This window comes from Mus caroli, unplaced genomic scaffold, assembly GCF_978045245.1.
Source record: "Mus caroli unplaced genomic scaffold, Mus_caroli_1 scaffold_19, whole genome shotgun sequence".
NCBI classification, from domain to species: Eukaryota; Metazoa; Chordata; class Mammalia; order Rodentia; family Muridae; genus Mus; species Mus caroli.
The window spans coordinates 71,552,656-71,696,834 of record NW_028227274.1 but is presented as its reverse complement, the minus strand read 5'-3'; positions in this window follow the sequence as shown (position 1 = coordinate 71,696,834).

Genomic DNA, 144,179 nt, shown 5'->3' with positions numbered 1-144,179 from the left:
GACAAATACTTCATTGAACTTTAACAGGGTAAAAAGAAATGCTTGAGTGATGTCTAAGAAAACACGAATACATACCGGGATAAAATAACGAAGTTACTTGGCATTTTAAAATCGAATTCAATTGAAAGAGACACTAGAGAGAACACAAGCTTAAATGAAGATGGAAGGTGAAAAGTCCATTATCTCAGTTAGAAAACTTGGAAGAAAACCTGACAAGTGAAGTGAATCAAGCAGAAGATATAATATCAGAATTATAAAAGTACAAGAAAGGAGCATATGGAAAATGTAGGACACCATCAAAAGACCAAGTCTTCAAATTATAGGCATTGAAGGAGGAGAAGAATCTTAGGTCCATGGCACAGACCAGATCTTCAACAAGATCATTAAAGAAAACTCCAACTAAGGAAAGACATACACATATAGACTCAAGAAGTATACAGAACCCTAAGACAAGACAGAAAAAGAAACATCCCATGTCATATCATAGGCCAACCACTACATATTCAGAACAAAATAACATTGAAGGTTGCAGGAGGAAATAAATATAAGCCGCATATAAAGGAAAATCCATCAGAATAGCACTCAGTTTCCTGCTGGAAGAGCTGACAGCTAAAAGAGCCCGCTGTCATATAGCTCACGCTCTAAGAGACCACAACAACCACCCCGTGCAGCTTGACCCAGTAAAATTAAGGAGAAAGAAAAACTTTCCATGACCCAAGCAACCAAAAAGGATCCTCTTCCTCCCCCGCCTCCAACAACAACAACAACAACAACAACAAGAAGACAGCAAGCAGGGTACTGAAAGCAGAACTTGGAACTGAAGAGAGGAGTAAGCTCAGTCACAAGAGGCTAGAAAGAAAACAGACAAAGCCATACTCTAATGAAAAACCAACCAAAGCTAAAAATAACCACAAAGCAGCCAAAATCATCAATGTGATTCCAATCTACACTAACTTCTTCATCATTCTGACCTCAACTCTTCAGTCAAAAGATACCACGTGTGCCTATCTGTTGTCTAAAGAAATGTATCTTAGCTTTAAGCATAGGCACCACTGTAAAATGTAAAATGAAGGGATGGAAAAAAGTATTCAAGCAAATCTCCCCTCTGCCTCACCCCTTGCCACCTATCATGACCCCAGGACCATGTGAGCCGGTGAGTTGGCCCTGCCCCTTACAGACTGCAGCACTTGGGACAGGAGGCCTTGCACCTCACCTGGGTAGCACAGTATAGTTGTCCCTAGTGGAGGGGGCACAGGTGAGCTGGCCCATGGGTGTGAGTGTGGGAGTACTGATCTGCTGTGAGGTGGAGTGGGCTCAGTCCACTTGTGCTGGCAAAACTCACCACAAAAACCATAGACTCACAAGTCCCCAGAGCCAGGCATGAGAAACATCCTTTTGAGTGGTTGGTCCAGGTAATCCCAGTGACTTCTAAAACAATAGGGATTATCGGTGTAGCCCTCAGTTGTATCTCAGGAGTTGTGGGTGGTCCTCTGTTGCTGAAGACAACTAGGTCACAAGACTTGATCATTCAGTCTGGATCTGACCTGAAATCCTTTCCCCAATGGTCTAGCTTCTACAGTACCAGAAAATACTATGCAAGATGCTAAGGAAGGGAAGCAATTAATAGCCCCGTTCAGTCAGGATGCCGTGAAACACAACACTGACTCACATGGCAAGATATCCACAAAGGTGTTACAAGTGGAACTCAAATGTTGCTGGTAAACAACAGCTGTCTAATTAGACTTGAGGCCCACTCAACAGGAGAGAGACCATGCCTGGTACTGGAAATGTAACCGGCTTCCCTGGGCTGGGGGGGGGGCATAGATCTCAGAGAAGAGTCTGCTACCATCACTTTGATAGACCAGACTAACAGTGTTTGTCTTATACCCACAGATAAATGTGGCCATCAGTCCTTGTCAAAGAAGTTTCTCTTTATAGCCAGCGGAGATCATCACAGAAAACCACAACTGGACACAATGCAGAAACCAACAAATGGTGGGGAGTCCAGCCTGAATGGATCCATTTACATCACAGCTCTTGCATCTATGGCTCAGGGAACACTGGAAAAGAATACATGGAAATAGTGTAGGAGCCGGAATACCGGGAAATCTGCTGTGAGCAGTCGCTCATGGAAATGGCTCTATAAACAAGACAGGAACAATGACAATATCAATGGACACAGTAACATGGAAGGGTGATAATTTCATGCCATCCCACCCCTATCCAGAGAACTACATGGAGCTAATGACAGCTGGGAAGAGGAGAGTTAGCCTCTCCAGGGATGGGTCTCTTTATTGGTTTTCCAATGCAGAATTGTCAGCCTCAAAACCGTATACATGCAAACAGAAAAACGGATGCTACAAATTGTGTGTGTGTGTATGTATATGTATACATACATATATATGTAAGAATAATAAAGAAAATATGTCTATCAGCTTGAGAGTTGGGGAGACATGGGAGGGAAAAGGAGAGAAGAGAGGGGGAGTGAGGGCGAAGTGATATAATTTCATTTCAACTAAATCTATTTACAGTTCTCTGCTCATTTTTTAGTTTTTATTTTTAATTGGGGGCAAAAATTTTAAGTGGCACACTCTTAGTTGGTAGCATGAGGACTGCCCACAATGTTCTGAAACAGATTCCCAGGTGTAGTGGCTATTCCTGGTTGTCAACTTGACTATATTTGGAATGAAGTACAATCCAGAATTGGAAGGCTCACCAGTGACCCTTATCTGGAGGCTTGGAGATAGAAGTTTCTGATCTGGATCTTGGTATGGAGATCTTGAGCCTTAGTGGCTATGGATTCCAGAAGATTAAATCTCCGAGTTTAAGGAACACACCTTTAATCTGGGCTACACCTTTCATCTGGAGAGAATATAAGGACATTGGAAGAAGGGAGTCTAGCTCTTGCTCCTTCGCCTGCTTGCCGTGTGAGACTGAGTAGCTGCTAGATCCTTGGACTTCCATTCACAGCTGCGACTGAACCATTGTTGGGAATTGGGCTGCCGACTGTAAGTCATCAGTAAATTATTTTACTATATAGAGACTATCCATAAGTTCTGTGACTCTAGAGAACCCTGACTAATACACCAGGGGATTTTCATCTTTCAGACCTGAAGCTCTGTACCCATGAAGCAGCTCTCTGCCCCCCTCCCCTTCCTCCTCCTCCCTGGCTCACCTTCCTCCGGCACTTCCCACTCTTCTCTCTGTCTCTATGTGGACTCGGTACCTTTCTGAAGTCAAGACATGTAAGATTCGACCTTGTGGACTGGCTTGTTTCATTTAGTTTGCATTTCCAACGCCTCTCCATGTCGTCGGGTTTGTCAGGATCTCCTTGTTAAGGCTGAGGAACCTGCATGTGTGCCCATTATTGATTTATTTACTCCCAAGCAGACATAGGTTTTACCCCCATGCCTTAGCTGCTATGGTCATGGACACCCAAATGTCTCTTAAAGACCTCGATTTCAGTTTTCTTGCATATATAACCCAAAGCTAGAATTGCTGGATCATATGATAATTCTATTTTTAAATTTTTGAGCAATGTGTGTGTATCTTGTGCTTGCTTCCTGTTTTTACTTCATCCACTCTATCTGTGACCAGTGACTAATGCAAGGCCTTGCAGACCTACACAAATTTTTTTCTTTTTTCTTTTTCTTTCTTGTGTCAGACCCATGATGCACTTTGGTTTGGGCTGACCTATTCTGAGCATAGCTTAGTCCCTTAAGGCACGTGTATACTCGTTTTTTTTTTTTTTTTTTCTTTTCTGGTTCTCAGTCCATTGAATCATACGTTATGGTAGATAAATGAATGCAAGATTGCCAGAAATCGCTTGATGTTGAGTGAAATACAAGCTGTTTGTCTAAAACTGAAAGTAGAGACTGGGTGATGAGAACGAACCTGAACCATCGACTGCAGAAGTACCCAGAATGCCATGCGGTCGCTCAGTTCCCAAAAGCCCATTGTTAACTTACTTAATTAGTTCTTTTCCTTAAATGCCAGCATTCAAGACAATGACAAAATAAGTAAGGCATTTTCTATTCAAGTCTCTTGTCTTTCTGTGCCATTTCATTACCAGTCTTGAAACACACTCTTTTCTTACTATTCTTCATGCCAAATATGTCGAATTTCAGTTACCTTCTAGTTCTTTCCAACTTTGAAATTCAATACTTTAATACTTTGGAACAAATTGGCTTTTTGAGGCCCAACTCAAGAACTTAATCATAGTGGTAAGTTGTGTTTTCCTCTATGGGGAAATTTTCCTCGAGGCTTAAAAATGTAAGCAACAGACACACAATTGTTTAGTACCATTATTTTGCAAGTTCGTTCATGCAGATTATAATTTAATTTTGGTACTGTATTATTTTACACATGCTCGTCTTTGCCATAGGGTCCATTACAGTGCCTTCTACGTGGAGAGGTCCCATGGATACCAGCTGGAGGGCAGGAAGAGGAAGGCTCTGCATCCTTCCTCAGTGACTCAGTTTGGCACTCCTGGTTCATCTACCATCCCGCAGCTGAGATTTCTTCCTGTTTGTGTTGCTATTTCTCAAGCTAGAAGCAGGCTATACCCACCCTCATTTTAAGTGTAATAACTTTTAAAAGGAAAATGTAACAATGCCAACCACACAGAAAGTACAGAGAGTGATGTGCCACAGATCTTTCACGGAGACTTGACAGGTAATATTTTATAACACCTGCTTCAGTCATCTTTCCCACCAGTCCAGAAGTGAAGAAGAGGTATCCGTGCAGGCACACACCAAGTCTCTGGTTTATATGGTTTGGTAGTTGGTTAGACATTGAGGCATGCCACCCACTTCAGAGCAGGATGGATGTGGAATTAGACTGGAAATGATTGTTGCTAAGTGATTTTTTTTTAAGAGATCTGAAAAAAAGGTATTCTAGCCAGTGAATGTCTGGGTGTGATGTTGCAGCAGATTTGGGTAGCATTACAGGTTTGTGATTCAAGCTATGATGATCTAAGCACCGACCACAGAGTGAAGAGAAACCATACATGGGAGTTCCGACTGGAAAGTCTGAGGAGAGACTGTTCTGACTTTCAGGCAAGGTTCAGCACATTCTGGAGAAACACTTTAACATGGTGAGTTTGCTAGAAAATACTTCAGTCATGACCGGTTTAGGGGAGAGCATCTATTGGTAGGTAGGTCTTGTAGTGCCTCATAAGCCATTGTAAGATGGAGGGTCTTTTCTGCTCTATAGCTCTACAAGTGACTGAATTCTTTCACAGCGATGTTTGAGATATCTAACATAATGATTCTGTGAGACTAGCTCAGCATACTATAGTTTTCTCTGTAGTTTTGTTTTGTAGCTATTGAGGAATACGTTTTTATACAGAAACACTTAGAAGGCCTTCTGGCATCAACACAGATTTAGCACCACCTGGCAGGGAGTCAGAAGATCATCACGATGGGGCCACTTATTGAAGTCTCACCTTTAACAAACACACATTGCCTTTATGGTGTGTTAGTCAGCTTTGCATTACAGCAACCGATACCTGAGATAAAGGTTCCATCCACTCCCAAAAGCCATGCTGGAGGTCAAGCCCTCAACACACGTGCCTTGGGGAGACACTAATCCAAACCATAGCATATTGCATAGATGTTATTGCCTCTATTGGAGAAATGAATCGTAGGTTTGGACAGGTTAAGTAATTTAGGTAATGCCACTTAGGAACCAAGTGACAGGCTGGGGTTGATTGCCTGACTCACAAACACTTCCCATCTGTTACTACATCACTTTGGTGTTGAAAACAGAGTCCCCTGAAACGTAGAAGAGTCTGCATTCTAGAACAAAGGTCCCAGACCACCTTCTAGAATCCACTTTGGGATGCAGAGAAGTAGACTCAGATATCTGGAAACTTCATAGAACATAAAAGGCAGTCTTTATCTGGGAAATTAAGTTAACTGGAACAGTCCATTCCCGGGTGCTCTTGAAAATCTCTGTACTGCTCTATGGGGCGAGGGGTGGGGGATGAGAGGTAGGGGGCTGGGAGTAGGTGGGTGGGTGAGAGGGTTTCTCTGGGAAAGAAGGGGAGAAGCAATGCAAAGTCTGAGGCTCCCACAGGTTTTACCAATAAAGCATTTGACAACGATTATGACTCTCATTGTATTTAAGTTGTTATTGACTTTGAATTCAAGTCAAAGTCTTCAAGGGAGTTCTCTTTGGAAATGGTGTTAGGAATGATCCCATGGTTTGGAAGATTGTCTTGGCCATCTTGGGCTGAGCAGATCCCTCGGTTCCCTGAGGTGCTACCACTGTAGAAGTTGATGGTTTATTTGTTGTGTTTTATATTTAGACTGAAGAAATTTTAGGTTATTTATGACCTCATTGGCTGAAGAGCCATCTTCATAGAAAGAAAGGAGCCTGTGGCAAAAGATGGGCCACAAAATATTCATTTGAAAAGCAGTGACAAAGGGCAGGCATGAGCAGCAAGGACTGATACAGGTATAAGGACACAGGGACGGATGGGTAAGAATACAGGGATACAGGGAAGGATGCTGTTCAGTTGTCTTATTACAGGTGGCGGGAGAAATATAGCTCAGAAGCATCCATTAGAAAACTCCAAACATTTCTGAGTCAATTTTTCAACCGCACGTGTTTTAGAGTACTTTGGTTATTTTTAAATAGGGGCCCGTATGGGGGAAAATAGTGTGACTAAAGACCCAGGGACACAGACAGTGGAGAGTCGCAGACCTTGTGTGTCACCAAATCTGAAGATGCTCCAAGATACAAACTGTCTGGGAGAGGGGGAGGGTAACTGGTGTTCTGCCAGATCATACGTGCAGCCTTGAGGAGGAGAGAGCCTGCTTATTACAACCACCCTTGGCACTGAAGGCCATCATTATCTGACAGCTTGCATTGTGCCAGGCTACAAACTACACGCATCTAAGTCTTTCTTATTCCTTTTTGGCCTGGATGGGGGTTTCTGATGGGCTCTGAAAATATTGTGGGCCCCCACTTGACTTTAGCTTATATTGTAGCAACTGGCTCTGCTAAACCCGCTGTGTAGATGTAACCCGAGGATCCTCTCCTTGGCTCGAGTTGCCTCTTATACTTAAATACTCAGAAGCATGAGGCTCATGGGGCTACTTTTGGCCACTGGAAAGAGTCAATGAATAAATTCTCTTTCTCTCTTCTAGTGGATGCTTCAGAGCTATATTTTACCCGCTACCTGTAATATGGACACTGAACAATATCCTTTCCTGCATCCCTGTATCCTTTCCCTGTATCAGTCCTTGCCATTCCTTTTCTTATGGATGCTTTGTGGTCCTGCTTTTTCCACAGGCTCACTTCTGGGGCTATGGGACAGTGGTAGGAATGAAGACTAGGCAAGTGTTCTAGAGGTGGGGACACAAGAACCTAAACCCACATGCCTTCGTTTGTTGTTGCTACTGTAGTTCTCACTGGAGACTTCTCATTGCTGGCTTCTCAATGAGGAGATTCACAGTGGGTTTTGTGCAGAGGAGAGAAGGCAGCATTGGCCATGTGGTAGGGGACAAGAAGGCATGGGAGGGTATAAATCTGTATCTTCAAGGAAAAGATAGCCTGTGGTATAGCTGTGGGCCTAAACAAGAACCCAGGCCAACACAGGAATGCCTCCAGTGTGTGTAAGACCAGCTTCATCGGCAGTGAGAGAGAAGCTCAAGGTCCGATGCTGAGCTTGAAGTATTTATGTGCTAATATGAAAGTTCTTAATGATGATTGGTGAGAGTGGAATTTATTAACAGCCTATTTTTTTCTCCAGTACCTTGGTGGGTTCTATAGGTGGGATCTATAGGTGGGATCTCAGAAATGTAGAAAGCCATGCTGTTTCACTAGGGGTGAGAGGCCAAAGAGGTTTAAGAAGAAAAGGCCAATTCCTCATGGCCAGAGCGGGGGAAGCATCACATTAATTCCTGCCAATGCCTGTCAAGTTCTAAAGAGCCAAATGTCTTTTGTGGGAGTAGTGATGGGGCAGAGAAAGATGGCTAAGCCAGAACTGAAATTCAGGTAGAAATCATAGGTCTGGTGGCTAGGGAAAAGTATCACGGTCTTAGTTGGGGTTTTAGTGCAGTGAAGAGACACCATGCCCAAGGCAACTCTTATAAAGGACAACGTTTAATTGGGGTTGGCATACAGGTTCAGAGGTTCAGTCCATTATCAGCATGGCATGAAGAATGCCAGCAGGCAGGCAGACATGGTGTTGGAGGAGCCAAGAGTTCTAAGAAGCCAAGAGTAGACTGTCTCACGAGTCTACGAGCTAGGAGAAGGGTTCTCAAAGCCCACGCTGACAGTGACACACTTCCCCCAACAAGGCCACACCTCTGAATAGTGCCACCCCCTGGGCCAAGCGTATTCAAACCACCACAGTCACCAACTCGGCACACCTAGAGGGGGGTAAGGATTGAGTGCAGTTCTGCATGTTTTAAAGACTTGCGTGAGCTTTGTTGCTTTTAAATGTTCCTTTTACAACCAGCTAATTTAAATTCTGTTCTCCAAACTTCTTTTAATGTGATCATTGTTCATCTCTTACATAATTGGGATACCAGGGAGTCACCGTTGAACTGAGGATGGAATGATCCTATTTCATTCTTTTTCTTACCCTGGCAGCCAAGACATGCTAGGGCAGCATTGCTCCAAAGAGCCATGTCCTCAGTCCTAAATAATGTGACTCATCGGAAGCACCAACCAGTAGTGTGCTGGGCAGGATCCAGATCCTAAGTCTGGGTTGATTTTTCTTTCTCAAAAGAAAGTGAGCTGTGAGCTCTCACGATAGCAAGTGAGCTGTGAGCTCTAATCTGTTAGAAAGCTTCATGTATTTTTCTGGGTAATTTGGGGCAACACCTACTATTTAGAGGAAAGTGTTGTTTGAGTATGAATTGCCAGGTCTGGTATTTTACATGTTAACAGCGGCTTGTCTAACAACTCTTTTGTGACCTTCTAAGCACCCCTTGCAATTACAGATTTAGTCCAGCTGAGCAAGAGATTTTTCTAAGCTGCAAGAGTTCCTGTAGAGCCTCTGCGGAATTCCTGTAGAATTCCAGTGTGACTCTCCACAGATGAATTTGCCTTCATTTAGCCTCTGTGAGTATCACTCTGGCAGATCCCACCCTGGGACTCATTCTGTGTTACATGGGGGATGAGATCTCAGATATGAACATGTGTGCTTGTAGATGTGTGCACACATGGGAACACTTTATTTGCATTGTTCAGACTGACAATCTGTTTCTATATATTCAAAGAAAAATAAATTCAAATAAATAAGTTCTTTTAAAAAGCTTATGTTCTTATGTGTGCACTTTGTGTTTATTCGCTTATGGCTGTCTCTGGCTGTCATAATTTATGGCAACGCATGTGGATTAACAAGGCTTTACTTAGAATAAGGATGGAAGGCACTTTTGATTAGGGCTTCTTCCAATTTAAGTGTGAAAATTTATAGACTTCCTTATCCAACATTGAACTAAGGTTTATAGGTTATGTGGGTTTCAAGTAAGAGCTAAACCAAAATAGCAAATTGGAAATTGTTCTAAATTTTCAAGTTCTTATCTTCAAGTTTTAAAATTATGCAAGAAGTCTACTTTTCTCCTCAGTTTAGTAGAGGCCTAAATTAATAAAGGAAGGGATCTTTCGATTTCTTCTTGGCTTAATTCTACACTAATAGTCAATAATTTCTTAAGTTTATTTTAATTTTATTGTACGTATGAGTGTTTAGCCCACTTGTGTATCTGTAAGCCATTCACGTGGCTGCTATCCCTGGGGGCTAGAAAGGGGCATCAGATGGCCTGAAACTGGACTTACCTACAACTGTGAGCCACCACGTGGGTTCTGAGACTTGAACTTAGGTTCTCCGCCGAAAGAGCCAGAAATGCTCTTAGCCTCTGAGCCATCTCTGAAGCCTTTGGAGTCATGTTTTTGATATTTTCCTACGATGTGATTATAGCTCAGATTCTGTTTTAATATCTTGTTTTCGACATCTGCCAAAATATTGTTAACACGTTTTCTTATTGATCAGTGTAAGGCTTATGACAGAATCATTATATTCTTTTTAGTCTCAAATCCATGTGGTAATTTGTGCACATGGCCCCCAGCTTACACTGATCTGACTTAGAATTTTCCTTTACAATGATATAAAAGGCAGCATTCACTGCAAAAATTGAGACCTAAATTTTGGTCTCTTCCAGGGCTTTCGAGCAGCAGTATGAGCCTCTCCTGCAAAGGCCAGGAGAGGCAGGGAACTGCAGATCCCATGGGGTCAGGAGGTAAATGGCTGCCACTTCGCAGGGCACAGTGTTGTTCAGGCATCCTATTTGTAGGTGAGATCCAAATGCATTTCTGACATAACATTTTGTGTTACCCTGGAACATCGCAGTCTAACCTGTTGAAAAGAAATCTCAGCAGCTCAGTAGATAACATCACTTTCCTTTCTTTCTCTGGAAAGCTTTGTCCTGGTCCCCTGTAATCTATGATGTTGTGAATTGCTGTTCTCTGAGCCTAACAGCTATTACCACCTTCCCTAGAGCAGCTGTGACTACATTAAGATATTGAGGGTCAGGACCTGTTGACCTTTCCTTGTAAAAGAGCAGGCCATTAGACTCTCAGCTGAGGTTTTAGCCAGTCATCTCCCGTGCCTTCCTCCCAACTGTGTGTACTTACATTCCTGATGCATATAGTCCCAGGAGGTGAGAGATTAACTATGGTGTTGAAGGTTAACTGCAGTGGGCATTCCATTTATACCGTTATGGCAAAGTCAGCATCCATGCTGGGTACAGCAGTTCTATGGCTGGCTTGGGGTCAACCATTCTCCTCACCCACGCTCTGTTAGTGAGTCTCATTGGTTCACCAAGATGGATTTCGATGGAATTGTTATTTTGGTCTGTCACTGGCTCCCTATCTGTGGTGAGTATGTGTTCAGGTCTCCTCAGGAGAAGCTAATGTAACTAAGATATGAAGAGGCATGTGTCCTTGCTGCGTCAGAGTAGGCTGAAGAAGAGGATGGGCAGGAAAACACTTGAAGCTGGAAAGAAAGATTTTTGAGAAGGGAAAGAGGGCAGAGAGAAACCCTGAACTAGATCTTGCATGGGATTACTAACGTTTGTCAGACACATACAGGAAATATTTTTCCTCTTTGTACTTATCTGTTAGGTTTTTATCTGATTTAGCTACGTATCTTAGGCAAGCTCCGGACTTGTAATTCTCTTGCTGCAGGTCTCATGTACCAGGATCAGAGACAGACACCACCGTGCCTGGCCTGCCTCGCTCTCTAATGGTATCACCCTTACCTTCTTTCCTCCTTCTCTCTTTTTCTGAGACTTGACCGGCATCCATAGTGGATCTCTGGGTCAAGTATAAATAGGTCCTTTTCAATTATTGTCTCTGTGTTATTCAAATTGGGAAATTTCCATTATTCCTATTTCCAAGTTCATCATTTTTTTCTTTATCACTTCTTCATTCTACAGATGAGTTAGTCCACTGACATTACTGTAAAGCCTCCAATTATTAGATATGTTTGATCTAACTTTCCTATTTGGTTCCTTATTTCTATTTATTTTCTTGAATGTGCTAGGATTTCTGTTATCTATTTATTTTCAGTGTGTTTCAAGTATATTCTAAATTTTCCTGGAAGCATCTTTAACTGTGTGAACAACCCTACTAGATTCTAGAGTTCCTTCCTTTAGTCCGTATCTTCACTAGCTTCATGGTGATGATCTCCCACGGTTACAGATTTTGAGAGATTTACCTTTTAAGACAGCATCATGCGTTTTCTCGATAGTCTGGTGACCAGAGTCTGATATGAAGTTGTTAGCAGGGGCCATGTTTCCTCTTGCAGCTCCATGAGAGAATCTTCTGCTGTCTTCTCAGTTCTTCATGACACTGTTCTTAGTCACATTTTCATCACTGTGACAAAGTACTTGGAGAAGCAACAACAACAGTGGGAGGAAAGTGTTCTGGGATGCAGAGTAACCCCATGGGAGCAGGAAAGGGGTAGAGAGCTCAGGCCAGGGCCAGTAGATATTGCCGTGGCCTACTTCTGTTAGGTAGACGATGTCGCAAAGGTTTTACAACCTTCCACACTAGTACCACCAGCTAAGGACATGAGCCTTTGAGAAACATTTTATGTTACCCATGAGACCAGTCATCTTTTGACTTCTGGATCCCTGCATCCAGTCTCTGCTCTGTCTTCAGATCACCTTCCCTCTGGGCATGGGCTCTCTCTTGCCTCACAGGATTGATAGCTACTGGCTCTCGGGTGTACTTGAGTGAAATGGTCTTGTCTCAAGATCTTAATTCTACCCCCCAAAAGTCCATTTTCTAAATAAGCTGACCTCGATGTTAGGACGTGGACAGTTCATTTTCGGAAGTACTTGTTCACCCTACAAGAGCATATGGCTATTCTCTTTCTTTATCCAAGTGGGGACCATCATAACTCTTGGTTTGAGGAGTTAAACACAAACTTACCTGTTTTAGATACGGTGTGGCTGTGTTCTTTCTTGAGGGGTGCTGTGGGGTTTCTTGAGGGGGATTGGCTCTTACTGTGGAGACATGTGAAGTGGTAAACTAGAGTACTGCTGCAAGATATAGCAAGTATATCTCTTCCTCCTGCCTTGACTTCCAGTTTCACCATGTAATCTTTCTGTCTCACACAAACTCTGTCATGATGCTTTTTGCTAAAACTTGAGGTATCTGTAAAGGCCCTTCCAGGAGCGGAAACCTATTTATACTTTCAGTTCAAAGCTATGAGTTAAATACATGTCTTTTCTTCATAATGTACCTATCCTTAAGCACTCTGTCCTAGTAACGGGAAATGGACTAATACATATGTTAAAATAATTTGAATATCATCCAAATAGTTTGAGACTAATGGTTTTCTATAGCGGAAGAAAGAACAGTGCTTTATTATTGCCCTGTTTTAAGAAATGTATTCAGAAGATGAAACTCATTATCCTGGCACTGATGAACCTCCAGCTAAGATCTGGAGTCTAGTTATGTTTACAACAGATCCTGGATATTGCCAAGTGGGGGAGGAGATATTCGGGATCCTCACTAGAACTATGCTCTTCTGCTCCAATTAGGACTCCATGACTTCCAACGACACTGAGGTACAACTCATTTCAACTGGGCAAGGAGAAACTGGATTCCATTGGGCTGGGGTAGAAGTCCAGGCCCTCTGCTGTGTCAGTACTGACAAAAGCAAGGCTTCTGCCATTCCTGTGGCAAGTGACCTAAGTGGCTATTACCCAGTGAGGCTGTCCATTTCCCGAGCCCATGGTGGGAGAGCACTTTTTTTGATAATGCTTTCTGTCAGTGCTTGATGGAGATTTTGGAGTTCTGACTTCTCCACCAACCACTCCAGGATTTATGAGACAAATGGAAAACCCAAGGTCCTTAGCCAGTCCACTTCCCCTCCATCTTTCAGGTCTTTCAATGCATATATATATATATATATATATATTTGTCCTGTTTAAAACATGATATCCAGTGTTCATAGCTATACTCAATGGGAAGAAGAAGGAAATTGGGGTCTTTACACAAAATATTTACTGCTTGGAAGTCCAATATTATTACTATTTAAGATTTTGTATCGTGCTTTGTCTCACAAAATTACATAAGTATTCATGCATTTTAAAATGTGTGTCTTTTTAAAATTTATTTTTATTCATTGTGTGTATGTTTGTGTCTTTCTGTGTGTCTGTCCATGCTTGCAGTTCTGTGTGTGCCACAGTGTAAGTGTGGAGATCAGAGAATTTTTGAGAGTTGGTTCTCTTTTACTCTTTGTCTCTGTGCGTTAAGCCCTGGTGACCAGGCTTGAGTAGCAAGAGCTTTTAACAGCTGTGCTGTCTGTGTGCTCTTTAGTAGTTTCATCTTATACTAAGACTTCAACATCCATTTGTCATGCATGGCCTCTAGATTCTAGTTTCTGGGCTCACCTGTTTGCTACAGAATTGGACTTTCTGCAAGTATCTCACCATATAAATTCTATTTATAAATTAAATAAATGCCAAAATTTGAGATCTGCTACTTATCCATTCTATTTTTTTAATGTAAATTACCAGACAGGTATTTCACATTTTTTTTTCTTACATAGTGACATGGTTGTATTAGAGGCACTTATTAAAATATTCCCTTTTCTTCAATAATGTAAAATGCCACCATGATAAAATATTAAATTTATATATAAATATAAATATTTGGGTCTCTTTCCAGATGTTCCATTCTGCCTCATTGATCTGTCTGACCATTCTGGCGCCAGTAACATACTCTTTCTAATTGCTGTAACTCTAGTCTATGTAGGCTGCTGGGAGCTGCCTTGCACGAGTCTCTAAAAGCCTCCTAAGAAGTCATTTTACAGGAGTCAGATGACTCATGCATGAAGATGCTTTGTAAATTGCAGAGCTCTTTGGCCTCCCAACCCACCCCTGACACCAGCACTTCCTAGAGCGCTGATCTCATCCTGCCCCTTCTGACTCTAGAGCCTTTCTCATCAGAGGACTTGCATTATCCTGGGCTGCATGGCATGGCTGCCATATCTTGCTTTCTACCTTCCTGTTCAAAATGACATCCCTTGTTTTCAATACACTCTATAAATAAAAAAGTATGTTTTTCTTGTTTTTATCAGTTCTTGGGGGGACTACCTACAATACAGTTTGACTATATTTATCTTCTCCTCCCATTCTCTACTCCTCCCAGATGTATCTGTCCTTTTCTTATGCCCCTCTCCTCCATCCTGGTACAGTTTGTGCTGTCTGTATGCTCCTGGATGTATAGCCTTCCCTGGAGGATGGACAACCCATCAGGGTCTATATTCTTAAAGACAAATGACTCTCCTGCCACTATCAGCTGCCCACAGGCTCTTAGGTAGGATGGGACATTGTGGCCACCTCTCTTTCCATGCAGGAATTTTGTCTGGCCTGAGCCTGTGCAGGTCCTGTGTATACTGTCTTAATTGTTATGAATTCATATACGTGGCAGCTCAACATTGTCCAGGAAACACTGCCTCAATGTAGCCATCCCTAATCTGCTATCTCTTATAACCTGTCTATTTCCTTTTCAGTAATGATCCCCGAGTCGTAGGAGAAGATGTCTTATGTGGAGTGAGCACTCTACAGTGTTTTTATTTTATTCTCAGTTATGGTTTTCTGTGCTAACCACTGGCTCTTTCAAACAGATGACTGGCTTGACTGATGTGCTAATCTACGGTAAGAGGAGAAGTTGTTATGATTTGCTGTTAACGCTATATACATTTAGCAGAATAACGGTAGTTGGTTCTTCCCTAGGGCCTGTGACCTGTCTAGTCACAGGTTCTTTGTCCTAATAACAGCGACAGGGAACAGACTTCAAATCCAACCAGGAAGTGGTTAGTTAATCCCATGACATTTGCACCACCATTATACCAATTGGTAGGTCTTGCTCGTCAGGTCATTAATACAGTTCACCAATAAAATCTTTTAATCGGATTTGCCTACTACCAATTTCATAAGCTTACCTGTTTAGTTTTACTTTTTTTTTTTTGGAAATTCATTTCATAAATTCTGCCTGTCATTAAAGGTTAAACTCCCAAGAAGCTTTGATCAAAACTTGCCAGCTTTCCTGACCTCTCCTTTCACATACAGCACTACTCTGAGGGTACCTACTATACTCTTTGTCTAGCAAAACATGAGGCACACAGTAGACATGCATTCAATACCCATGTAGCAGCCATATAAAGAAAGAGTGTGCTAGTTAGTTCTTATCGTCAACTTGGGATAACCGACAATCACTTGGGAAGAGTGTCTTAATGAGTAATTAACTAGATCAGGTTTGCCCGTGGGTATGCCTGTATGATATTACCTTGATTGCTAATTGATGTAGGAAGACACAGCACATTGAACACAGCACCATTCCCTAAGCAGAGCGAGCCTTATACTATATAAAATAACGGAAAGCTAGCTGAAAGCAAGCAAGCAAGCAAGCAAGCAAGCATGCATGCATTTATTTTCTTTGTGCTTGATTGTGGATGTGAGATGACTCATTTCTTGAGTTCCTTGTTTGACTTCCCCCAAAACAATAGATGGTAACTTGGATTTGTAAGCCATATAAATCATTTACTCCCTGTGTGATTTGAATAGGTATGTGTTTGACTCATGGGTTTGAATGCTTGGCCCATAGAGAATGACACTATTTGGAGATGTGACCTTGTTGGAGGAAGTATGTAACTATGTAGGCAGAGCTTTGAGGTCTTACATATGCTCAAGCTATACCTGGTGTGGACACAGTCTTCTTCGGCCGCCTGTGGATCAAGATGCAGAACTCTGAGCTTCTTCTCCAGCACCATGTCTGCCTGGATGCTGCCATGCTTCCCACCATGATGATAATGGACTGAACCTCTGAAATTGTAAGCCAGCCCCAATTGAATGTTTTCCTTCATAAGAGTTGCCTTAGTCATGGTGTCTCCTCACAGAACAAAACCCCAACACACTCCATATGTGTGGCCTTTTGTTAGAGTATTTGTCACACCAACAGCCATGAAACTAGAAGCAAAAGGTAAAAGTTTCCTGTTGCCCAGACCCAAGCAGAAGTTGTTTACTTTATTCCTTCTAGTTTCTAGGTTTAATTCATGGAAATTTCAGGCAAACCCTGTGTTCTGAGTAAATTATTTTATATTAGTCAGCCGTAGGCATTAATGTCATAGGTTATGGTGGTGGTGTACTGAGATGCAGGGCCCTAGAAACTTCTGTAGAGATATCTTCCAGTGGCACAAGAGAGTTTCTATCAGATAGAATCAGGGGTGCCCTAGAGAGGTGGGGCTTGTCTGCTCTGCTCATATTCTCTTCTGAGGAGTTTACCCACTGACAGCCCTTGCTGCTTCAACAGTCGTATTTTTTGTTTTGTTTGTTTATTTATTTATTTATTTATTTATTTATTTATGTATTTATTTATGTATTTATTTATTTATTGTCAGTTCCTCATGGCATACCTGATTGGATAATTGAAGGGTGTCCAGGGACAAGGCAGGCGAATCAGATTCTTTTGGTGTGCTAGAATTAAGAACATGGAGATAGAACATGGATTCCTGGGACTGAATGGCAGAGGTTCTAGGATTGTTGAATGCCCAAGCCCTGGAGAAAGGAGCAGGGATAGCCTGAGGGGAAGCAAGGATGATGCAGGGGGATGAGAATATCCACCCCAGGGTCTACAGTGATTCTGCAAATACACTGTTCAAACTTTTAAGCTAATCTCTCCCCTCCAATATGGGTCTCTTTTGTTCCTGCCCTTGACTCTTCATGAGATCATTTGAGCTTAAGCATAAATCTGTCGTCTCTTGGCCAAGCTTGAGGAAACCTGGCGTCTCTTCTTTCAACCAAATTAGCCTGGATAAAATAGGTAGTAGTGCAGGAATGCCCATCAGCTTTTTTCTGTCTGGAGAATGTATATTTAATTAGAGTATGAGTCACGAAAGTTAGAATAGCTGACTAACTTAAAACACACACACACACACACACACACACACACACACACACACACACCAACTCTCAATGTGATTTAAAGCTTGAATTCCTTTCTCCTGAAGGGTTGCAGAAAACTAGAGATCAGTAGAATGAGCATCTCTCAATCTTCTCTCCGAATATAACAATTATTAACTGTTCATATTTTCTTCACTATTTCTAACCACGTGGTGGCGCACGCCTTTAATCCCAGCACTCGGGAGGCAGAGGCAGGCGGATTTCTGAGTTCGAGGCCAGCCTGGTCTACAGAGTGAGTTCCAGGACAGCCAAGGCTACACAGAGAAACCCTGCCTCGAAAAACCAAAAAAAAAAAAAAAAAAAAAAAAAAAATTGTTCTACTTTCTCTTAATACATCACCTTGCATCTTCAGATGTATGGCAACATTTCTCTTAATACCATCAAAAACCTGTCCTTACTGAACTTCTTTTTTCCTAAAAATGTATTTGTGTGTGTGTGTGTGTCATGTTTCTTTCTTTTTTTAAAGCTAGGATAGAAGTGAAGATTATGCTGTATTGAATGGTTAACGCTATGTTCTTTAGAACTCTGTTAAGTTAAGCCAATTTCTTCTTTAAATTCATAGAGTCAGGTATCTTATAGAATGCCTCACAAGTTTCAGGTCTGTCTGATGTTTCTTTGTCTTTCGCAATAAGGCACATTATATTTAAAGGGTGGTTCGATTCATATTGGACCTTTTTGAAGCAGTGCCTTGCAGGCAATAGGTGGTGATGCTGAATACAACATCGTGTCTCAGAGCAAGAAGCACATCATGTCTTGTCAGTGTGATGCTACATTGATCACTTTGTTCATGGTGATGATGACTAGTCTCCCTTGCAAAGGAAGACAGCCCGCTTTGTGGATGATGCTACCTAGTGTCCATGAGCCTTTCAACCTAATGCTTTAAATTATCTACTACTGAGCTTTTTGAGGATGTGTGAATGTTTTCACCAGCTAACATTTTCTGACAACAAAACAGGCATCTAAGCAGAGGATATGATAAGTTTCTTCATTGGGTATTACTTTGCATGTTACTGTTGTTAAGAATGCACTGATTTTTGAACAGTTGTTTTGTTTCTTTGTGAGCTGAGGATCTGGGATAGGCATAGCTCCATGCTTCTAACTGGAGATCAATCACAGGAAACTGAAAAGGCAGGGTAGTAGAATAGCAGGATGCTGGCAAAGCCCTTTCTCTGTCTCTATAGCCTCTTTACATGGGCATGTTTGACAGCCCATGGCAGGACTTCTTATGTGAGAGCTACCAGAGTCTGAAAGTTTGAATCCCACTCCAATTTATAATCTGAAGTCCTAACCCTCCCAAAGTGAGGAATCAGAAGGTGGGGTGTTTGAGTAATCACATCACTAAAGTGGGGTCCTTATGAATGGAATCGGTGCCCCTATAATAAGAGACCCCAGAGAGGTGGTCACAGAGGAGCTCCATTGTGTGGGACACAATTAAAATGACAAGGTCTTCACTGGACACTGGATGGACTGATTCCTTAATCTTCACATTATCAGTCTTTGGAATAGTGAGAAGTAAATACCCATTGTTCATAAACCATCTTGTTACAATGAAGCTATTTTCTCTTAAATAAAATGTTCCCTCCTTGTTAAAGGAGAGAGGATTATAAGACTTAGGAAGCTCATGAAATACATAAGACTCTAGAAGCCCAGGAAATGAAAATGTTTTCAAAGCCCCTTCCTAAGTTTATATAAACACCAAATACTTGCTCAGAGGAAACAAGACCCTTTAGTGGAGCTGCCTGCAGGTTGGTCAGGGAGATCCATGGATGCAGCATTAATTGTGGGAATTTTACTGATAGAGTTACCTCGGAGTTGTCCATGCTTCTACAACAGCTTCTCACCCACGTTCCAGTAAGTAATCCCAATAAATTCACTCAGTTCACTTGGCCGGAATTGCTTATTTGATCTGTCCCTGGTGTCTTATTTATTCGTTTCCCAAAGAAAGCCACACAACACCTATTCATAGAACTTTGTTACAGTGGCTTCCAGAGTCTACACTTTGGCTCAGGATTCTGGCAAATTTCTAGTGAGGCAGCTGGAGAGAGCATTGTCCTTTGGTACCTAGCCTCAGAAGTCATGAAGCATCATTAACGTGGTACTGTTTTAGTGAGCAATCATTGGAAAATGTCCCAGATCCAAGGGACTGGAGGACAGACATCTCACTTCTTGCTAATGGAAATGCCAAAAATTTTAGACATGGTTTAAAACCATCATATTATTATTATTTTTAACAGAAGCCCACGTACAGTTCAAGCTAGTAATATTTGCCCTTTAAGAAAAAGAATTTGAATAATTAGTTAATGATAAAAGAAATGGATCAACTAAATATAGGAGTAGAGTGTACGGCACACTCCTTTGATCTCAAAACTTGGGAAGCAGAGGCAGGAGGATCTCTGTGAATTCAAGGCCATCCTGGTCTACATAGCAAGATTAAAAAGTCAAGGGCTGGAAAGTAGGTGAAGCACTTCTTGTAGAAGCATAAAGACACGTTCTGATCCCGAGCCTGCTTAAAGTCCAGATGTTGTGGCTCTGCTTGTGATACTAGCCCTGAGGAGGAAGAGACAGTGCATTCCTGGGAGGAATGTATCCACACTAGTTGAACTGGAGAGCTCTCTGTTCAGTGTGAAACCCTTCCACTATAATCAAAGTGGAGATTGATTGAACATAGACAACACCAGATATCACCTTCAGGCCTCCACACACACAGGTCATGTGAACATACCACACCCATCATGCCCACCCACATCTATACCGACACTCCACACAGAAGACAAAGCAAAATAAACCAAAAAAACAAAACAAAAAAACAAAACAAACAAAAAAAACAACAACAAAAGGATGGAAGACACAGATGATCCAGACATCTGACTTGATTCCTTCAATGCTCTTTCTGTCTACGAGAGTTTAAGCCTACAGGCCTTTGCTGTTTAGAGTCTTTGTTATTGGATAAAAAGTAGTTTGTCAGTTTACCTAGAGTCACTTTCTCCACTTGGTGTGGACTTTTCAACTATTTTGTATGTGCTCTTTCATCAGGGCCATTGAGAAAAATAGATCAGTCACTGTCTGGCTCTGGTTGTTCAAAAGACTGAGGGTTGCTCTTGAGTTGGGCACTTGTGATGTTCGTCTGTGAAGACGGAGATAGAAATACCAACACAAGTTTTAACTCATTTCCGGAAGGGAACTAAAATATGATGGGGGTGGGTATGCTGCCTTCTGCAGACCTAACACTTTGTCTACTGCAGTCTGGCACATGGAACCTACAGAAGTGAATATTCAACCTTTAAAATCACAAGATGAGGTTACAAATCTTAACAACAACAACAACAACAACAACAACAACAACAACAACCACCACCACTTCTGAAAGTAAGAAAGACCTGGGAGTTATTTAAGTTCTGAAAGTGATTCCAATCTACAGACAGAGTCCTGAGCCACTGTTAGATCAGGATGGAAAGCTGCTGCTGAGAGGGTTGTTACAGTAAATGTTTCTGGTTCTGTGGCCACACAACTTCTGTCAATGGTTCAGTGTTGCCTTTGCTGTTGGGCAGCAACCCTTAATATGCACTGAAGAGAAGATGTGACTGTATTCCAACCACACTTTAACCTATTGGCAGTCATTGGATTTGGCTTCTGGGCCCTAGTTTGTAAAGTGACTGCTGATTTAGAGAACTGGTTAATTGATGCTTGCTTCAACAACTTCATCTTTATTATCAGAACTCCAGTTGCGTAGATGTGAAAGAAGCTTTTATGTCTAGTGTGATAGATATTTGGAATGGAAACTTTAATTGGTCCTCACTGTTTTCTTCTTCTTCTTCTTCTTCTTCTTCTTCTTCTTCTTCTTCTTCTTCTTCTTCTTCTTCTTCTTCTTCTTCTTCTTCTTCTTCTTCTTCTTCTTCTTCTTCTTCTCTCTTCCTCCTCCTCCTCTGATAGTATTGGAGTAATTATTATACACTGCAGTATTGGAGGCTAGACTAGACCTAATAGTTCACTCATGTTTGGCATCCACTCTATCACTATAATCTGAGCCTTTTAAATTTATTATTTTTATTTTGAGAAAAAGTCTTGCTAAATTACCCAGTGTGATCCTGAATTCATTCCACAATCCAGGAAGACTTGAACTTACAATGACCCCCTCCAACCCCCATCCAACTCTGTTGCTTTTTTATTTATTTATTTATTTATTTATTTATTTATTTATTTATTTATTTGAGACAGAGTCTCATTTTGTAGCCAAGTTTACTCTGAAACTCTCTAAGTAGCCCAGGATGGCCTTTCATTTACAATCTTTCTGCCGCTCATGGGCTAGGGATATAAGTACAAGTCAACATTTGGCATTACTGTCTGTTTAAAAAACAATATGTATTTCTCAAGCTTTGGTTTCATAGGTACCCCTCTCTTCCAGTGTCCATACTTAGATTTATGGTGTTAGAAGGACCTTAGAGATCACGCTTCTCTGCAATAGGAGTGCCTGCCCTACATTGCTAGGGCAGGGACTAGAGGTTGGAGCCAGAGCCCACTGCTCTGGAGGTAAGCTACCTCTTCCCCTCTGCCATCCTGACTGCACTCCTGGCAGGTTCCCAATTTCCAGCTTCGCTGGACATCAGTGTGCCCACTGGCCTACTTCTCTGTGTCATTAGAACTCTATCAAAAGATGGCCTAGTCGGCCATCACTGGAAAGAGAGGCCCATTGGACATGCAAACTTTATATGCCTCAGTACAGGGGAATGCCAGGGCCAAAAAGTGGGAATGGGTGGGTAGGGGAGTGGTGGGAGGGTATGGGGAACTTTTGGGATAGCATTGGAAATGTAATTGAGGAAAATACGTAATAAAAAAAAATAAAAATAAAAAAAAATAAACTCAATTCTACCAAAAAACAAAACAAAACAAAACAAAACAAAAAACCCTTGCAACTTTGGATCCTGGATCTTGCCTGTGCTTTGATGACTGAGGACGGAACAACAAATCATCCTACAAGCCCACCACGCAAAGACTTCACATCTCAGAGTTCACCATCAGCAATACTCTTCAGGCCCATATTCAAAGGCTTCCTCTACCTTTAAAAACTCTTTTTTTTTCATTTGTTTTTAATTATGTGTATGCATGTGTAAGGGAAGAAAGGGCATGTGAATTCATGCGCTCATGGAGGCCAGAAGAGGGCATTGGATCCCCTACAGCTAGAATGGTTGTGAGTCTCCTGATATGGGTGCTGGGAAGTAGACTCAGGTCCTCTGGAAGAGCAGTCAGTGACTTTAACCTGTGAGCCATCTCTCCAGCCCCCCTTTACTAAAGCCCACTAATTTCTCTGCTTCCTAAGAATGGGGAGTCTGCCCTACCTATACCACGTTCACTAGAGCGAAGGGAGCCTATGCTTGCCTGGCCCTGTGTCAGACTCCTCTGTAGGCTTAGCATCTTCTAAATGTCAGGCCACATTGTGGTACTGCCATGCTGGCTTAGTCCTGGGCACATTTCCATCCATGTAATCCTTTGTGTCATCTCATCTGCTCTTGCAATTTTGGATTCCAAAAAAACACACATCTTCCTTCTCTGATGGTATCATTGCAGTTTCTCACAGGCTAAAATAATCTATTTAAAATTATTGTCCTATGTTAGAGAATTTAACAGGAGTGACTTGTTCAGATCTTGACTATAATTGTGAAATGGTGATACGCTGGATTATTGAGTTGTCTTTGTCTTCATGACCTTTACTTTAAATTATTCCATATGAATTAATTTCTGGTTATATGTGATATGAAATTATAAATGAAAAAGTAGGAATTTTTAGGGATATTGGTTTCTTTTGGTCTTATTTACTGACTCTTCAGAGTCTATGTGATTTTATTTTGAAACTATTCCTATGGGGAAAACTCTGCACAAATAGATGATAGGGAAAATGACTAACTAAAAATAATTAAATACAAAACTGGGAAGATGTCCCAGCAATTAAAAAAACTTGTTATTCTGCCAGAGGACCAAAGTTCTCTTCCTACCACCCACATGGGACCTCAAAAACATCTGTAACTATAGCTCTAGGAGATCTGACATCATCCCCTTCTTACCTCTGTGGGCGCTAAAGAATGAAAATGATGTATAGACATATATTCAGGAAAAGACTCATACACATAAAATAAAATAAAAAAATTAAATATAAGTTCTCACCTATTAAACCAGCTTAATTATTAAATTAATTATTTTGTGTCCTGGTAATATTCTGTTCTTGTAGACTGGGTAGCAGAGTAAACAGAAATGTTTTGGCAGCTTTCAAAATGGGACATTTTTACAATAAAAACACAAGGTATGGCATAATATACTTGAACATACTTAAAATGCTCTGGGAAAGAACATATAGCTGTTTAGATGCAAGGAAAAGAAGGAGAATGAAGGACGTGGGTTGGTTTGGAAATTATATTTCAGTGTTTTTTTGTATGGAACTGAGGTTTCAAGGACACCAGGAAAAGATTCAGGGCCTTTAAATATAACTCAGATTTTTTCAAACTGCAGAGGCTCATTTCAGAACCTGTGCTTCCTATAAACCAAGCACATGTGCTGCCACACAACTCTGATTGATATATCCCAGCTCCTAACTCTGAAGCCTTTATTTAATAAACCAATCCAAGCAGAGGAGATGACCCTCCAGATCTTGATGGGGCATCATGGGGGCAACTTGTTTCTTGGAGAGCTCTAATCATGGGCAGACTGTGTTTTGTTTCTAAGAATCCAAACAGTCAGATGCTACTAATGCCTAAATTATTAATATTAATGCTCTTGGAGGAGCTGAAGCGATAGATACAGTGGGATTTAAAACATGGCAGCTCACTGTAAGAGGCCTAGCTCTAGCTTCACATAAAGGAATAGTGAAGTCTCTAGAAGCTGTAAAACAGTGGGGTTTTTACTAATGCACAAGGAAACAGGTCCCTGCTAATAGTTAACTTGTGTAAATTCATTGTTCTTCTGTTTTGTGTCCTGTGGCAAAGAAAGGACTAGAGATATCTTAGCACTCCTTGCCCCATTCTTCCCCCTTTATATTTTCTTATATTCCAGAAGAAAATCTAATGACTGGCTTCCTGCCTTTGGCACAATTGGCATTTGGAGCTGGGTGGTTCAGCGCTGTGGATGGCTGTGCTATATCCTCCATGTGTTTAGAGCATACCTCAATCCATACACAATGGTGGTATCCAAGTGTGTCTCAGGCATTGTGAAATGTTCCCTCGAACCCACTGCCAACATCTAAGACATTGACAACAATCAGGTTGCATTTCCAGGACTATCTACAAAATAAGGCCCAAGAGTGAAAAAATTCCAACCCCAAGCTAAGGGAACAGGCCTCCAAAAGGACTTTTCCCTACCTTTATTTATACATAGTGGGGTGTGTGTGTGCGTTTTGCTTTAAGTTATTAAGTGTATAATCTTAAATTTTTACTTGGTTACATACTGCAGAGACATCACTTTCATAAATGCAATTATTAATAGTCCAGTGTTTTGAGGGGTAGGGTGTGGAGCTGAAGGTGTATGGCTTGGGGAACTTTGCTTGCAAACCTGGAGTCTTCATAGTTGGCCACTACGAAGTTATTTAGAGAGGAAAGTGAGTTACTTCTCTTCTTTCACTGTTCCGTGGACTCAGCTGGAAAGGGAATGTTTAACAACAGTGCATTCACAAAGCATGAAGTTCAGCAGAGACCTGGCTAAATGTCTAGTTGATTTGAAACAAGTAGGCCTGATCCTACCCAGTTCAAAAACACTACCCGGTTCAACTATTATTCAAACTGACTTTTTTACCTTAATCAAACTCTCTAGAGTATTTGGTTCCCCTAATATTATGTCAAACCAGCGGAAGGGGCTGATAAATTATTCTCTTCTAGTTGTTTACGACCCCAAGTGTGTGTATTACAGAGCTGAACTTGATCTGACAGCTTCCATCTTTCTTTCCCATGTGAACGATAATGTTGACGGACCTACAGAAGCAGTGCCAACGATGAATTAAGTAATTTCAAGGTTTCTTGCTTAGGGAATCTTGGCAGCCCTGAAGAGCAGAGCCTTACACAAATGCCCGCTATACATCTCACCTGTTCAATAGTGCCTACAAGCCAGCCAGCTCATAATTTGTTTCTCTTTCAATTTCACAGGTGGAATGTAAACACTAACTCTTCACACTTTCCTCATATGTGAAATGTGGCGCTAAGTGAGGGTTTCTAACCTCGTACGAATACCGACCGTGTCCTCATGTGCCTACCTTGTGTATTTTGAAAAGACATCTGATAGTTTCCCCTCTGGGGAAATAATTTGAATAATTTCCCCTCTGGGGAAATAATTTGAATAATTCAAATAATTTGAATAATTACTTGGTGGAGATGCCACATAACTTTCAAGCCTGTGCGATTCCATATTTCCTTCACTTCCTAATAAAATAGGCCTGAAATCTTTGAGTATGATCTTATCTGTCATCCGACATATGCTTGACTGTGATAATGAAACGTTTCTTACTTCCTTCTTAAATTTTGGAGACCTGTGTTGAATAAATCTGGCAGTCTGATTTCCCTTAGCCTTTTCATTATGTATTTTAAGTATTTTATCCAACAGTGTGACATATAGACTTGACATGACTAAGTTGAATTTGGTGGCATGATTATACTTAATTATTTATCAGACTGATAATGTCCCTTCCTTCCCTTTCCTACTGTGAGATTTGAAGCCGAGCATCTGTCCCAATCTTCCTAGCTCTGTCTTATATCTGGATTTGAGTTACTTTTAATTATAGCTTTATTATATCCCCCAAGGAGCCAACTTTCTCTGTAGAGTTGTTCTGCAGAATTCTCTAGTTCAATCAGGATCAGGCCCATTAATTTTTCCATGGATTTTTTTTTTCAGAAAAAGTATATGATTTCACTGATTCACTTGGCCCCACTGTTTCTGGGCCCATGATGAAGCAGAATGTTGTAGCAGAGGGGATGCGGTGCATGTCTGCTCACTTCATGGCAGCTTGGAAGCAGGGGGGCAGAGGGGCAAGACACAAAGTAGATATTTACCCTTCCTCCAATCCCTAGTTCCACCCATCCCCAGAGTCAGCTATAAGTTTATCAATAGGTTGATTAATGAGGTTAAAGCCTTCAGGGTTCAGTGACCTCTGAACAGTGTTATATTGGTGACTAAACGTCATTTCTACAAATGAGCATTTGGGGCACATCACAGATCCAGTTTCACAGCTATGTCAGAGAAGGGATGTGCTGTGTGTAGAGATAGAGGGACTTTCTTCTTGAGGATCTCTTTCAGCTCCAGTGCTGTAGAATCTCTTAACATTCCTCTGGTTGATTAAGATTCACAAATCCAGTTGAATGTCTTCTGCTATGGTGTTGAATGGAATGGAGAAATCTGACATTTAAGTTGGAATTATTCTATGACAGCTCTTTCTATTGTTGACTTCATGTCTATGTTAGTTTTCTTAAATTAAAAAAACAAAACAAAACAAACCTCTGTGTGTGTGCACACACATGACTGGATACACACATGTGTGCCACAACACAAATGTACAGAGGCCAGAGGACAACTTTGGAGGTGTGTGTTTCAATTTCTTTCCTGCCACTTTTATATGGGTTTTGGGAAAACAGCTCAGGTCATCAGCCTTCATGGAAAGTGATTTTACCTACTGAGCAATCTTTCCAGACCAACCCTGTTTTTATATTTATAATTAAGGGGACAAGATTCTCAGATTCTCATGAGATTTTTACATTTTAGAGATCCCCTGGCACTTAAATGGTCCTACCTTCTTGTTCTTGTACAAAAAGGTGTATTAAGACAACAAGATCCTTAAGACATAGGATGTTGTAAAGTGAGGTAAAACATTACATCATTCAGGAAACCTTGATAATCTCAGGAAGTAAACAGCTCAAAGGTTTCAGGAAGTCCCTGAAACTGACCAGATTTATTAGCCTGCTTCAACCACAATCATGTATAAACAGTGAAGGTTGCTAAGAGACAGATACCATCAGACATGCTAAGTGTCCTAGAAGACTCTCAGACAAGCAGAGCTGGCTGGAAGAGATAACAACTAGCAAAACTACTTGTAGGATGAGGAAAGCTGAGCATTGTGGTGTTGAGGTATTTTAACTTAGCAACATGACCACTCTGGATGGTATACAGATATGCCTTTGATCCTAGGAGACAGAGGCGAGAAGATCTCTTGAGTTCAAAATGAGCCTGATACAGAGCAAGTTCCAGGTACAGAAAAGCCTAGGTCCAGAACAAACTTTTATCCCCTAGTACTCAAGGTTTGTTGAGAGGCAGTTTTACTGGGAGAGTTTTAGAGAGACAGGTTGAAGAGAGAACAGATTAGACACAGGTGAAGACAGAATGAGCCAGAGAATGAGAGGGAACCGGAAGGTTTGAATATATTGCCAAAGTTAGTATGAGGCCAAGCAGAACAATTCAGTCAGAAGCCGAGAGAAGCCAGTTTGAATCAGCTCAGAGAGGAGTTTGAGCAGAACAGCTTAGTTAAACTAGCCAACAGAGTTCAGAAAGAATTAGAAAGGGTGGTCTTATCCATCAGAAAATCTTAGAGGCAGAAGACATTCAAAGTCTAGATTAGGTTGTACATGGGATAGAATCTTCCAAGACTAGGCCTAGCTTAGCAGACAGAGGCAGTACACCACCCAGACAACAATTACATACACGGAATACAAGTTACTTTTACAGTATGCATAGGTGAGTCCATGGAGTCAGCTGCACATGTAGCAGAGGATTGCCTTATCTGTCATCAATGTGAGGAGAGGGGCTTGGTTCTGTGGAGGCTTGTTGTCCTAGTGAAGAGGGATGCTAGAGGGTGAGTGGGTGAGCCCCCTCTCTTAGAGGCAAAGGGGAGGAGAGATGGGATGGGGAGTTGCAGAGGGGAGACTATGAAGGGAGACAATATTTGAAATGTAAATGAATAAAATAATCAATAAAAAAAGAGTTATTTTTACACCATGGAAGACACTGAAACAAATTGAGGTGCCTGGAAGGGGTTCATACAGCCTGAGCTGCTTTAAAAAGACACTGTGCAACCTGTTGAACTGCCTGTAGGTTGTGTAATAAGCTCCAAGTTTCCAGCTTTTGTGAGCCATCATCCAGATTCAAGAAATCTTTGTTGGTGCAGCTGTTTTTGAGTAATTTCTGCTCCTGTATTAACCCTTCATCTATATTCCTGTAAATAACCCCAATAAAACTCATTGGTTCACCAAGCTGCCCTTTGGTGATATCTGTATTTTGGTATACCTCAGTTCATTCTCTGGGGTGTGTAGACATTTATTCACTTGTCCCCAGAAATAATGCCATGCAATAGACATAAGGTAGGGTGAGACCTAAGGAAAGTGAGTGGGGCCTTGTGGGACATCTCAACCTGCTAAAGAACAAACAATGTCTTTTCAAAAGAAGTGCTATGCGAATCTATTTTTATTCACCTCAGGTACTTCTTGTCTTGGAGACTTACTACCTCAGTTTGCTAACCGAGGCCTAGTCCTGGAAGCTTCCAGCCTCACTACAATCTTATCTAGCCCTAGAATGTTTTCAGCTTCTGAGACTTAACTGCTGAATAAGCTCACCCCTTCCTAGTTCTTTCTGATCTCAGGCTGGCTGATTCAACTCAGTTGTTTTAGCTCAAATGCCTTTCCAAGATGATTGATTCAATTTGTCTTCTCTTTCAACCTCTGACTTTTTTTTTCTCTGATTGGCCTCAAATTAACTCTGGCAATCTGTTCTAATCTGCTGGCTCTTTTTCATTCCCTGAATCATTCTGCCTTCATCTGTCTAGTTTGTTCTCTCTCTTCACCCTGTCTTTGTACAACTGTTCCAGTAAAACTGATTCTCCTCCCCCCACACAGACACACAGACACACAGACACACAGACACACAGACACACAGACACACACACACACACACACACACACACACACACACACTGTCCTCTCTTAAGTAGCTCTCCTTTCGTCTCTATTCTTGTGAGAGTTGGCCAAATCCTATTCTGTAAAATCTTTCTGTGATTCATCACTTTGTCTGCCACTCAATTAAACAGCATTTTCAAGCTTAGGTGCTTTCTTCTCCAAACCAAAATTACCTTCATTGTTTGGGATTAAAGGGTAGGCTAAGGGCTGAGACATACCACAACTAGAAATAGATTTTTTTTTCAGTAAATAACACCATCTTGGAGTTCACAGTGTGAAGAAATGTCCTACTACAGTGCTAGTGTTCTTGAGACCATTTTGTGGAGCCTAAATATTCTTGGATATGTGACCTTCCACTGGACCATGGTTGACTTATCAGGGACTAGACTTAGAGAATGATGACTCTTCTTTTTCTAGAAGCTAAGAATTGACAATAGTTCCTTGTGTAGAAGGTAGAACTTTGTGCCTAAATCCCTTTTCCTTGCTGGAATTTAGTCTGATTTGGGCATGTGAGGTCTTGTACATGCTGTCACAAACGATGCAAGTTCATAGGTGCTGCCTTCCTGCTATGAACAGAAGACATTCTCTTTATAGTCCTCAACTATCTCTGGATGTTACATTTTTCTCACCACCTTTTCCACAGTGATATCTGAGCCTTTGGAGGAGGCAGTGTCATGTATATGTTCCCTGAATATTCTTCAGTATTTTATTCTCTGCTCCTTGGCCAACTGTGGGTCTCTATGTTGACAATCATTTACTATACACAGAAGCTTCTCTGATAATAGCTGAACGATGCCTTTATCTTTGGGTATAATGATAAATAATTTGAAGTATATTTAACATTATACCCATTTAGCAGAATAATAGTAGTAGATTGTATTCTAGGACATATGACCTTTCTAGTCATTGGTTCTTGACAATGCTAGGTACAGCTTTTATTTTTTTGGAGTGGCCTTTAAATAAATCAAAGAGTGGTTGGTTACTCCCCTAATGTTTGTGCCACAGTTGTAGCAGTGGGCATGTCTTACCAGGCCAGACATTCTCATAGCTTACAGGGTTCCTAGCTGTGTATGACTGATGCTTACTTCTTTTCCCTAGGTAGAATTTTAAAGAGATGGCTCATGATTTCCACATTTCTTGCCTTTGTCAAGACAACCCTGGCCCTTCAAATACTGGCGAATTACTTTGCTTATTTAGTAGCAAGAGAATGTGTGGCAGAATTATCAGGTGAGTCACAGAGGGCAGGCATTCAATATTAGAATGAAATTGTTTTTGAAGGGTTATTATAAATGTAGTATAACATAGATTAATCTGACTGACAGAGTGTAGCACTTCCCAAACCAGTTTGTTGCAGGAAGACTGAGTATAGGCAGCCACTAAGAAAATTTAGTGACGTGAGTACATTTCCAATGTCTAGTTGAAGATGGGCCCTACCAGGTGGGGCCTTACCTATCAGTAAGCAACTTGTTACCCTCATAACATGCATGTTACTGTTGTACCCTGGGGGTATATCTTGCCATGCCAGTCACTATTGTAGTTCAAAGCATTCACTGTTGGGTAAGACTGTAGGTGACCCTTCTGCACCCCAGCAGCCTTCTTAGTACTTACCATGACCGTGAAATCTATGAAATTGGGGAAGAAGCTTCCTGCTAGTACCAGCATAATTTCTTCACGTTCTGTTACAAGTATATAAAGATGGAAAGTCCTATGTTGCACTCACAGCAGCAATAGAACTAAAAATAAATGAAAGGCAATGCAGACGATCTGTAGTGGAGAACAGAAAGAATGACCTGAAGAAATGGAGGAAAACATAAGCTCCCACGTGCATATATTTAATAGTTCATATTATTAAAATGTTCATATTATTAAAAATGTTTCCACCATTCATCAGTTAATCAATAAATTCTAGTTAAAGAAATTCTAGTTAAAGGTCCTTAAAAACTTAATTAACTACATAATCATGAAAGTAAATGTCATCGAAAGGTGAAAATATGTGGAAAAGGTAGGAACGCTTTTTAAAATGAATAGTGCAGGCTCCTGCATAGCTATGAACATGAACTTGAATAGTGCAGGTTCCTGTATAGCTATGAACGTGAACTCAGTGAAAAGAGTATGATCAAGTTCCAGGTCTGCATGAGGACGCAACCAGAGTTTCAGGGCAGGAGGGGAGGAAGGCACTGCACAATAAATGCAATAGGCACAATAGTGTATCCACTCACATAAAAAATGGAGTTATCTCTGCTTCTACCCCACACCTAGTGGACTATATATGCATTATAGAGCCTCACGTTTCATAAAAACAGTAGAAGAAAATCTAGGTACATATTTTAGTTGGAGTTACTATTTGTGCTGGCTGATTTTGTGTGCCAACTTGACACAAGCTGGAGTTATGGAGAAAGAAGTCTCCCTTGAGGAAATGCCTCCATGAGAACCACCTGTGGGCCATTTTTCTCAATTAGTGATCAAGGATAGGAGGGCTCAATGTGGTTGGTGCCATCACTTGGCTTTGTAGTCCTGGGTTCCAGAAGAAAGCAAGCTGAGCAAGCCAGGGGAAGCAAGCCAGTGAGCAGCACCCCTCTATGGCCTCCAAATCAGCTCCTGCCTCCAAGTTCCTGCCCTGTGTGAGTTCCTGTCCTGACTTCCTTTGGTGATGAACAGCAGTGATATATAAGTGTAAGCTGAATAAACCCTTTCCTCCCCATTTTGCTTCTTGGTCATATTTTGTGCAGGAATACACACCCTGACTAAAACACTAATTTTTTGATGAAACACCATGTCCAAAGCAACTTGGGGGAAGAAAGTATTTTATCATATCATTCCAGGTCCTTATCCTTGAGGAAAGTTAGGCAGACACTAAAAGAGCCCCAGGCAAGGACTCGAAGGCAGGAACGGATGGAGAGATCATGGAGGAACATAGTTTCTTGGTTTTCCCTGCTTCCACTTAGCCAGCTTTCTTATACAATCCAGGCACCACCTATAGTGGGTTATATCAGTCAGGAATCAAGATATGCAGAACCCAATCTGATCAAGACAGTTTCTCAGTTGAGACCCTCCTTGTAACTCTAGGCTGTGCTAAGTTGGCTGCTGAAGCTAACTAGGAGACCATGTTAAATTTAGATGCATAAATTCTGCACTTATCTATGTGCTTTAAGAAAAAGAAAACAGGGACTCTAATGGGTCCCTGTACACCAGCATTCACAGTAGCACCACTCACAATAGCCCGCAGGTTGAAGCAGTCTTGGTGTCCATCAGTAGGTAAATGGGAATTTGACACATAGCATAACTTTTGATACATTGTATAACGTTTGACACATAGTTATTTGATACATTGTATAACATGGATGCACCATGAAGACACCTTGCTACATGAAATAAGCCAGTCACAAAATTACAACTATTGTAAGACTCCACTTAACCTAACAGACCTAGAATTCAGAGCTGCAGAAAGAGGGGTGGTGGATACAGAGGCGAGAGGGAGGGAAGAATGTTTTTTGTTTGTTTGTTTGTTTGTTTGTTTTTTGTTTTGTTTTGTTTTGTTTTGTTTTGTTTTTTTGAGACAGGGTTTCTCTGTAAAGCTCTGGCTGTCCTGGAACTCACTTTGTAGACCAGCCTGGCCTCGAACTCAGAAATCCGCCAGTGCTGGGACTCTAAAGGCATGCACCACCATGCCCGGCAAGAATGGGGATTTTTTTTTAAAAGATTTATTTATTTATTATATGTAAGTACACTGTAGACACACCAGAAGAGGGAGTCAGATCTCATTACAGATGGTTGTGAGCCACCATGTGGTTGCTGGGATTTGAACTCAGGACCTTTGGAAGAGCAGTCAGGTGCTCTTACCTGCTGAGCCATCTCACCAGCCTGAATGGGGATTTTATAATGACCACAGAGTTCCAGTGTGGGGCTATGAAACTGTTCTGGACACGGATGGTCACCTAAGCTGGGGTGTTCTTATGCCACCAAATAACAGTTAAAATGGCAAACATCATGTTACATAATCAGACAGCAGAAGCACTACCACAAAGCAGAGAAGCTTGGATGGTCAAGTGCTACAACAAGCACGTGGAGTTCATACCCAGGATTCAGATAACATCCAGGTGTGGTATCCTGAATTTGTAATCCCAGTGTTGGGGAAACAAAGACAGTCAGGAGTCTCAGAGCTTTCTGAATAGCCAATCTAGACTAATTTGGTGAGCTGTAGGTCAATGAGAAAACCTGTCTCAAACAAAAATACAATCACCAAAATCAAAACCAAAAGCCAAGGTGAATTGGTACCAAGGCCTTCTTCTGCCCTCCATAAGCACCTGTGCTCCGATGAATACACACACACACACACACACACACACACACACACAGATACACACAGACACACAGTACCTAGGGGAAGAAAAATAATTGTGAAGTTTTGAGGGCTGTGAGACAGTAAGGAGCACTGTCACAGTAAAGGGAGCACTGAGAGGCCAAGTTCTTGATTCATTGAGACTGAATAAAGATACAAAGTGGGTAGAATTTAAAATAGATAATATAAAAATATGTCTCAGAAAAATAAAAGGACGCACACACGGGGGGGGGGGTGAGAGATAGAGAGACAGAGAGACAGGCAGAGAGAGACAGAGAGAAAGAGACACAGAGACAGATTTCTAAGAAGCAGCTTGGTTAAGTTAAAAACAAAAACAAAAACAAAAAACAACAACCAGAAAGCAGTAGAAGGAACAGCTTTTCACTGAACACAACATCAGAGCGGCAAATAGGGCAGGAAAATTTCATTTTAAAGAAGGATTTAACTATTGGTTGAAACAAAAAGACAGAAAATTGTTTTAAGCAAATTTACAATAGATCAGAAGAAACTTTTGCAATCTTGCGACACTGTACTCTTCTCTGAATGAAGATTCAATTACAATCACGAAATGTCAGTTGCTCACAAAAACCTCACATGCAATTACTGGAATCGAACAAAAGGCTGAAGAAATAGCACAGCACGGCACCACACACATGTCGACAGAAAGCTCTGGTGTGATGTTTTAAAGGGCAAAGCGTAATAAAGATTCCGCAGTACAATTTTTATTGAGAAAAATTTTTTTTCCTAAATCCACTAGAAATAACTTTCTACTGGCCACACATGTAAGGTGCATAAATTAAACAACAAATCATCACTATCTAGGATGGAGACTTCAATGTACAATTATTAATTTAACAGGTAATTAGGTGGGGGAGAATGCTGTGCATGAAAGTTTAAACAGTTTATATTACTCAGTTCAATTAGCTTGTGGCAGGGACAGAGCGCTAAACACCTAACGTTTACTGTGTGTCTCACTGAGGCAGAAGACAGGATCAGGAGGTGGAGAGGAGTATTTCATTGGTTTTATAACTGTTGCAAAGATTGGTTTTATAACTGTTACACAAATACCTTGGCAATTTTCTCTATTGCTTTGAGGGTCTGAGGGTCTGAGGGTCTTCCTGGGGCCAAAAACTTGTAGATATACTCTTTCTGTCATGGGATTTGCATTTGATAATCTGTAGCGTCTGGGTTATCTCATTCCACAATATCTGTTCAAAGTCTTTTTTTTTTTTTAATTGTTTTTGACTAGCTTACTAAGTATGATATTTCCTTATGATTTTTTCATGTATTAGTTTTGACCCTCCTTTGATGTAGCCTTCCCCAGTGTCTTAGTCAGGGTTTCTACTCCTGCACACAACAACATGACCAAGAAGCAAGTTGGGGAGGAAAGGGTTTATTCAGCGTACACTTTCATATTACTGTTTCTTACCAAAGGAAGTCAGGACATGAACTCACACAGGGCAGGAACTTGGAGGTGGGAGTAGATACAGAAAACATGGAGGATTGCTGCTTGCTGGCTTGCTTCCCCTGGCTTGCTCAGCTTGCTTTCTTATAGAACCCAGTACCACCAGCCCAGGGATGGCAGCACCTACAATGGGCTCTCCCCACTTGATCGCTAATTGAGGAAATGCCTTGCAGCTGGATCTCATGGAGGCATTTCCTGAAGGGAGGCTCCTTTCTCTATGATAACTCCAGCTTGTGTCAAGTTGATACACAAAACCAGCCAGTACATCTAGGTTTTTATTTGTGGCTGAACAAAATTCTATTGTTTCTATGTACCACTCTTTCATTATGGTGTTCTACCTAGGGAACAGTGCTATTGCCAGGTTTGGTCAGGGAAGGCTCTTTAAGTGAAATGGTCAGAATTGACTACAGAGACTTAATCAAAGTACTGAGGCTGAAAGAGTGTTGAATGCCCAGACATAAACAGGACATCTATATCACTCTCTGCAAGGCTCATGGGACATTACAGAAGAAGAGATAGAAAGAATGTCAGAGACAGAGGAGAGGGTGTGGGAGAGGTATGGGATGTTGACTTCAGGACATGACCTAACTGTCACACTCCTTAACTCAAGAAGCTGTGATTACCTGCACAAAAGCTCTACAAGATTGGGCGTGGCTGCACCATGTCATGAAAACAGGAGGGGCTTATGAGGCTCCACCCCTGCTTAGACAGTGATTTATGTACAGATACTGGGTGATGGGGAGGAGGAGACATTTTCTTTCTTGACTTTGTATTATCAGAGTAATGTGCCTAACCTTCTGAAATGTGCACCCACATTCCTGCCTATAACCAACCTTAATGAAATTCAGACAGACAGACAGACACACACACCCCATACACACATGTGCACACATACATGCACAATACACATAGAACACCACACACACACTTAAGTGAAGTAAAAAACAATTTTCTTTAGACTTTAGGTATTAATTAAAACAACAGAGGAGGTCCAATTAGGACAGTCACTGAACCACACTGACATCATTAAATATAAAAGAGGGCAAGCTAGACTTAGGGCTAAAATATTGCACAGGATTCTTTGTGCCAGGTACTATGCATATAGATACAACCTTATTACTAGGAGAGACAGCCTCAACTATGCCAATTGTAATCATATTTGTGGAGAATAATTCAGTGATTATATCTGACATGAACAGTGTATATTGGCATATTTTGGGGAAATTAATATTAAATTTGACCTTACAACTGCTCTCAGATAACATGGTTTGGAAATATTGCAACTGAAGTTAGATTTAATTTAGATGGGGTATATTAGGAGATTTCAGATGGGGTATATTAGGAGATTTCGTGCTTCAGCTGATCCTCACATCAAGCCCATATGGACTTTGGCATAAAGAGAAATGAATGTCAAACCTATAGTTTGAGTATTACTTACAATAATGTTTGAAGAGGTTATAAAAAATACCCACCAAGGAACCTAGTCACTTTAAAAGTGTTAAATATTTCCAAGTCTCAATATAGTTTTCTGAATCTAATTATCCTGAGAAATAATTGACGTACCAGTTATTGCAAGGGCTAAGGAAGATCCATGTTAACTCCCATAGAGATCATTTCTTGGGCATCAAGGACAAGACATTCAGAGATGAAGACAGATGTGAAAGACTAAGGAGCATGTTTCTAAGGTATAATAGTATTTTAATTTTCTTTAAAGTGTCATGTAGTATAATATAAATATATCTACTGATTTAAGAGACAATAGTTCCCCAGGAAATCTGGTGCCCCATTTCTTGCTGTCGAAGGGGATCGTAAGAGAATATTCCATTCCAGTTGTACCACTTTGGCCTAAGAATTATTTTGAGCTGAATAAAATAAGAAGCAAGAAATTCCTAAAGAGCTGTTGGCCTTTTATCCTCAAAGCAATGTACAGGCTTCCTGTGGTGAAGGTATATATGCCAGTGATGCTTTTAAGAGTCTAAAGTGATATAAGACACAATATCTTAGTTTGAGTCTCTTCAGCCTCTTAATGAAGGCACATTGATTTGGAGTCCCACCATTATGGGCTTGTTTAACTTTAAATATCGGCAAAAGATCCCACCTCTTAACACTACAGTCTGATTACATCTCTACCCTCATATTGCCCCATGGTGGGAATTATGTCTTAGCATGAGTTCTGTTGAAGATACCCAAACCACATCATTTCTCTATGCTGTAACATGAACCAGTACTTCATCTTTCTTAAGACCAAATGCAATTTGTATAATGCATATATTATATATTGCCTTCTGTTATCTATCATTTACAATGGATCAGATTCCTTTTGGGCCCTTTTGGTTGCCCATGACATATTTTCTTGTCTAGCAATTCTTCATATTAAAATTTCAGTTCAAATAAGCCGGATGTCTTTTGTCTCCTGATTGCATTGTGGCTAATATGGCTACATAGTGTGGCCAGAAATTTGCAAAGAATGCTTTTCCTATTGGATTGTGTGAGCTGTGGCTAGGAAGGAGTGCAGAAGAACTGTTTTCTGAGCAGAGGAACTCTTTTCCTCTGCCTTGCTTCACTAGCTGTGAGATGCTACAATGAGCTGCAGAGTCAAAGATCCAGTTCATGCAGGTACTTTTTTTTGGGGGGGGGGTAGAAGACTGAGGTTGGATGTGGTAACTCATTTCTATAATTTCAACATTTAGGAGGCTGAGGAGGGAGGATAGCAATGAGTGTCATGCTAACCTGGGCTACCGAGTGAGTTCCAAGCAAGACTAGATTATATAGTGAGACATTAGTTTTGGATCAGAACTGGAAGGCTGTGGTTCGCTGCACTCCATATGGCCACCCAGGGATACTCACAAATGTTCTCTCGCTGTCCTCCACTCTGGCACCAGGATGTCCCATACAGGATAACCATTGCTCAGCCTTGTCCTAAAAAGTCTTATGATCAGCTGTTCCTATGGGACTTCTTGTTCTAGGCTGGTGTAGGGCATGCTCTGTTTTTTCACAGTGGCCTTTTTTAAACCCGTGTTTTCAGATGTACTCATCTCTGCTGATCTCCCTTTATACCTTCTGCTTTTCTGAGTTTCCCACTCCCTCTGTGCCACACCCTTTGACTTTCTAGGACTGGGTATAGTCATTTAAATGGTTTCTATAATGTTAAGGGATTTCTGCACTATAGGAGTGATTTTCTTAGTTTTTATTTTAATGCAATCTTCTATATTCTTCTTTTTAATATTTTTTTTCCTCCCTGGAGTCTCTACAGATGCGTTTTATTTACTTAAATTGGAAAGGGGGGAAAAGCCAAACTCATCCAAAGACTGTGTTATTTTCAAGCTACACAATTATTTCCTCAGGGACATAGACTTCTGATACTTCAGAAGGGCATTTATGAAATCTCCAAGGGTGACACACTGCAGCCCAATTTCATATACCATGTTTCATTTATTTCATAATTACATGGCTAAATAATGTATGAAAGAGAAGTGGCAATTATGATCATGAGATCAGTGGAAATTGTATTAAAGTTATTTGAATGGATTTAAAGCGGACAAGAACTTAGTCTCCTTACCTCGGTATCTTTAAATTGTGCTTAGTATCTTAGAGGAATTTCAGGAAACTGAAGTGATAAATCCCCCTGAAATGGAGGGTGACTGACACATTTGCAAGTGTACATATCTATTGTGTGTGTTCAAGAGTCTCCAAGTGCATCTATCTATTGTGTGTGTTCATGGTTCCCCAAGTACAAGGGCCTCTAAGCAAACTACAGCAATTGACCTGTACGGTGCTCACTATGAGTCTGTTGCAGTTCAGCCTTTGTGGTGGAGCTGGGGGCATGACTAAACAGACATAGCCTCAGTTTCACATGAGATTTATACTCTATATTCAGATGTATAGGCAGACCATTTCCTTTTAGTATGCTCTATAATAGGAGAAGGGGAATCCAGTGGCTGAGAAAGGCAGGTTTAGATTGCATTCAGTCTAACATCTCAGGGAATGTCAGACTGTAGTAGAGGACGGCTGGTAGTCAGCTATTGGATGGAACACAGGGCCCCCAATGGAGGAGCTAGAGAAAGTACCCAAGGAGCTAAAGGGGTCTGCAACCCTATAGGTGGAACAGCAATATGAACTAACCTGTACTTCCAGAGCTCGTGTCTCTAGCTGCATATGTAGCAGAAGATGGCCTAGTTGGCCATCATTGCAAACTTTATATGCCTCAGTACAGGGGAACACCAGGGCCAAGAAGTGGGAGTGGGTGGGTAGGGAAGTGGGGGTGGGGAGGGTATGGGGGACTTTTGGGATAGCATTTGAAATGTAAATGAAGACAACACCTAATTAAAAAAAAGAAACACATGGGAGAATAATATGAAGTATCTACACGAATGTTCTCTTTCCTCCTGGCTCCTGCATACACGGTGACCTTAGCATGCATCTCTGCAGTAGGCATACTTAGTGATGCCTGAGTAGACATGTTTTGAGACACCTGCTCATCTTTGCTCTGGGACCTGCCTGTTATCAGTCCTGTTACGGCTACTTCCTTCTTTCCTTCTGTGGGAAGCCACATGTGCCCTTACAGGGTGGCGCTGGCTACTGCTGGCCACCACACATACATAGGCAGTAAAGTTTTTTTTTTTGCCAAGATGAGGTTTTTGAAAATTAACCAAAATTAACCAATCGGATGAGAGAGAAGTTAACCAATCAGATGAGAGACAAGTTAACCAATCAGATGAGAGACAAGTTAACCAATCAGATGTAGGCATGCAAATGAGGTGGTAAACATAACCCAAGCACAACCAATCCGGGTGTGAGACACACCTCTCCTAGGCCTATATAAGCAGCACCAGTTCTGGGCTTGGGGGTCTCTTCGCCTCTGCAATCAAGCTCTCCCAATAAACATGTGCAGAAGGATCCTGTTGCAGTGTAGTTCTTGCTGGTGAGTCGGGCAAGCACAAGATCCTTCCTTTCTCCATTCTTCTCTTTCACTTTCACCCCCCCCCATACTTAATAAAAGCAATGTGGACACTTGTTACATACAGTTGATTGGCTCTTCATTAGCCAAACATAACGTGTCTCTCTCTTCATCTCTCTAGAGTACTGGTTCTCAATGTGTGGGTCGTGACTCCCATAGGGGTCCCATATTAGATATCCTGTATATCAAATATTTACATTACAACCCATATCAGTAGCAAAATTAGTTATAGAATAGCAATGAAATCATTTTGTGTTTGGGGAGCACCACACCACGAAGAGCTGTATTAAAGGTCATAGCACTAGGAAGAACCCCTGCTTTAGAGAATTTGAAGCACTGTCTGTGAAGCAAATTAAAATGCATTTTTGGGATAGTCAGGGCAAACAACGCTGTCATATCCACTGTATTGTTCTAAAATTTATCCCTATCTAACGTATCAGATTATGTCTTGATATGATGCTTAACACAGGCAGTCATAATGTTTAGCATCACAGACAACGGTGATTCACTAATTCACTCCGTCAAGTCATATGCTATCAGCGTAGACACTGACAAATTTAAATATACACATATTTGGTATTTTATCATGATTTTGTGTGTAATCTAAAATTAAAATAACTTTATTTTAACTTGGGGTTATAACACATACTACTAAATTTGGGAGTGTAATAAATTCTTTAGAAATAGAGATAATATGTACTTTATAAACTTGGAGGGAGGGAGACATGACTCTCTTAATTCTCTTTCTCATACATATAGTGGAATTGTCTTATAGATAGTTTTGTCATTTTGAAAATGATGTCCCGCTAAGCAGGGACATAGCGGAAAGTATCAGTTACCAAAAGACAAAATCTACTGCCTAAATAAATCTTTCCAAAATTCAGTAACTTTGGATAATCATTATTCTTATGGACCTGAGGTCGTCATCCGGTGGTTTGAAATGGGTTGAGTTGAAATAGGTGGCCCTCCTCTGGTGTGTGTCTGGGGACCATTGTTCTTGCCCAGGCACTTTGCACTTACGCTGGTGACAGAGGACTAGTGAAAGCTCGAAGCCGAGATTTAGATGTGACAAGCTGTTACATTTGCCTCATTCTTTTGGGTCCCTGCAAATGTTAAGGGTATTTTCCAAATCAAGGAAAGTATGTTGTGCAGAGCAAGGGGCTTGCAAGGCGTTAGAGGACAGCCTGCGTGTACAGGGCAAGATGAACAAGGACGGATCGTGTGGAATCCATACGCAGACTGGTTGGTCATCTGCCAATCCTTTCTCCCCCTCCTCCTGGAAGCCCATACCTACAGCAGACGTCCTAGCCTCTGGGAGTGTTGTAATGTCTGGCTGTTGGACAAAGTTCTTTCAAGGTAATGTGAGCAGAAATGACTTAGCCTGTAAACATTTCTGATGGGAACACACTGTCATTTCCTCTTTCTTTAGCTTTATGCAGTGTACTTAAAACACTCTCTTAAATGTCTTCATTGTACAAAGGGATGGGGTGAGCTCCACAGTGACATTTTCAGTCAAATATATCCTGTTCATCGACCATACTCACCCCTCTTACCTTCCCCCATATCCCTCTTGCTCCTGCTGGCTCCCTTGCTCTTCCCAAAGAGTTCTCCCCCTTCCGTGTCCTATGCATCTCTGTGTGTACGTGTATATGTTTGTATGTATGCGTATGGATATGTATGTGTGCATATGTGTATGTACACATGTGTATATGTATCTGTATATTTCTCTTTCTCTATACATACACACACACGTATATATGTATGTTTTTGTATGTTTATGTATGTACTGGCTGATTTTCCGTCAACTTGACACAGGCTAGAGTCATCAGAGGGAAAGGAGCCTCAGTTGAGGAAATGCCTCCATGAAATCCAGCTGTAGGGCATTTTCTCAACTAGTGATCGATTGTGGTTGGGGCCATCCCTAGGCTGGGGATTCTCTATTCTGTAAGAAAGCAACCTGAGCAAGCCAGGGGAAGCAAGCCAGTGTGTAGCACCTCTCCATGTCCTCTGCACCAGCTCCTGTCTCCAGGTTCCTGTCCTGTTTGAATTCCTGTCCTGATTTCCTTCAATGATGAATATGGAAGTATGGAATGGAAGTTAAGCCAAATAACTCTTTCCTCCCCAACTTGCTTTTTGGTCATGGTATTTTATTGCAGCAATAGAAACTCTTACTAAGACAGTGTGATCTGTGCATGTATGTGTGTTTGTGTATATGTGTTTATGTGTATTTGTGTGTATGTGTACATGTTTGTGTTTGTGCATTTTTATGTGTGTGTATGTGTGTGTGTGTGTGTGTGTATGTGTGTGTATTTCACGTGTCAGTTGCTTAGTTATTTCCTCTTCTTCTGGCAGCCACAGCTAGATAAGATTTCCTTCCCTCTCATGTTGGAATATCTGGCTGTCTCAGTTACATACAAAACTCACCCCACTTGGTATGATGGTCTCCATGTCTTCAATATTTTCCTGCAAATGACCTAGTCTTGTTTTTTGTCTATGGCCAAATAAGACTGCATTGTGTATGTATGCCACATTTTAAAAATCCATTTTCTTTTAGAGAATGAGCTGATCCTATAATCTAGCTGTTTTGAGTACAGTACTTCATTAAACAGAGATGTATAGATTATGCAACAGAGACTCCTTTGGGGGTGCAGGTAAGCTTGCTAAGCTTCAAGGACACATATAGACAAAACTCATTGCTTGACCACATTTTATAGACAGGCTTCTGAACCTGCCTCTGGACTCCTCTAAGGTCTTCCTTGTAGGATTTATAGCAAAGAACACTACTAAGGTCTGTCTCACAAAAGTAAACACAAGAGCTAACCAAGCAAGCAAGCGAACATAAACCCCGCCCTGTGTACCTAGCTGGCTTTTTATTGCTCATGCGATGCATAACACCACCGCCTGCTTTTGGTAGGTAGGTAGGTAGGTAGGTCAGGTTGCTTTGGTTAGAATCCTCCTAAAACTGCAGATATCTCCTCTTAGTACAGCTCCATCCACAGCATCAACCCCAGTCTCACAGCCGCCACTCACTCAGGGATTTCCACCAGTCTATGACGAGTTTGGTGTGAAGGAAATGGCTCTTTCTCACACTGAAAGACTATCCTACGGTGGTCTCTGTACCTAGCACAGTAACCCCACATAAAGCCCTCTTTAGTGTATTTCACAAGGCCCACTGAAGTATTTTTTATTTAACTGCATTACACATTGACAGAATCAAGAAACGGAAGAAGCCCCAAATAATTACCCACATGACTGTGAGAAATAATTTATTGTGTCACCCATTGCTCATTCTGGACTTTGTCACAGCAGTTCAACTTAGCTTCAGTAACCTTGGATTCATAGTGCAGAGGGGAGGCTCTGATAAACCTCCAGGATATCTTTTTGGCATCTGTTAGGACATTTGTCACCTCATTCCCTCCTTGGTTTCTGTCCTTTAGCAGGTCCAGAGGAAAAAAGACAGCAGGAATGTGTGGTTGGTTGCCAACTGGTCCCTGAGATTGTCACACTGCATGCCATGTCTACGGCCACACTGGTCCATGGACTTGCCACATCACACAGTGTGTCCACAGCCACACTGGTCCATGGGCTTGCTATACCATACATTGTATCCCCAGCCACACTGGTCCATGGGCTTGCTATACCACACATTGTGTCCACAGCCACACTGGGTCATGGGCTTGCCATGTTACACACTGCATCTTCAGCCACACTGGTCCAAGGACTTCCACGTTGCACACTGTGTCCACAGCTACCCTCACACCAAGTCCCCCCTTGCTACAGCAAACAGCAGATTAAACTCTCATTTAGAAGCACAATGTGTGTTTGATCTTAAGAGTTTAGTTTCAGGCATGCTATACATTATGAGTTTGAAAGCATCATCCACTGGGGTATATTCTTTCCAATAGCCATAAAACATTTTTATTTTACTTTATATTTCGGTATGGAACAACTTTCTCTCATAAAGAAGCATCCTGAATTTATAAGAGATGATAACACTCCACTCCATTCACCAAGTAGCATCTCTCAGCTTCTGATGCTAAAAATGCTACTCTGTCTGTCTCTCTGTCTTTATCTCTCTGTCTCTCTCTCTCTTTCTCTGTCTCTCGATCTCTCTCTCCTGTTTAGTATCAAGAGAAATGCTTCGAGGGAGTAAACATCTGGAACTCGCCTCTTTTGACATGTTATAGAAGAGCTAACCACTTAGCTTACTAGCATTCACAGGTGTAGCCTCGGGCCTAGGGCCATGTAGAAGGGAAGGGGATACACGAGGGATGCAAAAGGCTTTGTGTGGGGGCAGAGTAGCAATTAGAAGCCTTGCATCAGCATTATACAGGTTATTCCAGTTTTTCTTTCTCCTGTGTAGGAGTTCTAGTCCTACGGTATTTTTTTCTTACAGCTAATACTGTCGAAACATATGGAGCACTTCCTAGGTTGCTTGGTCTTAGATGTTCCACATAGTTTATGGATTTGGAGATAGATCCTTGCTATGTAGTTCAGGCTTGCCTCATGACCCTCCTATCCTAGTTTACTAGTGTTGGGGTTGCATGCATGCTCCATTGTACGTGGCTAGTGCTTGGCTTTTACTTCTCAGCAAATACCCATGACAGGGCTGTTGGGGGTCTACATTTCACACTCAAGGAAACTAAGGTATAGTTTTTAAGAGTCTGGGCTGTGGACTAAACCCATCTCACTCCAGAGACTGAACCCTTCTCTGCTTCGCTATGTGCAAAGGACTGGCTACACAGAGACCATTGCTGCAGCCAAGACTTTCTAGTAACTTCGTGTTGGCTGATTAGATAGTGCTAGCTGTAAAGGATAGCATATCTACAGGCCTCTTCCCTTCTCCATATGCCATGCTGTTGCTGGGTAGCCACAGTGGGTACCAACCCTTCCAAATTCCTATGTGATTCAGGGCCCAGTAAAGCTAGAGTTTTATTATCCACCTGTCTCAGAGGCCATGATGTTAATGCAAGTGCCTTCCTTTACATTACATGAGAACTTACCAAATGCTCTCTGCTCCCCTTTTCTCTGTTGTTACAACTATGACATACAATAAGTAAGTAGCCATTGTCCCTCCCATTATCCCAGACTTTCCTTTGAGGCATCCATAGCTTTCCACAATGCAGCAGGACACAAAGAGTTAACGTCTGTTAGTACATGAAGTCCTTGTCCATCCTTCCTGCTGTGCAACCAGTGACCATTCTTCACTTCATCCGTGCTTCATCTTCCTAGACGTTTTAGGATGTCAACGCTACCTGAGAGCATCCTGAGTTCCATGGTCACGTGGAGAACACTGGGCACAGAGTCTGAAGTACTGGCTTCTAGAATCTGTTCAATTCAGAACCAGTGCTGTCTCTGCCTTTCCTACAGGACTGGGGAAAGAACCAGCTTTACGCACTGGGAAATGTCAACTCCTGGGTTCATGAGCTTGCTGTGCTCCTGCCTGTTCGCTTCCACAGGACAAAGAATGACCTCTGAATCCCGCTCGAATTCAGCAAAAGAATAGTGCGAGGGGGAGTCACAATTCCCTTCACACGTCGAATTGACGTTTAGGTGTTTTGGTAAAGTTACTAATGGGTTGTCTTTTTAAATTCCTATAATTACATGAAAAAAATTAAGTTTAAATTTCTTTCTTTCCTTCCCCACCCCTCCAACTTCCCTTTTCAAGCAGTCTCATGTCAGAAAGTGTGCCAACAAACTAATACCAGGAGAGTATGGGAGTTCTTCGTGGATGTTGCTGGAGAAATGATGTAAAGATCAAAGAGCAGATTTAAAATTTAATTCAAAGTTCAGCCTCTACTTTTCAACTTTGGGTTCAGATTTTGCTCCCTTCCTTCTTCCCTATTTTGGAGACCTTTGATTACTTTGGAAATGCATTTTAGGTTTTAAAATTATCCTCTTTGTTAGCATCATTAACAACTAGTCCTGCAGGTTCATTATGTGAAGACAAAGAGACTATGACGGGTGGACTGTCCTTTGTCTGAAAATGATTGCGAATAGGATTATTCCAGATTTTGAAATATCTGCACGCACATAATGGAATATTTTCAGGGTGGATCCCACATCTAAGCACGACATTTATTTGTTCTGTATGTACTTATATAAGTAGCTGAAATGTAGTTCAGATAATGTTGTGCCTGTGGCTGTTTCATGGTGAGCAACCGTCCTCTTTTGCCATGATACAGCATCATGCTGGTGTCCAGAAGTTTCAGGTGTCAGGTTTTTAGATTAAGGAGACTCACCCTTGCACATTAACACTGCACCTTAGCAGTGTTTTTCTTTGATTTTATTTTAGAAAATACTTTAGGGACAGAATTCACACATTATTCAATGTACCCACTTAAAAGCACACAGTTCAGTAACTCTGGCATATTAGTAAAGTTGTGCAATATCAACAGATCTAGTTTTATAAAACTTTTATGATCCTAAACAAAATCCTTTAGCAATGACTCCAGGGATGTCATTTCTGCCCAACTCTGTCCCCCTGCCCTGCAGAGTCCCAGACAGCTACCGTCTCTGTGTGTGGATTTGCTTACTATGGACACTGTGTGTGTGGAATCTTATACACAACCTCCTTTGGGACTGGCTTCTTTCATTACTGAGGACAGCTCCAGTGTTTCAGTGATGCCTTTCTGATCAGGACCCTGACTGGCAGAGAACACTCCTTCTGTGTTCCTGTCCAGCAATTCACGCAGAAGACCATTGCCAACAGGAGCTGTTTGACCTACACTATGTCCCTCTCAGTAAGTGCTCCTTCTAGTCCTCAGTTATGGGGAGCACTTGTGGAGAGTGGTGTGGGGCTTTCCAAGGGTATAATAAGCAAATGCTCACAGTCTGCTACTTGCAGTGTAAGCACAGGGAGAATTATGGGGTTTCTGGGTACCAGTCTTAGCATTTTCTGTGGGTTTTGTTGTTTCTGAGGCAACCAAGTGTACATAGACTACACTAAATCAATGGTCTTTTCTTTCTTGTTTGTTGGTTCAATTATTTTTTAACTTCTACACTTGATTTTAGCCAAAAGGCCGAGAAGCGATGCATTTTTAACTTACGAAATATTTTTTCTAATTCCAGATCCATTGTCTTCATAACAATTACCTGTGATATTTACAATATTATCAAAACTTAGGATTTTAAAAATGTAAGTGCTCATTTTCCATAGTAAATCTAGGGTGCAAAATTGAACTCTTAACACCAACATCTAAATACAACATGTAGGGTTGTATTTTCAACAGGTTTGTAGAACTTAAAAATTCATACTATTACAAAGCCTCTTCGACCACATTACTTAGGTTTTCCACTTCATCAGGAATGTCCTATCTATTTTGGGTACATTTCTCAATTCTCATTTTTTTCTGACTTTCCAGTTACTTGTTTTTATTGCAAAGTTTATTTGGTAGGTGCTTCTGTCTTAGTTTCACCTGGCTGCATTCTCAAACGGACCTGACTCCACATGTTTCATCCTTGATTCAAAATGTGTATGCTGTGATTATGTCAGCTTTACTGAGTGGATCTAAGCCACAGTGCTTAGGGGCCAGTTAGGAAAATTGCAGGGCTGAGATGCACCTTGGTAAAAGTGCTTATCTGGGAAGCACAAGGCTTTCGTTTGTTCTCCAGCACCACTAAAAGGGGGGTGTGTGTGGGGGGGAAATGCACTGCTTAAAATATACAGTTTCGAGGTGACTAAGGTGTATAAACTGGCTGACAATATTCTTTTCTAGTTTCAGAGAGAGCTGAGAGAGAGTGCCAGAGGCATTCACAGGACATTTTAGCTTTACCTGAAAAAGACTGACAGATGGAGTAAGAGAGACAGAGAGCTGGATTGTCTTAGGAAATGTCTGGTTGCACAGGATTGTGAAAAGGGGAAAGGTTAAATTGGGGTAACACACAAATTAAGTTGTAGGAGGCTTAACGGCAAGCAGAACTGTTTTCCTGCAAACAAGGCTGAAAATAATCAGCGACGTGTATTGAAATTTTGATGGCATTTGATTGAGTTTGATGGATTTATTCAGAAGTTGGCAACAGGGCTGGTGACAGGAGCAAAATATCACACGGGGGGAATGCAGAAAGGGTGGAATTGTGGCGTTTGCTTTGTGCTGTAATAACAGTGAAACCACAGTTTCCAGAAAGACAGGTGGGTGAAGGAGAAGCCTGGAGCTCTGGCTGCTGTATGGCAGTGACAAACACAAGGACTTGCAGAATATTATGTTTAAAATGTTTGCTGACGAACGTTAGAATCAGAAAGGACTGTTTAAGTGAGCTTACTCTACACAGGGGATAAGGCTCCTTCCAAAAGACACAGGTTACCAAATTAAAAAACCTATGCTATAGGTGGATACCTTCCCCAGAGGTCCCCCATCAGCACAAGTTATTGCTTTTGTGCTTGTTTGCCCAGAAGAATTTGACAGGAAGACCCTATTGCTGAAGGTGCCACACATTTTGATCACAGGACTTGGAGAAATCAGGTTTTTCTGAAGGTTTTCCTTTGCTACCTAGCTTTCATGGTACCTGCAGGTGCTATGCAGGATGTTGGGGAAAGAAGTGTCCCACAGACTTACCCAGCTGTGAACCCCAGGAACTATAGCAATGAGTGGCCTGAAAAGACATGCTCATGTGTACAAAGGTAGCATGAATATTGTGGGGGCAACTCACTTATTGATTGGACTTAAGGGCCTCTCCACAGGATAGAACTCATGTCTGAGTCTATGAATTTGGACAACAACCCATAGCTGGGAGGTCAGGCTCTAATCTACTACAATTAGTTTGCTTAATGGATATAGTATCAAAATGCCTTCTAAATACTTATTTTTATGTCCCTATATTAGTGTAGCTCCCAGTCAGTGTAGATGACAGTTAGTACAGAGACTCATTACTGGCCAAATGACTATATAGAGTGCTTGGTTCTAACTGGGACATGTATATTACTCTCATTATCCCCAAGGCTCAGAAAATATTGTTGGAGAAGGGTAAAAAATTGTAAGAGCTAGAAGCTGGAGATTCTTAGGGTAAAACAGTGCGTTCTGGACAGGCCAGGACCATTATAGCTATGAACAGTTATGGTTGCCTGTGGAAAACTTGCACATGATCAAACCAGTAAAGACCCCAGCATGCATAGTGAGGACACAAGGCCTCCACCTCTAGGTAAGGAGCTCTGGACAGCTGATGACTGGAGAGAGGAAGAGTCCATTTTCATTAGGCCTGTGGGACTTGGAGTTTGACTGTATTCTAAAGGATGGTCCTACACTTATGTAGGGTAGCACTAACTGGTTACTGGGACACATCCACAGGCCCTGTCCTGTGTCTCATTTTCCTCTTCACTGGAGAAAGGCTGTGGGTTCCCTACTATAACTCCTACCTCAGTTAACGTGCTAACGATTTTGTTTGCCTCTTGGTTTGATTTAAGACAATTAGCAGTGACTTATGAGCATGCTAATATGGCTATAAGTGATTTACATATAAACAGGAAGTTCCCGGGCAATGTGACACACACATACACACACACTATAATAAAATGCACTGTCATTGCTGCCTGTGTCCTGGACCTACTCCCCACCTGACCCTACCTGCCCTTGGGGGTTGGAGGTAGGGCATTTATCCTGGGATGCCAAAAGGACCTGGAGAAAGCATTCACCTACAGTAAGAATGGTACCCATGTCTTCCAGAATATCTCTTCCCCAAAAGTTGCCGGGGACCATCAGCCACAATAGGTATAAAAGATCTCTGATTGCCATCCAAGTCCTGCCAATGAACAGGGGCAGGTCAGGTAGTCATTTTGGTGGTGATTGGCCTCCAACTCCTGTAATGGAGGGACCAGACTGGAATCTCCAACGGGGTAACCAGACTGTACCTCATGCTTGCAGGCAAGGAAGAGAACACACATCCAGAGGAGGTCAGGGTTCCACATGTTCTCTGGAGATATACATGGGGCCAAAATAACAGCCTCCTCCCAACATTGGTCCAGGTCTTGATCTTAACCTTGCGACCATGAGTGACCAGAACGGTTTTCATAGCCCTTAATCTGGGGTTTCTTGATAGTGGAGGGAAGGAAACCCATGACAGTGAGTGCAAAGGAAACAAACAAGGAGGAGATATGACAAATATGACAGAGGAGAAAGTCACATACTAAGCAAGGGACTCCCTCAGGTGTAGCTCAAAGGTCCTATGCCTGCACGGTGTCCTGGGATGGAAAAAGTGTTGCAGAGCTGATCCCTGGTACCACCAATTGGGAGAGCAGCCCCTATGTTAGGTACTGGGATGAATCCAGACCAAACATGAAAACGAGTGGACCAAGACAAAGAAGACAGAAAAGTTGATCGCAGTAGGCTCGCTGCAGCACGCTCACCCAAAGACAAAGAACAACAAGATGGCCGCTGCACACTCACCGCATGCTCACCCTCGAACTGAACGGGGACCCCAAACTTAGGTCACTGGGATGAACAGACAGAAAAGACAAAGAAGACAGAAATGAGTTCAATCACACGCTCACCTTTGTGGAACCCACAACATAAAACACTAAGGGGTCAATTCACCAAAGAAGCAACTGAAGGGGGCCCAACAGCAGCACCTTGAGAAGAAGAGCAGTTCAGGTCGAATAAAGAGCATAGTTCTTGCAGCAAGAAAAACAACAACACCAAAAAGCCCCCCCCCCCAAGGAGGTTCGAAAGCAGCTGCAAAATGAAGCCAAGGATGCAGTCCATTGACCAAGCTGAGTGACAAATGCTGTCTAACCCTACCTACCCTTGAGGGTTGGAGGTGAGGTGGCGCTGAGTCAACAACACACACTCCCTGAGCAGATGAGAAACGCCCCAGCAAGCTCATCTAAACACGGTTGCAAGCTCCTTTAATACCCTCCACCTGTGCCCCATTGGTCCCAAGAAAGCATCTCTTCTAAACAGCAGTTCCTGATTGGCTGGCGTTGTCTGCACCACCCTCAGGCAGTCCTCAATTAGGTCCTCACATAGGAGATACTTTTGAGGCTGCGCAGGCCCTGGTGTTGTCATAGAGATGCCCTCTCCCCGTTCCTGCTATACTATATATGTATGAAGTTCTCAATGAATAAATAAAATATAATTAAATGTGCAGAACTGGAAAGTTCTATGAATAAATTAATTTAAATAAAATTTTATATACTATATAACAACTTAATAGCACATAGGGGAAAAATAGACCTTATTTTGGATGTTAAGAAGAAGAACCAAGAAAGGGGGTGGAAAGATAAAGTATAACATGGGGGAGGAGCCAGTGTGTACCCCAAGCTTCTTCCTCAGAAAGTGGGGAGATGTAAATGGGGGAGATTTGTTCAGCATTCTGGAGGGACAAGAACTCTGGAAGTTCTGTCGAATGATCCTGACCTTGGGCGTGCGAGAGGAGGCAAGCGGAAGGGGGATGTTAGCCTGACACTTGAGCAGCCGAGGTCTATGTGAGTACGTGGCCAGAACCAACGCGAACAAGGCAGATGAGGCTCAGATGTTTCCCAAAACCTGACAGAGAGTCGATGACACACAGGGCATCAGGTTCTTTCTGGCCTTTAAAAAGAGCAAGACTCACTCGGGTGACAGCCCGCACTCACCTCATCCACACACCTCTCAGGGCAGAACCCGTAAGGGCGTTAGCATCAAAAGGAGCAAACCTGGCCTCTGCTGTGTATTTCTCCTTGACCTATTCCCTCCTATTAAAAAAAGCAATTTATTGAGACAGGGTTGACATTATTTTGGCTTGAATACCCACTTCCTCTCAATGTATTCCCTGCTTTGGAAATAAAATATAGAAGGGAGAAATAGAGAGAGAGAGAGAGAGAGAGAGAGAGAGAGAGAGAGAGAGAGAGAGAGAGAGAGAGAGAGAGAGAGAGAGAGAGAGATCTCCATCTCTGTAGTCCTTATCAGAAATTCCCAGTTATTTCTGCAGTTGCTTGCAGCAGTGCTGTGTTATCTGTCTCAGGATGGAGAGCTGGAAACCAGGAGAGCGAAGGGGCAAAGATGTTTAGCTTCCAATTTTCCTGTCCCGTTGAAGTTGAAACTTCCCAGTAGTTGCTTTTTCCTACAAAGTCACATTCACAAACCTGGCGTCATGTCTCTTCTTCTTCATTGAAAACAGGCTTCGGACTCTCTACTGCAACTTCTACCTCAATTAATGTGATTAGTTAATGCTACCTCGATTTGTATGTTTTGTTTGACTCTTGGTTTAAGACATTAGGCAGTGACTTACTGGGGCATAGCCATGAGCAGGCAACAGGTCTGTGGCTGTGAGCAGTACACAGATGAGGGACAGTGAAGCAGCTTGGCAGAACCCAGTGGGCAGACAGACAGGAACAGTAGCCTTTTCCCTCTGTGCAACGGCCAGTGCAAGATTTTGACCTGATTCTATGGGGGAACAGGGCAAGGCCTTCCTGGTGGAGGAAACCACCAGAAGCTTTGAAAATACGAGGCCAGGGTTCTGATGCTTGGGGTAAAGGCAGTATGCAGAGGCTGCTGGTAAGCTGTACTTGGCCTGCATCACTTAGGAGTTTGGTTTTTCCTCTCTGCCCACCCGAAGCCTTTGTCAGCTGCCTGTATCCCTTCCACAGGTTTGCTCATTTATCTGTCTACTTACAGATTCATCGGAGTCTCCCAGTTTCATCTGTTAAGGAGGAGAATCCAGTTCATTTGGCCACAATGACGTCATTTTTCAATCTCTTCTTTTCCGCTAACCCCCTTTTTATCTGGGTCGTCTATTTTGCTCAGCTCTTTGGATTGCCTTCTGCTATCTACACAAAACAATTTCACCCACTTTGACATGTTTGAGAGTTCAGGATCACAATTTTGCCAATTTTAAGTTTACAGAGTTTTTCACATTTTCATGGCTGGATTTAAAATGGAAAAAAACAGGCCCGCATTTATATGCAATGACAGGTAGATGGTGTTCTGAATTTGGTTGTTGTGTTGTGATGAAGACATTAAGAAATACTGAAGCGTTTCATGTCTTGAGCACAAAATCACATTAAACAAAAGTGGAAAGAAGACAAAATGACTCTTAGTGACTCTTTTATTGCTATGATAAGGCCCTAGGACCAAGGTCACTTATAGAAGAAAGCATTTAATGGGCGGTGTCCGAGGCTGAGTTCATGACGGTAGCAGTGGCGAGGATGTCAGCAAGCAAGCAGGCATGGCACTGGAGCAGTAGCTAGGAGATTACAATTCTACCCACAAGCACAAGGCAGAGAAAGGTAACGAGGAATGACACTGGTTTTTGAAACCTCAAAGCCCACTCTCAGTGACACCTCCTCCTCCAACAAGGCCACACCTCCTAATCCTTCCCAAACAGTTCTATCAACTGGGAGCCAGTATTGAAACATATGAGTCTGTGGAGGCCGTTCTCATTCAAACTAACGCAGGAGGATCTTGGTTTGCACTCGTTTTGCTTAGTAAGCTCCGTAATGGAAGCTGCTGAGAGACTTTCTGTGATGCTTTAGGTACTGTATTAAACACTTATTGATTCCATTCCCTGGGAGTTCATGGAAGTGGGACATGCCAAGGAACTTTTCTCTCCTTGTTGTCAGTTTAGTAAAAGTCTAGTCCCACATATTATTTTCGATAAAACTAAACACAGCAAGAAGCCAGGTGTGGTGGCATGCTGTGGGAAGCCACATGTGCCGTTGCAAGCTGGTGCTGGCTTCTGCTGGCCACCACGCATACATAGGCAGTAAAGTTTTTTTTTTTACCAAGGTGAGGTTTTGAGAATTAACCAAAATTAACCAATCAGATGAGAGAGAAGTTAACCAATCAGTTGCGAAACAAGTTAACCAATCAGATGAGAGAGAAGTTAACCAATCAGATGAGAGAGAAGTTAACCAATCAGATGAGAGAGAAGTTAACCAATCAGGTGTAGGCATGCAAATGAGGTGATAAGCATAACCCAAGCACAACCAATCTGGGTGTGAGACACGCCTCTCCTAGGCCTATATAAGCAGCACCAGTTCTGGGCTTGGGGTCTCTTCACCTCTGCAATCAAGCTCTCCCAATAAACGTGTGCAGAAGGATCCTGTTGCAGCTTTGTTCTTGCTGGCCAGTTGGGCATGTGCAAGAGCATGCACCTGTAATATCATCACACAGGAGGCAGGGACAGGAAGATACTGGGTTTTCAGTCAGTCTGGGCTATACCGCAAGGTCACCACCAACCTAGATTCATATAGTGAGATCCTGCTGGAGAAAACCAAGAGTGGGACTGTAGCTCAGTGGAAGACTGATCGCCTAACGTGTACAAGCCTTGGGTTCTGACCCCAGTACAAAAGGGAGGGTGGAGAGGGAGCATTTAAATGTTTAATGAAAGGGAGCAGTTTGATAAATATGGCATTCCTACTATAACACATATACCATTATTAAAAAGATGATTTCCTAGACTATTATGGGAAAGCATGTTGATGTAATGTTAAATGGGGGAAGCCAAGTATGAAATTATACATCACCTGAGATTTTAAATTCTTCAAGAATTACCTGTGCTTGTTAAATACAGATAGCCAAGACTTCATGTTTTCTAGTCGGGACTGTCTGAATGCAAGAACATCAGTCCCCATAGACTGACCATAAAGTTAACTTATAAGACACGATCTAGAATATGAATAAATACATTTTCAAGAGGAAAGAGTTCTGCCTAAGGTGAGCAGTGCTATCCAGTGGCCACCCTGGTGTGGAGTGCAGACAGCTTGCTTCACTGCCCTTCTCTGATCATCTATCTCTCCTTGGGCAGATTTTCACCACGTTTGCAATTTCTCCAAGAAAATCTGGTCAGGGGCGCTGTTGCCAGATGGTGTCTGTCAGGGACTGGTGTTCATAATAACTCAACAGGACCGTATGAAGGCTTGTAGCTCCTTCTTTCCCATGCTGTCTGAACGTAGTCCACATTAATGACTATTGGGCACTCACAGGTTCAGAGTCTGGTGAGTGCTTGTGGTGGTGGGGATCCCTGGGAGGTTCTCATGGAGTTGCTTGCACATCATATGGAGATCCGGAAAAAAAAAAAAAAAAAAAAACTTACCGCTACAGAAACAAAGGAAGGAAAAACAAAAAGAGAGAAAAGATGAAATAAAGAGCAGGGCAGTTCCTGCGTTTTGACAACCTACTCATAAAGGGCATGGAGGCCTCACCAGAGCCATCCTGAGAAGGACCTGATCTCAGTTCTTCCTCATCAATGAGTCATCGTCTCTCCTCACAACCCTTCTGTCCCTTCCCACCATGCCATCCAGAAACTATAATTGTGATTTCTGGGGGATAACTGTCTTCTGGCCCCTGCCTTCTTCCTACACTATAAAAGCTCCATGAGTTTAGAGAAAGCAAGGGAAGCAAACACTTATGCATGCATGTTTATTGCCGAATGATTCACGGGGGGGGGGGGAGGGGATCTCATGACTCACAAGATGGAATCAACCTAGCTATCCATCTATCCATCTAAGTGACTAGATAAAGGAAATGTTCATATTCATATAGACATATTCAAATATTCATATAGACAGTGGATTTTTATCCAGTCATGAAGAAAGCTGAAATCATGACAGACACAGGAAAATGGATGGAATGGGAGACTATCATGTTAAAAGTGAGATCAGTAGACTTGGGAAGATAAATATTACAGATTTCCTTTCAAATGCAGGATATTGATGTTAAGCGTATATATCTATATGTGGGACATGATAGTGGAAAGGACCTATAGAAATAAAAGATGGGGGTCTAGTGGATGGGGGAGGGGAGCAGTGGAGAGGAATGGGATACAGATGTCATGAAAGCAGCAGGAAGCAGCTGGGTGGAGGAAGGTGATGAGCAAAGTGGAACGAAATATGAACTAAGCGAAGTGATGTCCAGGTGTGAAATATTCGACTAACATCCATTTCTGCATATGCTAACCCCAACTAACAATAATAATAAAATAAGAGCAAACCAAAAGCTATCTCAAATCTTTCTGTGTTTCTGTCTTGCTGGGTACCTCATCTTTCCAGAGATGTAAGCAATTATCAGAAGTTTGATGAAATGAGCTAATTTGCTTCCTTCCTACGATGTCCTTCTGCCCAATCCTGAGCCAGTGTCACTTTGGCAAGCCTTTGTGTGTGCACCTATGAGCTTTGCTGACAGAGTGATTGCCTCCATGTGTAAGGCCTAGGTGCCATCTCCAAAACTGGATGGGGGTTGGTATCTAAATGCTCAATGAAAGATACCTGTTAGATAAATACGGCATACCCACTAGCATGAATGTGCCATTATTAAAAAGATGATTTTCCTGGCTATCATGGAAATGTGTTAATGTAGTGTTAAAGCAAAGCAAGCAGGGTGTGAAGGTACATACCTCCCGTGATCTTAGACTCTCTATCTCCAGAGATCCTTGACTCTCTATCTCCTGAGATCTTAGACTCTTTATCTCCCAAGAGAGATCTTAGACTCTTTGAGAGTTCCTTGGCCTTGGTATGTACACAAAGTCTGAACAAGAACGTGCAGGCAAGGTTGACCAACTCTTAGGCGGCCTTTTATCTTCACAATGCACACCCAGTCAGGTAGTTTGAAATCACAGAGATTACCACCATCTCTGGAGGGTCTGGTCATGATTGGCTCCACCCCCATTTTCATGATAATAACCTTGATACTGGAGGAGGGTATTGTGGGTCACAGAACCATGTCTAGCAGCATGCAGTGAGAGTCTAGATCATTCCTGTCCAAATCTGGGCCCCCTTAAAAAAATATGAATCTATTCTTGAGTTGTGTCTTTACTCTGGAAACTTCATAATTTTGCTCAAATGCCATCTTTTTTCCCCCTAAACAAAAGCTTTATAGAGAGACTTAGATGTAAGAGAATACAAAACTCACTGTGAAATCTAAAAAAAAAAAAAACAACTCACCAAAGCTTTTGTAGTTCACAGGACTGCCATTAATTAGGGCTAATCTGTCTATGTTGTACCTTTCCAGGTAGACATTTAAGAATCCCTTGAAAGCAGCAATTTTTAATTCTTGTCTCACAATGCCTGACACAGTTGGCTTTTGAGGATACTCAATAAGGCACAGTGAAAGAATGAATGGATGGACCAATAACGAGCACTTGGAATGGTGCCTTTATTCCCTTCCAAAGACGAGCCGCTAAGAATGAGAGCGAGATGCATCTCTGGGGACTGGGAACACGGTGAGTTATGGGGAAGTCTTACCGACTCTCTGGCTGAATGAGCAGTGATAACATTAAATGGCAACCTTGAAGTAGCTAGCCGTGATTTAGAGAGTCCATTCAGATGACTTCTTGTAAATAAATCAACTAAATAGCTGCCTATAGCCAGCCAGGGGGACTGCACCCCGCCCCCCCCCCGCCCCCGGGAAGGTTTCAGGTGTTTACCTGGCCAAGAGGGTATGGCCACCAAAGTCACTCCAGACAGCACTTATGTCTACACACTGTGTGGCTTCTGTCACTTGTCCTTTAGGAAACTTACCCAGCCAGCTCATTGCTCCCTTGTTGAGGCTGTGGTGACACAGCACTGCTTACCCCAATTTCAGGTGTTTCCTGTAATGTGGCTCACCTTTCCCCCTGGGATTCTTTTGTTTTCTCTTGGGACATTTAGGGAGGGCCTTTGAAACTAAAAGAGAAAAGAAAAACACATTTTTCTGATACAGAACTGTGGAAAGCTCTGCTTATGAACATGTCTCTTTAAATTACAGTCCATCTCAAAGAATAAATGGGCCTAGGAAATGGTAAAGTCACTTCATGCCTCCCCTCTTCATTGAAATATTTTTGCTTCATTTCCCTGATCTCATAGGCCAGGATCTCTGGATTTATAGGTAACGATTCATTGTGTTGAAATTCTGATTTATATTTCTAAGCCAATGGCAGTTGAGTTGGGAAGAGTTTAATCAAGTTCTTTCCTTTCCTCACCTTTTATAGAACAATGAATATCATTTGAGTCACCCAAGCCCATGCTGAGTCTCTGTGCTACAGGAGTTCAGAGCTCAAATGGAGGGACAGTTCAAGGGGAGCGAAATATGTGATGAGGCTGAGAAGGTGATGAGAAGCTCTGGTACAGGAGAGCAAGAGTTCGTATACTGGGAAGCAACGCTCTATGCTTTACTTCCATTAAGAATTAGTTTTAGTGTGTGTGTATGGATGTCTGCCTGCATGTATGTATATAAACTGTGTGTGAGCCTGGTGCCCTTGGATGCCAGAAGAGGCCATAAGATCCCCTGATGCTGTTGTGAATTGCCATGTTGGTGCTGGGAACTGAACCAGGGTCCTCTGCAAGAGCAGTGATCTCTCCTGTACCTATGGTGTAGTATATCTCTATCTATCTATCTATCTATCTATCTATCTATCTATCTATCTCAAAAGAGAGATATCTCTATATATTCCTATCTCTTTATATAGATTTTATGTGTGTTTATACACATGCCATGATGTACATGTGGACATCAAAGGGCTCCATAGGAGTCTGTACTGTCTAGTTTTGTGTCAACTTGACACAGCTGGAGTTATCACAGAGAAAGGAGCTTCAGTTGAGGATATGACTCCATGAGATCCAATGGTAAGGCATTTTCTCAATTAGTGATCAAGGGGGAAAGGCCCCTTGTGGGTGGGACCATATCTGGGCTGGTAGTCTTGGGTTTAAGAGAGCAGGCTGAGCAAGCCAGAGGAAGCAAGCCAGTAAAGAATATTCTTCCATGGCCTCTGCATCAGCTCTTTCTTTCTGACCTGCTTGAGTTCCAGTCCTGACTTCCTTTGGTGATGAACAGCAGTATGGAAGTGTAAGCCAAATAAACCCTTTCCTTCCCAACTTGCTTCTTGGTCATGATGTTTGTGAATAGAAACCCTGACTAAGACAGAGTCAGTTCTCTCTTTCCATGATGTGGTCCCTAGGATCAAACTCATGCTTTTGGACTTGATGGCAAAGGCCCCATTACTAAGTCATCTTGTCAGCCATGTTTATGTCTAAGCCAAAGATCAGTCTATTTACAAAGGAGATGCCCAGTGTTGTATGTATGCATCTGTAGATGCATGCACACGTGCGCATGTGTGTGTATGTGTACATGCATGCACATTTACAGGTACATGTGTACATATGCATGTGTGTATGCACATGCACGTGTGTATGTGCATGTGTGTATATATGTGTGTATATGCATGCATGTGTGTGTGCACACTCACATGTGTGTCTTTTTCCTTTATCACTTTTCACCTTTTTTTTTTTTTTGAGAGAGGGTCTCCCTGAACTTAGCTCAGTATTTTGACTATGCTGGCTGGCCAACACTCCTGAGGGATGCTCTGATATCTGCCCATGGGCCCGGCTACCCCTCGAGTTTTATATGAGTACTGAGTATCGAACTGAGGCCTTCATGCTTGTGCAGAAAGCTCTTAATAGACTCAGTCATCTCCGCAGGACCAACTATTTTTCCTTTTACAAATATTATTGCAATGAATAGCAGCTATACACATCGTTGGATGCACAGAGGAATATACTCATAGCATCAATTCCTTGAAAGAAGTCACTGGATCAAAGAATGTATATTTGTAATTTTCCTTACAGGTTATATCAAAATTTGTGCCCAATAGCATACCTGGAGTGATAGTTTCTGTCTTCTTGATTCTGATGAATGTAAATATATCCCACCTGACATAGCACAACAATCTTTGATTCTATCCCCTAAGAAGTGTCATTCTGAAAGAGATAGGGATGGCCAATCTTTAGCAACCTCTAAATTAAAGGGTGCAGGTTCAAGAAGGACAACATTACATCTAAATAGATGGAAGAATATCCCTGTGTTCTACTTTAGTTCAGAGTTGAGTTCCAGTAGGAAGACAGCATAAAGCGTTATGAGAAATGCTCAGCCTCCAGGCTGTTAGGCCCCAAGATTAAGGGTGTCTCCATCCACAATGATAGCTTAGGATTCCTAATTATTCCCAGTGGGCATCTCACTGTTGAACGCTTGTTAACATTCCTGATATTCTTCTCTCCATATTTTTTGAGTGCTGCTATTTTCTCAGGAAATGATTGATCCAAGCCTCATTTTAATCTTGGTATCCTGTGGACTCTTTAATCATTCTGCCCCATCAATGGTTTTTCTTTAATATATAAATATGTGTTTCTCTTAAGGGATAATAAAGAGCTAATGATATCTGATAATTTGGATGTGTTATAGAACTTCAACTTAAATCTATGTTTTCCCACACACACGATTTAGTGGAAGATGAAGGCAAAAAGCTGTGTGTGTGTGTGTGTTTAACAGATCCCACACGTATGAAATAAAAGATAGAGGGAATTTGGTCTAAGCAGCCTTTCAACATCTCTAGTTCCTCGTGAGCCCATGAGATCTACTCACATATAATGAGAAAGTAATTGAGGAAAACTTACACAGAACAAATGTGGGACTCTGAGAAACCACATCTGGCACAAGCTGCACAGTTACATGCAACAGTTAAGTAGAAGCAAACTGAATTTGGCTTTTGTTGCACAGTTGTCTTCTCTGTGAGGCAGATACTCGTTATTTGTTTAATCGAAAAGAAAAGCAAGCAAGCAAGTAGCTTGCCTTTGGCCAAGGCCTGCTCTTCAAGACAGTCTAACAGACAGAAGATAGTAAAGAAAAGACACTGTCAGGGTTCCCTTTCTTTAAGAGAAGGGAGAGGGAATTGTGAAGATAAGGTAAAAATAACGACCAATTTAATGAACATGTGGGTGCTAGCTGCGGGAGGTTATATATACATGGACTCTGGTCAATGAGAAGCAGTTGGGTCTAGGCAACTCCAACAGCCGTGAACAAATAGGATTAGCTTCTCCAACTGGAAGGAATTTCCCACAGTTCAGAGGCAGCCTGTTAGGGAGCTGGGCCAATCTCCCTCCTGCCAGCTTATTCACGGGCAGCCCATTCACTCCTGATCCTGCTAAGCATCTTCTAAGTGCTCTTCCTGCAGTCTTTGCCCTGGTCCTCCTCAGAGCCTTCCGGATTCCTCTCTCTTTTCTCATGCCCTGGAAATCCTCTCAGTACTGCCTGCTATTATTCACTCCATGTTCCCCGACTTGCCACTTTACCTCCCATCACAACAATCCTCTCTGAACCTCCATATCTGTCCTCTCTTATCACCCCACTGCTAGAGGGTCAGTGAGCTCTCAGTGGCTCTCAACCTGTGGGTTGTGACTCCTTTGAAGTCAAATGACCCTTTTATAGAGGTCACCTAAGACCACCAGGAAACAGATATTTACATTACTATTCACAATAATAACAAATTACAATTACGAAGTAGCAATGAACATTGTTGGGGGGTCACCACAACATGAGAAATATAAGGAACTCTTATATTAAAGGGTTGCAGAAATAAAAAGGTTGAGACTGCTCTAATATTTAAATTCAGAATTATCCAAAAGACCCAACAATCCAGGTACTGAACATTTACCTTAAAGAACTAAAAACAGGTGCTCAAATAAGTCCTTCTAATAGATATAGTAATGGTTTTTATTAAACGGTAGAGCAAAACCAATGTTCACCAGCAGATGAAGGGGTAACCAAACTGCAGTTTGTCCACCTAATAATGGACATTTAACTTAGAAAAGGAAATAATGATACTGTCATGTTGCCATGCTATAATATGGGGGACCCAAAAAGCATTGCATATTGCGGTGAAGAAAGAGAAGGTAGACACAAAGGTTTACACATTGAATTATTTGATTTATTTAAATTACCCAGAACAGATAAATCTATATGGATAGAAAACTATGAGTTGTCAAAGGTTAGGGATGGAAAGTAGAGAACTATTGCTTATTGGGTGTGAGGTTTTAATTTGAAGTAAGAAGATACCTTGGAACACTGTGAATATGTCAATGTCATTGAATTGTCTAGTTTAAACTATTCAATTTTATGTTATGAATTTTTACCTCAATTAAACAACGGGGAAATAACAATTCCCTCAAAAGCATACCTGAGAGCAGTTTAAGTGCTGTTTCTTCTGGTGTAATTGTATTTTAGTAAAGTCTCTGAAGAAACAACTTAATCCGGGACAGGGATAGCGTAAGAAAATGATGGTGCAGGGCTTTATGTTGTACAGACTTCCATATGCAAATATCCATCCATCCATCACCTTATGTATCCTTGGAACCCTTTTCTCTCCCTGCCTCCTTACTGTATCAGCTCACACTTGACATCTGGAGTCTGGTCCAGTCAGCTTCAGATGCCATGCCTGAAACTTCATCTGGAAGCACAAAGGTGTTACAGATCTCAGAACATACCCAAGATGCTCCTTCAATGGTGGTGAGCAGCCCTCAGGGTGAGCAGGTGGGTAAAGATGAGAAAGGCAAGCCTTAGTCATACATCCTTGGAACGTGAGTCTGATTCTTCTCCTCAGTGATGAAGCAGTCCCTGATTATGAATGAAGGCAGCTATTGTCAGTTAGGGGCAGAGATGGCACATATTTTCAGTTGCAATTTCTGGGAACGTAACATTGACTGAATTATATTGGCATCATCTGTGAGTTGAAGATATGAAGGATAGAGAGGGAGGAATAGAGATCACACGGCTGGTAAAAACAAGTAGGTCAAAGGAACATTGCTAAGTAGTTGTTTCTAGAATTTCTAGGGGGCAGGGATTCCACTAAATCAGTTTGTCCAGAGGTTTGCATGGCACTGGAAGTATAATATACAATTAAATATATAATTATTTCTTGCCTGCGCCCGAACGACGCTGCAACAGGATCCTTCTGCACACGTTTATTGGGAGAGCTTGATTGCAGAGGCAAAGAGACCCCAAGCCCAGAACTGGTGCTGTTTATATAGGCCTAGGAGAGGCGTGTCTCACACCCGGATTGGTTGTGCTTGGGTTATGCTTACCACCTCATTTGCATGCCTACATCTGATTGGTTAACTTGTCTCTCATCTGATTGGTTAACTTGTCTCTCATCTGATTGGTTAACTTGTCTCTCATCTGATTGGTTAATTTTGGTTAATTCTCAAAACCTCATCTTGGCAAAAAAAAACTTTACTGCCTATGTATGCGTGGTCGCCAGCAGTAGCCAACACCACTCTGCAATGGCACATGTGGCTTCCCACAATTATTGTTGACTTAGTTCTATTACTTATCCATTTGTTTTGGGGAGAGGAGGGTGTTCATAATGCAAGGCCTTAGGAACAAAGGACCATATCTCTTTTATCTGCCAGTGTCTTATGGAATGGAATAACTGGCTGCTGAGTAACAGTGGATAAATGAATGATGGAATCGAGCAGGGAGAACGGAGTGGCTCTGGAGCATGGCAGTCTTAGGTTTACACCCTATTTTTGGCACAGAGCAACAGCATCACACTATAAATAAGAAAGCTAGATCAAATTTACAGTTTAGGAATGGACATGCTTAGTGAGTGGTAGGTTCTATTTATACATCAAATAATGCCCATTAAATGATGACCTGTGGGCAAGGACCAACCAAAGGAATCTTTTTGGGCAACTGAAAGTCACCCACTCTTGTGCTCCCTTGTATGGCCCAGTCTTCATCTATGCCTTTGGCCAATAGCTACTTATGGAGCTGATGCTAAGTGCCATGTGCTGTTCTAGGAGCAACAGGGGCTCACTGAAGGGCTACGAAGAAAGGAGTGGTGCACTCAGATATTGAATTACCGTGTGTATGTGACTTATGAAGTCCCCTCCGATTTGCTGCGTGAAGAGTGACTTTAAGCCTGTGGAGATGTAGGGAGGAGAGAAGCAGCGTGTGTTATAGAGGCCTCATGGAAGGGCTGGACTGGTGTGAGACTGAGAATGGAGAGCCGTGAGAGGATTTGGTGGATAATTAGGGCTGCTGAGCAAGGGGGACCCGGTGATGGGTTAAGGATGTGGGAGAGAAAGAAAGGAAGAAGCTGGTTTCTATGACAAATAATGATATAAGTGGAACTGCTGTTTCCTAATGGGGCCACTGGGGAAGCAAGAGGTCAAGACAAGAGTCTGGACAACTGTGTTTCAGATGCGATCCATTCAAAGTGTCTATTGGCTCTTGACCTGGGGTCCAGTGCAGGGACTGGGGCCATTGATATCTGTACAATAATTGGTATGGGACATCTTTAAAACTATGAACATAGATGAATTCCCTCATAGGGTAAAAAGAAAGCCTGGGCCTGAGATGCAATAGGCCACTACATTTGGAGAACAAGTAGAGGGGAACTCAGCAAAGGGCATAGAGAAGGAACAGCCTGTTAGAAAATGTGGATTTCAGAGAAGAGTGTCTAGCAATGGCTACCATTCACTATCACTGAGAGGGTGGGCAGGAGACGGACAGGAAAGGCAGAATGGAGCCTGATAAGCTTTGGTGTATTAGTTTGTTTTTTTTTTTTTTTTTTTTTGTTGCTGAGATAAAAACATCAACCGATTTGCAGAAGAAAGGGATTCGTTGAACTTACAATACAGAGCATCATCAAGGGAAGGCAGGGCAGAGACCTGGAGGCAGGAACTGAAGCAGTGACCATGGCAGACTGCTGGTGTGCTCCCGTGGCTTGCTCAGCCGCCTTCTGTATACATCCCAGATCCTCCCACATCACCACCTGTCAAGAACATCCCCCACAAACATGCTTCCAGGCCAAGCTGACTGGGGGCAATTCCTCAGCTGAGCATCCCTCTTTCCAGGTGGCTCTGCTTTCTCTTAGGTTGAGAGAAACTAACTAGCACAGTGGGCAAAGGCAGTGTCCGCCACAGGGAGAGAGAGGATGAGCATCTAAAAGGGGTGTGTGCCTGGGAGGCAGAGCGAGGCATGGGCTGTGCCATGGAGAGCCAGGGGCTGTTGTCCCAGCGTGCTTTGCTTCCACAATGAGAACAGACATCTCTAAAGCATGTACATAGGTGGGTAGGAAGAATCCTGGGGACAAGATGGATGATTCAGGAGACAGGGTGACTGCAGGTGGCAATTCTCTGTCTTAAAGTGTCTGAGGAAATTCTGGGGAGACAATACCTGCTTCTAGAGATATTAGACCATAGAGTAGAAATTATTCAAGAAAGATGCGAATGTAATGGCTATGCCTTTTGGGCAGAATTTTGCCAAACACATATGTGTAGAGTCATGTGCATACATGTGTGTACACACATGCAGACATGTATGCAGACATGCATACACAGTATGGCAGGGCATGGTGTTCAGCCTCGCACGCACACACACGAACACACACACACACACACACACACTTAGGTCCTGGGTGACTTTGTTCTTAACTAAACAGCAGAGAAAACCCTTAGCTACAGCAATCTGCACAGGTGTGTGACACAGGATCCCCGTGTTCCCTGCCTGGAAGGATGGAAACGCCAGCAGCAGGGGCCTAGCTATAATTAGCCTCTATTCTAGCCTCGAAAGCTGACTGTCCTTGAGGTGACTTGAGGCTTTATCACAGGGCTTGGTAAGGAGCCAGGGAAAGTCCATCTGGGGACTGGGCAGTGGTACTTTGCTTGGCTCCAGGAGTGCAGCTCAGCCCTGCAGGCTGGTCACGGTGATCGCAGCTCTGGAGCCAGTCTGGCACATCTGAGAAGCAACGTCCAGAATTCCCTGATAATCACTTATGTATCTGGGCAAATGTCTTTAATCCTGGTTCTCTTCAGCTCCTTGGCAGCACCAGCAAGGGAGTGGCACTGCCACTTGGCAGGCATAGAAGCTGGCCTTGGCGGCTCCCTCTAGGCAGGGCTTTCCCAAGGACTTGTCTCCTTGGAGAGTCTGTGTGAAGCTGAGTACCCTCTGCTGTGTCTTCATGAAGGCAGGTGCTGGGTTTACTGCTCCCCTCCCACACAATATTTTATCTTTACAGTGACACGGGAGAATACTCTCAGAGCTGCTTATCCTCTGTGTGTGTGTGTGTGTGTGATGTGTGTGTGTGTGTGTGTGAGAGAGAGAGAGAGAGAGAGAGAGAGAGAGAGAGAGAACATAGAAGAGAGGACAGAGACACACAGAGAGACAGTGACTGAAAGAAAATATGTGAGCTCTTCGAGTCCGAAACAGCTAGAGTTCAAAATATTTTTAATCGAACGATAAAGCAGTATATTATAGCAAGAAGGTGAAGACTGGCTCCTGAAGCTCCACCCACTCCTAAAATTTTTACATCAGTGTCAGGTGGTTCCTGCTTCTCCCCTGAATCTTTAGAAAGCAGAAAGGACCCCTTTGATGGGTGGTCATAGCCAATTCCCACTCTCTCCACAGAGGCTGGGCTTGAAAGCACTCCTTCTCTCTTCTCATCCGAACCCCAGATCAAAATCCTAACTGCAGTTAGTAGAGCCTGTGACTCTTCACCTTCATCATCACTTCCTCTCTGGACATCCCAGGGTCAGCTAACTCCCACTTGCAACAAGAGCCCTTATGCACTTCCTGCCTCTTTTCTTTTTGCAGGCTGGTCAGTGTTATTGACCATTCAGTAATTTACCACACATGTGGCTCTTGCTGACTGAGCGTTGTCTATTGTATGTGGTGCTGGGACAATAGTTAATTCAATGTAGCAGAACCTGGGGGAGCACTACATGGGTTTGTTTAAGGGGATACCAATAGGAAGACAGAAATAGGCCAGACAATTAGAATATGACACTGTAAGAGGCACACTAGGGGTAAATGTCTAGTGCCCGTTGAAGGCTATCTTGCTGTAAGTTATCTCACTTAGAACTCACAACAGCTCTGTGATGGGGGCAGCATCAGCTTGTAGATAGTCCGGTAACCCAGCTTTACAGGGTGGTTCAAGGTGGCTTCCAACCTTACACTGAAGGGCAGGCAGGTGCTGGGTGTCAAATGGAGAAGACACATGCAAACTTTAAGTTCAAATTCAAAGACCAAGGTCAAGGATTCAAACTCAGATCGTCTGGCTGAAGACCACCTGCATGATTGCTCTGCACCCTTGTTTCCCGGACAGTATAAGACTGCAGAGGATAGGAGTATCTTCAGAAGGGCTACTGCCTGGAACCTGCCCGGAACAGATGCTCTGAGATTCTCCTTGCTGGCTGCGCTGTGCCTTGGGATGATTCAATGCTATGTTTGTTGTGATCTTTCCAAGAGCAATTACAGTTTCACATCCCTGACCCCTTGCTTCTCTGAATGCAGCTCTCCCCTCGCACTGCAATAGGTGACAGGAAAGACATCAATCGCTAAGGCAACAATAGTCCATTCTTCAAGACATCACCATTCTGAGCCATCCTAGGAGCTACTGAGTTAAAGTCTGTCACTTGGAAAGTAGCAGTCCTCATGGACAAGATGGGCAGAGCTTTTCTCTGCCATTGGGGGCCTCCTTCCCCCCTGCCTTGGGAAATGGCACACCACAGGTGTGACCACGATGTAATCTCTTCATACCCACTCACAGAGCTGACTGTGAGGAGCGCAGGTGGTCCTGACAGTTCTCCTCCATGCACCCTTCCAGAACACAGATCAACAGACCCGTGTCCAGTATGCTGTTGGAGTTGTAGGAGACTCACAGCATCCACAAGGATTCACACTTAGATTCACATTCTCACAGTGGCTTTCAGTGAATTTCAGTGGTGTGCGCCTGTGTGCAAGTGCACATCTCTCTACCTATTAGTTGGTTCTTAATGATAGCGTGGCCTGTGTACCGAGTTTGCTATGCAGGCATAATTGATGTTATTACCATTATTATTTTTAACATCAAGTGACTCCCATCATGAGCATTGAGAGCTGTCAGAGAACAGAATTGGAGTCAGGCTTTTTGCCTAATGTTTTAAATGTAAATTAAAAAGAGATTGCTCGTCAACAGGAGGCCGCCAGGAAGGTGCTTTTGGTGGGAGTTGTGGTATAAGAGAAATGTAATTAGTTTCTTTCTCTTGGGGGCGGGGGAAATGGCAATAGATATTAACCCTTTAATCTCTCCAATTCAGATATCATTTTAATGAAAGCCTACAATGATAATAATGTTCTTATGCAGAATTTGGACCGTTCGGGTAGCTTTTTTCCCCCGTGATCTCCAAACTCTGGTGAGGCAAAAATCTAGGGCATTTAAACCCACATCAGTATAAGATGCAGGTGACCGGGACACTACAATGACCTTAGGGTCCCCTGTGATGAAGGGAATGTGTGACTTTCTACTGATTGTTACTCCCTGCTTTCTGCTAGGTAAGTTGTGGACGTCCCAGAGTTCTGATTTCTCTGTCATTACAATGCTTCTGTCTCCCTGTGTGCGTGTCTCCTCTGTATCAACTGTTTCCTTTGGCTCAGCATCAATTACAGAGAAAAGTTCCCACATTAGCAATCTGATCTGTATACCCCCGTCTGGAATTCATTGCACCCACTTCCTTATCGGGATGCACCTCGGGGCTGGGTCCTCCTGCCAGCATCTCAGACTCTAGGGGACTTGCTTCCCTTTGTCCTTTCCTTCAACTTTACATCCCACCCTATCTTCTCACCAGCTCGCCAGCTTATCTTGCTTCTGATGCTCTGGAGCTCGGATTCTTTGCCTCCCTGCCTCGAATCTCCTTCTTATCCTTTTCCCTGGCCAGAGATTTTCTACCACGGGAGTCCTCTCCTGGGATGACCTTTTCTGTGCTTGCTTCCTGAGCACTACCTCGGCAGCTATGGCTGTCATGGTGGCCAAGTCCTTGAAAACTATGTGTGTGGAGTCTTTGGTAGTCAGGTCTCTCCAGGGAAACAGAACTAACAGGAAATGTATTTGAACGCACGTGCGAGGAGGATTATTATGAGAACTGGCTTACGTGGTTAAGGAGGCTGAGAAGTCCATCGCCTTCCTTCTGCAAGCCAGAGAACTGGAAATCTGTTGGTGTAATGTCTCTCATTCTGAAGGCTGAGAACCAGAGAACCCATCCACTGACTTTGGGAGACAATGGGAGATGGCCTGGTTTACAGAGGAAATGAACTTGCCCTTTTTCTACTTCTCTAATCTACCTAGGCCTTTACTCACATGCCATCCTCTGTCCAACTGCTAATCCCATGGAAATATCCACAAACACACTCAGAGACAAAGTTTTTATCACTCATCTGGGCACCCCTTAACCTCATCAGGTTGGTATATGTATTTAAGTACCACAAGTCCTTAAAACCAGCTCCACTGTGAGCTTAGACTCCAGAATTATGGAAATAAAGCCTACTGGTTAAGGCATCTAGCATGTGTGGCATTTGCTATGACAGCCCTGGCAACTGACATCATGGTGGCATAATGATTCCCAGTCTTTCCTATCCCCTTTCTTGTATTTGGACATATGTTCTTGCTATTGTCTCCTGACATGTGCTCTGGAGGTACCTGGATGTCCCTGACTTCTGAAGCGACAATGACCCATATCACATCATTTATTCTTTCATAGGAGCTTTTATTTTGGAATGCCCAGGGCCCGCTATCTCTACCCTGCCCTCATCTTCACTGCGTTCATGAACACAGTAAGTACTTATTGAGAACTGTTGGCTACAGATACTGACCTAAGCTGTGGCAAATTGCTCTCTCAACTTTATTGTCTAGCAGGGAGCACTCGGATCCTTCCCAAGCAGTTACATTTTCACTTTAGGGTCCTTTGGTAAGCCATAGAATGCCTCTCGCTCCCCATGATGCTTGTAACCCGTGAATATGCTTTACCTTGTGGATATGTTAATTTCTATGTCAAAAGTAGGTTGTAAATATGATTAAATCTTGGTATGTGAGAGGGAGAGGCTAGTCTGAATTATTGAGGTGGGACTTGTGTCACCCTGAAGGTTCTTACAGGCAGCAGAGAAAGGGAGGGAGGAATGGAATGTGAATGTAAGTAGGGATCCAGCTAAGATGAGGACAAAGCTGTGTGTCAAGGGATCTGGGGAGTTCTGGAAGCTGGAAAGACAAGGGCTCCATTCTCCCCGAAGGTCCCATGGGACTGCAGTCTGTTAACTCCAAGACTGGAGATGTCAGTTGTAGGATTATGTCGTAAGGTTTTTGTGGTTTGTGATGATCCCTGTGGCAGCAACAGGAGAGGGACACAAGACCAGAGGAAGAAGGAACTTGTGAGCATAGCTCTTCATCCTGAAGAGCCTCCCAGAGCTTTGGCACACTTCTGCTGATGTGTAAGTATCTAGTTGTATGGCCTTTCCCAGTCCTTTTGAAATATGATGGAAGGGTCCTGCTTTATTAAGAAACAGCCTTTGGCGCTTGTTATAGGCTGCTGTCTCCTGTGGACATCACAGGATGCAGTGATCTGTTCTAAAGCAGGCTGTAAAATCATCCCGAAGACACAGTCAGGGGACCCATGTTAGAAATCTGCCCCTAGTTCTCCACAGGTTCTCCACCACTCCTCTTTAAGGACACTATTGTTGGCCTTCCTGCCTGGATGGGAAGGGGTCCTGGGACTCAGAAGCCCAGGAACCATACAGCTCTGAAGTGGGACAGTGTCCCAGTGGAAGGTAGGTCATCCCTTCCGGCCACTATGCCTTCTTTAAGGTTGCCTATATTTTCCTAGAAGAGAAAATTTACATGTAATAGAATTATTCTCCCCCTATGCAAGAATGCTCACCTATATTTTGCTCTTTAAAAGAAATTTAATTGTATATTTTGGAGTTCTTTCCATGTTGATATCCCCAGAGCTATCTCATTATTTTTAATGACTATCTAAACTTCTTTTATATCCTTCACTAATCCGTGGACATCTTAAGACAATGATATTATTTATGTCCTTTGGAGTGTTACAAGGAATGATATGGTAAACACTGAAGCAAATGTTGTTTATATCTTCTATTTACAAGTGTATCCTAAGATACATTTTAATAAGTAGAATTAATCAAGACACACACACACACACACACACACACACACACACACACACACACATATATATATATATATATATATATATATATATATATATATGTTTTGATGCTGCTAGAGCACCTTCCAGTGCTCTATGATCTACTGACCATGTGGAACCCAAGACACCTTTTTTTTCTACATCAATGCAATCACTGGGCTTTCAATTTCTAAAAATAATTCTTGTCTGATCAAATGAGGAAATAAATCATATTTGCATTTTTGATTTATATTCATTCATTAACAGGGTAAAGTGCTGTCTCAAAAGTTAGCTTTATTTGTTTGTATTTTTCTTTTTAAAAATTCATATCCTTGGATTGTTTTACATTGCTTAATTTTTTATTGATGGTTTGAAAGATGTCTACTAATTAAATTGTTCTTTGTTCAGCATCTGTTGCAAATGTTTTTCCAGTTCGTGATTTGTCCTCTTCATATTGCATCTAATATTTTGCTTTGTTATGTTGGCTTTAAAAATATTTAGTCAAATTTATTGGGTTTTTTTTTCTTTTGTGGTTTCTGAGTTAAGTGTGTTTTCTATATTGTGGGATTATGGGAGTGTACAAAGTTTTCTGAAGAGCGCATCCATGTGTTTTGAAAACTCTGCTGTGGACAGAATACAGAAATAAGTTGGATGGTGACACACATCAAAGTCCTTTGGCCATTTAGTCAGTGAGAGTGTGGGCAGAGTGGTGATGGATGGGTCCTTGGGAGCCAGCATTCCCTGGGCCTCGAAGAGAAGATGTCTAGTTCTCTGGATGATAAAATCAAGATTCAAAGCTACAACCAGTCAGACATTGAATTTAAAACTAACCAGTGAAATTTAAAAGTGTGTCTATGTGTTTGTGTGTGTGTGTATTTTTAAATTTTGTATACTTGAACATATATATCTAAATATATATGTTCATCTATATGATATTTATATATTTATAAATTCACATATATAAGGACAAATTAAAAAACAGGGATGGAGATATTGATGTAGGTAATAATTACAACAGACTTCTTGTTGGTGTTCAGCTTGCTGCAGAAAGGCTAGTATCTAGGCATAGCAAGAAAGGCAGCATCCCTGTTGCTAGGGTGCTTCTGGGGCTACTCAAGTAAATGTTTTATTTTGAAACAATTACAGCCTCGTGGCAATTAGCTGAGACAGTGCAGAGAAGGTCTGTGTGTCTCCTTATAATGATATTATCCAGTGATAACACCTACATAGCTACAATCCAGTGCTGAACCAGAAAATGGCCATCTCTGTGTGGTACAGATTTTTCTGGCTCAAAAATATCATCTGTGCACCTTGTTATGGTTTATATATGCTTGGTCCAGGGAGTGGCACTATTAGAAGGTGTGGCCCTCTGTTGGAGTAGGTGTGTCACTGTGGGTGTGGGCTTTAAGACCCTCACCCTAGCTGCCTGGAAGCCAATATTCTGCTAGCAGCTTTCAGATGAAGTTGTAGAACTTTCAGCTCCTGCCTTGATGATAATGGACTGGACCTCTGACTTATAAGCCAGCCCCAATTAAATGTTGTCCTTATAAGAGTTGCCTTGGTCATGGTGTCTGTTTACAGCAGTAAAGCCCTAACTAAGACACATCTAAAGTGTCTTTTACCAACTCCTCTCCCATTCTCTCTCCAACTCCTTTCAGACCCCACCACCTCACTTTCCCTCCCAACTTCATGTGATCTTTTATTTTTATTTTTTTAAGAAAAATAAAACACATTGATTTTGCCTCAGAATTTGCACATTCATTCATTGATGGGTGTATATATAATTCCATGCGCTCTATCACACTGATATATTAATCCAATTTTTAAATTGGTAAGGAAATTAAGTACAGAATTCATCAATGAATTCTGGGTCAGAAAAACTGCTCAGGCTTGGATAAAGTTGTAGGAACTAACTAGTCCAGAGTGTTCTTGTCCTGCTTTGGGCATTGTGCCATGGGGCAGTTCGAGCTGAGATCCTCCTATATGTTTGTAAGCTGTGGATATGGAACATGGACATCGAACATCAACTTTCAAGGGTGTTTGAAGGCTCTTCCATACAAGAGGTGTTATAATTACACTGCACCATTGCAGAGGCTACAGAGAGAGACATGAGGTAGGTACAAGAAAGTCAAGTGACTCACAGATGTCTCCCATCCAGGAGCTCAGTGGACAGGGAGAGAGAAGAGATGAAGGAGGATTTGCACCTGGCTCCATACTAGAATGTCTTCCATTAACGTTATAGCAAACAGTGGTTGTGTTCGGGCATGGTGCCTGATGGCTATGGAAACACATGAGGCTGGATAGCATTTTACTACATGGAGGTTTCTATGCTTTGCCCATCTGCCCCTGTTTCCTAAGTAGGAGCTACTTGCTTCACCACAGAAGTGTCATGGCTACTCTGTGCTGATACAGTTTGCTTTTTCTACTTTCACTTGAGTCGATGTAGGCCATCTTCTGGTAAGGGTCTATGTGTGTTTATGTGGCATGTCTTTTTCATGGCCAGCATCTCTAAAGACAAGATAATGAGAGATGGGTAGCTGCTATCTTTCTCCAAGGACAGGCATAACAAAGCCTGTGCACTAGAGGACACTTCCCCCACGGAGCTCTGAGTTAACATCTGAGCAGAGATCATCTCCAGGGAAGGAAATGCAGGTGTGCCAGCAGGTAACATATCTGCGTGACACATCTGTCCAGAGGGCAGGGACACAAATTAGGATTGATTTGCTTTTCTGTGCCAAGAAGCTGGGTAGTGTGTGTTAGTTTGGTGGTTCAGTGCTTTGAAGGTTGTGCCCCTTCAATTTTCTCAGCTCTTTCTCCTTGATCACGAAGGGGCACCCAAGGCTTCTGTCACCATGTTGGAACTGAGAGAAGGGTGATGAAGCAAGGGGAAGATGAAGAGTAGACTTTAGCTTTTTGCCAGGAAATGGGAATACTTCTCAGAACCTTTCCTGTCAGATTTCCACTTATGTCTCATTGACTAGAATTTTCCCTTGGACCCTCAACCAATGGGACATACATTTACTGAGACACTGGCACAATGATTTTATAATATGAGAAGAACTAAGTCCAGGGAACAGAGACTCTAACTTTTAAATGGTTTAAGTACATCAGTCTGTGAGGATGGACCAGGGTTCTTAGAGATAGAACTTGAACAACTCCATTGAATTGAAATCAGTTGTAGTAGAAAGGTATAAGGTATGAAATCAGTCATTAAAATAAATGCTTTTTGTGGTTTTGTTACGGCCATTATCTGGAAAGATTCAACCTGTGAGCAATTTCTCTATAGTTCTGCCCCTCATACACACGCACACACGCGCGCACACACATGCGCGCGCGCGCGCGCGCGCGCACACACACACACACACACACACACACACACACACACACACGCGGTAAGGTGATGTTTTGGGGCTGTTGCATTCTGGAGTCAATCAAATTTCAGAAGATCATTCGTTTCTATTTGAGTATTGTCTTTCAGTAATTGAGAGCAGAGCTCGACTCCTGTGTCCACAATGCTGCTAAATCTAATTAGAGATTTCATGGAAAGAACAATGAAAACCCAAATTTTATTACTATGCTATTTACTTAATATGTATGAGCAGGGAGATCTTTAAAGAGATTATGGAAAACAGGCATTCCATTCCTAGGTTCCAAATGTTGGTTTTAGAAGATGTGTTTAGCAACATAACTCTAATGGTTTAAAGAGTCTTTATGTGTCTAGTGAAGAAAGTTCACATTTTCTTCTGTTTATGTAAGGAAGCTAAGGGACAGAGCGGTAAGGAGCCTGTTCAATACTCCTTAACAATGAGCAGTGCATCTTATTTTATCCGACATCCTTGGGCCTTCATCTTTCTTAGGAGGGGGTTCTAAGTGATTGATTAGGCCCATCAAAAAGTAAAATAGGGTGTAGCTAGGTAGAGAAATCATGCCTAATTAAAAAACTGATCTTGCAGGCTATGGGTCTTCTTGGTTCCATGTTGTCACCCTGTCCTTGGGACTTGCTATATGTGTGTCATTCAGGGAAGAAACAGTCCCTGTCCTAGTTTCTCTTAATGATCAAAAAACAGCTGTGTGTGTGTGTGTGTGTGTGTGTGTGAGTGTGTGAGTGTGTGAGTGAGTGTGTGTGAGAGTGTGTGTGTGTGTATGTGTGTGTGTATATATGTGTGAGTGTGAGTGTGTGTGTGTGTGTTTGTAAAAGAGCTTATTTAGTTTATACTTCCAGGTCACAGGAACTCAAGCAGGAACTGAGGCTGAAACCATGAAGGAAACCATTCATAAGGAAACATTTTTTATTGTCCATCTACCAATATTACAGGAAGCTGGTTTTCTCCAGACTCACCTACCCAGAGATGGTCCCACCCACAGTGAGCTGGCCCCTCCCACTGTCTCATCAATGGGTCCCTTTACAGACTTGGCAGCAGACCAATCTGACCAGAACAGCTCTGCAGTTGACGTTTCCTCTTCTCAGGTGACTCTAGGTTATGTCAAGTCGACAATGAAACTGGCACAAGGCCCTCTCCCTTGAGAGGAAAGTGAGAATTTCTCAAAAATTCTGTTTTGGAGGGATGCACTGAGCAGAACTTTTCTGACCACAGAGAAGCTGGGCCACACACCCACTTCTCTTCATCTGCATCCTGCTTGGGTGACACTGCTCCAAAGTGAGGACATGCGAGTTCTCCTGTCCCCTTGCCAACTCTTCTTAAGGGACATGTCTCACTAGGGCAGAGTGACTACAATGGGTGGAGACTTCTGTGCCAGGGTGACTGTGTGGGGACTCGCTAGCACTCAGGCTTGATGGTTTTCATAAGTCATCATGGGTTGCGTCAGCATATCACATGTGTGTGGATCTATGTGTACATGTGTCTTGCCCATTTGTGCACACGCATGTCCATTTGAGCATTGTTGAGAGTGCTGAGGTGATGGACTGTTCTTGATGTCTTACCTTTGTTCATCTCCTCTGTTTTTAGGGTTCCTCTGATGGTTATTGTTCACTGTCAGTTTGACAGGATTTCAAATCCCCCAGGAGACAAGCCTCTTGAGGGAAGCCTATGGGCGTGCCTCTAATGAACTCATTTCATTAGGCTAATTGAGGTAGAAAGATCCACACTAACTGTGGGCAGCACCCTGCAAAGGCTGGGGTCCTGGACGGAATAAGAGCAAGAAAGTGACTGGAAGATTAGCCAAGATCCTTTTAGAAAAGAAATGGTAGATTGCTAAAATTTTAGCCCATCCTAATTCTGATATGTTTTCCAGACTCCTTTTATGATCAGGGAAGAAGTTTGGTTGATCAATACACATTAGCCTGGTGGATAATTTCTTGAAACATTTTTTATTGTCCATCTACCAATATTACAGGAAGTCAGGATTTACTACTTGCTGTGCCAAAACAAGGGCCTAGAGCAGCAGAGACAGGTCTGAGGGATGGCCTGAGAGCCTTGGCTAGAATTCAACTCAGGTGACAGAGGCATTTAGCAGCCGATTCCATTTGGAGGGAATACACACTACAGAGCAGTGCTAGTCCCAGGCACTTTCCCAAATATCCAGGAAGAAAGCCAGTGTTTTCTAATGCTCATGCTGAATTAGTAGCATAAGGGCCTCACTTCTGTTCAGGCTTAAAAACTTCTTGCTGCGAATAAAAGTGATGGTGATCTCTCCCTGAAGCAGAATTTCCCCCCAGTTAATATCAATATTAATACAACAAGAAGCCTGTGATTGGACAGGGAAAAGGGAGGCAGAGCTAAGAGTTTCAGAGACAGAGACAGGGACAGGGACAGGTAGAAGGGAAAGAAGGAAGATGGAAGAAGAGAAAGACTATCCAGATTCCATGTGGCTTTAAATAGTCACAGTAGTTATGAATATCATAAAAGGATGGAATAATTGGAATTACTTGTCTAATATAGATGTGCAGCTTTTATCATTATCAATTGGCTCTGAAACTTTTGTGTGGGCATCTTGTGAATTGAGAATTTATTGATAGATAAATCTGACTGGTTAATTATAAGCTTCTAGAGTTTTGATTTGCTGGGTTAAAGGGATTTTTGACAACTAGCCACAAGGATTAGATGGCTGAGAAGGTAGAAGCGGCTCTGAGGCAAGCGAACTGGAGAAGGGAAGACCTCCGACTGGGGCTAGCCTAGAGGCAGAGAGTAGCTGGGTATGGCGTGGGATGGTGCCACCTTAAAAAATTATTTCCCTGCAACATCTCCCAAAGAAGAACATATCAATTTATTATCCAGAGCCAAATCAGCAGCCTTGAAAACATACATGCAAGTAATATTATATGGACTCAACAGGTTATATTTCAGAATGTATATGCATATAGAAATACACATATATATGCAATAACAGTGTGAAAAGAGGCCACCAATTTGAAGGCAAGCGTGGATGGCTACGTGGGAGGGTTTGGAGGGAGAAGAGGAAAAGAAGAGATGTTCTAATTAAAATATAGTTTCAAAAAAATAAAAAATAAAAACAACAACAGAAAAGTGATGCCATTATGTCCACAGAGAAGGTAGCAGCCGAGTCGCCTAGAGGCTGGATTTTCCTAGCGGCTTGTGCTTCCTCCAGGGACCCAGATGACCCTAGTGCTGACACCTCCTTCCCTGCCATTGGTTCTAGGGCAGCAGCTGGTCTAAGGAACACAGCGCAGTTTGTAGGTAGGAGAGATTTGCAGATAATTGGACACAACGCTATCCTGTCACGCGGCCTTCATGAAAGAGCCTGTTCCCAGAGACTTCAGCTTCAAGGAATGCTGTTTTTACTTGCAGGCCCCTCCCCCCCCCCTCTCCACACATGAATGCTGGGAACCGAACTCAAGTCCTTGGGAAAAGGACCATGAAAGCCTTACCAGCCATCATTCCTCCAGCCCCACCAAGTTCCTCACTGCCAACATTTCCTATTTTATCTTTCAAAGCGTGTGCCCTTTCACCCACTTTGTTGTTGGTTTTTTGATTGACCCCCCCATCTGCCTTGCTTGGGTTTTCTTGCTCACCTCACGGAACCGCCCCACTGTTCTTCCTCTGCCCACTCTGCTAGCGACTATAGTTCCCCATCAGTTTAAATTTGAAATGTGTTTTTATCCTGGGGCTTGATTATCTGGAATAAAAACCCGGTCTAGCACTAATTCTCCTAAGTACCATATAAGCATCTGCCCTGCTCAAAGCACTTCACAGAGACTAGTTAATGAACCTTCACTGTTTTCTTGTTCTTTGGAGACAGTTAGTGTTGGCTCACAATACTGTGGAGAATGAAATGATCGTTGGCCTTTTTGTAAGTGTCTTCAAACACCACAGCACCTTGGCCATCAACGTCAGAACTGCAGAAAAAGGGAGAGAAGAGATTTTTGAGAGGAAATCCCTCTGACTGTCTTGTGACGGTCTCCATCAGGACCTGTGATGCAGCACTATCCGTAATAGCCAAAGCTTGCAACCCAGTCCAGGCACCTCTCAACGTATGGATGGACTAAATAAACAAACAAGCAAATAGTGCCACCTTCAACCACAAAGAGTAGACGTTTGCCATGGCCAGTGAAATAGTGAAATAGCTGTGTTAAGTGAAATAAGCTGAACCCCAAAGGTAGGAGCGTTACATTTTTCCCCCATGTGTAGAATGTTTATTTAAATAAACAGGACAATTTGGGAGGAGGGATACGATCAACAGAGAGGAAAGAAGAGATAATGAGGGTTGCAGATATGAGCAAAGTGCTATGACACACACACACACATACACGCACATACACACACATACACACACACACATACACACACACACACACACACACACGTATATAACATAGAGCAAAGCCTCTCAGTTAACTAAAAACAATTATCAATTTTTAAAAACCAGCAAAGAACTTTGGTATAGGTTCTCTAAGTGGTCATGTCGATTTGAATGGGAATACTCCCAATAGCCTCAGACGTGTGGATCTTTGGTCTCTAGTTGTTGCCCTTGTTTGGCTAGGTTGAGAGGACATGACTAGAGGAAGTATGTCACAGGGGGCAGGACGTGAAGCTTAAAAGCCACACATCATTTTCAGCTCTCATTCTTCATCCTGCTTGTAGTTTGGGTTATGAATTCTCAGCTGGCTGCTCCAGTCACCATGACTGCCCACTGCCCCACCTTCCCCAAAGTGATGGTCATGGACTCTTTAAATTTTTTAATTTACTTTTTGAAATTATAATACAATTACATCATTTACCCCCCTTTTTTCTCTTCTCCAACCTCTCCCATCTACTCCTTATCCCTTATCTCTGTCTCAGATTCAGGTATTATTACTTTAATTGATATCTATATTTGTATCTATATCTATATCTAATCTATATCTATCTATCTATCATCTATCTATCTATCTATCTATCTATCTATCTATCTATCTATCTACATACAGACACACACATACACACATATATGAATGAAATGGAAACTTAAGGGTTCTTTGGGAAGTCAGTTGGATGGTGTTTTGCTGTGATGAACACATGAAGGATCATTTCATTAAAGTGGATACAGGTGTGAAAGGCTAAGGCAGACTCATGAAGGAACATTTTGCTGAAGTAGACACAGGAGAGCATGTTCTGCTAAAGCACATGGAGGACACGTGATATTTGGACTCCATGGAGTGATGGAAATAGCTTGGCTTGCTGGTACAGGTAGCTGTACAATGCTTGTGGGCCTCTCTTCTTCCCTGATCTTCACTTCCCTGAGAGAGGCACAGTGACGAACTTCTCCTGGTGTTCCTGTTGGTCCCTTTTGCTGACTTGAGCTGAGGCTGAGGCCTGGCTGTCTCTGCTAGGTCATGTCACTGCTGTTGCTAACTGGACTTTACCAAACTGGACTGTTGGTGTATCCATGAGGTGTTTGCAAGTGGATCGAGCTGCTGCTGCTAACCTGTGAACGGAACTGCTGATTTCCAGACAACACAGACAGGAGCTTTCAAAGAACTTTTCTAAAATGGTCCACTTCCCCCATATCCTTTCTTTTCCACTACCTCTGGTGATTAGTGGGCCACAAGGAAGGTTAAAGCATTTAAGAACCATCCTTAAAAATAAATTTTGAAAAATTAAATAGAATATATAGAATATATTTAGGTATAGATATAATATACATTCAGGTATGAGCATATATACACGAATACATAAGGGCCACTTGCTCAGTCTGTGCCATGTTGCTCACATGTGTACTTTGTCATGGCTGACGGTTTGGGATTGGATAATCAATTGTTGTTCTCTTCTAGGGGAAGACTATTCTCCTACTCCCAGCATTCCCTAGTTTCCTGCAGTTCTTGGTATAGACCCAAGGCCCCATGACCTCTCCCTTTTCATGTTAGCATGTCCATGGTGATTGGACTTCAGCATGTATCCTCTCATGGGGTTGTATCTCCCACGAGAAGGTAATGGAATGTATCCATATGGAACTACAAGACCAAAGAAAATCTTCCTCTGCAAGCTGCCTTGGTCACAATGTTTTAGCACAGCAATAGAAAAAAAGATCAATACAGGGATAACTTTCTCTAAAGGTTTAAATATAAGGATAAGTGTTGTGTTTTATAAAGAAAAAAAAAGGGAGGAAGGATATGTTTGGTAGAGGCATGATATGGTGAGGTGGAAGGGGGCGCCTCTGCAGGCCCATGCTGAGGTAGCATCCCTTCCCACTAAGGTACCAGCCATAGGACAGATATAGTATGGAATAGAGTTTATTTAGGGCCTGGGGAGGGAGTTGCGGGAGTAGAGACAGAGAAAGGCAGAGAGAGAGGTGGGGAGGGCAATGGGGAGAGAAGGGGCAGAGAGAATAAGAGAGTGAGAGAGTAAGAGAACGAGGATGGGGCAAACAGCCATTTTTATAGTGAGTCAGGTATGCCTGGCTGTTGCCAGGTAACTGTGGGGCAGAGCCTAGAAGGAATGCTAACAGTAAGTTTGCCCACTTTCCCTTCCTGTTTGCAATTACAGAACCTTAGAGTCAGAAAGAGTGAGCTTCTTGACTTTACAGATGTGAAAACTAAGGCAGAGAAAAGATGGAAATGGTTCAAGGTCATCCAGGGCCAGATCAGATCGGTTTGCTCCTTGGTCTGCCCTTGGTTTCCCTGGGAAGACAAAATGTTTACTCCCCTCAAAGGCCGTGTGGGGGTGGATTAGCTATGTCACTAGTAAGTTCTTGGTTTAACTAGGAGTGATATATGCTCAGTCTTAGCTTGTTGGTCCTAAGTGATGTGGAAGCTACTTGTAGCAGCTAACATAGCTGCTGAGCCAAACAAAGACAGATGAACCACCATTATCCAAAAAGACTCTTAGTGCATTTGGGGAAAATAGGATGTAGAATACAGTATTTGTCTTTAGAGAGTCAATGATATTTGATTTAAACAAACACTCCATTACGATGTTCACCATAACAAATTCTGTAATTACAAGTTTTATGGCAACTCTCATTGCTAAGCTGTTTCAGTCTTCTCCTAGCTGTTTTGAAAAGCTGTAAACCAATGGAAATTTTCATGGCTAGCCCCTGCCTGGTAGAGAATAGATGGCTTATGGGAGCTTAGGGGAGGAAAGAAAATGTCATTAGCCGCCTCTGAGTTATTGTTAAATGGGAAGAAATGTAAGCATGTTCTTTTTCCCAGTTTGCAAAAGAGTTGAGTGTCCCCCTGCCCCCCAAATTGTTAAACTGTGAAAACAGAAACAAAAACAGACCTCATTTTCAAGGCTGTTTAGGGTCACCAAAAAGAGATGGGGGAATAGTGCAAGTAGAGGAGCTGCTTCTAAGCACGCTGTGGAGAAGTCTGCTCACGATTACAGCACTGAGCCCTCCCGGGTTCCAGTTTGATGTTTTCCTTCGCTCTGTTTTGATTACTGTGCCTCTGGAGTCTCGGATTCCTGGATTTAGAGAAAGGTTTTGAAAACCTAGCTGGGGGAAGAGAGTGTTGGCGTACATCTGAGTTTAGTTTATGCCTGAGATGTTAGAACCTAGCCTCAGGGGCTCAGGGGTAAGTTGGTTTGATGCGCATGTCTATGCATGAGACATGGCTGACTAATAAACTTGAGGACATATGGCTCTGGATCAGGGTTCCAGACCCTCAACCCTGTCATGAAATGTGATGTGATTGGCTCAGTCATTGTCCCCTCTACCTGTTGTCCTTCCTTTTAATGTTGCTCTCACACAACTTTCTATGGATATTGATCCTCGGCATATAGAATTACTCCAATTGCCTCATTTCTTTCACTCCTCCCTGTCCTGATTGCCTCAGACCACAAGGAAGCTTCCATTCTCAAAATTAAGACAGCATTTGTTATACCACTGGTTTAAGATTCTTGTCTAAAACTTTTTCTGTGGATCGTAAATGGCTTTATTTATGCTGAATTTCTCTTTACCCAGAGTATAAAGACTGCCTTTTTTTTTTAATGTGTCTGGTTTTAGTGTCTAAGAGATTCTAAGTGTCTAAGATTCTAGTCTAAGACACAGTATATGATTGGTCAGCAGTCAACGGCTTGCAGCACTGTCTGGGTCGGGATGACTTCTTTGAGGTACAGTTGGTAATTCACCTTGTGGTGTCTTACACTCATTTCCCGATTAGTTGATACTGGTAGATGAATGGCTTGTGGTCAGCTGAGTTATTTGTCCTTAGGTTCACTAGCACACCTAGATGGTCGTCACCCTCACAGGTACCAGTGACTCTCTTCTGGTGGGATGCTTTTTGCAGTTGTCGCCCTTTTGCAGTTATTGCAACTATGTGGATTATATTTGAATATGGCTGCTTTTTTCTTTAACACCCATGTCATTGTAAAAAATCATTCCTGTGCTAAGTGCTTCTTTTCATCACCCTTCAGATATGAAGACATGAATTTTAAAAACAGTAGTAGATGAAGGTAACTTCATCTTCAGTCTACTTCCTTGTAATGTCCCAGCATTTTTCTGACTTGATTAGAAATAAGTGGTAATAAAATGCTAAATAAAAGCACTTTAAAGCCCTGCCTGATATAATGTGAAGCAAGAATTTCCAGAATTGTCACCTGCTTCTACCCTTCCCAGGGGATGTGGCTGCCCAGGCTACATGAGTTCTGCGCTGTCTGATGGACTCATGGCGTTCTTCTCTTTCATCGTTTGAGATGACAAAGAGCACCATGAATTACAGTCTTCCACTCTGACTGCTTTGTAGGATTTCATTCTCTTTCTTTGAAAAGTATCTTCTTATTTTGGAAAAGATTACATTTGCAAGTATTCTTCCTCAAACTTAAGAAAAAAAGATCTATTTTGGGGTGGAATTTTGTTATTAGCCTCTACTGATGGCATTGTTCGTATACTGTATTTGACTTAGTCCTCTGTATGATTAGTAGGTGGAAAGATATGAAAACAACTCTACAGTGTCTGTAGACCCTGCTCTTTTGGAGGTCTGCCATCTAGAAGGGGAATGGAATAGTATTTGAGTTAAGGGGCTGAAATAGAAACAGAGGCTACACTTTAGGAGTATGTGGAATTAAAAAATTTGTTATGATTTGTGGCAATGTGCAAATATTTTCATTTAGCCAAGTATGAGGAGGTAAAATGGGAGGTAGGAAAGGACCCCTACAGGCTAAGAAAGGGCCTAACACAAAGATTTACAGATGAGAGAGAGATGAGTGGTTTGTGGAAGAGCAGGCTGGGACCAGAGGATAGGGGCCTGCTTCTTTGGGTACATGAAACATAATTAAACAAACATACCATACTGTTCAGACATTTTTCCTAATGTAAGAATAGTAGTTATGTCTGCTCTATTTCCTATGACGGAAAATGTTACTATCACAGTAGAATTCCCATTGTTTCTAAAGCTTGCTAGAAGATGGAGCTGCCATTGCTAAGGGGGACAGAGTGGATACACTGTCATCAAATCACGGGCAGTGGCTCTTCTGAGCAATGAAGAGAGCAGGGCTACAGGTATGTAGTTATTAGCCAGAGTTTTCCTGAGCAGAGAGAAGTCTCCATTAGATAGCCGGAACAGCAAAAACTCCAAGACAGAGATCCTTAGTCCAAAGTACTGTGTGACTGTGGAAAACCATTTAATCTTCCTGTGTCCTAATACCTCCTACTGGAAGACGGAGTGTGGGTATCAGAAAGCTTGTCAGTGTGTTTGATCTCTGAGAGACTATAAGCTCAGGGGAAGATAAAGAATGTATCCGTTTCTTTAAACTCATTTAGCATCCACCAGGCTTAGGCTAATTGTCCTACAGTCCTGGAAACTGTCTTTTGATGGCCTGGAGACGATGCATGCACTGTTAGGCTACTGTGTGTGTTTGTGGCAGCCTCTCTGTCCCCATATCACTTCCCTGTCTCGGGGCCTTCCCTGGTTTCTCTAATGTTTATTTTCTCTCTCCTCCACCATCTTCTCTCTCTCCATTTTCAAATCTTTAATCCCTCTAGTTCTCTAGCCATCTTTATAAAAATAATTTTGAGGAAGAGTCTCATGTAGCCCAGTCGGGACTGCAGCTTGCTTTGTAAGTATTTTCGGATAATCCCGGTGCCAGACACCTTGGCGTTGGCACTTATTTGATCCTTTAATCAGTGTTTTATAAAAGTTTTTTTTAAAATGTATTTGTGTGCGTGTGTGTGTGTGTGTGTGTGTGTGTGTGTGTGCGCACTCAGTTAGAAGAGGGCAGTAAATCCCTTGGCGCTGGAGTTAAGGTTGGCCTTTGTGAGCCACCCCATTTAGGTACTGGGAATTGTTCTCTGAGAGAAATGCTTTTAAGTGCTGAGTCATGGCTCCAGTCCGAACTTCAGCATTTGTATAGATGAGGAAATGTATGCTCAAAGAGGCTATTCTATCTAATTTGTCACCCAGCAAGAGTCAGAACTCTGAACCTCGCCTGGCATCCTTCCAAAGTAACTTAGAAAACTCAGTGACTTTTTTTTTTTTGAAACTTCAGAAAACTTCAAGAAAGATAAGATGGCTACATTTTTGAGAAACGAATGGCAGAAATCTAAACAAACAAATAAGCAAACATGCACTGGTAAGAAATTGTGGATCTTTGGGTTCTGTTTTATTGTGTGTGTGTGTGTTTCTTTTTCTGAACAATGACGCTTCTATAGGTTTAGAGCAGTAATTGAGATAAAGAAGATGAGAAATAAGAGAATAAACAGGTAGCAACTGCTCTGGAAGAGTCACAGCTCATTTCGTATTGCATAACAGCCTCTAGTCTTTCAGAGCGATTTGATTCATGCACATTATCTTGGATTTGAAGCATGGGTATTATCTTAAAATACTCTTGGAATTTTAGAAATTTCACTGCTATTGTCAGACAACTGTAACTGGGGAGCACTCACTATAACTGGGGAACATTCATAATTTGCGAACATTCATTAGAACTTGGGAGCATTCATTATTACTGAAGTGTACTCGTTATAACTGGGGAGCACTCACAATTTGGGAGCACTCATGAGAACTTGGGAGCATTCATTATTACTGGGGAGCACTCACTATAACTGGGGAGGACTTATTAGCTGCCATGTGGAGAACAATTAAATGCGTTTACCTGTCGGCATTCCAAACCTTTTCTTTTCTTTTTTTTTTTTTTTTTACATTCCCATACCATTTTATATCAGAAGCCTCCTTGGTATATGCTTGATACCCACAAATACTTTTTGTTATCATTGCTCATTTATTTTTAAAATTTTCTCTTTACTGTCTTCCTGCACATTCTTCCTACTGCCCTTTCCCGGATAGCCTGTGAGTTTATATCACATACATTTCCATTTCTCTGTTTCTCCCCTCCCCCTTCTCCTGGGGCCTCTTCTCTCCCCTCATAATCTTCCTCACATTTTTGTGATAGAAGTGAAATTTAACTTCATGTATAAATTTAAATCTAAATCTGGCATTTGAGAGAAAGCTATTTGCCTTTCTTAGGCGTTGCTTATTTCCCTTCACATAATGGAACAGGGGTTCCATCTATTTTCATGAAAATATCACCATTTCATTTTTTAAACAGCTGAATAAAAATTCTATTTCCTTTACCCATCCCTCAGTTGATGGTCTTGGAACTCCAGGCAGATTCCACATCTTGGCTACTGTGAAGAGTATGGCAATGAGAACGGTTGCACAAGAATCTCTGTGGTGTGTTAGCCTAGAAGACCTAAGAGTAGGAAGGATGGATCACGTGGTAATTCTATTTTTCAAGGATCCTCCATGTAGATCTTTACTATGGCCGCATCAATTTATAACCCCACCAGGTGAGAATATAGGGTTCCTCTCTCCATTATCACTAAAATCTGTTGTCATTTTATTGGTAAAGAGAACATAATACTGATGTTCATATGGATGTAGAAAAGTCTCTGAGGTGGGCTGTCATTCGAAGAAGAATGAATACTATTGGAAGCATTGCTATGCGTGATCTTAAGTTATAGTGCAGAGGTATAGTAACAAAACACTAGAGGAAAACTTAGGCAGGGATAGGAAACCAGACCTCTCTTATGCCATTTCTGGTCGAGCAGCAGAGGAAAACACTTTTTACCTGCTGCTTTTGGGAGTCCCTTCTGTATGCTTGCCTGACCAGCTTCTGAATCCTATTTCTGATTTCACCATTCTCTTTCCATCGATATAGGTAACCAAACTTCCACTGAGGGATTTGGAATATTGATCTATCTGATTTTTTGAGATTAATAGGGTCCTTGGGTTTGGCAGTCATAGAACCCTTTTAGTGGTACTATCTAAGGGAGTCCCAACATACGTCAGCGATTTCCCTAATATGACAGCAAGATATTGGGGCCGGAGGGGGGGGGGAAGAAATCCTTGACTGATGCCTAGATAGAGCTGAGAGGGAGATATAAAAGCAAGAGTTATTAGCACTATACACTCCAGTCAGGCAACCAGAAAAAGCCAGAACAGAACACTTTAAAAAATGTTCAAATTAAAACTCTTTCAAATCTCTTGATGGCTCTTAGATCATCCATCTATTGGACTTCTTTTCTTTACTTTTTTTTTTCTTCTTCCCTTTTAGCCTCTAAGCCTGATCTTGAAAGATAAATGTTGGTTCTACTTTCAGAGACTTTGATAGTTGTTGGAATGGCTAAAACCAGTTTGAGATCCTTTCAAGACGGGGGCTAGGAAGAAAGAAAGAAAGAAAGAAAATTTAATCAATATTTGATTTTCAGGTTAAAATAGTAGTGGCTCTGTCTTTGTTGCCTGCAGGTAGGCGTTACAGTATTGAATTGAGCCAATGGCCTGGTATCCTACATCTGGACAGCATTTTCTAAGTAAGAATAATCATTAATGAGAAATGATTGCCTAAATATCATCTTATATGGATTTAAATATATACTATCTGAAGAGTATGGCTCCTTAAATTGTTAAAGAAACATACTAATAATTCCAGTCTTTGGTTATAGTTTCCTAGAGGATGTTCAAGACCATGCAGGTGGCCAGAGTTACTAGTTTACTTATTTTTATTTTTATTATTTTTATTTATTTATTTTTTGTTTTTTTTGAGACAGGGTTTCTCTGTATAACCCCGGCTGTCCTGGAACTCACTTTGTAGACCAGGCTGGCCTTGAACTCAGAAATCCGCCTGCCTCTGCCTCCCGAGTGCTGTGTTTATTTATTTTTAAATATCAAGGCCCCTTAAGGGTCAGGTTCTAAGGTGTCACTGGTACTTAGGGTGCCCCTAACTCTCTTTTCTTTTCTTAATCTAGTTATTCTATCTGTAGAGAGTGAGCAAAAGGCCTTGCTAGAGCACAGCTTCATTAGGAAACAGGATATTTTTCTCATTGTTACTTCTGTGAAAATGCACACTAGGCAGTGTTCACCTGGTGAAATCTCCATGATCTTTCCGAACAAGCAACAAGTGACTCACCAGGGCTGTAAGACATTTTAAGAGATTCCTCATAGTCCCCTGGAACTGACTGAGTTGAGCATATAGGGCAAAGGCCAAAGTATTATCCCCTCCAGTCCCTCTGATAACATTAATGTGGCTCCATGTACGTTGACTGAACACCCAGAAGGTAAATTGCAGCTATTGTGTAATATTTAGATAAGACATAGACAAAACCAAAACAGTATTAAATCAAGCCTGGTTAGACAGACATTTTATTCTTTTAAGACAGTCCTTGTAAATGTCACAAAAAAAAGAGATCAGTCTACCAACCAATCACATTAACCTATCAACCAATCAATATATCAATATATTATGACTGTTATTTTTCACCAGAGGCCATTTTATTTTTTAACCCCTATTCTAACTTTAGGCAACGTTTGAGTATAGTAAAAGAGCAGGTATTTCATTCTTCAAGGTCTGAGTCAAACTGGTCCATTTAGGACTCTTTGTTACTTGGGTTGGTTAGAATATGCTTGGCCCAGCAGGTGGCCCTGTTAGGAGGTGTGGCCTTATTGGAGTAGGCATGGCCTTGTTGAAGGAAGTGTGTCATTGTGGGGGTAGGCTTTGAGACCCTTCTCCTAGCTTCCTGGAGACAGTCTGCTCCTGAGATCTTTTGGATGAAGATATAGAACTCTCAGCTCCTCCAGTGTCATGCCTCCCAGAACGCTACCATGCTTCCCACCATGATGACAATGGACTGAACCTCTGAACCTGTAAGCCAGCCCCAATTAAAGTCCTGTATTAGATTTGTCTAGGTCATAGTGTCTCTTTACAGCAATAGAAACTCTACTAAGACATCACCCCTCTGTAAGACAAAGGGAATATATATTGAAAGATCTCACTTATTCTTTCGTACCTTCGTACCTCCCATAGGTTCCTCTAGAGATTTCTAGTAAAACTCTTAAAGGAAGAAGCACAAATGACTAACAAATATTTCAACAAACGCTCAACCTCCTCAGATACCAGGGAAATTATTATTAGAAAAGTTCATACCTGTTTATAATGTATTTGGGTCACGTCTGTCCCTCCATTACCATCTCTTATCTCCCCCTGACTCTTGTCAGACCTGTTCTTTCCAGTAAGTCTCCCTCCTATTTATGTCCTTTGTTCCGAACCACTTTTGATAGGACACAAAGAGGCAAGCCAGAGCACTCTAAAGGGGAAAATATTTCCAGTCTCTTATCGGTCTCCATTCCCAATGCATGGCCCAGCAGACGATAAAGCAGAGCCTGACCAATCTACACAGGTTGTAAGGAAGATGGTTGCTTGCATCCAGTCTGTCAGCACTGGACTCACAGTAAGCTGCCTGTCCAGTGTGTACCACTTCCAGCCTTCTCTCCCTTCTTTGCTTCTTTAGAAAGAGTAACCACCACCATTTGCTTTCCTCTTCTGTTTTACAGAGGACAAAGGCATTTCATTGGTAAACTGCTACGTGGGATTTAACGACCGATAGCCAGGCTTTAAAAATACTATGTTTGGATGATAATTGGGCCACTCTATTTCTAGTTTCTCTTCAATTTAGTGTCCTTTCAATTTAGAAACATATTTGTGAATAGTAATAATAACGTGCATTTAAAGTGAAGTATAATTCTTATTCTATTTTCAGCTTGTACTGGTTAGCTAGCTAGTGAAGAGCAGGGAGAGAGAAGGCACTCTTCTCTCATTATGCCTGGTTGAGAGTCACTAACTGGGCCTGTTTCAACTGATGAGGGGTATGAGCCTGCTGAGAGCTTCCTTTAGTGGTGCTACAAAGACAATGTGATAATTGACTACTACAAATTATACTAGTATCTAGACCTAAAGTAATATCATAGCCTTTGACATGTGTAAAATTGTGTTAAATTATATCATGACCAAGAAAAACTTATTCAGTATTTGCTGTATGCATGGTGGTAAATATTACGGCTATAAAAGTAAATAAGGCATCACTCTTGTCTTCAAAGGCTGTTTTTTTATTCAAGAAATTGGAGATGGCTGAGTTTTTTTTCTAGTAAATTGAAATCGTAAGGGAAACACATTAGTAATTTCCTATTTAGAGAAAATAATGAACTGAGATCTGAGATGCCAATGGTCTACTATCAAAAATTTTGGTAATTATGAATAAAGTTGCTATGAACACATTTGGAATATCTTTGTATGAATGTATAATTTATCTAGAAATAGCATTATTAGGTCACATGATTATATATTCCTAAATTTATGAGAAACTACTAAACTATATTACAAAGCAATTGTCCCATTTACACTTGCTTCTACAATGGGAGGATATGAATGTACACATATAAATATTCATATTGTGAAATGTGCTATCTACCTGCCTATCTGTATGTATACACACATACATAAAATGGTCTGGGCTTTGCTATAACGTTTTGTTTCTATGAGTAGTAGTGATGCTGATCTATAGTTTCACTTTCCTGTAATGTCTTGGCGCTGACCTGGTTTAGTTTTGCTTGTGTGCTGCTCCACCTACTTGGACACCTGCTCTGAGTCTTCACCCTCCTGACCCTTGCTCCTCTTGCTCTTGAGGTCTACCTTCAGATTTCGGAGACCATTTTGTTAGGTAGACTTTGGGTTGTGGTTCTCAAAAACCTTTGGACCATCGTCCCTCTATAAAGAGAACCCAGGAACTGGTCTATTTTGACCTCTTCCTCCTCCATGCTATGCAACAGTCATCAAGTCTTAAGAGCTGGGGAACAAATATAGTGCAAGATAATCAGTCGGACAACAACACAACACAACACAACACAACAGCAGGAGCAGCAGCAACAACAACAAATCCCAAACAACAGATGAAAAACATTGTTGTAAGTCGGGTAGATTAATTAGAACACAATTAACTCCCATTTTTAACTCTCTAAGGACTTTGAATCAAAGTCTTTGCCTAATTAGCTGTTAAATCTGTATGCTCCCTCGATGCTCATTTGATGTGCTTTTAAAGCAATCTCATCTAGTGTCCAGCTTTAAGTGCCAACTACAGTCTCACATCCTTAGGTCTATAGCCCAGGCTCCTCTCTGCAGTCCCAAACCTATATATTATTATCTGCTGTATATTTCCTCCTTGAATGTCTTAGAGCTTCTATCCTGATGTTTTTAATCTATTTTTTTCAGATGTTATCTGCCATCTCAGAGGAATGTTGTTTTGCTAAATGTTCATGTTATCAAATCTCCTTCTAAATATTCCTGTTTATTTCTATAGATTTGTGCTGTGTTTAACCTTGGTCAGAGAATTGTAGAGGGTAGTGGTTAATACAGAGATTCATAACTGTTCATATGGTAAGAATAGGAGACTGTGTGTGCTCAGACATAGAAGGAATATCTATAGTAACTAACACCTATCAGAAAGCCCCAAGGAGCATCAATAAGAAGGAGAAAGAAGAATGGAAGAGAAAGAGAGAAAGGAGTACTGGGAAGGACCAGCCTCTGGACATGACATAGCTGTCTTGTCTATCTCTCTATATCTCTCTATCTCTCTATCTCTCTATCTATCTATCTATCTATCTATCTATCTATCTATCTATCTATCTATCTATCTATAGCTCTCTCTCTGTCTGGGGCCTATAATAAATCTCTTAGCCTGTCTTCTTTCTGCCATGATGACCATGGACCAACCTTATACTGTAACCAATCCTTCAATTAAACTTTCTATTATAAAATTTGTCTCTGTCATGGCATCTCTTTACATAAATAGAGGAGTAACTAATGGATATTATTAGGTTGTCCATGAATGATACACATGCACATATGGACAGCGATAATTTGACTTAGTGGGATTAAAAAAAACCATAAAATTGGAAAGACAGATAGACAGGGAAGCTGAACTGAAGGAGAAAATGAGCACAAGCAAGATTTAGTGTATGCATGTATGGTATTTTTAAAGTTCAAAAGTTTAATTTAAGGATACTATTATCATTTTGTGTGTGCATGTGTGTGTGTGTGTGTGTATGTGTAGTAGGTGAGTGAACAACTTGTGGAGAGTCAAATCTCTCCTGTCCTATGTCTTGTCTATGAATTCAGATTTATACAGTCTATTAGGGTTGATGACAATTTTGCTTAAATGTGAGGCTGTCATTGCCTGCTCTGGGAACTATTTTCTTACTTTTTTAAAAATAAATTTTGTGGTTTTTTTCCTTCTTTCCTCTGTCCCTCTATATTTTCCTCCCTCCTTTTTTCTTTTCATTCTTTCTTTTCTTACCTTTCTTGTTGTAATAGAGAACCTAGAACTTTGAACCTTGTGAACGCTAAGCAAACATTCTATTACTGAACCATATCACATTTTCCTCTCGGGATCTGTTTCTAAGCTCTGAACCTAAGATGTCAGTCTTTCTCTCACCTCTCTTTCCATACAAATACTAGTTAACTTGAAATGACTCGTGTTTTGAACCTTCTTTTTGATGTTGTTAGCCTATGTCATGTGTTGTTCCATAAGCAGCTATAAATCCTAAGTATTTCAAGGACAACTTTCATTGAATTCAAATATTTAGCTACTGAGTAGTATACTCATTTTTTTAGGGTTTAAGCATTTTATAAAGTAATTAAGATTTGAAGAAATAAATCTGTAGCTTTTTCTCTTCTCTTTTTCATAAGCAGTATAAACTGGCTTAAGCTATATTAATGGTGTCTCAGTTATGGAGTTATCTGTTCAGATATTGATTCTTTTCTCCTGGAGTTTGACTCTGGTTCTCCAGTCTCAGTGACCCTTGTGAAAGATCAATGTGACAAGGCATAAGCTCTTGGGAGAGGGAAGGATGATTATGGCTCTTACAAATATGATGTGCTCCCATGGGAGACAGGATTCGTAATGGGCATCATCTGGCCTAAAGAGGTGTGCTTGCTCCTCCCGAGCACCTTGCAGGAGAGGAATGCAGTGCTTCGGAACATTTCCTGAGATTGCTTTCTCTCCTTGAGATGAAAAACGACCAAACGTGAGACACTCCAACTCAAAACAGGATAATAGCTACCAGTGAATTTATCTCTAGAAAAATTTTTGCTATGATATCCTCAGGCTTCAAGGGACATTACCCATTCTATGGTCAACAGAATGCTAGATGATTAAGAGTATTATTTTCTGAGTTTTATTTTTAATTTATTATGTAACAGAAAACCTCTTTACTTAAAAGATAACTTTAAGTTTAGGGAACGTCTCTATTTTGGCTGAAGTCTTGTGAGTCTAGTGCCAATTGATAGGTGTTTACATTCACAGAGTAGCCAAGGGATAAACAGTGACAGCATTGACCATAGCTACATAAACTCTGCCTGCAGTGGACTGATAATATACATAGATAATATACTTCAGTAGGGTAAAGGAGAGGAACAGAAGGGAGCAAAGGAGACAGATGTTTCATAGAGAATTTGACTGCAAAGGAAGGAATTGTTCTGAAGAGTAAGATGTTCCCTGTAGCTAGGCCTGGAGTCCAGCAAGAAACAGGGATGCTAATCATACTATCTTTACCTAGTATGGAACTCTGAGACCTTTGTTATGTGCCAAGCGAATCATTGCAGTTGATAGCATTGTGGAGTTCTGAGTTCTGGCAAGTTATCTCTCTCTCTCTCTCTCTCTCTCTCTCTCTCTCTCTCTCTCTCTCTCTCTCTCTCTCTCTCCTCTCCCCCACCTCCTCTTAAGCACAGTATAAATTACTGTGAAAGAACACTGTCCTTATGAAGTTTTGCTGACTTCACCAGAACTCCAAAAGATCTGTGAGAACAGAATGACTCCATGAGTGGGAAGTTCTCTAAAATGAGATGGGTTGGCATCTACTGGGCTTCCTAACCCTTGCAGATCCATGCATGGGTTAGGACTATGATTGGCGAGGGAGCCATAAAATCCAGAGAGGTAGTTCCAACAATGTCAGATGGAGAAAGTTCTCCCTTTAAAAATCTTGCTCTCATAGCCCTTGGTGTTCAGGAGACTTCTGTCTAATGGCCAAACTTGGGACTTGATTTCTCTGCAAGGCTGAGAGTTTGAAATAATCCAGGGTAGAGAAAAGAGTCTGAAAGAGCATTTAGTCACCTCGTAAACAGGTGTAAGCTGCCTATCTGTGTTAGAAAATGGGAACTTTTCAAAGGAACAATTGGCTGTCTTTGAAGGAACTGTCAGCAGAGAAGCTTTTTAAAAATAATTTCCTTGCAAAATGCAGAATACTCTTAGGCAGCATCCTGATACTGCTGTTCAGTGGCCTCTTCCATTTGTATGAGCTCTGCGGTAGGAAACACTTCTTGTGTATTCTTGGAAAATAGTGTGTTTATTGTACTCTGCCTGTCAGCTGCACTGTGGGTGCCAGCACCAGGTGGTGGGCTGGTGGGCTGCAGGTTAAGTGGGCTGTGTGCAATGTATGATGTGTGATGTGCAATGTGTTTGTGCTGCTGAGATCAGAGCTTTGAAAGTCATGTTGCTCTAGGGTTTAAAACAAATGGTAGGTTAGAGGGCCTCTACCCTCTCCATCTGCCTGCCTTTCATTTCTGGTTCTCTGTTGGAGTCTTAGCTCCTATCAGAAAAGCCTGCCTTGGAGCTTCTACTGGATGCTAACAGTGGTCCTGGACAACATTATCTCCCACCTTGAACTATTGTGTCTATAAGAAAAGTAAGTCTGGTGGTTTGAATAGCTATACACCCATTGATTCATGTGTTTGAATGCTTGGCCCATAGGGAGTAGCACTATTAGGAAGTGTGGCCTTGTTGGAATAGGTGTGGCCTCCTTGGAGGAAGTATGTCACTGTTGGCATGGGCTTTGAGGTCTCTTATGCTCAAAGTATGCTCAGTGTGGCACACATTTTCCTTCTCCTGCCCTGTGGATAAAAATGTAGAACTGTCAGCTCCTTCTCTATCACTATGTCTGCCTGTACACTTCCATGCTTCCTGCTATAATGATAATGGACTATAAACCTCTGATAGTATAAGCCAGTCCCAATTAACTGTTTTCCTTTATAAGGGTTGCCTTGGTTATGGGATCTCTTCATGGCAATAAAACCTTAACTAAGACAGTGAGGTAGAAATGTGAAACAGGAAAAAGGAAGGCTCGATCTCAATAGGCTGAGACTATTTATTGGAGGGGCCTCAACCTTCCCAGGATGGAGGGTGTTCAGGTCAGGATTATATCACAGAGTTGAGAATGCGGAAGGTATAGGTGTTGACTCTGGGCCATTTGTAGTTTTTCTGAGAATAACTGTGAGCACAGGTTTCAGTAGGCTCTGAGCAAGTAGAATGTCCTTTGACCAGGGTTGAGAGAGTGGAGCCAGACTTCTTGAACTAAACCAATGCCAACAGTATTGGCAATAGAAACATAGCTACAAGTTTCCATAAAGACTCAATAGGTCCAAAGATCAATTATAGGTTTGATTGTTTGGCTGCATTATTTTCAATCTTGATTTCTTTCATAAGAGAGATATTTCTGAAAGCCTCACCTCTTAAGACCCTTGAGTGAAGGATGGACTTTCAAGGGTTATTTCGGGAAGAATGCTATTATCAAAGCTAGGTCAAATATCATTGCTATAGACCAAATGTCTCTGTCACTCCCAAAAGATATATATTAAAACCTGGGCTGCCAATGCTATTAGGAGGTGGAAATTTGGAAGTGATTAAATCATGAGATGGAAATCTCAGATTAGGCTAATTAGATTATAGGTAGGATGTTTGCTCTAACAAGAGAACCCAGATAGCCTTCTTGTCCCTTCTGATGCGTGGGAACATAGACAAACAAACAAACAAACACAAAACAAATGGAGCCACTTAACTACCATTAGAAATCCAAATGAAGGGACATATAAACAGGCCTTGCCAAATGACTGAGAGTTTGAAAGATTCAATGAATATCAGTTTCCTTCTCCTTTTGAAAAATGCCATGAAACTACAGAGAACATATGGACACAAAGAGCTAGGTGTACTCCCTGATCTACAGTAGGGAGTCTCTGATAGCTATTGTTTACTCTATCTAACATACAGTGCTGGCATTTTGAGATGTGGTAAGGATCTGGGACAGTCTGGACTTAAGAAACTTTGAGGAAGTTGGCAGAGGAAGATGGAGTGAGTGGCCTTGAGAATATACACACCACAACACTGTTAAGACTGAAATGATATTTCTTAAGTAGTATGTAGAATTCTATTTTTTTCTAGTTTACTCTTTCAGAATGAAGCCATGGGTGTCTAGATGATGCAGATATTACACATATTGATTACAAGACTAGAAAGACATTGATAGTATGGGTGGGTGCAGAAGTGAATTAATGGGGCTTCAGGCATCTGGAAGGAATTAAATCCAGGAGGTGGGTAGCATATTGAAAGAAGAGCCTCAGATACTAGGTCTTGGGAGGACTAGGGAGGGAACAGATATCAAGGAAGGATGAGACACAGCTTAGACCAGAGCATGGCAAAGTCTGGCATCTTACAGAAGTTCTGGGTGGTAAGGTGCTGCGTGGTGAGGCTGTATGAGTGGGTTTTCCGGAAGCTCCTGAAAGAAGACATTGAGATCTGGACACTGGCTACCTGGGGTGATAGTGGGAGGGAAGCCAGCCTAAAAGGAGTATCATGAAAGGAAAAGTCTCTTCCATTTGATATGGACTTAAATGTTGAAGTCTTAACCACTATTTTCTTAGACACATGAGACTTATGGGACTATTTCAGGTGCAATACATTAAGGTGGTCATTTTGGAATACTGTTGGCTCTTAATCCCATATGACTCTTGTCCTTCTAAGAGAGAATGACACATGAAGATACAGAGAGATACAGAGGAAGATGGTGGACACGTGATGACAGCGATGAGATAGGAGGCAGAATCCACCTAACCACCATCAAGAGTTGCCAGAAATCCTGGAAGCTGGGACAAGGCAAGTCTTCCTCACAGACTTCAGAAGTACCATGGGCCTCTGGAACCTCAATTTTGAACTTGAGCTTCTATAACTATGACAATATAAATTCTTCTGCTGTTTTAAGCCAATAGCTTGTGCAGCTTTCCTGAAGCAGCCAAAGAACCTACCAAAGTATTCTTCTTGGGATAAGTCCACTCAGTGTAAGGCTCCTCCCACGTGTCTTTCCTGATCCCCAAGTCACACTGATGCTGGCTTCCTTCTTGGTTTCCCAGCAACTCTGGGTCTCAGTCCCTAACTTCAGTGTGGAATTCCAGCTCTGACTTTACTTGAGGAATAAGCATCCGCCTCTCTGGTTTTCACCCTGTCTAAGGTGGTCAGTGCTCAGCACCTCCTTGCTCTTTACTCCTTGCTCACTACTTGGGAGCATCTCGCTGGCGGTTGTGTAATATACACTAAGCCTGAGTTTCTCATGTAGGTCACTTGCAAGGCATTTTCTGGGACACCACAGTCCTGCTGTGTTTTGGGTGCTGATAGGTTCTCCTGGCTCATTAGGAAAAACTATGACGTTCATACAATTAAAAAATGAATAATGTTTTGTTTTACTATGAAAACAATTCAAATGTAGGAGTATTCTACTTTGACAAAACCCCAGCACAGAATTGATTAAAAGGAGAAAAAAAAAAGCAGAAAAAAAAAGCAGAAAAAAGAATCTTTTATAAGCCTAAGAATTTAAAAAATTCAATGACTTTTCCTCATAGTGCATTAGTTTTTCTCTTTAGATAACTGTGTATGAATACTGCATTTATACAGCTTTCTGGATAGATGTATACTGTATAAAATGAGGTACCCTAACACTGAGAATGAATAAAACTTAGAACAATGAAGAGGCAAAGCCATTGGAGAAGAGGGCTTTATAAAGGCATGTGTGGAGATTAATATGGATAATATTTTGGGAGTTTATGTAAACAAATATTTTGGAAATTTATGTGGGAAAAAGTTAGAGATCTAGAAGTCAGTAGGAAAAAATAGAAGGATAGTTACAATGTATAATAGTTTGAGTCACTTAATAGTTTGAAAACCACATATGGGTATAGAGGGGAGAGAAAGAAAAAGAGGATGGTTCAAGGAAAAGAATGAAAAGAGGAAGGAATCAAAAGACAAAATAAGGAAAGGAGGGTGAGCTGTAGGACAGTCGAGGGACAAATGGGAGGTTCTAAAGGGTCGATGGTCTAGGCTTGTACCAGAGGTGTCAGCTGGCACTTGCATGCAGGCAGGGAGAAGCATGCAATTGTGTTCTCTCTCTCTCTCTCTCTCTCTCTCTCTCACACACACACACACACACACACACACGTGCATGCAGGCACACACACACATGCACATTTTTGAATGCTCAGGTCTTCTATGCTACCTCAAAATATTCTCATCATTTATCTTTCCATAGGACACAACAGTGTAAATCCTTAGGAGAACCCAAACTGCCCAGGAAGGATTTCTGTGATGGCTTGATTACTCCATAGCTGTTTCCCAATTCTTCTTCACAGGAAGCCTCCATCAACTGGTCACTTTGAATAGTATGGAAAATTTCTTTGGGATTCTCTCCCTGCTATCTCTCTCTATTTCGCTATGCCTTTCTCTTATTTTTTAAGGAATTGTGTACGGCCAATTGCATGCTAGCCAATTAGGAGGAGGAAGGTGGGGTAGCAGAAGCAATGAGATATAGTCCTCAGTCATATGTGAGTCAGGGACAGAACTTAGCTTGGATCATATGCCCTGCAAAACTTGGAAGTTAGTTAAATGTCACACCTCCTGCTGCACTCTAGCCCTCCTAGGCTCTATTCAGTGTTCTGGCCACACTATCAGAGGCTGACATCACGTGCCATGTCATGCTGTATCAGAGTGATGGGCAGAACAGAGAATCTTTGTAAGAAAGTGATAGAAAAGTGGTATTTGCTAATCAGGCAGAAGCAGAACTGAATTATTGACAAGATTCCCTTGAGAAGGCCATTAACTTGAATGCACCGGACAACTCCATTCAAGATAGTTTCTCCATGCTCCAATGATCAGTGCTTTGATTTTTAATTTTCTATTACAGTCATCTCAACCAGCATAATGACTGACATGTTGTAGGCATAATACAAATTCATGTTGAATCAATGCAATGGCTTATTGCTTGCACAGGAGGGAGACATCCAATCTCTAACTCTGGTTTTACAACCCAACTGAATTTGTTTGGAAGAACTCATGAAAAGAGGAGTTAAGGGCTCTAGAAATGCAACTCCAGAGGTTGCTGAACCCACCTTCTGTTGTATGTGCAATGACTAGAAGAAATAAAGGAATGAGATTTGGCTCCGTGTTTTCTAGCCCCGGTGGGATGATAGACTTTTCAGATGAAGTGACATGGTCCTATTTGGGGAAAGGATTTAGTTTTGGGGGAGACCAGATGGAGCGATAGTGGTGATGTGTGTTTTGAGGCAGCTTGTGGGGGAAAAAAACACCAGCTGGGACATGAGACAGCCCAGAGGCAAGAGCATGTGCTGAAGGCAAGAGAATTGGCAAGCATGGAGTGGACACATGTTGCAGAAACACGGACTTGGATGCACTGAAAGCTGCAAGACTGTGGGGCAAGTCAGCTCCCTTACTCCTGGCTCTAAAGCAGCAGAAGCAGACACTCTTCCTCAGCTGAGAGTCTGCAGACATGATTACAGTAGCATCTCTGTGGGATGCAGGCCACTAAGGTTCAGGAACATCTCATTCTCTTGTTGCCTGAGGATTTTAGAAGCTGCTGTCATCCCTACTCCAGGGAAATATACATATGGAAGCTAGCTGCCTCCATGGAAAGCAAGCTTTCTCATCTTAAGCTCTCTCCAGGGAATATTGGAAGCATACCTTGAAGAAATCAGTCACCGTGTCTCACTCTCCTTTTACAAATGGCACTCATGTGCAAAGAAAAGATCATGACTTTCTCAGGGTCGTACCCTGGCAAGTGGAGACAGAACTAAATACCCAGGTCCTGCTGTTTGAAATTTACAAGCTTCTTAGACCCCCTAATGACCTTACTACAATCTCTGAAAGTCATTTTTTGGGGAGTTAACCAATGTGATATCAACATTGTTCTGTAAACTGGTCTTTGGTGCCCTTTGTCAAACAACTCAGCTACAGTCTCCTTGGAGCATTTCGTTGCTTTTCTTCTTTCTTAGAGTACATTGCTGTCTGGTTGCACTCCCACCTCGTGTTGTCTCTGGCGTCTGAACACCTACACACTATGTTTTCCTTCCTTCCCTTAAAATGTCCAGAAGCCACAACACCACCTCTGCTTCTGTAACTTGGACAATGGGTTGTGATCTGTATGTCTCAATAGCAGAGCAGCTGCCCGGCTCACTCCAGGGCTGGTGGAATCGAGTCACATGAGTTGTGTTGACCTTGTCAGATCTAAGCCTGTTCACACAGATGAAACATGCAAACATGCCCTCCCACCCCCCCACCCCCCGCCTCAGCATGCATGCTCATGCGCACACATATGCACAAGAACACACACACACACACACACACACACACACGATTGCTATGTCTACTTTGAGGAATTCCCCTTTCTAATTAGCCTAACACCTATGGCAGACAAGCCAGGAGAGAGGAGGCAACAACTTGAAAAATTGAACAGCAGAGGAAGTAGTGTCAATGCAAGGGAGGAGGGACTCTCAGCCCCAGACTCTTGATATTCCTTGGTTCACTGGTGTTCCATAATCATTCCCATCTGCTTCATATTTACATACCACAAATTTACAGTGAGCCCTTTCATGAGACCATAGCAAGTCTTATAATGACTTGGGATTGGCTTACAGGTTCAGAGGTTCAGTCCATTATCATCAAGGCATGAGCATGGCAGTGTCCAGGTTGGCATGGTGCTGGAGGAGCTGAGGGTACATCTTCATCTGCAGTCTACTAGGAGAAGACTAGCTTCCAGGCAGCTAGGAAGAGGCTCTTAGAGCCCATTCCCACAGTGACACACCTACTCCAACAAGGCCACAATAATGCCACTCTCTGGACCAAGCACATACAAACCATCACAGTGGTCTACTTCCATAAGATAGACCCTACCTCCTATAAGCTCCACAGTCCTCCAAAGAGGTACCGATAGCTGGGAAGCAAGAAGCAAAAACATGAACCTATGTGGGGCACTTTGAATTCAAACCCTAACCAGGCACTCTTCCCCATCTTGCAGGCTTGGAAGAGTGATACACTCTGTTCAGGAGGAAACCAGGGCTTTAGCTGGTGTCCAAGTCCTCTGGACTCATGTGGTACCATTCTGCCTAGTTTTTTTCCCCATTTGCTCTAAGAAATTCTATTGTTTAAAATCAGTAACTGTGACATTGACTTTTGTGTATTAATTATGTAACCTTTTTTATTCTAAGGGAAAAAGTGGGGGGGGGGAGGAGGAGAAATCACCTCTAATGTCCGTGGGCCATGTGGTCCTAGTTGTACTAATACTACAACCAGTATTAGTTGTACTTGTAAAAATCATTGTCTTCCCTCTGCCCCCCCCCCCGACATCCTGGTAGTTCAGTGGGTGATGGAGATTTGTGGGCTCAGTAGAAAAAGTGTTCCACAAATGCTCCTCATGGTTCTTGTCTGTGGGGAGAAAGAAGGTATAGAGGAATATCCAAGCTGGCTCTGGGAAGGTAAGTTGCTGTGTCAACTTGCCACAGATGGCTGGAGCTGATGGAATTCAGCCAAGAGAGAGGACTTGTCTCCATAGAGGGCTCTATGCATGTGCTCTGGAACTGGCTGTGAGCCCAATGGGAGGATCCAGAGATGAGCTTGGGACGAGACACAAAGACCATAGTCTCAGAATTCAGGGACCAGATTTCCAGGCCACACATCTCTGGGGGCCACTGGTCATCCCTGTGGTCTTTCCATTTCTCACTCCCTAGGTTTCTTTTACTGCATGTTGAATACTGAGAGGCTGCCAGGAATACTGACAATCTTAGTGTTTTCTAACATAAGGTCTGACAGCATATATTTTAGGCTTATAGGCCATATGATCTTTGTCATGGTTATCCAGCCCTGCTACTACAACCAAATGTATCCCTAGGCAATACAGAAATGAGTATGTGTGGCTGTGAAACCCCCGACACTTTACGGATACAGGAATTGAAACTTCACATTATTTTATATAATGTGCTATATAATGTTACTCATCTTTAGCTTTTTACAAATGGTTGTGGACTGAGGAAGAAGCTGAAGGGATCAGCAAGCTGTTATATAAGCATAAGCACCCGGATTTACAATCTCCGTGCTCATAGTGCTGGTGCTCACAATCCCCGTGCTCACAATCCTGGTGTTCACAATCCCCCTGCTCACAACCCCCCTGCTCACAATCCCATGCTCACAATCCCCATTCTCACAGTCTCAGGACTTACAATATCTGTGCTCACAATCCCAGGACTCACATATAAACCAGGCAGGCAGACATGAGACAAAGACAGTAGATCCTCCGAGCAAATTGGATGGCTAGTCTGACCTGAACTGGCAAGCTCTGGGTTCACTGAGAGACTCTACCTCCATAAAGAAAGGGACTGGTGATCCAGGAAGACTCCCAGTGTCAACTTCTGGCCTCTGAACTCACGTGTGCACACAGACGTGCACTTATGCACATGTCCACATGTCTGCAAACACGGGATTATGTACCTATGCATGTGCATCCCACACACAAGCATGAAAAAAAAGGATTTAAACTAAATACTATGCTTTGCTTTCATGACAAAAAAAAAAAAAAAAAAAAAAAAAAAACCAGGTAGAGGAGATATTGGGCTTGAGGTTGGCTAATTGTGGGTTTGGCAGCAGACACCAGCTTCTAATCTCTTTAGGGTTTTTATTTTAGTCTCTGAGTGCCAATCAAGGGCAGCAAAAGCAGTTTTCTGTGTGACTCGAAAGTCTATTGTCCATTTAGGAGAAAAGGTTTGATGCTATCTTGTATATTATGGTCTTTTAAGATGAATTAGTAGTTTTCACATCTTAAATTGACGCTATGTGTTCCAATTTTATTACTCTGATTTAAAATTCTATCTTAAGCATGTTTTCCATGAGAAACTGTAGAGAATTATGGCTGGGGAAGAGGTTTTAAAAAGAAAACTTCTGAGGGGTAAATTCGAAGAAGCTATAAAGGGGGGAGGGCTATGAGTTTCTTTTCTAAACTAGTGCTGGGTATGTGCAGTTGGAAAGTAGGTCCCTGGACAGAGTTCTTTGATCATATTAAGTCCCATGGGGACAGCTACTTCTTTGATTTTCCTCAAATACTCTGCCCGTGTAGACACTCTCTGAAATGCTTTTCCTTATGGTTATATTTAGATACCGCTTTATTTTTTCCTCTGGACTTTAAACTTCTTAAGAGAAATATGCATTTTTATCCATCTCCAGTCTGTGTTGGATAGTCATATGTTGAAAGTACTTGGTAAGTGGATAGATTGGCAGGAGCTGAACAATGTGGATAGGGTGACTCTGTAGAGTTCTGAATGAGGGCAGTGATGGCCCATGGCATGGAGTTTATGATCTAGGTTCTCACCTGCTGACAGGATGACCTGCAGCCTCCATGTTTTAGTCATCTGGAAATTGCTTGCTGATACCGACTTTGTGGGGGAAGGGTTAGACAATGCAACGGCAGAACTCATTCATTATCTGACAGGAAACAAGCTTCAGGCCCTGAATGACTTTAAGGACCTTCTCCCACTTATAAAACTCGCAAAGCATTTTTATCTCCCCTCAAATTCTCATCAGCTCTATGGTATTATCTTCCATTCTTTAGAGTTTGAAGTTTTGATTTCTTGGCATTCAAAGCTAAGTTTAAGAATCTGTGTTACTATGCAATGCTAGACTAGGAGAGGATAGTTAAGATTGCTGTGGTCTCATGCTGATGCGCTAATCCAGTGTGATTGTACTTTGGAGTGTGCAGGTGGGCCTGGACTTCAAAGGGGATTACACTGTCTGGGTGCAGATGTGGGAAGCCGACACTGAGTAGATCTCAACAGAACCAGGAAGGGATGAGAGGAGGGGTGCAAGAGGGACAGTAAGAATTACCAGACATGTTTTAGGAATAGTGAGAAGACAGGGAAGGAAGGATAAGGAAAAGAATAGACTGTATCGCATGATGCCAACAAAGCTATAAGAAGTCAGATATCTGAAGAGTGCTTTAGTATTCACATTAAGATGCAGAGTTTGGAGTTTGTCCTGCTGTTTCTTTGGTCTTGCTTTGGTCCAGTAGTTCCTCACTATGCTGTCTTTCCTCCCTTTTGGAATGGTAATGTGTATTCTGTACCATTGTGTGTTGAAAGTATGCGATCTGCATTTGGTTTTTATTTTTTTTTATTTTTATTCTTTTATATTTTTAGGGATTTACACTTAAGAGGTTGCTATGAGTTCCAGAAGAGAGTTTGGACTTTTAAACAATTTGGGACCATCCATGATAGACTATGGAGAGTTCCGAAGTTAGACTGAATATTTTTTGGCATTATGATATGGCTACAAGCCCATGGAGGCCAGAGTATGGAAATCTGTGGTTTAAATAGCAATGGTCTTCAGAGGATTATTTACTTGAATGCAGAGTCATCAGAGATTGGCACTATTTGGAAAGCATAGGGAGGTGTGGCCTTATTGGAGGAAGCATGCACCTTGGGGGTGGACTTTGAGGTTTCAAAAGCCCTTTCTGGGTCCACCTTCCTGCCTGCTGTCTGCCGATGCAGAACTCTCAGTTCCTTCTCCAGTACCATGTCTGTCTGCCTGCTGCCATAATGATAATAGACTCACTCATCTTTGAAACTTTGTGCCTTCTGAAACAGTTTAAACAATGGTTGTCTTTGTTGTCCTGTCTTTTGATAGCAACAGAACAGTGACTAGTACTGGAACAATTCAGGGAAGGAAGATAAGAAGGTTTTGGGAGAAGCATTCTATTAGCACTTGAAGCTGGGGTGGGAGCTTGGGTTCCTCTCAAAAGCAGTAGAAACACGTTAGATGGTTTCAGTTTGGTTGGGGGAGGAAACTCACAATGATACAACTAAGTAAGAAGGGAGTTTTTATCCTACAGCTGGGAACTGCTCCACATACCTTTGACCTTCAGAATTCCACGTGAGTTTCTTCCAGTCCTGGTGTATTTCCTGGATTGTGTTCTTTCGCCAAGGAGAACAGAGGAAGGTAGTGTCTAAGCCTCCACTGATCTATACTTGAACTTAGTAACGGAATTACGAGTGGGAAGTTTCTCTCTTGCTGCTGTCAGAACTGGAGCAGGGAAGGGTGTGTTAACATGTTCAGCAAGATTGAACAATTGTGTCCAGGCTAGCATTATAAGCATTCGTTTTGAATTTTTTCCTTTCTTTCTCATTCTAGTTTTAGCCCCTTAGGTCATGTACTAACTTCAGGGCTGGAACTGTTTGAGCTCACCATCAATTTTCTCGCTGTTGGGGAGTAGAGATGAGTCATTGGCACTGTGATGTTATGGCCCACAATACATTTAATGTGAAATAGAATTACAGGATGGGGCCTGATGAGGCTGTCCACTGCCTGGCCTCCCACAGGGTGTTTATATTTAACGAGTGCTCTACCTCATCATTTGTCTTTGAGCAGCTTCATATCCAGCCCTGTTGTGCAAGCATCATGGCTGCCTGCCTAATTATCTTGGCTGTACCTGGCTCCATCCACCTGCCCCCTTCACACTGTCCACCTACTGAGTTGTAGATCCCTTGGCACTGGATCCTGCACGGCTGACTCCGTGGGAACATTTTAAGTAGGTAAAAGTTATTGTTGACAATCTGCCTGTCTTTGCCATACTGCCCTTCCAGCTGATCCCAGCTGACTGCCCAAGGATGTCATGCAACAACCAGAGGAAATTAGCAAATTCTTAGTCATCTTCTGCTCTATCAAAACTTACTACTTTTTGAATGCTCATTATACGGTATTGTTTTTAATCAATTTAATAATAAATCAATCTAACAATAAATTGATTAAAATAAGCCCAATGATCATCCAAGGTAACATAATGTGAACCCCATTCCTCCGCCATCCCTCCTTACACAAAAGGGAGCGCAATACAGGGCCTTTATTTCCCTTTCTTTCGGAGACACTCTGTAGCTTCAGATTTTGTGAAATCCAGAGTAATGTTCAGTTGATGTAGCTGGACAACGCTTCAGCTCCCTGTCTTGTTCTACTCTGAATAAGAAACCCTTTTCTACAATTGTCATGTTGCCATGAAGTCACACTCCCCACCAAACACATGTGGCAGCTTAAATGTACATGCACTGGCATATACATACGCACTTATCCACAGGAAAACACAGACACACATACACACAGACACACACACAGACACACACAGACACACAGACACACAGACACACACACACACACGGTTGCCTTCACTCTACTGTGCCTGCTTTTGGTTTATAGAGTGCTTTTGTATTCATTGACTGGCATGCTGCTCACTCTAATGAGAAAAGTGAAACAGGCAAGAGTGTGAGAACATGGATGTTCATTAAGGGCATCATAGTAACATAAATAATTAAACAGCCATAAAAAGAACATACTTGAGCAGTGGTTCTCAACCTTCCCAATGCTGGTACCCTTCCTTAAATATAATTGCTCATGTTGTGATCACCCCCCCAACCATAAAATTATTTTGTTGCTACTTCATAACTGTAATTTTCTACTGTTATGAATTACAATGTAAATACCCAACATGCAGGATATATGATATATAATCCCTATGAAAGGGTCATTTGACTCCCATAGGGGTTGTGACCCACAGGTTGAGAACTGCTGTACTCACAGTAGACCTGTTGATTTGGAGGGATTTCTTTAAGGCAGTATTGCCTGAGTAAATCAATCATGGAATATGTGGGCAGTAATGTGTATCTATGGATGTGGAGATTGTAGAAGAGGAAAAAAAAACCAGTGTGCATGGTTCATCTGATAACAGGCTTTCTACTATATAAACTCTTGTGTGCTTGTGTTTAATGATAGGATAAAAAGAATCAGGAGAGTTTAATTAGCCTATTGGTAAGTCATGGAGTGGGACTAGAACCTGAACCTAGGATATCTCACCCAAATTTTGGTGAGCTAGCAGTCCAGAGCCTGGAGAGCATTAGCATTCTGATTCTATTACCAGAGACCTGTGTCCTCACTATCACCAGGGACCTGGTGTCCTCGCTGCAGATGCAGGGAAGATGACAGGGACCATCTCTAAGAACTGTTGACATTGTTGAAGGAGCTAATAATCTCAGAGCATGGCATCTGGCACTGGCATGGAGTGGATCTGCTTCCCCTCTGGATCTCTCACTCGTATGCAGCGAGTACCCTGGAGAGGTGTAAATACTGCTTTTACTGCTTTAAATTTCAGCAGGCCCAACTCAATATAAAGAAAATAGTGTACATGCAGTAGGAGATTGAAAAGGAGGAAATTGGAAAAGACACTTTGGGGAGTCCGTCTTAGTGAAATAAAGGCAAACTTAGAAACCACTTTATGTAGAATACGTTTATTGCTACATTTTCATAGCAGCCTCCTAGTACATTACCAGGGGGGACTAGTTAGGCTCGCAGTTAAATATCTATTTGATAGCGTATCATAAACTCATTCAATTGCTTAAGAAAACAGGGAATAATGTGTTAAGTAGTCCTGCTAAAATACCATGCATAAATATGGAATTGAAAAGGATGTGTTTTATGATTATATTAAAAATTCTTGCATGGAAATGACTAGAATATTGTGAATATGCAATAAGGGAAAGGATAAACAGTTATCTCTGTGTAGGGGGCATATGTTCATGTGGGCACTCTTGCATGTGCATGCATGTGTCTGTGTAGGCCAGGTGTTGACCCTAGGGATCTTCCTTGGTCCCTCTGCATCTTATTTTTGAGATAGGTCTCTTATGAAACCTAGAACTCAGTTATTCTCAGAAGCTTGCTGGGCTGTGAGCTCCAGGGATCTTCTTGCTTCCCTCCAAACACCACTGTGCATCCACCCAGAGCTTTTCCTTGACTTCTGTGAATCTGAACACAGGTCCTTGTGCGTGCCCAGCAGGCAGGAATGTTGCTGAGCGAAATACAGCCTCAGCTGCCATCACATGATCCAGCAACTAGAGGCTGACTGGAGATGGAGACTTGCTTCTCTGTGGTCAAAGATTGGCAGCTCTGTGGTGGGCAGGCCTACCTTGATGGATGTGTCAGTCTTATTTAGGGTTACAAATGGAAGCTGGAGGCAGTGCATTGGGCTCTGCGTCTTCTTCATGAGCCACTACATCTCTGGAATGTGTATGTGCAGGAGACATCCATCTGTTTAAGGGAAGGCTTTCCTGGATTTGTGTAGTGACCGGGTAAGGAGTGGAGCAGGCGGGAAGAAGATGGTTACTGTTTGACGCCCCTTTTCATCTCCAGGCAATGAAGCTCCTGCATGAGCAGTTCACAATCTCCTCACTGGCACTCGCCATCTAAGCCACTCTGACTAGTCCTGGGTTAGAGGATCATGAAGATAGTTAGTTGTTTGTTCTGTTTCTATTTTTAAATTTTTATCTTTTTATATTAGCCGGAACAGGTAAAAAGGTTTCCTTGTGTCTGCATACACATTTCAGTTTGATTGATCCTCAGCCTCCCCTGTGGCCTTCGACATCTCCCTAAGACCCCTTCCGTTAGGTACGTTTTACCAACAGCATCTCGTCTACAACATTAATAACTCATATGTTCTACTGCCTTTCCCTCCCTCCCCCTTAAGCCACATCTGCTCCCTTTCTTGTGGACCTTTTCAGTCACTCATGTGCTTCCTGTGTTTAATCAATTTTCTATGGCAGACTTTTCAATGACATGGATTCAAGCTATTTGTGGCTTCACGGATGAGGTTCAATTTATCTCAAAGCTCTCAGCACATCCTTCCTTTTTACGTCCAAATAACACATCACTGCAAAGGAAAATATTCCTGCTTCTGTATGGTTACCAGCCAGGTGCCTAATGTCTGACATATAGGAAACGCAAATATTCATTTCTAAGAAATAGATTATTGCTGATGGTATTTAAATATTCCCTTTTATAGGCAACCACAGTCAATTCATAATTTTTTCTTTTGAAAAGGCATTCACATTTTCTCTATGCCATGAAAGTATCCCAACTCAAATTAACCAGATCATTACTTTCTAGTCTCTTTTCATTCCGATTTATTTTCTGTCCACTGACATGACTCAGCTCCTTAGACAATAGTTCCAATAGTCAGACTTCTGTGTCTGACTATTATACTATTATTACTATTATACCTACTACTATTATTACAGCTTCACATTGTTTATAATTCATCCAACAACGATATTGTGAATGCCTACTACATAGCAGTAACTGGGTCAGGAACCAGGAATTAGTTCTGAGCCATAAATGTACCTCCAATTCTCACGGAATTTGATCTATTAGATAAATAACCACTTGAAACTCTAGTTCTCCTTAAGTGGTGATACTTCCTCTCCAGTTTCCTAAGGTAACTTTGGAGACCTTTATTGAAGTAGACTCTGTGATGATGGGTGGCACCAGCATTGCTCTTGACTGTTGGGTGACTACTTGATGTGTTCAGACCATAGATCGATCTCAGGGACCCAATGTTTCTTTTCTAGGTTTTTCTCTGGAATGAATGTTAGCAGCCAAGATGAAAAGAGCCATCTAATGAGTCTTTCAAGGGGCTTTGGGTTTGCTTTATGTTTGATAGAAAGTCATTACTCTGTTTTAACCAGGAACATTTGAAATTCAACATTTCTTAATTAAAAATGAGTCTAGAGATCAACACATACAGCCTAGAGTGCCAGAGACTGATTCTCTAAGTATTAAGGTTAGATCCAGGTCCAGAGCAGAAGACTGTGATGGAGTGCCCCTAATCTTGCCTTAGGAACACTGACCCATGGGAGGATTCTCAAAATTGTCCTGTTCTTTTGTTCTCTAATCCTTGCTGGCTGGCCGAATAAATGCACAATTCTTAGAATGACAAAAATAAAAAATAAAAATATAAAACCATGTAGAGGAGAAACTCGATTGAGGTGCTTTTTGTGATCCAGGGAAAGCTGATGATAACAGTTACACTGGGAGCTGGGGATGGGCAGAGGATAAGATGGGAAGACTGAGGTTATGTCAGAGACAGGACCTGCAGGGTTGGATAAACACACCAAGGGAGGGGGGCCAGGAACAACTTGTGGTTTTCTGGCATGAGCCACTGAATGGATGAAAGGGCCAATGACTAGGATGGGAAAGCTAGGGAAGTGAGGGGCATGGGACTAAGAACACCAGGAGGCCAGTTTTAGATTTGTTAAGTCTGAACTTTTCTAAGACATCCAAGTAGAGCACGCAGAGAGGCAGTTGGATATTTTTATCAGAAGTCCTTGGCTGGAGATGAATTTTTGGCACTTGAAAGGCTATGGACTCTCTGAGATTGCCAAGAGAGAAAGGATAAATGAGGAGTGGAGAGAACTGAGGTCCCAGCCCCAATTAACTCCAATAATGTTCAGATGGGAGGACAGCCAGCCAAACACAGAGAGGAGAAGCAGCCAGGGAAGCCAGGAAAGATGAAATGGGGAGCGACAAAGCCACGAGCAGACAGACTTGCAAAAGAAAGGACACAGCTGTGTGTAACGATGAGAGGGCTCCTCAGATTGTATCTGTGGTGTAACTGTGGATGAGTCGAATGGTGACAGCTTTTATAGTGTGTGAGCCAGAGGGGCTAGACTTGAACAAGCCCAAGAATGGGAGACAAGGCACACAGAAAATTCTTTTGTGTGGTGGAGTTGTCCAGTCATGAGGCAAAGTCAGGAAATTGTTGGCTCGTGAAAGGTTTTCAGGATTCTGTTTTCATTTTAAGATAGAGAGGATAGAGCCTGCTTAGAGGCAGGTAGGAAGTAGGGTGAGGATTCTTGAAAGAGAGGCCATGTTGATCTTAGGGGTTGACAAGGAACTGGTTGTGTGGAGGTGGATGGAGGCATCGGGAGTGGGATAGATGGAGAGACTGTAACAGAAAGCCATGAAGAGGCACAGACAGGCAAGGGCTTACTGCTGACTAGATGCAGACATCTGGGCTCTTGATGAAGTGAGAGAGAAATGCGAAGAGCTGGGGAGACCCACGTGCCCCCCCCCCAGCCCCCTTTTGGAGTCTCTCTTTCTCTCTCAGAGATGGAGCTCCTAAATCTGAAACTCACTGCTTCAGCTAGATTGGCTGGACAGCAAGCCCCATTGATTGATTCTCTTGTCCTGCCCCTTCCTCCATGGTGCGGTGCTGTATTATGGGACTATGCTGCTATGGCTAGCTTTTTGCATGGCAAGCATGTTTCCAACAAAGACATCCCCCACGTTCTAAGACATGTTATCTGTCCTCAGACTGCTCACTGAGAACACAGGTGTCCATACATCACATAGCTTCTTTTCTTCGATGTAATTAATGCTGAAGGAGAAGAGTGTGGGATGGATCATGGGAGAGAGAAGAAATGCGCTAAGGTAGCCTGTGCCTTGTACTTTGGAAGGTTTACGATTAAAGAAGGTACCCTAGTGAGCGGAGACTCAAAGAGCATGGATGAGTCTCGGAGAGGTGTCTTAGTCAGGGTTTGTATTCCTGCACAAAATATCATGGCCAAGAAGCAAGTTGGGGAGGAGAGGGTTCATTCAGCTTGCTGTTCATTGCCAAAGGAAGTCAGGACAGGGAATCACATAGAGCAGGAACTTGGAGGCAGGAGCTGATGCAGAGGCCATGGAGGGGTGCTGCTTACTGGCTTGCTTCTCCTGGCCTGCCCAGCTTGCTTTCTTATTGAACCCAGGACCACCAGCCCAGGGATAGCACCTCCTACAATGGGCTGGGCCACCTGCCCCGCCCCATCACTAATTGAGAAAATGCCCCACAGCTGGATCTCATGGAGGTATTTCCTCAAGGGAGGCTCCTTTCTCTGTGATAACTCCAGCTTATGTCAAGTTGATGCACAAAACCAGCCAGTACAAGAGGTGAGAGGAGGATAGACCTAGAAGGATTAAGGGAGCAGGGTAATGTGAATGGGTCAGATAGGGGTAAGCTATGGCAAGGCTTGGGAGCTGCACAGGGCTGCCTAGGGAGACAGTGAATGGATTGCCAAGCTTTGCTCCAGTTATTGTGGAGAGATATTGCAGTAATAGGGGTTAAAACAGGATCGGAAGTTAGATAGCAGGCTATGACATCGTCCAAATGAGAAGCAAGACTAGGCTGTCCCTCTTATTGGCCCTGCTCCCTTGAGATGGGTAGTTCCAGTTGGGAAGTTCCTACTGGAGGATTCCTTGTGTTAGAAATGGGTGGTGGACAAATCTGCCCTTTGGGTTTCCAGGTGACAGACTTCCTTCTAGCTGTTCCCGTGGAGGAAAACACTCAAATAAGAGACTTATGTACTGCCGAGTAGACCAAATGTTGACTGGATTCTTCAGCCTGTAACTTTCATTTGCTCTCATCAAGATGCTTTGAAGTTTCCTTCAAGTTCATCAATATGAAATTGTTGCATGTAGCTTTAGGCTACCACCTTTGCTCCAGGATTGGCTGTGCTTCCAGCCCCCAACCGGCTTCCCTTTTGCTCTACCTGCCCTCGCTCCAGGAAGTGGGTCGGGATACCAGTCCTCACCTGGCTTCCCTGGAATCTGAGGTCAAAACACACACACACACACAGTCTGTTCTTTCACAGTTTGCCTTCTTGGTCCAATTGCTGGGTGCTGATATCTCCCATCTGGAAAAGTGTGTCCTTACCAATTTATTATCTCCATCTTTCCACCTGCCCTGAACATCAGTGACTTGTCCCACCTAGCTCCTGTCAAGCATCCCTGGCCACCCATGTGTAGTAGTGGCCACAGGCCCCAAGCTCCACAAGGACCTCACATAGTTGCTGGCTCCTTCTCCCTCCAAACTATGGCAAAAACACCCCTCCTCTCCTTCCTTGCATCTGCCTTTTCCTCCTGGGACTCAGAAGTCCAGCCTGTACCTTCTGTCCAGCAATTGGCCTCCCCAGCTTTCTTTACTGACAGATCAAGTACCAATTGGAGGACAGGACCTTAGCATCAGCACTGCTCCTTCATTGATTTGTCCCCCTTTAGACTGTTGCATGATTCCATAATAGCTAAATTTGTCTGGATCTTTCAGATCTATACATCAGAGACCTAACCTCTCAAGGAATTACCCAAGCATTCTCATCTCTCAGAAACAAGCTCTGATGCTTAGTTATGTGTTCTCTAGATTAATGCCAAGGACATGCTACATCTCGTCTGCCTATCACAGTTTATTACACTACATGTGTCCATGTTTCTATTCAGACGTCAGAAAGGTCTCAGCCTGTAGTCCTAATCATGGGGCTTTGTGGGTTTAAGTCATAGGTGAATTTAATTTTAGACAATAGAAATACTGTATTCTCCATAGGTCTTAAAGATTGGATGCTAATGGAAAGATAAACAGCCTTGCAAACATTATGCCCCAATAACTGCCTAAAGGGTAGTTCTTATCTTGCTATATGAATGGGATCTTTTCAGAGTTAAAAGGTTTCCTCTGGCTTGACCCACATTGTCCTAAGAGGTGGGTGGCCTCAATTTCAATACATATATCACTTCGACAGTTTCTTGTGAGGCTCACGGGTAATTATCAACTGCATAGGCAGGCAAGTTTGCTTGAAAGGAGCAGGTCAGAGTCGAAAAAAATGTCTACTAACTGTAGGTTTTAACCTTTTCACTATTCAGCCTAAGAATGAGAGCTATAGGGATTGAAGATAAAGTATGCAGAATACCATACAATTACGACAGACAGGCAGAAGCCAGACGTGTCGACAGGAAGGGTGGGTAAGGGGTTCGTTAGTCCAACCATCTAAGGTTGATGTGCAGATGCCCATTACGGAATGAAGGAGGTGTCCTAAGTTCATGCCATGACTTGAAGGTTTAAACGCAGGTTGGGGCAGTCCACCAAATGAATCATTGCTTGTTCTTCCCACTCATGTGCTAAGGGCAGGCTTGCCATTACTGTCTAGTTTGTGTTCTGGATCTTACGGTAAAATTATGCTCCCTAGTTCTCTGGGCTACCATTGTTTAACATTTCTGTTCTCAATACTGACAGCTTACCTTCAAGGCATGCTTTCTGTGTGTGCCTTGTTCAGATTTATCATGCTGTATGTATAGATCAATTATCAAGAGAAGATAGGCTTGGAGAGGCAAGGGAATTAAATAAGTGTGTATCCGGTTCCTGGGAGAAGCTCATTGTGTGATTTCCTCCGGGCTGGCTGTGCCTTTAATCATGTTGGTTCTCACGGCTCAGGCTGATCCTGGGTAAATTCTAAAGTGTATGGCTTCCAGTAGGTACCCAGTGGTCAAAAAGTACCTCGATTGCTTAACATTTTGACATTTTCAAAAAAATGAAAATATAATCACATCATTTTCCTTCCCACCCACTCCTCAAACCCTCCTATGCAGCCCCTTTAGTACTTCTCATAATTTTGGCCTCTTTTTACTTAATTATTCACACACACACACACACACACACACACACACACACACACACAATCTGCTCAGTCTGTCTAATGTTGCTTGCATGTATCTTGTATCTGATTTCAGGACTGACCACTTGGTATTGCATAAGCAATTGGAAGGCTCTTTCCCAGGGAAAACAATTTTTCCCACTTTCGGCATTCCTTCATCCTGACTAGAGAAATATCATAGATTCACCCCAGAACATTGAGTGACTTACATATCACTTGTCCTTGGAATATTCATTAATGACCTTTCACTTTTTATTTATTAAGTAATATTAAATAGTCTTTTGACTTTTAATCTCTATGTGCCTCCTTTTGTCTTCTGTAAACACTGTGCATTCTTAAATATATTGAGTCTGATAATTTTAGTAATTAAGTTTAATTGATCCTATGTACTATAGTTACCAATGCATTAAGATTAATGAAATTTGAGAGAAAAATTACATTCTCTATTTTGTTTTATGGATGTAGAACACCGGGGGACTGAGGGTTCATTTGTATCAGTTAACCTCTGTCTCCATAGCTCTCAGAAAACCTTGAAGAAATTTCAGATCAACTTGAATTTCTTAAGGAACAACATTCTCTGATTGTTGAAGTATGCCAAAATCCAAGAGGACTAGATCCCCTGAATGTTGCCGGTGGAGAGGGTTGTCCCTTTCTCTGGGAACAATGCTGTTTCTACAGGAACAGATCCAAACTGGTTTGAATTAGGGTTCAAAGACTTATGTATGAACCACACTGAAAAAGTATCAACAAGTATTCTCATGTGAGTGAGCTCTTGGTTCCTTCCTATCCTGGCTCCTCCCCAAACTGCTCCTGTTTATGATCCTCATACTTGGTTGTCTCTTTTTTCTTTTATTTTCTTTTTCAGTTTTTTAAACTCTCAAGTCACTTCCATCAACGAGTCTGCCACATAGGAAGAGGTAAAAACATTATTTGTTGTAGGGTCTCCCTATACCCCAGTCCTTCACTCTCTTTCAGCAGGAAGTCATCAGACAGAAAACAGTGTCCCTGTCCTTTTATGCGAAGGATCTGGAATAAGGAAAACCTCTCAAGGCAAAATCAGGTCCATAAAACAGGCCTAATGCTTCGTGAAACTGGACACTCATGGGTTCCAGAAAGTGTCCTGCAGTGAAGTGAAAAGAAAAAGAAAGAAAAAAATTGATAATCTGGATTATCACTTAACCTGCAGTCTAGATATCACAAACCAGGCAATCTCTCTTACCTCCTACCTGGCTGTTTACTAGAAAAATAATAATAATAATAAAAAATAAAAGAAGCAATCTCTGGATCCAGTGAAGCCATACCTTTCAGGCTCTACTACCAAAACAGATTCAGACTCTGCAGGGTAAGTTGTCCTGTAACCCCAGAGACTGAGCTGCAGGGACTGGGGGGCATCGATCATTCAGACCAATGGAGTCTGCTTTTCCCTTTACAAAAAGATAATTAACATTTTTTATTACTTCATATATGTGTATGTATGCATGTATGTTAGTATATGTGACTGTGTGTATGCATTTAATAACTAATTTCAAAACAGAATATAGGGCCTGGAGAGATGGCTTGGTGGCTAAGAACACATACTGCTCCTAAAGGGAAATTGAATTTGGTTCCTAACACTCATATTGGGCAAATCACAACTACCTCCATGGGAGTTTACAGTCCTGTACACAAACATGTATGCATACACACCCACACATATAATTAAAAATACATCTTTAAAAATATTTTATGTGTATGATGGTTTTGCTGTATGTATATATGTACACACTTGCTGTCCTGATGCCCTTGGAGTGCTGGCTTTCTGTCGGCAGGTCTAGGCTGAGAGGAGAGAACCAGGTTTCAGTCTCCCGGCTGAAGCGGGATGGTAAACATTGTGGCTCAGATCTCCTGCTATCTGGAGAATAACCACCCTGAGCCAGGAGTCTGTCAGAGCAGGAACTGGTTTTATTGTATCCAGTCTTTTGTTTATATAGGGTTGAGGAAGGGGATGGGGATTTTTGGCGAGGGGAGATGACCTAGGGGGGTGGGGACGAGTGACGGAGGGTTTGGGATGAGATGATGTATGGGGTGGTGTGAGATGACGAGGGGTGTGGGGGTGATCTCACGGGGCCTCTAAGAAATGGACACATCAGCGGTAGCTAGGCAAAGGCAGGCTTAAGCAGGTCGTGCTGAGTCACCCCAGTACTGAATGAAGTGAACAAGACAGTTCTCTGAACTCCAGCAAAGCCTTAGGCTTCCTCACTAGGCTTAAGTATCTGGCTGAATAAGGTCCAACGTTGGAGGAAAGGAGCCTTTGAAACTGGAATTATGGATGGTTGCGAGCTACCATGTAGATAGTGGAAACTGAAGTCGGGTCCTTTACACGAACAGCAAGTACTCTTAATCACTGACCTATCTCTCCATCCCCTAAAAAAAAAAAAAAAAAAAAAAAAAAAAAAAAAAATTTAAAACAGAACTTACATTACAATTCAAATCAAATTAATCTTCTATTAAGGTTCTCTAGCATTATTTTCTTCTGAATTTCCTATGTGTGTATAGTAGGCATGCATATGTGTATTCACGGTCATGTGTATATGGGCATAAGCATATGCGTGGTTGTGTTTGTGGATGTCTGAAGTGGACACTGAACATCTTTTTATCCACTCTATTAAGGCAGTGTGATGGCTTGTATATTCTTGGGCCAGGGAGTGGCACCATCTGGAGGTGTGGCCTTGATGGAATAGGTGTGTCACTGTGGGTGTGGGCTTAAGACTCTCACCCAAGTTGTCTGGAAGTCAGTCTTTCACTAGCAGCCTTTTGATGAAGATGAAGAACTCTCAGCTCTGCCTGCACTATGACTGCCTGGATACTGCCATGCTCCCATCTTGATGATAATGGACTGAACCTCTGAGCCTATAAGCCAGCCCCAATTAAATGTTGTTTTTTTATAAGACTTGCCTTGGTCAAGGTGTCTGTTCACAGCAGTAAAACCCTGACTAATACAGAAGTTGGTACCAGAAGTGGGGTATTGCTGTGATAGGACTGACCATGCTTTTATTTGAAAGAATGTGGATTTTGGGATTTTGGATTTGGAACTCAGTGGAATGCTTTAAATGGGGCTTAATGGGTCATCCTAGTAGGAATATGGAAGACTTTGTTGCTGGGAGTGATTTGAACTGTGTTGACCTGGTCCAAGAGATTTCAAAGGAGAAGAATTTCAGAATGTGGCATAAAGACTGATTTTGTGGTATTTTGGTGAAGAATGTGGCTACTTTTTACCCTTGTCTGAAAAGTCTGCCTGAGGCTAAGGTGAAGAGACTTGGATTAATTGCATTAATTGTATTGACAAAGGAAGTTTCAAAAAAGCCCAGCAGAGACTTTGTTCTCTGGTCATGTCTCACACAGAGAAGCTTGAACAAGCATAGCAAGCTTAGAAAGGCAAAATATAAAATATATGGTTCTAGTATTAAAGGCATACCAGGAAGTGAAATGGAGCAAAATCCTGTGTTCTAGGAAATAACAGATTAAGGGAATGGGACCTTGGGGCAAGATCCTACCCAGCTGAATTTAGATCCAGGCATGGTGGTATACACCTTTAATCCCATGAGACAGGCATGCTGATCTCTGCATTCAATGTCAATCTATAGAGCAAGAACCAGGATAGCCAAGCTTAGGCAGTGAAGGATTTAGAAAACATGAAGCCAGTGATAATGTAATAGTACAAGGGGATCATGTTCTAGTTCCTGTAAGCAACAGAACTCGGCAGCTTCAGCCATGTGGCTCTGGCTCTAGAGTGAAGAATGGAAGGAACTACTGGGACAATTGATGCTGGTTAGCTGAAGCTAAGATATTAGCAATGATTAAGAAGAGACCAGCATCATTGAGTTGAAATCTGGGAAGTGTTTTCTGCGAGCACAAAGAAGCTGTGTTCCAGAGATAGCCAAGGTTGTACCTCGTGCTGTGGCTGGACTTGGTAATGTGTAAGAGACACCCAGGTGGTACTGGTTTTGAAGGCATAAAGGTGTCATGAAGAATAGCTGAGGGTTGGCACTGTGAGAGGTCATTGAAGGCCATTGGAGAAGGTATAGCCTCAGCTGTAGTTGATGGCCCAGGTCTGAAGGGGTCATGCAAAGGATTTGAGGCTTGGTACCATGAAAAGAGCCTATGAGAGGCTATTGGTGAAGCCTAGTTGGAGTGGAACACCCCAGTGTATTGGAGATGTCAGTACCATGGGATGATCACCAAGAACAGCAGCCATAGTGAAGTGGATCAACCTGAGCTTAGAGTGCTACAGAGGGCAGAGCTGGAGAAGTGATGCCAGCCCTTAGGAGGAGTCCAAAAGATCAAGTGGAATCCCAGACACTTAAACAAGAAGCTGTAACACTGAAATTGCCTTGGAGACTCAAAGATGTTAAAGATGCCAGAGCCATGGGATACATGCTGAGGAAAGCTGCTAACAGGGAGTGGAACCAGCCCAGGAGAAAGCAGTTTGTTGCAGTCAACAAAGATGAAAAAGGAGTAGAGATCTGAAGACTGCTTTGACATCAGCCATGGAGATGCAGAGTTTGCCCAGCTGGTTTCCTGCCTTGCTTTGGGGATTACAGTTAATTAGTTGGATGAATCTCAAAAGAGACCTTGAACTTTGGACTTTTAACATTGTTGAGACTGCTGTAGACTATGAGGACTTTGAAATTTGGACTAAATTCATTTGCATTAAGTATAGCCCCCATAGAGTCATGTTTTTGAACAAGTCTATGAGGGCCAGGGAGTGGAATGTGATGGTTTGTATATTCTTGGACCAGGGAGTGGCACCATCTGGAGGTGTGGCCTTGATGGAATAGGTGTGTCACTGTGGGTGTGGGTTTAAGACTCATACTTGTTTCATACTTGAACACAGAGCTTGCTGGTTCAGCTAGTCTAGTGAGCCAGCATGACCTGTGATTGCCTCCAGGGTACAAGTATTATAGGTGGCTGCCATACCTGCTTGGTTTATGTGTGCCTTTGGGTGTTCAGAATCCTCCAGGCCTATGCAGTGAGCGCTTTATCCACCGAGCCATCTCCAGCCCCTTTAACTCTTTCTTTTATCCCCACTGTTTATTCATGTGACAGTGAGTACTGTCACGCCTGTCCTATCCCACCCATCTCATCCAAACACTCTGACTGACTGACTCTGTGAGAAGTTTTGGAGCACGAAGGAGGACTTCTGTCTCATGATAGTTTGCATCTATTTGTATTAAAGCGTGATACAACTGCTGAGAACAGTGATGCAGGGCTGGTTGCAGGGATAGGCAAAGGGAAGCCTGGGATATTCTTCCAGTTCCGTAGTCCATTTGAACTCAGAAGCTAAGCGCAAACTGCCTGGGATTTTGTGAGCATGCGTGTTGGTTCCCACCTGTGTGCACTGCTCCTCCCACCCCACAATCACTACCCATATGGACCGCATGCTCCTGGAGGCTTCTTGAAGTTGCACTGATTTCTTTCAGTTTAAAAAGACTTCCTTAAATGTCCCTACTTAGAGCTCCTCTGTGGATGGAAAGAAATATAGAATTCCCCCAAGGACTCAGCTCAGACATGGACTTTGCAAAACTGCAAAAACAAATGAAAAAGAATTAAAATCCTTGGGTTTGTTTTGAAAAGATGAAACAATAGGGCATTTCAATTTTCACATGATATTTCTTCTTGTCCTAATTTAATCATTTTTAAATAAGTTAAAATAAAAAAATTTCAACTTCCTTTTAGCTTTGCTATTATTCATTAATAAATAACTCTGGCCCCTTAGAAAACACAGGGTTTCTTCTCTTTCCTATTCTGCCTTCATTCTCCTCTCCCCCTCTCTTCCTTCCTCTCCTCTTCCTTATGAAAATCCAGGCACCGGCATCTGTCTCTTGATAAACTGTAAATAATTCTTCTGCTCTTTCCTATACGCAGCTCACATCAATTTGTAGCATGAACATAAAAGGAAAAACGTTGGTCTAGGGAACTCTTATTTGGTATACCTGAGGTGACCGTGCACATGAATGTTTTGCAAAATCTTTCCAGGTTAATCAAAAAAGCCAAGAATTGGGGCAGCTTAATTGTTTTGTTCACCTGAATTAATTTCTATACCAGGAGTCATTTAGTTACACACACACACACACACACACACACACACACCACAAACACACATACAAACACACACACCAGCAATCAAAAAGATGAATAAGCATGGAAATTTTATAACTTGGGCTTTTCAGTATTTGCTTTGTGATTCAGTGTTGACTATATCTCAACTTTAAGTCATTTTGATACCTTCGGTCCAGCTGACAACCCCAAATAGATATTTCTTTCTCACAAAAGAAAAAGCTAAAGAAAGGAAACCTCTGCTGTTCTCAAAGCATTTACCTTACCTGCTCTGTGTTGTGGAAATTGAACAGTTTGGTTGATTTGTAAGCATCTTCATCTTGGTAGGTCCTCCCACTCCCCTATCCTTGAGTTAGAGCTGGGTTTGTGGCTGTAAAGAAAAAGGGATATCAGACAGGACTTTGTGGGAGTTTTAAGCTTATTCCTAGGACTCTGGTCTCAATCTTTTAGAAATTACCTGTCACATGAAAAGGCCCACTTTACCTGGTGGTAGATGTATGGACCTAAGGCTGTGTGAGACTACACTAGACCACCAAACTATAGTGGAGATACCAGATAAATGCAGCCATGTGAATGACATCAAGAGATACCAACTGAAGAATCACCTGACTGAACCCAGGTAGCTTGACAAACCCATAGAACCATGAGCAAATGGAAGGCTGTAAATTTTAATATACTAAGTTTTGGAATGGTCTGCTTTGTAGAAAGTTATCACCACAAAGAGGTAAGAAACTGGAGCTAAAATTGAATGACTGTGGCCCAGGAACACAGATTTAGATTACTCCAAATTCCAAGTTTTAACATGGTATCAGATTCATGAAGTTTTTATGGTAGTAGAGCAAAGAAAGACGTAAACCAAGAGACCTTTTCACATGTATTGGTAGAAACATCAGGTAAGCAGGTTCCAGCAAAGCTGGGCAATCAGATGTTTTCTGATGACATTCTTAGCTTTTGGGGTGGTAGAAGCTAAGCTTCTGTCCATACATTCTTAAAGGAATTACCTAATTGTCACAAAGATGCTAGGTGACACACAGACATGGGCAATAAATGACTACTGAAGGGATCAAATGACCAAGACATTTAACTCTGGACTTGGAATGTTCTAAACTCTCCATTGTCAAGTCACTGCAACTCTAATCAGTCCATCAGCCTTTGTGGTTGGTCAGTGGAGGTGTGTCTTCCCGTCATAGGATGTTCAGTAGAGATGTGACTTCCCTTCACAGGATGTTCAGTAGATGTGTGTCTTTCCTTTGTGGATGTTCAGTGGAGGTGACTTCCCTTCATAGGATGTTCAGTGGATGTGTGACATTCCTTTGTGGATGTTCAGTGGAGGTGTGACTTCCCCTCATAGGATTTTCAGTAGACGTGTATCTTTCCTTTGTGGGATGTTCAGTAGAGATGTGACTTTCCTTTGTGGGATGTTCAGTGGGGGTGTGACTTCCCTTCCTAGGATATTCAGTGGAGGTGGGAATTCCCTTCATAGGATGTTCAGTGGCGGTGTGACTTTTCCTTTGTGGGATGTTCAATGGAGTTGTGGCCTCCTGTTGTGAAATGTTCTTGCAGATATGTGACTTCTCTTTGTAGGATGTTCAGTAGAGGTGTGAATCTTTGTTGGATGTTCAATCAATGTGTGAGTATTTTTGTGGGATGTTAGGGGAGGGGTATCTCCCTTTGTAGGATGTTCAGTTGAGGTGATACTTCTTCCTAAGAACATTGGTTTATGCTGTTAAGCAATAGGCAGCAGATAAGACAGAATCCCCCACTGCAATCCTTACTTAAGATGTAAAAATGGCATTTTCTCTTTATTTGACAGTTTCTCCTCCAATTCTTCAAAATCTCAAAGCCTCACATCTTAGAGATTGTAATGGTCTCAAATGTCTTAGATTTAAAAGAAACTCCAACTGTATTTCCCTTTACTGACCTAGCTTTTACCTTCTACCTACTTTTATGACATCAGATTTGCACCATTTAGTTTTGGGGTTGTAACAAAAGTCACATGGGCATTGAAGGAGTTTTCCTGTGAAATATGCTTTCCTAGAAACACAATATAAACCACAGGAGAATGTGAGTTGTGGCTGGTTAAAATATAAATACAAAGCCTGTGGCTGACCTCCTGGATACTGATGATGCTGATCATCTTTGTGGATGGACCTTACATGAGGACGGTATGAGGGAATTCACTACAGAGATGAATTCAGTGATGAGACTCTGACTTGTTCCAGCTTTTTACAATAACATTTTTAGAGAGATATAATATTCTATAAACTCACACTGAGGACCCAGACTTTAATGAAGCAAGCTTCCCCTTTTCTCTGTTTGTCCTCCGAGGGCTGAGCAGAAAGACCCACTGGTACCCTAGACATTCTGTTCTCGAGTATCTTTGCATTAAGAGGAGTCTGGAATGAGAAACATGCATTTCAGATAAAACTACTTGTGTGTCCCAAAGCAGATTAATGCTCTCATGAGTTCCTGGACTATGCCAGTGGGCTGAGCATCTTTGGAAATCATTCACTAAACTGCTATTTTTAAAGTGAAGGCGCCTTTGCTGTAGATTGAATCGTGCCTGTGAGATATGTTCAAGAAAAGAATCATGAATTAAAAGGTTTCCCTCTGGGAAATGCTCTTTATTCTGAAAATGCCTGCTCTATCTTCCAGGGTTTATAGTAGTGAATCTTTGACCCTAGGCAACACTTTTCAAAATCTATTTTAACCAAGTATGACTATTTTTCGCCTCTCTGAAAGGGGCCCGTAACAAATGTATTTTTAAGTGAATGGCTCACATAGTTTCTACTAAAAAAGAGAATCGAGAATGAGAAAGACTTTTCCTGTGAGAAGAGACTGAGCCCTGGAGGAGTTGAATGGTAAAAACGATGCCTTATTCATGCCTGAGTGGCTGCTGACAAAGGGGGATGCCCGAAGCAGCAGGGAAGCCTTTCAGGAGAAATCAGCAAGAGGACATTGATGTGTAACTTCTCTGAGCAGGAGCCCAAGCCCAGGGATGCTGACTTTAAAGATAATGAGGCCCCACTGTTCTATCCCCCTGAACTTACCTTCTCATACATGCAGTTGGTACCACCGCTGGAAACTTACAGCTACAAGAACAGGTACAGCAAGAAGAACAGCAGTGGGAGGCAGGTCACTGTGGGACATCTCCACAGTGCCAATTAAGTAAGTGCAAAAGGAAGATGGGATTGGCTCAGGATGCTACTCAAGCTCAGAGGGGAGTCGGGGGTATTGAGGGTGAATTCTGAGGGAAGATCATCTATGATCTACAGTTGCAATTGTGTTCAGATTCTGATGATTGGGCAGGATTTGGAGACATTGAAAGGGATGGGGACTGCAATCCACTTGGAACACAGGAGAAAGACTCTTTTGTCAGGTGACAAAGGAAAGAGTCATGGGAACACATAATGCAAAGCATGTCTTAGGAAAGCAAGTAGACGTATGCTATTGGGATAGGGCAAGGGGTGTGCTGGTAGAGTGCTAGATAACTGGACAGATGACTCAGTGGTTAAGAGTTCACTATAGCTCTTGTTCCAAAGAGTCTAACACCCTCTTCTGTCCTCCATGGGTACATACACATATGGTGCATATGCATACATGCAATCAAAACACACACACACAGACACACACACACACAGACACACACACACACACACCTTTAAAACTCAATAAAAGCAAATTAAAAAACCAGAATATTGGGAAGGCTCTTACTGCTCAAGTTACTTAGCCTACAACATCTGGGTAATGGGCAACATAAATAAACCTTTGGTGCTTCAGACATTTGTTAAGTCTATCAAAGAACTAAAGATAATGTGGGATTTGAATCAAAGCCAATTTCCTAAGTGGCAAACTCACAGAAGATGCCCCAGTCTTTCTACTCTCAGATTACAGGAAGTGGTTATGATCATCGCTTCTCTATTTTATTGGGGTCAAGCTGAAAACCACTTTCTACGAAAACCTGAATTAAATATGACATACAGCCAATTTTTTCTAATACAAAAACAAGCACAACAAAGTTAACTCCCGTCTGTTTCCGCAATCTCCCACTTGGTCATGTGTGCACAACTACACATATGTGCATGCTCACTCAAAAGTGATGTTAAAAATATTCAAGAACAAGAAAAATGCATTGGGGTAATCTATCACATGTATGTGCAATTTGCAGAATTTAGACAGCAGTAGGTGTTCTAAAATGAGCTCTGCATTGCCTAAATCAGGTTGATTATAATACCTTCTAAAGTAATTTATTGATAATAAGCAATGGTTGTTGTAATATTTTCCTCATTCAAAATACAGTGCCCTAGTGTGAAACTGCATAGCTTTCCTCCAAGATGATGTCATTGAGGTGTGTCATTGGGTGCTCAGCACTTTGGTGTGCTGGACCAGTAGGAGGCACAGAGAAGCCAGAGATCCATTTTCTGCGACTCACTATGCACCTGGCTTTTTCATGGGCCTTGAACCTGTGTTGATGGTGCTTCTCTGTCCTGCTACTGTGTAGCAAAAAGTGGCGGAGAATGCCCTGCCTCCTGTGTGTCAGCATTGTGGGCCGTCAACACAGCTTCGAGCAAGACTTAAAGACTTAGCAATGTGGCATTTCCATTTTTGGAGCAGCAAGGGAATCTCACATCTGTATTGATTTCAGTAGGAAGGATCCCAGCTTGAAACAGTGAGCTTGAGAGAAAAAGAGCAGGCAGCCTTTCACTCTCTGGACTGTTGCCATAAATGTGCACAGAAACGAATGTCTCACAGCTAAGCAGTGTATGGAGTTCATGTCACACAGGAGGAAAGAGTGTAGATTGAATGGGCTTTGCTCTTGATGCTGTCTCAGTGAGGGGACTGTTTAGAGCTCGGATGCCTAGAGGAGTGTTGTGCTACAGGGTGGAATGCTTTGCTCAGAAGAACACAAAACTTGAAATGATATTTTGTGTAATCGCTTACTTCATGAAGCCCCAAGCAAAATTGTTCTGGGGTATCGTTTTGTATAACAACCCCTACTGGGTGGGTTCTTTTGGCTATAATTTTCAGATCAAATGACTTGGAAGGCAAAGCCAAAGGAATGGCTTCCATTATGGCTCTCTGTAGCCATCGAGTTCATTGCAGCATGTGATATGAAATATTATAAATTGTTCCCTCAAATAACCAAGCATTGGTGCTGTCGAAACAACTTAGCAGATAGAGCATTTGCCACACAGAGGGGGCTCTGGCTGCCACACAGCCAGAACCCATATAAAACCGGCATCTAGGCATGCATCTGTAATTCCATGTAAAGACATGGGTGGTGCAAACAGGAGGATGGGTCAGCTAATCGGTGAATGAATTGCTGCTCAAGGTACTTAGCCTACAATATCTGGGTAATGGGCATCTGAAATAAATCTTTGATGCTTCAGACATTTGTTAAGTTTATCAAAGGACTAATGACAATGTAGGAGTTTGCATTGTATTCCTGCTCAAACAAGGTAGAAGACAAGGACTGTCTTCTGACCTCTATACATGCATCATGGTATAAATGTGCCTGTGCTCATATAGAACACATAAACACACACACACACACACACCAATGCTGCTGTTGCTGCATCTGCTGCCACCACTACCACTCCCACCCTCACCACCACCTCTGCTATTGCCACTGCCGCCACCACCACCTGCCACTACCAAATAAAAAATAACCAAGCATTTTGACAGAGAGAGTTGAACCTTAATATACTTAGTGATCACCAGAGTTGGTTGAAAAAGATTGCAAAGTTTGCATTCTATCCCCAGTGAGGCTGATTTCAGGAAGAACTAGGAATTTTCAGTGTAACAAATGCCTAGGGCATTCTGATGTGTTCCTTACTCTATGGGTTACGCCGTGAGAAATGCTGAGCTAGGGCTTTATGTCTCAGGAGACCATAACAGATCATTTGCATGGAGGAGAGGAGTGAGTAAGATCTAGGGCACCGGAATGATAAGATGCTATTCTTGTTATATAAGGGACAATATTACTGAATGTAGTTTCTCTTTCCCCAGGAACTTCCCAAACTCGACAGTTCTCTGGGTGCTAAGAGAGCATTGTAGTTCTTTTCTAAACCAAATGAATCTGCAACCAAATGAAGACAGACACCATGATAGCTGAGACAGCAGGCTGGGAAGGATGGGAGTCGATGTCATCCTGCATTCTCTTTATTTGCAAAAGGATTCTCATTTGTGAGTAAAATGGAACACCCGTGCAATTTCGTGATCTAGTCATTAACCAGATATTTAAATTTAATGAGCCTCCCAGACAACTGGTGGCCAATGGGAAAATTTCTCATCAAGCTCTTTTGGTAGACTTTTATAATATGTTGGTGGATTTAAAATTAAGTAGCAAGCTAGAGAATATAATGCACAAGTCAAAAGAAATGCAAATTAATATGTAGCAGCATGGATGAATCTTAAAAAACATTAAAAATGTAAGATGCAGAATTGCATTATCATAAAAATACTATCATCTATGATCTGTCTCTATGTATGTATGTATTATGTATGTATGTATGTATGTATGTATGTATGTATCTATCTATCTATCTATCTATCTATGTATTATCTATCTATCTATATCTATGTATCTATCATCTATCTATCATCTATTCCTCTATATCTTGCACAGACTAATGCTACTAATTTTTAAAGATTGGACACATTCATCAATGAAAACATGAAAGATGGAATGAAAACATACACATTAAGTAGATGAAGATGAATGCTTATTTTGGAAAAAGAGAACTAAAATAGAGAATGGAAAATGAAGGGGAAATTATAAAACAAAGGAAAACACAGCAGGGACCTTGGCCTAGATCAATACTGATTGCAGCTCTTGAGCCAAGGAGTATGATACAAGCAGTTTTCAATCTCTGAAGGACAAATAGAAAAATGTTCACGTCTTCATTCTCACTTTCATGGAATTGTTGATTACTTGGAGTTATATGCATTAAATAAGAAAATACATTATAAAACTAAATGATACACGAGGAGCTTCAGTAAACAATGTGAAGAATGTGTTTTTAGAGAAAAAACAGAGGGAAAGAAATCCTATCCCTTATAAGGCAAAGGGTACAGAAAAGACAAATGTCTTCTAGATCAGCCGTGCTCCTCAGATGCCTTCCACAGTGTCATCAGCATTTGGAAGTCTCTGATTTTCATCATTTGTCCAGTGGTCCAGAGCAATAAGTACCAGGTTAAGTCTTTGCTATTTCAACCTCCAAGGACAGTCTGGTTTACTTAGTCTCCGTATACATAGACTATATGTTTGAAATGTAAGTGGAGAAAATATTTACCTTGTTGGTATATTTCTTCCGGTTACTTTTCCTCACTGAGTTTTATACTTCTCAGGCTCTCTGAGGTCAGGTGATGTGTGCACAAAGGTTTTCTATAGTGAAGCGAGCTGTTCTGCCTTGCTGTTGTTCAGATGATCAGTGCATCTCTGATCTCAGAGCTTTAAAGCTAACATCACAGAACTAAGATGGACTCCTGGACTTCTGTCTCCCTCCACACAGTGGCCCAAGAGGTCTCCATTGTGTGTTGGCCATCTTAGCCACTTTGCTCTCAGTTTATGCTCAGTTTTGCTCTCAGTTTTGCTCTCTTTTCTATTCCAGTCACCTGAAAAAGAAAAAAAGTTGACAGAGCAGGTCTAGGGAGCTGTAACAGGTGGCAGCACCTCACTATTTATTACATCCTACTGGATAGACTCTGGCCTGTGACTGACAGAAAGGCTGGGAAAGATTCTCAGAGCCATGAGTAGATGGGTCTACGATAGAACTCCCGTGTACACACCCATTACCACCAACTCTTCTTTATAGAACGTACATAAAATGGGGGATGACGGAGGTGGTGGGAAGTGCACTTTTCACATAATGTCATGTGCTTGACTTTTTAACCACATGCTTGATAGGCTTCTTTTCCTTCATCACTTTGTTTCATTGACTACAAAACAAGGGAAAGGCCATGCCCAGAGCTCTCTATACTGATACAGTCTTTCTCTATACTGATGCTGATACAGTCTTTCTCTATACTGATACTGATACAGTCTTTCTCTATACTGATACTGATACAGTCTTTAGAGACTGATACAGTCTTTCTCTATGCCTTTATCTTAGTGTGACTATGGTATCCTCACAGTTGGGCTTTCTACATAAAATCAGCACCAGAAGTCCAGACTATTTTGTCCCACACCCACACATACGCATTTCTCCCTCCAGACAAGAGGTTCTGAGTCACTTAGAGATAGCAAATAAAAACTCAAATTTGGGTCATAAAAGGAACTTCTTCTGGGGACACCTGTCCCCTGAGTTTAGGAATTTGCTCAGTATACTTGAGAATTGTTCAGCATGTTTTAGTGTGAACTGAGCTGAGGTTTCATCAGGAAAGTAGAGGAACTGCATGCAGACACCGTGTCTCATAGTAGCAAGGATGAAGCTCTGAACAATGAGGTAGTGAAACAATGCTTCATGTATCTGTCTTAGTTTTGGCTTCTGTAAAAACCTAGTATGCACTGTCTTGCTTGTGAAAAAAAGAAAGTTATTTAAGTCAGGAGGCCGAAATTCTAAGACCACAGTGCCCACAAGAACAGGTTGCAGTGAGGGCTCTCTCAGGTCACATGTGGTTGACTTCTCAGATGTTTCCACATGACAGAAAGATGGACAGAAGGTTCCCAGGGACCCTTCTTTAAAAGTAGTAACTTTGTTCAAAAGCGCCCCAGCCTCATGACCTAGTGACCTTCCCAAGCCCCAACTTCTATTATCATTACATGTGCTAAACATTGACACATGAATTTTGTGGGGACATATACTGAAGACCATAAAGGTAATTAATGTGTCTTCCTCTGAATTTACCTACACAGTTAAATGAACTAGATAACCAAGAATACACAATACAACCGATTCTTATGCCTTTGATGTATGAAGCAGAGATTGGCCGTAGGACAGACTTAGTCCCTGCATATTTTGGTAACAGTTTTATTGGAGCCTGGCCACACTTGCTGATTGCTGTGCTCTTTGTGGATATTCTCATACTACAACAGCAGAAATGATGAGTGGCCACAGAGACCCCAAGGCCTGCAAACCCTAAGATGCTCACTGCCTTGCCCCATGCAGAACAGGGTGCTTTATGTAAAAAAAACCAAAGTGGAAACACACTGATCACACTTAATGCTTCCTAGCAGAGAACACTTGATGAGTCACAACCGAGGTTGGTTTTCCTTTGCTTCCTCTGCTCCATCTTTTCAGAGCACTTCCACCCATCTCCATAGATTTAGCACAGGGCTTACTACATGGCAGGCACTGTTTGTGTTGCTGCACACCGAGTTTCTGTCTTCTCCAGCTCAAATTCTCCTGGGACAGGGAGACAATGGATAAACATATGAATGGGTAACACTATGTCTCTTCCTAGTTCACCCCAGGGAGATGAATGTGGCAAGGCACAGTTTTCTGTTTCTGTGTAATCTGTACTCACAGCTGATGTCTTGCTTAAGTCCAGCTTCTTTCACAAGATTCCCACATGTCTTTGTTTCTCTCCTGCAAGTTAGCGCCTGGCTTCTTTTGGTTTGGACATCTAAGGCATTGATGTCATTTTCCCCTGAATTGAATTTCTTTGTAACTCTGCTCCATCAGAGATTGTAAATTCATTAGTGTTGAGGGATTTTTTTTTCTTCAATAGCAACACTTCTAACAACTGGTAAATAACAACAAATTAGTAAATAGCTTGAATGAAACCAAGCTTTAGAATACACCAACTTGGTGGTTTTCCCACATCGTCTGTAATCCTCCAAGTTTATGACCTCACTGTGACCCACGGGTCACCTCCAGAGGGCAGGAGGGGATTTCTCAGTTCTCAGCAGCTGGAATCCCTTCAGGTACTAGCTGCATCTATGGGTCTGTGTGAGCCATAAAATTGACCTTTCCCCTTTATATCAAAACTACACAAAAGTCTTTTTAATTGATTATAACTTGGTGTTTTACCAGTCAGGAGGAAAATACTACCAATTAACCAAATAAAAGACACAGAAGGAAGCTGGCCTGGCTTAACCCCCTTCCCACCCCTCCTTCCCACCCCTCCCTTCCCCTAGAGTTTATGGGCTGGTCTTCTGGGAGAAACCCAGGTTACTTGGCTAGAAGGAAGCTTATGTTGGAGGTTGAATTAATTAGTGCTCAGGGCCAGCCAATTTCTCTCATGCACAGGATGAATAGCGTTATTCATAAAAGGGCACCTGGGCCGGAAGTGGAGGAGCTGAAGCTGACCCTACCAGTCTAGTCCCTGAGAGTAGAAGAGGAATCTGTCATCAGGACAAATGAGCATTGCGGAGGGTGGGGGCGAAGGCCAGAGGGGCTTCTAGGAGGTGAGTGAAAAGGAAATAAAAAGTTGTAACCTGTTGTTAATTAGCATGGTCTGGGGAGATGACAGCTAGGCTGTGGGTCCATAAGCATCCTGCCTAATGCTCATTGTAGTCTCCCCTCCCGCAGCCTGAAACCTGCTTGCTCAGGGGTGGAGCTTCCCGTTCAATCATTCTGCCACGTCCACTGCTGGAACCTGCCGCTTTGCTGTTTGGAGCCATACACGTGGTCACCCTGCTACTGGACCCCGAGATTATTTGGCGGGAATCGGGCCCCCTTCCCCTGCTTCATAACTGCGCGAGGAACAGTAAACTTGAGCTTTGATCAGAATCTGCCTGTCTTAGCGGCATCATTTTCTCTCGTTGCCTAGCCTCTCTTCTCTTCCAGGTTTCCAAAATGCCTTTCCAGGCTAGAACCCAGGCTGTGATCTGCTGGCTGAACACAACAGCTCGTTACTAAGTCCTTCCCTGATAGGACCCATCTCTGTGATTGCTGGACATGATAGACTAATTTTAGTGTCTCCTTTACTTCAACACCATCGCTAAACTTCCCAAGAATTTTTAACCACATTTGGAAATAGCTGCTGTTTGGAGTCCTGGAATGGCCATAATGTTCTCAGATACCTACCTTCTTCCTCAGGACGCTACTACTGTAACCAGAAAGCCAGCCTGTTTCTGTTTGATGTGTGTGTTTTTAAGTTCATAGAGGACAAGGGAGCAGCCAGCCTTGGTGAGATTCTTGCCTCTGTTCATGGTGGAATCCTAATGTTTGAAGACAGGAGGCTTTCTGGGTGACATGAATTTGCCTCCTACTACATTACAACCATAGATTCTTTTACAAAAAATGTCAGCTACCCTGACCTGGGAGCCAGGCTGTGAGCTTCAGGTCTTGCTTTATGGGCAACTTGCAGATAACTTATGAGGAAAACTTTATGAAAAAAAATTGCAGCCAGTGATTATTCAATAGACTTATTTGTCCTGTGAGTTTTCATTTCTGTGTACATGAAGTTTTTCCCATGACAATTTGACCCCCTCAGGGTACCAGATTTCATATATTCATCAATGAAGAGTGGTTTCACTTCCAGGACTGTGTGCCTATTTTTCTAGTATTATTTAAAATATTGAACTGAAGCAGTTGAAAAGATTTCTTTGGAAAGTAAAGACAAATCCATGTTTATCATCAGTGAACTTGTAGTTGTATCTCTTTCTCTCTAGTCTATCTATCTATCTATCTATCTATCTATCTATCTATCTATCTATTAAGAGCTTTGAAAGAGTAATGTAACACTTCCACTCTAAGGTAATTAATGTCACCCCTGTTTTACAGGTAAAAATTATGAGGTTTAGATGACGCAACTTTCCAAAAAGAGTCTGCCAACCTAATTCTAGACCTCAAGCGCTTAGTATATAGCCTAGATTTACTACAGTCACTGTGATAAACTGTCCTGGGAAAATAGCAACTTAGGGGAGAAAAGGGTGATTTTAGCTCATAGTTTCAGTTTATAGTCCATAATTTCACGGAAGTGAAGACTCAGGGAGTTGAAGCAGGATATGAAGTCACATTCACAGCCAAGCCAGATAGAAAATAAATGCATACATAGTTCTTGGTGTTAAGTCTATTCCTGCATTTAAATGATCCAGAACCCTTTTCTTAGGGAATGGTGCCACTCACAGTTGCTTGGGTCTTCTCATGTCACTTAAAATTAGTAATTAAGATAATCTCTCATGAATATGCTCATAGGCCAACCTGATCTAGACAATTCTCCAGCAAGCCTTTCTTCCCAAGTGATACTAGTTTGTGTCAGGTTGACAATTAAGCTATCATAATCTTTAATATTAAACTTATCTAATCTCATATGAATAAAAGATAAAGGAAACTCAGACCAGACAACTTACTTGGGACTTGCCGTGTTCTCAAGGCACTGTGTTCTCGGTGTGTTTACATATTTCTACCAGATGCTCTGAATTCACTGTTTCCTTCTTCTTAAGGGCAAGTAGGAGCATGGCTTGCTGCTTAGGAGCTTTGTGCTACCAGTGCAGATCGGTTAAACACATTTATGAGAGATTATGACTCTGTATTGCACTTAGGTATAAAAATAGAAACACTTAAAATTCATGCTTCTCTTAAACAGTACGACCAGGAAATTATAACTGCATTTATTGCAAATGCTATCAAATTGAACCCATGTTTTTTTGTTGTTGTTGTTTTACAGATCTTTGTAACTACAGACTCAATTCTAAAAATGTGAAAATAGAAAGGAGATAAAAATAAAACAAGAATTAATGGAGTGAGATCATTACCCATTCCATCTCGTCTGAAGTGAACTTAGCAACTCTAGGTGCACTGATGACGAATTGCACATAATTTTGACTTTCCCAAGGTATGTCAGACACTTTATGTTTGGGTCACACGTAACTGGACATATACCACAGGAACCTATGAGAAGGAGGGGCTGACGGTGTCGCTCAGTGGGAGAGCACTTGCCTAGCATGCTCAAGGCCCTGGATTAAATCATTATCATCAAACTAATCTCATTCTATTAAACAACAAACCAACAACAACAAAAAAAAAAAAACCCAAAAACAAAAACCACCACCAACAACAACAAAACAAACAAACAAATAAACAGGTATCAACATTCCTGCCTCTCCTTATGTAGAAGGCCGGGAAACCCAGTAAGAGGGCTTGCAGATTATAACAAAAATTAGAAATTGTCAAATGCAATTCAAATTCAATGCATATTCAATGTCCCTTTTGCAATATTATTTTTTTTTCTGGGTTAGCCAACAGATGGGTTTTCTATACTGCTAACACCAGGAAGGAGTTGTTAGTACAGTGTCTGCAACAATGGGATTTCAGTCAACCGCCTTACTATTTTCTTTGCAGAGAGACCAGGTGCATTTTCTGATTCAGTAGTTTCTATTATCAAGGAGGTGACTTGACTGTATTTTCACAGAATTTACCAGAAATTGATGTAGTTCAATCTTGAGAGGGATGTAGAATCCCACACGAAATGAATGCCAACGTATACCTTGGGAAACTAATGGAGCCGAGTCCTTTGGATGCTGAACTAGAGCTCTGGACCCCTCCACCACCCAGGCTTTTTGGAAGAGTCCCAAGGTAGATGCTAGAGGCAGGGTGCACATGACACTCATTAGGTCACCAAATGTGTTTGATAATCTCTCAGATACAGCCTAGACTGTAGTCCTGGTCTTCTTTAGAGTTTGTCGAGGCCCTTTGACCTACCAGATGGGAAGCGTGTGTTTCATGCCTCTTTAAAACTGTATTGGCAGCCACTGTCCTCTGAGCTCCTGTATCCTCTGCCAGGGAAGAAAACCAATGAGCTTTAGACAGCTCTTCAGTTGATCTGGTTCATGGAATGGAGTGTTACAGGAGAGCCCTGGCACAAAGAACTAAACATTAGGAGGAAGAAGCCACTGAACTGATTGTTGGGCAGAGTCATCTGAAACCACTAAAGATTAAATCGTTAGTGTTTACTATTGTATTGAACTGCAGAATAATAATAATTAGCTCATAGGCTAATATTACTTGCAAGAACATCACACGTATTTCCAGGTCCAAAAAAAAAAAAAAACTGGTCAGCACATAGGAGACTGAGGTAGAGACAGACATTCCAAGTGTAAGTATAGGGTTCTCATTCCTGCCTTAAAATACAAAAATCACCAGAGATTACTGAGTCAAATAATAGATAGACTTTCCTTTTATATAAAGTTTTATTGTAAAGGTGCTATAATTAAAAATAACAAAGTACCTGCTACTGTGTTCGATAAAATGACATTTGGAAACAGAACAAAGGTTCCGAAATGGCCCCAAGCATGTGACAAAATTCCATATTTAATAACGGGACTACTGTAGATGGCTGAGTCAGCACAGTCAATTAATGGTGTTGGGAGAATTTGTATTTAGCTCCAATTTGGATGTAGCTCTCTATTTTGTACATAAAATGAATTTCCAGTTGATTAATGACATACATTTAAAGACACAGACTTTCAAATCTCATTGGGAAGCTTTGATGCTAGCTCTAAAAAGAAAACAACGGGTTCCCTGGGATTACAGTAAAATTCATACATCAAAAACCTGTTACAAAAGTATGAAAGGATGAGCCATACACAGCAGTACGCATGGTTTGAAAAGCAACACATACAGGAAGGCAGATGACATCTAAAAATAAGACAGCTCACCAGGAAAGGCTCATAGCTATTCTACAAATAGCTAATGGCTAAGAAAAGCTAAATCAGTTAGCAGAAAAGTGCAAATCAAAGACACATATACCTCCCAATTAAATAAATGTGTCATAAACAAGTGAGAATAGTTGAGTGTGTGTCACTGGGAAGTCCCACATGTCTTACCGGGGACTGGAAGGCAAGGCAGGGACTGTGGAAGACAGTTGTTCATTCTCTTACCAAGGGGAACATTTCCTTGCTCTACAACTCAACAATTTTGCAACTGGCTGTCTTGTAGAAACTCTAAATAAACATAGTGAGACACCTGTGACAATGTTCATAGCGGCCTTGGCAGCAATAGCAAGAATCTGAAACAATAAAAGTATGTACTGATGGGAATATTATTGTAGTGTAGTTTTATATATGTAGATTAGGAGAAAACAAATGGACCAGTGACTCTGAATTGACATTTGAGAAGTAAGACTTGGGTACACGAAGTCAAGCATGGAATTGTACGTTCAGGACGATTCCGCTCAGAAAGTGCTTAGGTGGCAACAGATGAAGAGGGGGCTGGGCATGGGTCAGAGACTCCTGCAGGACCCTCCTGTGACCAGTGCTGCTATATCAGTGGTCCTCAACCTCCCTAAATCTGCAACCATTAGTACAAGTTCCTCATGTTGTGGTGACTCCCAACCATAAAATTATTTTTGTTGCTACTTCAGAACTGTAATTTTGCTACTGTTATGCATCATAATATAAGTATCTATGTTTTATGATGGTCTTAGGATCCCTGTGAAAGGGTCGTGAGGCCCCAAGGGTGTTATGATCCATAGGTTGAGGATCACTGTGTGCTATCCAGCCTGTGTTACTCCAGAGCTTCCTGCTTCACACCGTTCACTGATCAACAGTACATCTTAATATGCTTCTCCAATGATATATGAGAAAGTCTTAAAATAAATGTTCAATGAACTTTCAACAAAAGAGATCTCCTTCCACTGGGACTTTCTTCTAGGAACATGCAAATTCTTTCTTCTGTACACATCTTACAACACTCCCTAGGGTTAGATGGATGCTCTGAGGTTACTGTTCACAGATGCCTCTGAAATTCTTACTAGTGAGGAACAAGAGGAGGAGGAGGAGGAGGAAGAGGAGGAGGAGGAGGAAGAGGAGGAGGAGGAGGAGGGAAAGGAAGGAGGCAGAGGAGGGGAGGAAGGAGGAGGGGGAGAGAGAGAGGAAGAGGGAGAGGGAGAGGGAGAGAGGAGAGGAATGTTTTTTATTGGCAATAGTTTCTTTTTTCTTTAATTTTACCTCTTTTGCAAATAATTGTTACCTGATAGTTTAGGTTTATTTTTACATTTGCACATGTTCCATGTCTAAGACATGTGCCTCTAAAACAGTGTAAGACAACCCTTCATGTTTTTTTTTTCAGGTATTTTTCTATTGATGATGCTCAAATTTTCCCTAAAATCCCAGCAATAATGACATTAGCAATCTATGTGCTAGGTTGGAATCCAGCCTTTTGTACATGCTAGGCAAGTATTGTACCATTGAACCCTAGACCTAATCATTAATAACATTTATATAGTATTTATTTGTACCAGATTTTTGTCTGTTTTTCTTTTTCTTTCAGTTCTCACAAACCCCTGTAAGAATATCTCCAGGTTACAGATACATCCACTGAGGCCCGAGGAAGTTTAAATCTAGACCAAATTCATAAGCACCTGAGCTGCAATTCAAGCTGTGCAGAGTCTAGTGTCATATTTTGCCTTCCTGCCAACCACACCCCCACGCTTCTGTCATTTTGTATAAGCCAGATCTCTACCTGACACAATAAATCTGTTTGTTGCAATACACAGTTCCTTGCTGTGTAGCTTCCAGCACACCTGTGGGGTGCTCATAAGGATGGCAAGCAGGCCTTTGAGGTTAGGATTGCTGCTAGGAGTTGGCTTCACATTGTTCTATCTCATCCTAGAGTCAAGTCCAAGTCGTCTATCCTGCTAGACTGGTTTGAGGTTTCCATTACAGTCTGGTTTATTTCTAATCAATTAATTCAACTTAGTTTCAACACATGGAATAAACAATACATACTTTAAAATTCCAAATGTATAATAGATGTTAACTTGTGTAATGTGTCTCCCTCCTGCATCTGCCACACAACCCCCCAAGTGAATTTTCTATGCCTTCAAATTTAGCAGTTCCTTGAAGTCTGCAGAGAGAATATTTTATAGAAAAGCAATTATGCATATTTAGAAGTGTCTTAGAAATTAAACACTTTGCATTTAGCTTCATGTTAGGCACTGCACTGAACACTTTTCAATTAATCTTCTCCATGGTTGGATGAAGTTGGTTTTACTATTATCCATATTTTTGCTGATGAGGAATCTAATGTATAGAAATAGAGACAGCTGATACTTGGTTTCACGGTGTCTGGCTCTGCTGCCTCCTTGCAGGGATCCAGAGATGAACCTAACTGGAGTCACAAGGGAATGAAGAAACAGCAAACCCACAAGGACATGTGGCCAGAAGGCTGGGGTTGGGCCCATTGGACTCTTTGATGGACTCTCAGCATTTTATTACATACTTTTGTACAGAGAGGCAGGGTTATTGCATAACGATGAGCAAGCTGGCAGGGTATGCAATCGTACAGATGAAGCAAGGAGATACCTAAAACTAACCTCTAGCAGCAGTAAGCATCTAGGCTGGGAAACCTAGGGTGGACATTTTCTGCATCCACTGTCAGCATCCATACACAGACTAGAGGGAGGCTTTCTACCACTCTGAGCCTCACCCTATGGGGAAGGCTTTGCCGTTCCCATGGGCCGGTGGTTATGGGGTCCTTGACATGGACATGTCTGTGATGACATCACACATTCACTCAAAACCTCATTTCCTCAGGGTTCCCTTTGCTCCCCGCATGACTCAAGAGCCCATGTTTGCTTTTAAAGGAGAAGTACATCTTCACATATTTAAAGTTTGCATATATAACCTCTGCAAGAGGAAAAAGATTATCTCCACTAAGCAGAAGAGGATAAGATTATTTTATAAGAATTGTTGTGATATGATTTTCATATCATAAGAGTTACTCTTTCATTTGTACACTTTATGTTTTAGGGTATATACTCAGAGTCATGCAGCTATCATCTGAGTTTAGAACAGTGGTTCTCAACTGGTGGGTTGTGACCTCTTTGGGGGATCCAAATGATCCTTTAATATCAGATGTGAGTCTCACATCAGATAGCCTACCTATCAGATATTTACATTATAATCCACAAGAGTATCACATAAAATATTTAATAAGACCTGTAATGGTAGCAAAATTATGGTTGGTGGTCAACACAATGTGAGGAACTGTATTAAAAGGTGGCAGCATTCGGAAGGTTGAGACCCACTGGTTTAGAGCGTTTAGAACATGCCCCAAAGAAACACTGAATAAGTTAGTCACCCTCTAGCCCCTCTTATCTGCTTTCCATTTACTCTCAGTAACTGCCAGTATCCTATACTTTCAAGATCAATAGATTTACCTGCCTTGGATTTTCCATATAAACAGAATCTCTCTGTCTCTCTTTCTGCACACACACACACACACACACACACACGTGCAAGCACCCAATATATATATATATATATATATATATATATATATATATATATATATACTGTTGTTTTCACTTAGCATAATGCTTTCAAGTTTGTGTTCTAGCCTGCATTTTTTACTTATTCATTTTTATAGATGGATAACTTCCTACTATATGGCTAGACCATATTTTACCTAACCATTATTCTGTTATTCTATCATATATGTGATGTTAAAATATAATATCCACAGAGACGTGGAATTTCTAAGCCACATGGTAACTTTCCGTTGACTGTATAAGGAGTTGTTGCCAGACTGTTTTCTGCACTGGCCACTCCATGTTGTATCTCCATCAGCAGCATAGGAGGCCTAATTTCTCCATGACCTAGCAATGAAATTCAGTGAAGCAGCACCTCGTTGGGCTCTGATTTTTATTCACCTCAGTGACTAGTGAAGCTGAGCATCTTTTCACATCCTATTTGTGAATCATCATTTTAGGAATGTCTACTCTCCCCCATCCATTATAAGGCAAATGATCTTTTCATTACTGACAGTACACCGGCCTTTGAAGTACATTCTGGACACGGGCTGAATTTTACCACTGCTGTTGGTTTTCTACCAGGGCTCAAGAATAAGACCCTGTTGCTGAAGACATGATGATCTTTGGTTATAGGACATGTGACATCAAGTTGATACCAGAGAGATCTTTCTCCCTGACTACCAGCTTCCATAGTCATGAAAGGTGTTTATAGGAACTACTGGGGCAGGGGCATGTCATCAACAGTCTTACTAAGCTGTGAACCCTTGTGAAATATAGCAATTGGCATGACAAGATAGACATACAATTGTACCATAGAATTCCTGGTACAATAGTGCCAGAAACATTATGGGGATGGCCAACCAAGTTCTAGATGGACTTAATGCCCATTTCACAGGAGGAAATGTGGTACGATAAGTCTGGCCAAGAAGTCAAGTTTGGGAAATTAACAGGCTCCACGAGGGAACCGACTACTATTCTTCTACTAAATTGACATAGTGTCCATGCCCTCGGAATTTGTATCACTACAGACTACACTACAGACTACTGCTATAGTTCATATCAGTATAGACTAGTGCAGCTCTCAAGCCTCATCAGAGAAGTTTCCTCACGTAGGTGTTGGAGGCTAGCAAAGAAACTCACAGTTGGTCAGAAGGAAGAAAATAGATATCAGCACATTTGGCCACAAGTGAGACATCTATGCCATGTCCCTCATGAGGTTCAGGGACTGTGGCAGAAGAGGACAAGAATACAGCAGTACCTTCTGGACATGACAGGACCACTATACTCCTGAACTCACATCAACTGGGGTTGTCTGCACACATCTAGCTTGGGTTGGGGGAATCACAAGCCCAGACCCCTAAAAGCATCTATTGTTGATGGTTTCTGGGGAAGGAAAAGCTAACAGGTCAACCATGCTCCAGTGAACGACGCCATATCTATGTCTATGAGCTATACAAAATGGACTCAGTGGGTTATTTAAAAAAGAAAAAAAACGGGGAGGGATGGGTGAGGGTGAATATGATAAAATAATTATGTCAAATTGTCAAAAATAATAAAAATATTAGAAAAGAACAAAAATTGCTATCTAGTGGTACATGCTTGTGATCCCAGTACTGGGGGAAGCAGGGATAGGAGGATGCCTAGGAGATGCTGGCCAGCCAGCCTAGCCTAACTGGTGAGATTTAGACCAGTCGAAATCCTGCCTTAAAGGAGGTGGACAGAGTTTTAAAAGTAACAACTGAGACTGTCCTCTGGCCTCCACATGCATGTACCTGCATATACATGTGTATACATACATGTACCTGCATATACATGTGTATACATACATGTACCTGCATATACACAAATACATGCTCATGCATACATAAACGTGCACGCCTCAAAAATTAATATTGACTAAGTACACATTTATCTATGATGATTTGCTACTGTATGCAGCCAGGCAAAGAGGTGGAGGATGCGGAAGGCATTTTACCGTGGAAGGTTTTGGCCAGATAGTCACTGCTCTGACTTTCTTAAAGGATCATCTGTGATGGCTACTCTTAGATGTCAACTTGACTACATCTGGAATCAATTAAAAGGCAAGCCGCTAGGGACTCCTGTGAAGGATTCTCTTGATCAGACGATTTCAAGTAGGAGAACTTACTCTCAATGTGATTGGGACCTTCAGCAGGCAGCCTAAACAAAAGGACACGGAAGAAGACTGCTTTTTGCATGTTTCCCCACTTTTGCTGGCCAGCTCATTTATGCTGTATCTGTGCTTTTTTCTTTCTTTCTGATATTAAGCCATCTTTTTGGCATTCCAATGTAATCTGTAATCTGAAAACTCGCACCTCTCCTGGAATCCTCTGGACCTTCAGCACTAGATTCGGACTGCTGAGACATCCAGGCTCTGGATTGAGTAACTACTGGATTGTCATCCTCTCCAGAGTCAGTCTGCCAATTTTGAACTACCTGCGCCATTTTATGTAACCCAGTCTCTCTCTCTCTCTCTCTCTATATATATATATATATATATATATATATATATATATATATATATATATATACATATATATATATATATATATGTACACACACACACACACATATTAGATGTGTTCATGTAGAGAATCCCAATACAGTGTACTGTGTTGACTCAGTGACCTGCAGTCGTCTTTGGAGGTGTTTCCTTGAGCCTGAGTTACGCTTGGGCTGCGTGTGACAGTGTGCTCGTTCATATTTCTTTCTTTCATCACTTTAAGCTCATGTTTCTTTTTCAAGGAGATACCTTTATTTACCTGGCCAGCTTGGCACGCTGGGTATCCCCTTGCCATTTTTTTCTTGGATACTGTGAAGGACAAAGCATTTAATTGCTTAGAGGAAATACTATGTGGGAAGTGGTTCAAAGAGATTCACTTCCTCTGAGCGCTCCTGTGCACACAACTGGCTGAGTTACTGCCAACTCTGGTAGAAGCACCAAGCTACCAATCAGAACCCAAGCCATTAATTACATGCTGACTCTTATCACTTGGCCATATGGTATTTGTACGTAAATGCAGGGGATACTCCATGTTCAGCAGCTTTATAGAGCAAGGGTCCCTGTTTTACAGTTATATGAAGCAGAGTCCACCTGGGAAATGTTTACTTACTAATTCTATTAATATTTTCCTTCCACCGACTTCTAAGGAACATTTAACTCAACTATAGTAGACTAGATCTCAGGCAGTCCGGCAGAGATAGCACTGAGACACCAGCTAAGTGGCGACAGAAACCATCACTTATCCTCCCTTTCAGAGGGGAGAGGGCGTTCCTCATGTGCCATGTAGGATAGTTTGTCATGAGAGATTACTCATCCCAGGTCCTCAGAAAACCTCTGCTTTCTTTCTAGCTAATCCCAAGGAAGAGCTAAATGACAGACAGAACCAACAGTTCACCAGAAAAGCTCTGAACATGGTTGAACTTGCTGTGCTGGGGACCCCCCCCCCCCAGAGTACTTAGGGCACAGGCCAGGCAGAGAGTGGCATGAACTTACTTTGCATATCGGATTCCATGATACGAACACCATTCAGGCCTCTACACTCAGAGTGTGGGCACCAATGTCTGCCAGAAACAGGGACAAAGACTTGGCTTGCCTGCTCAAGAGGCAGCGGAGTCATTGTCCTTCTTTCCTAGTCGGAATGTTCCCAGGTTGCAGTTCTAGTGTAACTATTGCTACAGATTTCTTTAAAGAACACAGGAGCAAAGCCTGCCAGTGAGTGACAGTGGCTGATCGTGTACAGCCCAGGCCTAGTTCATTACCACTGGTCATAAATAGAAGAGGTTGAAGAACGGTTAACAAATGAACTACCGTAAAATGGCCAACTAAAGAGCTTCAGGCAGGCAAGTCAGGGCCCTTTACAATATGTCCACCCATATTTTGCTTCCTTAACTGTATTTCTCACCCATTTATTTGTGAAAAGAGTAGACTTTCTTATATGGTTCACCAGTTAAGTACAACTATATACTACTGGTCCTATGTCTGTGATTATCACAAAACTTTAAGAAATCCTTATTCATTATCAGTTTTAGAAGAAGGAATAACCTTAAAAATATTGAAATTGAATTAATTCATGTCCATCTTCATGTATGTCCCATAACAGGTTGCTGCTTATGACATAAGCTTATTCTGGCACCTGAGTTCATAAAGGGCATATGTGAGTTTACAGATTTGAAAGCATTAATGTCTCACTTTTAAGTTTTCTTTCCTAGCCCCTTGAGTATAGCAAATTGGTGATTAAGACAGATTCATTTATAACATCACTGTGAAGTGTATTTGTTGTAACACATGTTATTAACTTTAGCCCTTGTTAAAAAAACAAAAAACAAAAAACAACATTATTGCCAGAGGAACATCTCCTGAGAATTTGGGAACTTAAAGAGCTCAGTTTATTCAAAAGAACTTAGAACATGTGACAGAACCGGGTCATACCTGCCTGCTCCACTGGGCCAGGTGTTTTTATATCCCATTCTGCCTTCAAGAGCTCAGCATATCCAGCTGTTAAATCCTATTTGTGGAAGACGCCCTCAAGAAAAACAAATCCAGTATGCTTATTCCTTTGGCAAAGCTAAGGGTTTGTTAAAGTGTTGTAAATTACCAAACCAGCAGCTTGGACCAGAGACTCAGACATCCCGGGAGGACAATTGCTGTCACTGTACTTTGGGCTCCTTGCTGTTTTGGGGGCTCTCTTGGAGCATCTGTAAAGGTGGTTGAGCATCAGTGGGCAGCCTGGCTCCTGGATCGTCAGCTTCTCAGTGGAAGTCCAAGCTTTCCTTCTGATTCTACCTTCTCAGCCTCCTTCCTCTTTGCATTTGATCTCCACCCACCGCTCTTGTTCACTGATGCACTTCGTCTTACTTGAACTCTTGCCAGCTTCGCCATTCATTTTTCTACCTCTAACCTTTCTTTTCTACCCGCTCAAAGACTGAAATGTCTCACAAGCGGGACTCACCATACTGTTCTTTTGACCAAAGTCCTTCCGTGATCCACACTGTCTTCAGGACAAAGCATGCGCTCTTTGCGGGGTTGCGTATAGAATTCTCCGCGACCTTCGGTTGCAGCTCTCAATCCTTTTGCCACACATGCTGTGTCCTCCAGATACACGTGAAACACTGATGCTCTCTGAACATGTTGTGCGGTTTAACAACGTCCTGCCTTGTTTTCTCCCCACCCCCAGGCTCTTTGTCCTGGATTTTCCCTGGAGTGACTGCTGTCACAGCATCTTTTACTGCTGTCGCTTCACGCTACAGTATTCACTGTCTACTTCCTGTCTGCCTAGCATTCACCATCTCCTGTAGGATGCTGATCCATTATAGAAACGGAATTCTGGCGATGCCGTCCTTACGACCTGTTTTATTGATTATAGGATTAGGTATGTGATCCATATATGGACAAACGGCAGAACGTCCTTGAGCCTGGTTGATCCAGCAATGGACAGGTAATCTATGTCATGTCAAGGGACATCTCTGAGATTTTCACATGTGAACTAGAAATTTTCTCCAGGAGCATTAAGTGTATGAGTGTCATCCCAGACATTAGTTTTAGCTATTTTCTGACACACGAGGGATGAAGAATAATGTTTATATCAGAATGAAATAGCAATGGGATGTCATAAGAAGGGCTTAAGGTATTGCATTTGTCTCTTACTCTTTATTAACTAGTAGAGACTGTCTCCTACTCTAGTAGAGACTGGTACATTTGAATTGGTCTTCTCAAATCCAGTAATTTTTATTTATTACATGCAGAAAACAAAGGAAGCCCTACTTCACAGAATTCCCATGAAGAGTGTGAGACAGGGCAGATGAAGTGCTTAGCAGAGAACATGTGCTCAGACATGGTATTAGAAATGGTTCCTATTGCCGAAGTCACATAAGAGCATCCCCCTTTCCTCACCTGCAAGGATCCTGGGACCTTAGGCCTATTTATCATTGACTGTTGGTTAATCTTTGGCCT